Consider the following 144,179-nt stretch of genomic DNA (forward strand, 5'->3'; position numbering starts at 1 on the left):
AATTAATTCATGATGATTTAGCAGTATGAAAGGACCTTTCAAAGTGAAAAGAGATACATCTACACATCTACTTTAGCTAGGGAACTAATAATTAGAAAGGTGTTAAATTGTATTGATGTATATGCACATAAAGCTTAAGGTGGTTTTCAGCCCAGAATTTACACTATCTGATGTCAAAAGTTATCTTATCAGCAGTAGCATGGGATGTTTCACCAGAGTACCTATGAGAACTTAGTTAAAGAATGAAAAACTAACTGCCTAAAATATGAACGCATACTGTAAGAAGTCCTTGGAATTTCAAAGTGAGTTCACTTAGTGAAAATATTTCAAGTGGACAAGTTTCTTCATGTTACAGAAAGTAATATATTCTGCACCTTAACTTCAGAGCAGATACGCTGAGGATTTGATGGTAGATTGCACAGATATCCTCAAGATGTGCAAGTCTAACAGCTTTATAATGCAGCCATGCCAGGGAGGCTCCTGCCTATGGAGGAACAGACTATGTGAAACACGTTGCCAAATCGGGCTCTGTATCGTTCACACTTCTCAGGGTCTGAGAATCTTTTGCCAGCACCTCTCCATGCACGCTGAGTTTCCTTGTAAGCTCTTCCTTTCAGCACCTGAGTCGCATCTTCAGTCTCAGTTTTGTCATCCCCGTTATTGACACTGGACACTGATTTTTCTGTTATAAACACTACAGCAGCTTTGGGATTATCATGGTGTAATCCACTGCAGAAAGTGAACAGATTGAAGACAGAATCCCACACATATGTTGCATAGCAGAGTCTTCTGACTCAGCACAGAGGGAGCTATCTGATACCATATAGAAATAACAATTTCTTTACGTTGTCTAGATAGTTGAGACAGGAAAAAACAAAGCCACAGGTCCATACTCCTCCAAATTTTCTGTGCAGTAACCTACATCATGAAATGCAGCTCCACTTCGGGAGCTATCATTTCACCAAAAGTGGTGCAGTTTCTACCAATTTCATGAAAGCAGCCTCCTGCTGACCTCAAAGACTTTTGCCAGCAGTTGACTTCTCTCAAATTGTTTTCAAACAGGCCAGACATCTTTGTCATCTCCATATCCTCTAGTTCCTGCAAGCAGTTTAAAAATTATGCAGAAATCTTATTCCAGCAGTTGATAGTTATGCTGACATAAAAGGCATTGAAGAAAAAAAAAACCAATCTTTATTAAGCATAATCGTACTGTAAGCATTAGCAGATTTCCATCTCCTAGGTTGAAATATATTATTTCTTTCTCCATTCACCTTTTTATATTCTGCACATATTTGTCTTTCCCCAACTTTTTCCTTCCCTCCATCTGATGGGAAGGAGACTGGATGGCTGCATAATTTACAGATGTCATGGTTTAATCCCAGACAGCAACTAAGCACCACACAGCTGCTTGCTCACTTCCTTGTGGTGGGATACAGCATAAAATCATAAAAGTTAAAATGAGAAAACTCATAGGTTGAGATAAACACAGCTCAATAGGGAAAGCAAAAGACATGCATGCAAGCAAAGCAAAAAAAGGACCTATTCATTGCTTCCCATGGGCAGGCAGGTGTTCAATCATCTCCAGGAAATCAAGGCTCCATCATACATAATAGTTACTTGTAAAGACAAATGCCATCACTCTGAATGTCTCCGCTTTCCCTCTTCTTCTCCCCATCTTTATGTGCTAAGCATGATGTCACATGGTGTGGATTATTCCTTTGGTTTGTTGGGGTCATCCGTGTCCCTTCCTGACTTCTTCTGCGTCCTCCCCATCACTGGTGGGACAGGGTGAGAAGCAGAAAAGGCCTCGGCTCTGTGTGAGTGCTGGTCAGCCACAAAAAATGCATCCTTGTTTTATCAATACTGTTTCCAGCACAAATCCAAACCACAGCCCCATACAAACTGCCATGAAGAAAACTAAAACTATTCCAACAAAAACCAGCGCAGCAGGGTCAACCTACACATGTTTCCATTGCAATAGTCAACCAATTAATTTCACAGTAATGCTGTCCAAGTAACACAAATAATTTTAGATTTGCTATTATCTGCAAAAATACATTCAGACTAAGCTTAAATATTAAATAAAATGCATTCATAATTGTGGTGTGATATTAGTGTACTGATCTTTTACTATAAAACCCTGATTGTGTGAGTCACCTTCAAACCAGGAGTGAGAAATTTATATTGCTTAACTGTATAATGAATCTCTAAACTCTGCTCTGTGTTAAAATTCATTGTGCAATTCATTTTGAAAATAAAAGGAAAAAAAGAAAAAAGGAAATACAGAAAAAAATATGAAACTTTGCTAGAATATAGATTTAATTTCTTTTCAGGCTCCAGGGACTTTGTGCTATGTAGACATCTGTGTGACTATCATATCGTTATCCAACAAATCTGAAGATGAACTGAAACTCAGCGATGACTGCCAGTACCATACTTCCAGTTGCACAAGTTCTCATAAGACCTACAAGTCAGATGGTTTCAATAGAGAAGCAATCATGTAAAATGTGTGAGGAAAAAGCTTTTTTCATGCTGTATTTTCTTGGACAAAATCTAACCTTAAATATTGGAACAATGAAAAATAAATTAAATATGAAGATAAATATAGAAATATTTTCCACAAAACAGACATTTTTCAAACTCATTTTTCCAAAAATCCAGCTGAAAGCTGGGCAATGTTCATGGCTGAAAGGCAAATCTTTGGTACGCTTGAATGAACAGGTTTTAGTCATGAAAGAAACTTTATCTTAATACTGATGGTGAAACTAGGTAAGCACAGACTTGTGCTGTCCACTGCTACTTTGTGTACCACCAGTAGCATTATTTATTCACTCTCACACTGCTGCTTAAGATAACTTCAGAGTCACTTAGGCTTTAGAAATGTCTTCAATGTGTTAGTGCTTTGTATTTAACATTTCGTATTACAGCTTAAAAGTTGTCAGATCATTGTTGATAGCTGGAACATAGTAACTAGTCTTGACAACATAAAAATGCATGAGAAGGAAATAAACTCAGCCTAATAATAGAGTCCGTGAAACAACAGTACAGATTAAAGAAAATACTCTCACCAGGAAAACTGAAAGAACAACAAGTTGAATTCATATTTGCATTTCATTTTACTGCCCATTGAGGGATCTTTGCTGTCCATAGTAGCTGAGATCTGCTGTTCCATAGAAACACTCTGTGATTCTCAGAGGAGATAAAGGATGTGCTTCCAGCAGAAATGGAAAGGCATCCAGCAAATTTGTTTCAAAGGAATCAAGTGAAAAGCTAGAGAGATGCTGTACTTCATTGTTATTGATTCTGGTTGGTTTTGAAATTCTGTTGGAGAAAAGTATGCTGTTCACTGTGAATAATAAAGGATGCAAAAATTAACATTTACTGGATTTTGCTAATATTTAATGACACTTCCATATTTGATATTTAAATAAGCAGTGATGCAACATGTTTTTCTAGAAGGTGAACTAAAACAGTTACTGTCTGAAGATCTTCCTCTTAAAGCTTAGATAAATAAATGTTAATAGAGTTCTTCTATCTCCTGCCATACAGGTATTCCTCTCACCTTGTACATGACTTCATGACACTGGAAATCAATAATAATATAAACAAAAAGACAAGTAGAATTTAAAAGAAAAAAGAGACAAAGAGGGAAGGAAGGAAGGAAGGAAGGAAGGAAGGAAGGAAGGAAGGAAGGAAGGAAGGAAGGAAGGAAGGAAGGAAGGAAGGAAGGAAGGAAGGAAGGAAGGAAGGAAGGAAGGAAGGAAGGAAGGAAGGAAGGAAGGAAGGAAGGAAGGAAGGAGGGAAGGAAGGAAGATAATGTATAAAATAATGTTGATCTATTTAAATTGCGTGGACATGGAAAAACACTTATCAATGATGCTGAGTCACAATAGAGCATTTCAGAACCTATTTGCATTTGCTGTGTCATGAAAATCATGAAGACTTAAGGATCCTGTCACCTTTTTCAGATTTCTATGAAATGCTATACAAGTGGACTAATAATAAATCAGAGTACAGAAGATGCCAGAGGCAGAAATTTTCCATTAGGTGACACCGTGCCTTCTACAGCCAGTACATAGTTATTTCCCAGCAAGAAAACCTTTCCCTAGACTGGATTTCAAAGACTTAAGCTATGGGGCTTCCATCACTTCTCTCTAGAGACTATTCCACAATTCTAATAGATCTCACTATTAGGTACATTTTCCTGGTAATAAGACTAAATTTTCCTTTGCTCAATTTCATCCATGCAAAATGCATCCCTTGGTTGCAGTACGAAACACTTGCTGGTTCAAAGCTAACCATGTGTCTTTCGACTTCCACACCGCAGTATAACCTGAAATGATCTGCTTTTATTCACTTTATTTTTAAAGAATTTATATGCTATAAAAGTCACCATTTTAGTACATAAAACAATATCCCCTCCTCTTCTTACTTTTTCATAAGCAAGAATCCCACGTCCCCTAGTTCCTTAACTCTGAAAATTAGAAAACTGCACCTTTACCCGTTGTTAATGATCTGGGTTCTATCTGCCTGGATTTTCACTAGCAGTTCACCATTTGTAGAAAGGTTACAAAACTTTGGTTATATAGTAAGTGAGTAGTTTAATTCCTTTAAACACATAATTTCATGGCCTACTTTCTTATACCACATGGACTCAGACATATCTAGTACGTACAGGTGCATTCAAGAGGATTTTCTTCATTTAAATTTTAAATATTTAAATACTACATTTACCCGGTGTAAATTAAATTCCTTGTTAAAAAACAAGGAATAAATGGAAGAAAAAGAGCTTTATTAATAAATTTATTAATATATAACTTATATTTAACCAAAATATATCTTTCAAAATTTTATATTGCTTTTACTTCTTTATTACTGCATGTTGACTCCTGAAGCACTATACATACCACGATCCTGTTCCTCAGAATATCAGCAGTGTTGCATTACATCCCAATGGCCCTCATGCAGGCAGGCACCAGAAAGATGCATAATATTTCCTGATTTGAGGGACTTTCTGTACAACAATGCACACACATTAGTGGTCTCAATGGGAATTTTTAAAGATACTTGGCTATGGTCCATGCCCATAGAAATCTTAATCATGCCCATCTCCAAATGCTGAGATGCTCACCCTCCAGTGGCTTAATATTAGCCAAGGTGTTGCATCTTAGGATCCTCAAATATTTAGAAACCTGGGTAGACTGGGAAGAAGAGATGGATTTCATAAAAAAAATTGCAGGAAATTACTTTGGCTCAGTAGAAGGTGAAATCCAGCGATCACTGCTAAGAAACGTGGCACCAAGGAGTACAAAATGAAAGACCACATGGGTGGCATCCCCCAGTAGTTGTTAAAATGTCGTACATATTAGGAAGACATATAAGTTCAGTTTACCAGAGCAACATTTGGCCAAGAGAGCACCCATTCTGCTTTGGCTCAAATTTGGTTTCAAATTCGGGTCAAGTGAACTTGTTTTACTGAAGCAAGAACTGCCCTGAACCTTCACCAGATATGAACTACTTAGTAAATATTTCAGAGCAGCATGAAAAATGTAAAATTCTGCATAAATGCTTAAGCACGTAATGCTTGATCCTGCCATCCTTACTCACATCAAGTAGTCTCTCACTCTTCGAGTAGTCCCACAAAATGTATGTATTTGCCCAGGGAATAAGATAGCTGCACAATGTAATGGTACAGAAAAGCACTATTTTTGCCTTCCCCTTTCTTCAGTGGTTGGAGAGGAAGATGTCTCACATACCAGATCTGACAGTAATGCACAATAAAATGCCTAGAGAGAGGCAGATACCACTAAGTTTAAAGCAATTCCTGAACTAGACCCTTTTCTAATCTCTGCTTTAAGTACAGTGCTTAGTAACAATCTGAATATATTTTTTCCATGTTAAAATCTTCTTTTGACACTGCATTTGTCACGCAGCCAACATGTTTGACCCAGATGTACTGCATAAGCCCCACAGATTATTTGTCAAACAAATTCTGGAACCTAATATTTGGGTCTTTTATTTAATTGGTATGCAAATTAAGAAACAAGACAGCATTTGTGCTCGATACAGTTGTCACTTCAAATTCTGGTAGCATTCATTATCATGCTTACAGATGTTTTTTTTACACCTAACATCTGCCAATACTACCTAAACCGCAGGAAGTTGACAAACCTGTGCAAACTTCCTCTCAGTCTCCCTCTCGCTTTCTGTTATCTGTTCCACGCACACTAATTTTGTGCATCTGAGGCCTCTGCTCGCCAGAATTATGCCTGCTTCCTAACACCTCTGCCTCCAGAGCTTTGGATTTGAAATTGAACAGACATAGAGCCAATTTATCATAGGATGACATGTGTCATGTTCATGGTATAACCAGAGGGAGCTACTGTATGCACTGTATTTATCCTTTTGTTGTCAACACGGACAAAGACAATACAGGCAATAGGCAGCTATTAAATTTTTAAAATACAACACATATACTTAACTGTTCTATTAGAGTTGGGGTTTTTAAATATATTACTCGTTCATTTTGTTATCACAAGATTTCCTTTGTCAGATAATCATCTGTCATTGAGGCATGCTGCATATTAAAATTTGTGAGCACCAAATACCAATGCATTAGCAGCAAGTCCTCAAGAAAGCAACATAAAAACCATTTCATACATATTCTTTCTGCAAGTAAGAAATTGTAATCAGATTTAATGACAGCTTACACATATTTATATATACTATTATTGTTTGTAGTTATATTTATGTGTAACTATACATATTTTTTTCAGAACAGACATATAAATAAGTGTATATATATGTTAATAAATATATGTGTGTCTATTTGTGTTCATGTGTGCGCTCACATATATATGAAGGTATATATAACATATAGTTTGCTACAGATAAAGATGCAGATAAAATTAGCAGCTTGACTAGTAATGAGTGTATTAAATAAACATCTCAAAATATTGAAAGCAGATTTATATCAGAAGAGGATGTCCAGAGGTTTCATTCCCAAAGAGCAAGAAAGCAAAAGTTGATGTAATTTGCCTGTCATTTCCTGACTCTGAGCCACCCCTGGGACAGAAAAATCCCTGGAACATTTCAACAGATTCCAGGTACATTCCCTGACACCTTATTCACGTGCCATCTTTTGCAGAGAAAAATCCTGGAGCAGGTAATGGGTCTATTTCATTGCAGTCATAATAATGCAATATGGTTTTATTTTTAACAGCATTGTCTTCCCAAAATCTTCTTAGTTAAATTTGCTTTTTAATTTACGTAATAACAATGAGGTGGGTTTGAAGAAATGGTAACACAGGAGAACTGCTTAGGTTTAGAAGCAGGTAGAGGGCCAGTAGAGACTATGACTCAACAACTTAAATAAAAAAAAAGGAGAAGAGCCAGCTCTGCAAATATATTTCTTATTCAAGAAAACTGGAAATATTTTTTACTTAAATGCATTTCATATTATAGGATGTATATGAGCTAGTTATTTTAAAATCATAGTTTATTAGACATCACTAGAGTCATATACTATTGCTTCTCCTCCCATATTGGATGAATGAATCTGTTTAAATAGGGGATTAGCACATAGTGTATAATGAATAATGGCCAGAGATATCATACTTCATACTCCATAATTTTAGTTATACAACTATTCCAAATTCACAAAAAAGTGGATTTGAACATTTTAATGGACTGCAAATGATTGCATAATAGAACAACTTCTGCATATCTGCACAGACAATGTGATTTACACTATTACAGCCTTAATAAATACAGTAGAGAAATGAAAAAGGAGGGAATCTTACTTTATGTGCATACACCATTTAGAAGTAATCTACTACTGCTCTTTTCCAACTTAACAGACTGAGGGTTTCCCATATTTTATTTGCCAGTATGAGAAGCATAAAAATTTTCTGCTGAACATGAGGGATAGAAGAGAGTTAGTTAAAGTCTTCAAAAAGTCATAGGAAATTCAGATTGTGTTTTAGATGGAGTGAAGGATGAAGGGCTTTGATCTTATTTGATATCATTCAGTTCTTCTATTCCTGATAAGTAAAACCACGCTAGGAAAAAAGTTAACATTGGGGGGTAAAGGGGAGGCGGTAAGAAGAATAATGGCTAAGACCAGGAAAGCATTAACATGAAATAAACCAAGTAATCCCAATCCTTCATAATAGTCTTCTGGAGGAATAAAAAGAAATAGAAAGTTAGGTAATACACTTTTACTGTAAGTTAGCATAAATGATAACCAGAACTAGGCATATTATGCATTTTATTTTGTTTTATTTTTAAACAATTGGAGGGAGAAAAGTGCTTGAGTTTAGCAGAGAATTTGCAACTGAAAATTTTCTGTCAGCACTGCCTCTGCCCATCTGTGCAAAGATTTTTAGGAATGCAAACATAGCAGTGATGAAGAGTACAACATGAAATACCATGTATTTGGCTCATTTGAAGATCACAGCCAAATAACATGGCTCAAAAATCATAAAATGACTATGCAGGATTTGCAGCATAAATATTCCAGTGATAGCTGTTAATCGTCAAAAACCCAGAAGACTGTTCTCACAATCACATACTTGAAAGTTTTTAGGTGAGTTTCATATTTATTATAGGGCAGGAGCAATGACTGAAAGTGAATGGGGAAGGGGGTGGAGGCTTTTCCTATTAATCCCATACAATCTTCCTCCTTGTTTTTTTTTTTTCCAAACTTCATGAATGTGCTTCTTTATATACAAGAAATGGCTCAGAACAGCTTCATGGTGTTGGTATTTTTTATGCACAAGAAGCTACTGATTTTATGGGATTAGCTACCAGAGCAATGGGAGTGAGATATAACAGGGAAACATCATCAGGCAGCAATAGGCCAAAATATGTACAAAGTAGAATACCTTCACCTGGCTTGTAAAATCAATTTTGTTTTATTCTACATTAAAGACAGAAAAACATTAAGAAAACTTATAGGGGTTAATTTTATGTGTTTATAACTCAAATGAATCAAAGCTCTTCGTGCCAGCTATAGCTACCTCTTCTGACATGTGATCACAGGTATTTCCTGACCAGTGTCTTATAAGTGACTAAGGTACAAGTTTTTGCTCAGTTGCTAATGTTCTCAAATATATATTTTTTAAATTATAACTATTTATAATGTCTTATAAATATTTATAAATATTTATAAACACCTATAGACAATAGCACATTTGTTTCACTTCTCTTGGATAACAGTTTATTTCCCATTGTACAAGTTATACAATTTATAATTAGACAGTAATTTTTTCCCTATGAGCAGATGTATCAGAGACAGGAGTACAGTTATTTGAGGACCGCATCTGAAAAAATAACATTTGGGTCTTTTAAATGCTACTGATGGGAATACCAAACAAGGTGACTATAGTCCTCATAGCCTTCCAGCCTGGCCAGCAGCTGTGTCAGTGGGGTCTAAGTGGGAAAGGCAGTAAATTGGAAACTAAACATAAAAAAATTAACGGAGGAACCCTACAACCCTACAGCTCTTCAACTACCTGAAAGGAGGTCGTAGAGAGGAGGGAGCTGGCCTGGTCTCTCAAGTGACAGGGGACAGGACAAGGGGGAATGGCCTCAAGCTCCACCACAGAATCAGAGAATCATAGAATCACAGAATAACCAGGTTTGAAGAGACCCACCGGATCATCGAGTCCAACTGTTCCCATCAAACACTAAACCATATCCCTCAGCACCTCATCCACCCGTGCCTTAAACGCCTCCAGGGAAGGTGACTCAACCACCTCCCTGGGCAGCCTGTTCCAGTGCCCAATGACCCTTTCTGTAAAGAATTTTTTCCTAACGTCTAGCCTAAACCTCCCCTGGCGGAGCTTGAGGCCATTCCCTCTTGTCCTGTCCCCTGTCACTTGGGAGAAGAGGCCAGCACCCTCCTCTCTACAACCTCTTTTCAGGTAGTTGTAGAGAGCAATGAGGTCACCCCTCAGCCTCCTCTTCTCCAGGCTAAACAACCCCAGCTCTCTCAGCCACTCCTCATAAGGCCTGTTCTCCAGCCCCTTCACCAGCTTTGTTGCTCTTCTCTGGACTCGCTCCAGAGCCTCAACATCCTTCTTATGGTGAGGGGCCCAGAACTGAACACAGGATTCGAGGAGCGGTCTCACCAGTGCTGAGTACAGAGGGAGAAGAACCTCCCTGGACCTGCTGGTCACGCCGTTTCTGATACAAGCCAAGATGCCATTGGCCTTCTTGGCCACCTGGGCACACTGCTGGCTCATGTTCAGTCGCTGTCAACCAACACCCCCAGGTCCCTCTCCTCCAGGCAGCTTTCTAGACAGACTTCTCCTAGTCTGTAGCTGCACAGGGTTGTTGTGCCCCAAGTGCAGGACCCGGCATTTGGCCTTGTTAAACCTCATCCCATTGGACTCTGCCCAGCGGTCCAGCCTGTTCAGATCCCTTTGCAGAGCCTCCCTACCCTCCAGCAGATCGACACTTCCACCCAGCTTAGTGTCATCCGCAAACTTGCTAAGGGTGCACTTGATGCCTTCATCCAGGTCATTGATAAAGACATATAACAGGGCTGGACCCAGCACTGAGCCCTGGGGAACCCCACTTGTCACTGGCCTCCAGCTGGATTTCACACCATTTCCCACCACTCTCTGGGCCCGGCCAGCCAACCAGTTTTCCACCCAGGAGAGTGTGCGCCTGTCCAGGCCAGAGGCTGACAGTTTCTCAAGCAGAATGCTGTGAGAAACTGTGTCAAAGGCTTTGCTGAAGTCCAGGAAGACCACATCCACAGCCTTCCCCTCATCCAGCAGCCGAGTCACTTTGTCATAGAAGGCGATCAGGTTAGTCTGGCAAGACCTGCCTTTTGTGAACCCATGTTGACTGGGTCTGATCACCTGGTTCTCTTGCATGTGCTTCATGATTGCACTCAAGATCACCTGCTCCATGACTTTCCCTGGCACTGAGGTCAGACTGACAGGCCTGTAGTTTTCTGGGTCCTCCCTGCAGCCCTTTTTGTAGATGGGCACAACATCAGCCAGCCTCCAGTCCAGTGGGACTTCCCCAGTCTTCCAGGACCACTGGAAGATGATGGAAAGGGGTTTGGCCAGCACATCCACCAGCTCCTTCAGTACCCTAGGGTGAATCCCGTCCGGCCCCATAGACTTGTGGCTGTCCAGTCGGGCTAGCAAGGCTCTGACCAGCTCCTCTTGGATCACGGGAGCCTCATTATGCTCCTCTAGCTCCTGGGTTAGTACACAGACGGAACGACCCTCCTTACAACTAAAGACTGAGGCAAAGAAGGCATTAAGTACCTCAGCCTTTTCCTCATCCCCTTTTACTGTTGTTCCTTCTGTGTCCAACAGGGACTGTATGGTCTCCCTAGTCCGCCTTTTATTATTTATATATTTGTAGAAAGATTTTTTGTTATCTTTCACTGACTTGGCCAATCCAATTTCTAGCTGAGCCTTAGCCCTTCTGATTTTTTCCCTACACAATCTCACTTCCCTCCTGTAGTCCACCCAAGAGGCCTGTCCCTTCTTCCAGAGCCCACAAACATTTCTCTTCTTCTTGATATCCCTCAAGATCTCTCTATTCAACCAAGCTGGCTTTCTCCCCTGCCAGCTTTTTTTCTGGACCACGGGGATGGCTTTCTCCTGAGCTGCTAGGACCACCCTTTTGAAGAGCTCCCAGCCCTCCTGGGCTCCCTTGCCCTTAAGTACTGTCTCCCATGAGACTTCACCAACCAGCCTTCTGAAGAGATCAAAGTCTGCCCTCTGGAAATTTAATGCTACCGTCTTGCTAACCACCCTCTTCACTTCACCTAGAACAGAAAATTTTATCATCTCATGGTCGCTTAGTCCTAGGCATCCACCTACCGCCACATCCCCTACAAGGCCTTCTCTGTTCACCAACAGCAGGTCCAGGAGGGCACCCTCCCTTGTGGGTTCATTCACCAGCTGTGCGAGGAAGTTGTCTCCCACGCACTCCAGGAACCTCCTAGACTGCTTACTTTCTGCTGTGTTGTACACCCAGCAGATTTCAGGCAGATTGAAGTCCCCCACAAGAATGAGAGGCATCGATCTAGAGACTAACCCCAGCTGTTTATAGAAGAGCTCATCAGCTGCTTCTCCTTGGTTGGGTGGTCTGTAACAGACTCCCATCACAAAATCTACCTTCTGGTGGGATCCTCTGATTTTGACCCACAGGCACTCAACCTCCTGATGGCCACAATCCATCTCAATGGAGTCCAAGTCCTCCCTTACAAAGAGGGCTACCCCGCCTCCTCTCCTACCCTTCCTGTCCCGCCTGAAAAGCTTATACCCCACCATAGCCGTACTCCAGTTATATGAGTCATCCCACCACGTTTCTGCGATGGCAACGACATCAGAGGCCCCTTGCCCTACGACAGCTTCCAGCTCTTCCTTCTTATTTCCCATGCTGCGTGCATTGGTGTAAATGCACTTCAGCTGAGAGGCACCAGGGGAGGTTCAGGCTGGACACCAGAAAACAATTTTTCACAGAAAGGGTCATTTGGCACTGGCAGAGGCTGCCCAGGGAGATGGTTGAGTCCCTTGCCTGGAGGAGTTTAAAGGACGGGTGTACGAGGTACTGAGGGGCATGGTTTAGTGATTGATAGGAATGGTTGGTCTAGATGATCCTGTGGGTCTTTTCCAACCTAGTGATTCTGTGATTCTGTGAACAGGTCTATGAAGAACGCTTAACCATACCCTTCCAGCTCTGTAAAACACTCATTTATCTATGTGCAGTGTTGAAAAAAAATTATAGTAACCTTGCTTGTATTTTTGTTAGGATTGATTTTATTTTTGAAATCCATACACTTCATCATACAATAAACAAAGAAATGCACTGAGCACCATATTAATCCTTACAGGTATTCATTATTCCTCTTACCACAAAAGCTCTGGGTCCCATTATTTGCAGGAATTTGACATCCAAATGGTGCAAAGCGTCCAAAATTCAAAGATTAAATATGCATTTCATAGCTCAACACTATTCAACCTAACTTTTCCTTCAAAACAGCAAGGAAAGGTTGACTCATTGACTGTTTCCTCTAAATAAAGAAAGAAAGTGGGCAGAATTGGTTCTGGAAAATTTATGTGTAGTTTAAATAGACCAACTCTTCCTACCCTGGCCCATTGAGCCCGCCTGTGAGTTACAGGCAGCACACTAACTAGAAGAGGCATGTTCCTAGCTCTAGGAGACATGCTGTTCTCCTGTCACATTTGTTGGTATGGTACAAGACCATAAGACGCGTGTTTTCAATGACATCTGACCATGCTGTTAAAGTGCTGCTTTTCTGAAGGAGAAAGAAGAAAAGGAAAAAACTGCCTGTAATGTTGCAGAGACTGAATAATGAAGGAAAACCAAGCAGCGATTGCTAGAGACATGGAAAAAGGATCACAAACTCTTTTCAATACTTCCTATCTCAGCTGGCAATGTAAATGAAGGCAGATCTAAATACAGAAGAAGTGTCCAGATGTGAAATAGTTTTTATCTGATTTTTTACCTTACCTTGCCTTCAGGGTCTGCTCATGCGTCTTCTAGCTGGCATATATCTCTGACATTAACCTTCCTCTGTGAAGGGCTTGGACCTTACTGAGGAAAGGACCTTGTTGGCTTCCTGGGGCACAGGAGGTCTTATGTCTCTTGAGGGTCACCCTTCAACAGTCAGCCAATGATCAATACAGGATATTGACTTCCCTTTGGTTAAGGAGACCAAAGGTCCTCAATACTATCTCTGAGGCTGGTGCATCATGGAGATTATGTCAGTCACCATGAATGCCTGCTGCAAGACAATCACCCCCAGGATGGTTTGAAAATGTTGACTCCTCTTGTCCTCAGAGAAGATTACAGTCCAGAAACGTAGTGCAAAGATGAGCTGTGAGTGCAGTCTGGTAAGGAATGAAAGGTCATTTTACTATAACGCCTACAGTGCCAGTTCCAATACCAGACTGGAACGCAGCATTTGCATTCATAGGGAGAATAACCCTCACTAGAATGTGCTTTGCAGTTTTCTACTACAATTCCTTGCTAGATGTAGAGCCCTGTTGACTATTTCTTTCATAATAATTTATCTTTTCAGGGCTAACTGCAAAATGAAAGAAAGTTAAAAAAATAATAAAAGAAAAAGAGTTAACCTTGCTTGATTTAAAAGAGAAAAATGAAACAAACAACAAAAAAAGTTGGAAGTTGTAATTCTCTTTCCAGGGGGCTAAAGGTTAGGTTTGTTAACAAGGATCTTGTCTGTGACCCTTCAAGCCCTCTCCTGTTCATCAGTGAGAAAAGCATGTTGACTTCTAAGAGGGACTGAAAGTGCAAATTTTATCAGATGGTGTGTCCAGGTACATTTCAGTATTAGACAAAACAGAGATGGAGCCTGAGATCAAAATAGCTAATAAGCAAATACTCATTAGTTAACGTTAGAGTGAGATATTTACAATTTCATCTGGTAGTACATATCTGCTATATCTTTTTTGTATTGTAATCAATTTTTCATATTATTTCTTTGGCTAAGAAGGAGATCTATGAATTATTTATCCATTTGTGTAGCTGGTTGTTGCTGATAAACTGAGCAAACATGGTATTCCTTTGATATCACGTATCAACCAGCTCACAGAAAATCTGATACTGTATGTCAACTACCTAATCACTGGAAGAGGACAAAAAATAGGTATAATTTTTTTTTTTTAAAGGCTGTTGAAACATTTCACATGAAGTTAACTAAGAAAATCACCAACCTTTGAGATTAAGCATTACCAATTTCATGGAAAGCTTGGGATAACCAGTAAGTAAGAGAAGTAGATAAAGTTAGAAACAATTGTATTTCTTAGCACCTTAATCATACTATTAATAAGCTGCAATTGAAACAAGTGAGTATCTTTCATTTCTGGGAATTAGACAGCCTGATGGCTTTATTTATACTTAGGCTGGATTTGTCTTTGGTTTCCCAAGTAACTGATTCAACTTATTTTCCTGCTTTCTTTGTTTAAAATAAATCATAAAGCAGCTGGGATGGGGTGGAGGGTAACAGGTGCTGACCAGGCTTATTGGTTTAAGCAGGATTGTTTGTACTCAACAGGGTGCTGAGAAATTGCCCACCACACCATGGCGGGAGGAAAGTTAACAAAGAATCATACATGCTACCCACCTGGTAATGAGAAAACACAACATTTTTTATTTTGATGTATGCCTTTGTCACTTGACAATGTCATTTTTCTGGCCACTGACGAAGTTATTGTGTTTTTCTTATAGCTACAGTCTCATATCATTTCTGTCTCTATGACTCTGTATACATAAAAAAAGAGGCAGAGGAACTTGACGTTCTCTGTTTGGGATAAGGTGAGTGACAATGTACAAAGTGTAGACTAGATTACTACTGAGTCTGAGAGATGCCAGTCACCATAGTAAAGATGGTCAACTTACCATTGATCTCTTGAGTGTTAATTTTATTTTCTAAGCAGATTCAGCCCCTTTTTAGATGAAAGCGCACTAAACCCCCACAGGATTTTTCTATCTGCTGCCATGGATGAGGAATGGGAGTTCCTATCCCTATGCCTGACCTCAAAAGACCTCCTTTTCAGAGCTGCTTTAGTATCATACATGAACTAATATTAGACAGATATTGGTAGGTAGAAGACAGACACCCAGAGATTTCAGAGGTCTAAAGAAGTTAATGACTACAGAAAGACTTCCTGTCTTGGAAACCTACACTACATGTGCAATGGTAGCTGAGATTAATCTAAATCTCTGAACAAAATAAGGGGGGAGGTATAAAGAGGATATTTTCTCCATCCTCAGATAAAATACAACCAGTGTTCTCACATCTACTAGGGTTGGCCTTTCTGATACAATATTTTACCATCTTTTTTCATTGTCTGTTTTTTTCTTTTTACAGATTTTGGAGCTAGGGCCAGGCACTAAGTTAGAATCACAGAATCATTTAGGTCAGAAAAGACCTTTTAAGATTATGAATTCTAACCCTTAACCTAGTATGGCCAAGTCCATCACTAAACCATGTCTCCAAGCACCAAATCTACACATCTTTCAAATACCTTCAGTGATGGTGACTCAACCATTTCTCTGGGCAGCCTATTCCAATTCTGGACAACTAGGCATGAAAATCTGAATGATTTTGCCTAAGGTGAGGGAGGAAGTTTCTCAGGGACATGACAGGAATTATTCAGCAAGTATGGCTTAGCAGTGTTTTGAATAAATGTTCACAAGCCCCCTGACAGTCCCAAAATGAAAGGTGGTGGAAAACTTGCAACCTACATGGGATTTTATGCTGGATTTTTTTACCTAGGCTCATCTGCAGCACACAGAAAGGAAGAGACCTAAGCAGTGCTCTTCCCAGTGGGAATGTACTCAGTTGAACTACTTTGCTGTTCAAGATGATCTTCTGGTTTGCTTTCCCATCAGGGAACTCAAGTTTATTTCAAAGGCCAGTTATGTTTCCACATTTATTTTCAATCAGTTTTACAGCAATAGTGCAACTAGATTCTTCCTGCAGCACCCAGAAGAGTCAAAAGACCTGGCTCACCTTCCACTGTTTGCTGCTCCTCCGTACCTTCTTCCCCCTTCTTGACTTTCAACGCTGAACTTTGATGATATTTGACCTTTCAAGTAAACAATAACATCCAACATCACACTATTTCTATGCTGTTCTGGACACTACTAGGCAGGTAGATCAAAAGACTTGAGGAAGGTCTTAGAAATTCTCACCTTTAATAACACTCTTAATGATAATTTCATTACTTTATGCTTCAGAACATCCTCCTTATCCTTTCTGCCAACAAAAATTATAATTATAAAAATTATAATTCACAACAAAAATCTTCAACATTAAGATTATTTTGTTTTAGTTGTGCGGAAACAATAGGTTTTAGTCTGTGATAACTTTGTGTTATAAAGATAATGTTATCAAACCCTTACGCAGGTAAAGGAGGAAAACCAAGTCAATTCTTTGCTTATATACTAAGTGGGTTGAGCAGAACGCAATCCCTGAATCCCTGAAATAATCTATTACACTGCATTGTTCCCTATAAATGAGTGTGCACATACAGATGCACAGCCAATGTCGAGCCCTTACCACAATAACTTCCCAATTGTTGTTAGAGTAACTATTAAGAGGTATCAACTATAAGGAAAAGGAGGCAAAATGCAGTATACAACAATCAGTGTTGTAATGACATTAAAATGTGCTAGGAATATGCTAAAATATGCTAGGAATAAAATACTGTACTGTCAGACAATACTCAGGTCAACATTTCTGACTGAAATCCATTTTTCTTTGATAAGTAAAACATTACTCCTTCTATATCATGCATTTCATTTCCTTTGTGAGAATAAGAACTTCTACACAGATGTGTTCCACTGTGTCTGCTTATGAACCGTTTCTTCTGCTAAGTGACTCTGGAAAGAGGAGAGTTCAACTCTTTTCTTATTAAGGCAAACTAGTCATCACACATGAAAGCACAGACTGAATGAAATTCTAGAGCTAATCAAGGGGTAAATAACGCTGAAATGCCTCCTTGCAGTATTTTTCTGAAGAAAACCATCATTCAAATAGTTGAAATTTGGTTCTTCCTGCTCAACTGAGGAAAAACAAATTAAACCATCATTATTCTTATCATCTTTCATTGTCTCCTCTCATTTCTTCAGGACTTGTTGTACAAACAGGCCTATGCGTTATGTATCAGGTGTTGGAAGTCAAGCTTTGCTCCCTCCCACAGGTCATCTAGTCATCATCTTGCCTTTGTCAGTCAGTCTCCTGGTTCACCCTGAGCTACAAGATACAGGGTGATGAACTGCTCCAACATCAGCTGCTTACTTGAGTTTTCACCTTTTCCAAGTGCCTCCTTTTATTTAATTTTGTAGGTTTTCTCCTAATTATATCATAGCATAGGGACTGCAGGGCACTGAAGTAAATAGAAACGGGTGGCTGACTAGTAATGCAATTTCTCTGAGCTTGCAGACAATTTTCCACTTAGCTTTGAGAGACTTCATCTACAGAAGCATCAGAACTATTGCATCTGCAGCAGAATGCATGTAATCTTCTGATACAACCACATGCCAGGAGCAATTCTACAGTACAGAATCCCACCAGAACATCACAGTGTACCACTATATTAAGTGTTTCTGGTTAAACCAAAAAATGGCAGTCCAATCCACCCTATCTTACAGAGCTAAAAAAAAGAACACACAAAACCTGAAAAAAAAAAATCTTAAATGATAACATTCCATAGGAAAAAGCCTCTGAAAACTATCAACACCTATCCACAAACATCTGGGAGTCATGGCTGATGAGTGGAAGAAGATATAAGGAAAAAGAAAGAGCTATACAATATGTCAAAATTAAAGATAATCTACTACAATATGGGAACTAGTTATCTGTTGAGAGAACTATAAGGAGGCAGGAAACTATGAAGCGGAGCCTTACTGATATGATATCACATAGGAGCCATGACAGAATCTCTTTCTCATTAGCACTGAGGTCCTGAAAACTTACCTGTGGTAAGTAAAAAAGAAGAGCCCAGGAGAATCATTAACTCCACCGCTCATGACTAAGTCCTGAAATTCACCTGGACAGTGAGATTGACGTTCTGGTGTGACATTGTGTGCCATTTCCCCTTCCCTACATTACTTCTTTTCTCGCTTTGTGATTAAAATCCAACTGAGTTTCTCTTCTGCAACATTTAAGGTGATCCTGAAACTGAAAATGTAGCTAAAGGCTGGAACTGGTCCAAATATGCCATATCTCTTAAACACATAATAAACTTCATATACTTCTTTTGCCTTTCCAAAGGAACATGATAGAAAACAAAAGCCAACATGCAAAACCAAAGCTGTATCTTCTGGTTTTGCACTTCTTTTCATTTTTATATGCATGTTATATATTTTTGTTGGTGAAAGTAGAGATCATCAAAAATATCAGCAACTCCAGCCCTTCTCAGCTACTTTTGAGTCCTTAAGGACAGCTATTCCCATGTCTTTCTATCTATCAAATAGTCTGTCAAATGGGAAACTACTCCTTAAAAAGAAACCATCACAAAAAAATGGTAACAAAAAATCATGTAGCTAGAAAAGAACCTTTCTTAACCTATTGCCTTAATAAACACTTTTTTATTTAAATAGTTTAATAATGGTTTATATTTTCATAGATTGAATTTATTTTTATGTATCTTTAATAAAACTTATAAGGCACATTTATTTTACGACTTTACTGGACAAGGCATGCATATTCAAAATCTTTACATGATGTCAAGATTTCTGACTCTGAGGGTCATTTGTTCAAAATGAAATAATACCACATTGCTTTTTCAGCACTGTCCACTAGCCCTTCCCTCCCATTCCCACACATTATGGACATACCTTGTATGTTGATCAAAACTAACAAGCCTTCATCCTAGTGATTTCTGACTCTTCTCATTTATTCATCACCTTATTGCCACTACACCCCTTGTCTTGGAGGTATGAAGACCTGATGCTATGACTGGGTGCACGGAAACAGAGAAGCAGAAAGCAAAGTAGTAACAAAGCGCAATTATCAAAGAAAAACAATTTTTAAGAGTTCAGTCTGCTTTACTTTACTTATATTTTACCATGTTCCCATGGCAAATCTGCAAGTCCACTTGGGTCCTGTAAAGAAGAGGAAGTATTTTGGTCAAAAGCAACCAGGTATGAATCTGGTTTGACGACAATTCAGGAAGTATTCCAGAAAACAGTGGTCAGCATTAATATTCTTGAAATGGTCTTACATTGCAAAAATGCTCTTATTTTCACCAGTCTGGGTTGGTGTATAAAGTTGTTTCAGCACTTCATAGAGCCAGAGTCTGTGTTTGCTTTGGTCAAATTTACATGCCAGTTTTTGAAGACTAAGATTCCAGTGATAACTTTTTATTGGAATTCAGCAAAATTTTTTTATCTCATTTGAGATGAGATCAACAAAGAGTCAAAATCTAAACAGAATTTTTAATGCAGTTACATATAAGTGTAAAGAGAAATTTACAATGGAAGCTGAATAGCAATTTTAAACATAGATCCTACTGTTGTTGATGTGATAATTAAAACTGAAAAGTCTGGTTTTAATATGTACATCAGAAAATTTACTGCCGCATCCACTGAGGGAAAGATTGGTTCTGCAGAAAATTCATTACTTATTATGAATCAAGAGTCACAGGCAAGAGGAAAGGAAAGGACATGAGGAGACACAGCAGCTTCAGCCACAGGATCCATCACAAGTTCCCTCTATCAGTCTGAGGAAGAGACAAAACATTTGGTTCTCAGGTGGGCAGATTTTATGTCGAAGAGTTTGAAACTATTGCATAACAGACATACTAACAGCTGTTTTACAGAATGCAAAACTTTATTTCCAGTCTTGCAAATTTAGCTGCCATTACTCTATGAAACAAATGGAACGGAAAAATAAAGAAGAAAGAAATGTCCGCAACATAATATCAAAGTATTACCTTATTTCTCCTCTATGCCATTCAAAAGAACACAGCCAGCTCAGAAATTCCAATTTCTCTTGAACCTGTCTGTATTCAAACTCTCAACTATCTATCAGTCACAGGCCTTCAAAAGAAAAGAAAAACCCAAAACTTTGTGCATAGAAATAGAAGTACAATAGATACCATATATAGAAGCAATATATCACAGAGAAAGAAACAATATTAACAACATTCCCTCAAAAAAATCCATTAACAATATCATTTCAGTTGCCAAGAAACATAATAACTCTATATTAAGGCCGGAATCTTTACAAAAGCAACAAACCTATTAAGAACAAAATATTTGCATAAGAAGTACGTTCAATTAAACTTTTTCTCATATTTCACTGCATTGAAATCACCTCTTTTCTGAAAATAGAGAAAAAGTTGCAAATCATATTTCTTTCTGGACGCAATCAGTTTGAAAAACATTTCCTTTTCTCTTTCTTCCGAAACTGGAAGTCATCATGAGGATCAAACTCCTTCTAGTCTTGTAAATTCCTTTTTCTGTTGAATAACCATGTAATCTTCTGCTGGCTATTGAGTTTTAGGAGGAAGACAATAATCACAATCAGGCAACAAGATTTTCAAGTTTCCTGAAAGACAAGGTGGATCATGACAGTGTATGACCTTTGAGACAGATTTAAGGGAGGTGTTTCATGACTACAGAAGTTAACCAAGAGCTTGGAGTAAATGAAAGAACTGTAGAGTTGAAAATATTATCAGGAAGCTGTAAGAGACTGTTTATGAGTTTTGACTGTCTGTGTGACCTTGGATAAAAATTTGAATAACTTCTCTGGACCTTTTTTAAATACTGCAAAACAAATCTATAAAATTCTATAATACATAGAAAGATCATAAATCGGTTATTGATTAATGGGTGCCACTGCACAAAAGGAGATAATAGTATTATTTCATGTTTAAAAGTGAAGTTTAAAATATCGACAGATCACAGTCTCCTATATATTTAACATAAAATAGAAGGATAGATTGGGAAAACAAACTGTATTTTTTGTTCCCTCTAAAGTGACCTAAGTATGAAAATTTGGATTTTTTCCTATAGTGATTTGTTTGTATCATAAAATCAGAATGGTTTGGATTGGAAAGAATCTTCAAGATCATCCAGTTCCAATGCCCCTGCCATGGGCTGGGGCCTTTCTACTAGGTCAAGTCGCATTTGAAGATCTCTCTAGTTCCAGCTAAACCTATTGAAAGTTTAAGGATACACAATTGTTTGATCTCTTCCAGTTCTTACTCTACACATTGAAATCAGCTGTTTGCTTAAATTCTTCTGCTTGAAGTATTTGAGGAAAGAGTGAATCAAAACGGTGATTTTTAAATCAGCATTAGACTAGAGAAAGTTTGACTGGGGATAGAGGGAAAAAAAAAGTGTGGTTATGCCTCTGCATCTCTGAACAATGTCTGCCTATTTAGTAAAAAATGGAACTAGTATCTACACATGGTAGACAATTATAAGCATGCCTTCTTCATTTCTGTAGGAAAAACAGAATAATGGGCAGTACATTTTTTGATTGTTTATATACCAAAGTAGTTTTGACTTTGTGCATTAATAGATACAAATTAGTTCATTCAGCAATAATTAAATGAAGTAAAATGAAGGACTAATAAGGAGAGTAAAAGATGAACAGCCTCTCATGAAGAATGGCTTACTTTGACTTCACAAGTAATAGAGCTTAGAGAAGTAACAGAACTGTGTTTTTCTCTGTTTGAAGGTCAAGTTGCACTCATTAAGAAGTCAATTCTAATACAGTCCTAATATTTACCACTGTACCAAGTAATAAATATCTCAGTTGAAATGACTAGACACAAAACCAGTAAAAGAATCGTGACATTTGAACTAATGCCGAATCAGCCTCAAAATTAGTGATTACTGAAATGAGCTGAGACAGGCTCTTGAGCTACTTTGAGATTATAACGTAATGCTTCAAATTCAGGTATAGGAGGCAGCAAAAGCAAAAAGACCTGGAACTCATTACAGGCAGTACCAGGGGGATAGACTAGATAATTCATGAGGTGCTAATCTATACACCTATTTATTCAGCTTCTCAAAAACATTCTGAAGCCTACGCCAAGCTGCACATTTCTGTAGCTACACTGCTACTACTATCAATATATTATACCTAAGGAGGATAAAAATGCAGTCAATTCAGTGGCTGGAGACAATGCAAAATAGACACCTCCTGTCTGTATCCAGGCCAGTGCTAAAACTGCACTGGTATTGCCTGGGTTCTACATTTTTTTTTTTTTTTTGGAAATGTCTTATTCAATATCTAAGCTCTTGTCATTAAAAATAAAAATAAAATAGATTAATAGATTCCATAAAGAATGGCATAATCTACAGGAGATTTTCAGACAGGTTCCTTCATTAGAAAACAATGGGTTCCCACTTATCCTGACAGTAACTTTCATAGATAATTATCTGGAAAGGACAACTGGTGCTAGGAAAATTGAAATAAAAGAACTTAAGATTCAAGGGTATGAGGTCAGGTATGTGCTTGCTTGGATTAAATGGCTGATCTAGTATGACTATAATTTCCTGCATGGAAAAGTGCGCTTTTGTTTTAAAAATGCCTGATAATATGCACACATAAAGCTCTAGCTATACTCATGAACATATACCTTGAAGTTGCCTTAAAGGTATAAAGAACCTTTCTTCTCATTGCCATTTTAGGATTTAATTACACTTTTAACAAAGATAATTCTGGGTTTACACCTGAGTTAGTGAACACAACAACTGGCTGATAACTTGCAAATAGTTTTAACAAAAATTATTTTGGCTTTAACATTTTCTATTTTGGAAAGTTTATATTTGCACTTATTTTAACATCATAAAATGGATATTTTATGGATAACATCATATAATGGATTTTTCATGTATGGAGTTTGACTCAATTTACTGAATGCTAAATTGAGCTCCTCAGTGGCCCACACTTCTATACATGAAAATAATAGTGGACATTTCAAAAGAGCATCTAATTATCTCAGGGTAGATACTATTTCACAAATGCTGCCATCTACATATCTAATTAGTGTGTGTTTTATTATATTATATTATAGTATAATATCACTCAGCAACCTCCAAATCAAAAATTCAGCTGGTTTTCCTGCCATTACTGACACATTTTTCGCAGTTTTATGCACTCTGACAGTTTTTATCCTACAGACAGCAAGAAAATTAGGACAAAGAATAGAAACCATATTATTGTTCATCGCTGTTTCTTGCTCACATAGCTAGCTCACATACCAAAGTTGATTCTATGAAATGGCAAAGCCAGCTCATCTTGACCTCAGTTTATAGGCCAAAGCAATACTAACAAATCTGCTAAAATGTACAGGATCAGGAAAGCAAACTAGAGAAAGTAAGTATGCATCACGAGAAAGAATATTTTTCCACCCATTTAGTTCAATAAGAAAAAACACTAATATTATTATATGAACAATTGACACACTTTCTTTGTTGTAATAACTGTAGGATAATTTAAATCTCAACAGACGTAAATGGTTTTTATAACAGTGGGATTTAAATTTCTGCCTTTTCCAAGAACATATGTAACTGACATTATCAAGATCCTTTACAATTAGAATTCACCTCCTTTACATTAGAAATCTCAAAAATTAGGTATTAAATAATCAGCATTAGTTCACTGTTAGAGCCAGGAAGTGAAGTGTAAGAACAGTATTTCAATATTAATATAAAAAGACAATGAGAGACTACAGAAAATATTTACATACAATCTATTAATTATTTAACTTTTTGAATTACCATTATATATTTATAGTCTTAATTATGCACATAAATTCCCTCAACATTAAATGAAGAATTATTAGTATTAGTAGTATTAGTATTATTATTAGTATTATTATTATTAAACATGGCACAACAAAAGCAATGTCAGTCTGTCTATTTTTAATGGATCACTAGTGCCCCCTTCTGATAAGAACTGAGAAAAAAATTCGAACTTTTACACAGTATATTTCATGGTATATTGTAATGTCTGTAGATTTCTTTCACTTATGTGTTATTTTTAATCTAGAAAACTTGTTAAGAAGCTGGATATGAGATGATCAGCTTTACATTCACAATCCTAAGCACTTTCACGTTGGAAAACCATATTGGGAAAGGGAGAAAAAAGTGAAACGTGAAAATATAAGACACATGTTATGAAAATACATGATTAAACTTTCATTTTTTAATCTATTTGACAGTATAAATAGTCTGAATTTATACTGTATTTGATTTATTAAATTAATAGCAACTCTTTATGCATGTACATGGGAAAAAATAAACTGCAGCTACAACCTAGAATTAATCATGTTAAATGTCATATTGCCAGGTTTCCTACAGAACTGTTACCGACGAGAATAAAGACATGCTCATTCGTTATAGCCCCTTCCCTTTGACTTAATATAAAGGGCAAAAGGCAGCATGATAGATTTAAAAGATATTGTCTACAGCATTGACTGCTCTATATCGATATTGTTTTGTTGCTGCATTTTGATGCTGGTTTATATGCAAGCTGTAGGCTCATTCCTTGCATTATTTGGTATAGTATTATTCCTTCAGTTGGATTACAACTATTTGCTTGTAATTGCTAAACTGAGGATTTGATTAATGTGTTAGAACTGTAAACAAATTAGGTCCTGACAAAGAAAAACAGAGATTCTTCCCAACTTGAGAAACATTTTCTTTTCTCATGAAAACATACGAAAAACTGGTACGTGGAAATCAGATTTAGGAGTGTTAAACTCATGCTACTGTTTTTAAATTTTCAGTATCCTCATCTGGCCTATTGTATTCCATTCCCTACTCCCCCATATTCACTGTATTAAAGTTCTGAAATCCCCCCTAAAAAATACCAGAAACGAACCAACAGCAGGTTTCAGTGACACAAAAAGGATCCAGTACTTGTCTGCAAGCTGTTTCTGCAAAGCTGGTATACAGTACTTGAGATCAACACCAGGAACAAATTACTGCTGTAATCAGAAGTGCCAACTTAAAACAGGATGATTAGGTGGATCTTAATAAGCTTGAAAACTAGTATTTATTGAAGTTAAGCATATGTTTTGGCTGTGAAGTGGCTTATCTCAAATATTTTTGTAATAATTCTTTAGCGAAATAATGCTCTCGTTTTAATCTGATGTTTCCACTTTCTGCATCTGGGTAGTCTGAACATATTCCCTCTCACTGTAATCACTTCACACGCAAAAATCAAGAGATTCAATTTACTGACAGAGTACATTAGCTTTTGCTAACTATTGCACTAAATATATTTGGATCCGCGTGTTGTGTTACAAATGTTAAGAGGCTGATTTCATGAAACATGGTAAAAACCAGAATTTATAGACTTCATCGACAACTGCAGATAATAATCGTTCTTTTTTTTTTGCCAGAAATTAGAGAAGTGTTATATATTTAGCAAAATCTTGCCTTCTTCAAAAAGAAATCTCAGCATCCTTAAATTATAAGCCATCTATGTTCTCAGTCAAATCACATTTTTCAAGCAAATCAACAATAAGAAATACATATGTTGAAATACATATGTTGCATATACACTCCTCAAAATTCACCATTTTCATGTATTGGCTGAATCTCCTACTTGTCATTACATCACAATTTCCGAAAATGCAAAAGCCTTTTTAAATAACAAATTCCAGTTTGAAAATTCCTTTGTGATAAACAATTGTGCTCAGAAACTGCCTCGGTGCGACTTCTTCATGAGCATTCCCGCTTACATTTTTAGAACAAATCCAACATTTTTAAGACTCCATTTTTGAGTTTGGATGTTTTTGTACTTAGCTATGTACATCACTTTCATTACCCTAGAAAAGAGAATGCTGTCAGGGAGGCACCATTTGTAAACAGAAAATATCAAATTAACAAGCAACAGGTAACCAAGCTGCCTAAGCTTGTCTCCTGAGCCTGACCTCTGAATTGCAGTGAAGATGAACACTGAAGGGAATAATTTTTTTTACAATCAAAAAAGGCAGAGGAAGCGATGCAGAGAGGACTGAACCAACACACTGTGGGTTTTCTGTTCCGGTAGTATACTGTCTTTCCAGTCCTGCACAAGGCACTAGGCTGTAAATCAGTAATATTGCTTGCTTTTTAACCACTAAACCCTCCTACTGCTAAAAATTATGTGAAAATATGAAAATAAGTATTTTTTTACACAATAAATATCTTCAAGAAAACGGCTTAGAAGAAATCGTGCTGAAGAGGTTCTTCAAAAGCAGTTTTTTATTAACTGTGTACAATTACAGAAAAATAGTCCAGATGTTGCATATTTCTTAAAATAATTTTAATGCTTATTTCTGGAGTAATAACAACAAAGCAAAATATTGCCTTGTGTTCTCTCTCTCGGCTGAACTTCCCAATCTGTAGCACTGGAATTTTTAGGTTAATTTTAAAACCCACAAAAAAAAAACCCTGCTGAAACTGTAACAATTTGGCAAAAGTAAATGAAAACACTATTGCAGAGGAGAAAACTCCGATGAAAACACATTATTGCAAGGATCAGTCATCAGTATATTCCATATGATAAATAATTGAAAGATATATTGCTTTCATTAAAACAGGAGTATGGCAAACTTGCACAAGCTGTTTCTGAACCTGAATTCCAAGTGTGCCCCTCTCTCTCTGACCAACTGTAAGTTAAAACAACTTAGAGAAATCTTTTAATTAAGACTTATTTTATATCTTCAGAAACATTACCTAGCACTTGTTTTAAAATCATCCTTCTGAACGACATCCTTTTCCTTGGCCTTCATCATCATATCAGTTTGTTTCCATTATCTGGCAAGAAAATAAAAATCCAAGCAATGATATCTTTATAGGGAAAAAAGGAAATAGAAAATCAACCAAAATGCAAACAAGCAAAAACATTCCTAAGTAGATCTTCACAAACTCATTGAAAGGATTTGAAATACAAGACAGCACATAACTTTTTACATAGGAATCAGACTGTACCAGGTATAAAAAGCCCACAGAGCAGAGTGCCCGAGAATGTTGGCTGGTGGGTCACGTTCTGACAGAGCACACCACCTGCAACACATATGATAGAGCCCTCCACTCACACGCAGAGCAAATTTCAGCTTCGCAACACACAGCTGCTTGACTGGCACAGCGTTTAGGTTCTGTGGGCTAGAGTGGCGTTTGGCACGTGAAGGGCTCAGTTCTACATTATCCCTGCTTTGGCTTCCCAATGTCCATGCTGAAAGGTGAGATAAGGATCAGTCTCACTGTGTGCTTTAAATCTGAGTTGCAGCTTACATTTAGGAAGAATGTTTTTGGAGAAATCCTTAATAAATGTAATTTTCATCTCACCTGACCCATTTTCTGTAGAAAATTTTCATGGAAGTTATGCTGGGCAACCACAAAGACAGGATATGGGGAGGCTGAAGGAGATAGCTGTCTTGCAGAGTTGCACAAAACCAACAGGCAGGGGAAACCTTCCATAACACCTCACGCATCTTCAGAACCTCCAATCCTACTTTGTTATCTATGTAAACAGCAGCAGCAGCTCACCTGGGGCAACAGAGCTTTTGTCCACTGCTATTTATCTTGTTGGAAGACTTAGGGCCCACAACAAATAGCAAAAGCTGAAGCCAAAGACTCTCCAGAAGCTGTAGACCAGGGAAGCTGATGCAAATGAATCCCAGAGCTTCTATTATTCTGCCCCTGGAAGGAACACAGTGTGGCCATAGGTCCCTGTGCGATGCCTCCAGATGCAGCTACAGATCTGCTCCTCCTGAAAAAAGCAGCCTTCCAGGAAGCCAGGGTTTGTCTGTTTCTGCATATCAGCCAATGTCTGAACAGGCTACCCAGGGAAGCAGTGGAGTCACCATCCTTGGAGGGATTTCAGATATGTGTAGGGACATGGTTCAGCGGCAGTGTTGTGTTTATGGTTGGACTTGATGATTTTACATGTCCTTTCTAACATAAACAGTTCCGTGATTCCATGATTCTCTCTGGCAATGTTGTTCCATGGCTCCATCCTCTCCTAATGTTTTTGTTCAACATTGAATCCTTGGGTTTTTTTAACACCACCACCTTAACTTTTTTACATATTCCTGTGCAAAGGTTCCTACATCTAAAGAGAAATTGGGAAAGAATTAAAGGCTAGCTTAGGAAACTAGGAAATTAGTGACATTAGAGAGAAAGGCAAACTAATTTCCTAGAGAAAAAAAAAAAGGGTCTGCCTTGCCTTCAGCAAGATTGAGACTCAAATTCTTCTAGCTCTCAGCCACATACAGAGGCTGCAGACATATCTTCTCCATTCCAGATACCTGTGAGCAGCCAAAACCACATTGATGCTTTGAGAATTATAGCAACAGTGCTTCACATTAAAATTTCTTTCACCTCTCTGGTTTTGGCAGTGGTAATCCAGGCTCTTGAATTTCCATTGCACTCCAAAAGTCAGGGGTTATCAATGGGAAGATGTAGTTGGCTGTGGGCATTTTCAGCTGGAGTTTGGGGTTTTACAGGGAAGCCTATGCCCCGGCTTCCAACGTAAAGTTCAGTGTAGCCAAACTTGTGTTTGTCTCCATACAAGCAGACTTCCAGCTTCCTCAACTTCATGAGAGATCTTAAGGTTATAGCAGCACCAAAATCTCAGTGGTAGCTGCTGTAGTGTCACTATGTCTAGAAAATAGGGAAAATGAACTACTGCAGTGAAGCTAATCAGTCTTCATTATTCCCAACAAATATTTTCAAAAGCACTTTAGTAACACTGTGCTTAAAACAAAAGAGAGGACTGCCTGAAAAGATATTGGGAACTTTAAGTCTTTTGCTTGAAGAGTCATTGCAGACTGTGTATTGTTTTGCAATTGGAAATGTGCACCTGACTGTAGAAATGTGTATGTGCCTGTGTATGTCTGCTGTGTGTGAAGTCTAGAGGGATTATTCCATGTTAATGAGAGCCAAGGAATTCTTCTAGCAGCATCTTGCATAAGTGAGAATCACATAATTTAAAGCTGGCCAGGGGCAGCTTTAACTTACATGCCATTTTCAAAATTGCTTTTTTTTTTTCCCTTTTTGAGGAAAGGAAAGCTATAACTACACTCATTTTTGCTAGCTCCCTTCCATTTTGCATGTCCACTAACCCTTCTACAGAATGGATTTGCACCCTTCTAAAAACCTGTAAGTGGAATACATGTTATTTCCTTAATGGGCGAATACTGATTTTGCAGAACGAAAGTGATAATACTACACAATGCTTCCCTCAAGTCCATTAAATGAAACTCCAGGCTATACGGTCTGTAAATCACAGCAGATTATACTACTAGCGTCCATATTCTTCATTTTCTCTGGCTCCCTTCTTTTCTTTCCTATAAGGCAGTGCAGAAAAGGATGTCTTTCACTAACCAAATAGTTGGTTTTTTCATTAATTTATTTGTATTAGAGTCCCCAACAATGGGAAAACATGATAACTCTCCCAGTTGTTTTTTTAAAATCTGTAAACAAAGCTACATTAAAATTTAGGACCTTTCTATTAGTAACCACTCAGGCCTGTGATAATTTCTTTCTGTCACCATGCAGTAAAAGAAAGCCTATAGTTCATACTGTTTTATAGTGATACAATACAAAATTTCTCTCCTTTAACAAAGCAGTTTCTTAACAGTAACTCATTGTTTCTCCAAATCTGAGGCATGTATCTGTACAAGAGCTACCTTTGATTTGCTGTGGAGCTCTGGACAAAGCTCTTGTTTTAAGTGAATTTTCATAGATTTAGCATTGCTTCTGAAATCTCTATCTAGGCTAGACATATAACACAAGGTTGCAGTCTTTATGCTGTAAAGTGTGTCACTAACATCATCTACATAAGATAACACAAACTGTGAGACAAAAATCAAGATCCCTTTTACTACATTTTTATCTGGGTTTTGCATATTTTTCATGACACAGGTACAAATGAATCCTGCTGGTAGTTTTGCTGTTAGGATGGGAAAAATGTGATAGTGAAAATACAGAATGAATAGTCATACACTTTCCATCCCTATCCTTCTTTCTATGCTAAGCGAAAATAGCCAATGCAGATCAACTGAAGAGGGAAGGTAGGGAAAACTGCCTGACCTTGTATTTCTGTTTAGGTGGTAATTAGCCTGAAGCTGCAGCCACCACACAATTCCAACAACTAAATAACCACAATTCCAGCAACCAAACAACAAAGAATAAAACATTGTGCACATAAAGATGCATCTTTCTTTCAACTGACCCTTGTTGAACACAAGAACTAAATCCATAACTTTTATGACTTCTGAAAGAACTGGGGAAAGGTAAAACACATTTCCTGAAAAGATTATAACCATGTACGAGGCAAGACTCATTATAAAATAATACCATTAAAGGCTGGATGGAACTTACAGTATCGGGGACCAAAAAAAAAAAAAATCCAAGATAGTATTTTGCTTAAAATTATAAAATCTCTATAGAATGATTCAGAAATAGTGGGTTTTTTTATCTCTTGTACATTAATTTAAATATGAAGAAACACCTCTACATTTCATGCTAACTACCATTTCTTTTATTCTCAAAGTAATCTTAGTAGGTGGAGGGAGGGAGAGGCAAACCTTTTAAACATTCCTAGCCTGATGTGGGGGTGGAAAAAGAAGCTTGTAGGCTCTGATAGTGACTGCCCCTTGAAAACAGTAATTAGCTCGAGAAAAGCACAGCAGTTTCAGCTGTCAAAAGGCACGAAATCCCAGTGTCACCAGTTTGATCAGCTCATTGATAGGATATGCAAAGACCTGTTCAGAAACGCAGGAGCAGCAGTGATAGGGATCGGCATGTTTGTACTGTGTCAGTTTCAAGCAGGGAAAAAAATAGGATGATTGTCAAATTTGAAAAAAGGAAAAATAAATCCTAGAATTTAAACAGAGTGTGTTATAGTTCTAAGGCTGATATCTTAGCTAAGCTTTGCTATTCACTTTTCTGAGAGAATAAACAAAATACAAGCTAAAAATAATGCATTGGCAAAGAAGAGCAGAGAAAAAAGCAGGGCAAAAATCTTTCTAAACTGATCTCACTCGCCCTTTGGACATACAAAAAAATAGTAACTATGCAAAGCAAATTTTCCTTTTAGTTCCTAATACATCATGCAAAACAAATATTCAATATTCCTATACTTTTCTTTGAATCATTTTTTTACTGCCAGACACATTTGGACTTTTACAAATCAAGGAAGTCACAGTTTCTGCTGCTGCAAGTTTGTCACCTTTGCTAAAAAGCAGCCTGTAGAGAGAAGCATATTCACTCAGGTTGAAGGTCAAAACTTCAGGTTTTGTTTGTGTCTTTTGCAGAAAAGCACATTTTTCCTAGTCAGCCACTTTCCACTGGAAGCTGTGCATTTGTAAAAAGATTGGCTAAAGACTGGAAGTTCTTTGTGCAGGGTTCATCGTTTGCTGTATTTTTATAGCATGCTCAGCACGCTAGAGAGGCGGCCTCCTGTGGCTGGTACAACACAAAAAATATTTGGAAAATAAAAACAGCTTGGGAAGACAGTAAGGAGAATACAGAAAACAGCTCTCCTGCCACCCTTCTGCAGACTCTATGAAACCTAAAAACACACAGCCACACACAGATAAAAGCTGATGCATAAACCAGTTTATTCCCAGTCTTTGGGAATGCATCATCATCAATTTTCTAACTTTAGGAAAGGAACCCCTCAACAGCATCCTGGTTAGGCACCACTTACCAGCCCATCATCTCTGCCTTTCAAAGCAGGGAAAAAACCTGATCATAATTTTGGTGGAAGGACAGCGGTTTCTCAGTTTTTTTCCATGGGCATGAGTGAACAGGGACAAATGTAATAACAATTACCGGTCAACTGTAGCTGATTGTCTTCCTCTAATCCACTTTATCTTTTGATTTTGTTACAGCACTCACAACAAAGTGCAAAATTTAAAAGCCTGTGGGCCCAGCTGGGCATGGATACCCATGCATGTAGGGTGTCGCTCTGATTATATCCAGCCAGCGCTTTATGATCACTTAAAAACTTCACACTGTTTCTGCCTGGCTAAAACTCAAGGAATTTATCCCTTGATTCAAGGCCATTTGTCATTTCTGTTTCCAGCTAAAAGAGAAAGTCAGATGCAATTGTGACAAGAAAAAGTTGCTCAAGCGGTATTTTTTTGATCAAAAAGAAACATAAGGTAATTCAAGAAGTACACCGTTTAGGAGACGAAGGCCTTTTGCATCGAGACAGGTTAAGAAGTTAAACTGCTAGGGACTTCCCCAACACAAACATAATTTTAAAATCTTAAGAAACCCTGCTGGATAATTTCTACTGATTTTTCCATCTATGCCTGTGAAACATCACTTATATAGTTTTCTTATCACAATTTAAAAATAGGTTTAAAAGTATTGCTTCCAAATATAAGGATTATAGATAGTGACAGAATTTGAGAGAAAAACATTCATTGAGAGTTCTAAATATATTTTAGTTTTTACATGAAAAATAGCCACAATCCTGATCTGTTCTCAGCCAGCTGGACTTTTGCCAATGTATAATAAGATTAAAATATAAGATTAAAAGATGTTTCAAGATACTGTAACTGGCCTGAAAGTGAATTCTCATTTCTACAGCTAGTACCTAAGCACAAAATCTATGAACAATTAAATAGGAAAGTAAATTTTACATTCTTTTTCCCTTAGAAGAAAAAAAAGGAATATCATTAATTCTCATATAGACTATTTCAATTACAGCACTTCATGCCTTCCAACTCCAGTGCGTTAAGTGAAACAGAAAGGTTATTCAGTTAAAATACAGAATCCCTGGAAACGTATGAAATCTTTCTGTTGGAAATCCTAATTATTAAGGAACTCCAGATTGTAATTGTTTTTAACTAATTAGAGAAGAAAATATTTTTAAACCTTCATTTTTGAGAAGGTACAGTTATAATATTCCTACAATGTCTCTGGTTTTTGAAAAGTGGCATATTATTCAGCCCGGGTCCTTTGATGTGTGTTTTTCCCTCAATCCATGCTCCAACAATTCTGTCATACAGAGAACTGAAAATTAAGTTATTCTCACCAGCAATACTCCCCCACAAAGAATCTATCAAACCATAGATATAAACCTCAGAACAATCCCTGCCAGGTTTCTCATGCAAATGCTGCAGAAAAACTTACAAGAGCACTTTAAGATATTGAGAACCCTTCAATACAACCCAGTATAATAACTTTTACTTGCTAATTTCTATGGGTCAGTTGCAAAGGAATAGACCTGTCAATCTTTTTCAGATGTAGCAGAATTTGTCTGTCTACAAACAGGGATGCTTTGTTGTTGCCATAGAGACTAATCCTCCACTTTCCTTCTGTTGACACAGCTAGTCACACTCTAAACTACCTGATCACACTTTTAATAGGCAGCTGACTCCAGTACCATAAAATGCTCAAATCAAGTTCGCAACACTTGATGCATCTACTGTTGCTTTTAATAATAATAATAATAATAATAACAACAACAACTGATAATAAAGTGTTCCATAAGAATTTTACCATTCTTGGCAAAAAGTAAATTGTATAGAAATACTGATTATCTGATGATTACTTTGCTCAAATTCCAACTTAATTGTATTATTCTAGGTGCACAAGTTGTTATAATGAAGTAAATGTTATTTTAAATTTGCCTTTCAAACTTGCTTTTTTATGTTTCAGATAGGAGATTCCTTTAAGCATCCATTGACTAAACATACAAAGTAGTATTACTATTAATCAGAAAATAATTTCTGTTTCTTATCACAGAATTCAGTATATTACATCATTTTCTCATTTTCAAATTATAAAACCTGAGAAAAAAGCAAATGTGGAGGCAACTCATGCCCTGCAATAAAGCAATGTTCTGAGAAAGGCAATTTTCATTTGGGTGACTTGAAACTTTGTGATGTTTTAATAAATATTCTGTGCTTAAAGCTGATTCAAAGACTATTCATACCTTATTGGTTTGCAAACCAAATAGTCAGAAGTGAGATTTTTTCCTCAAAAAAAACCCAAAAAAGACTAGAAAAGAAAAGGTTCAAACACATTTGCTTTTGTCCAGGTTAGAATAATTTTACAAGCTTTTTATTTTATTATTCATTGCTTAAATAATAGGTGAAAGGGACAAAAATAACAAAATAGATGGAAATCAACACATTAAATGAACTTTTTTCATCTAAGTGACAGGAAGTCTTAATGAAAATTTTCATGACAGCATTATTTTGCTGTTTATTTCATCTAAACTCTTTTGCACATTGGCAGTAAAATGTCTTTACTTCCATTCTTCAAACTGTATTTAGCAGCCTTCAGTGTTAAATTGCTAATTCTCTTTCCAGTTGCTCCTAATACAAAATGAAAATTCTAAAGGTAATTTTCCAAAGCTATTTTGCCCTCCTTTAACATATATTACAAAAAGTTTGTTGTGACTCCTTCAATTAACAAGAAAAATTGATGTGTATCATTAATTACGTCAATAGAAATCATAAATCATCACTGAGTGCTGCAATTAATTATTTTAAAGTCATGTGAAGACAGATGACAGGCAGAAGATAAATCCACAGACCCTTCAGATCAGAGTGAAATGGGAGCGAAAAAGTGGAGAAGAAGAAAAGATGCAACAAAATTGGCAACAGTTTATGAATTAAAACACATAAATCATTTTCCCCTGTTTTAACGATGTTAATAAAGAGATTACAGCAAAACTAAAACACTAATAATGTCAATGGTGCTTACATTACAAGCCTTAACTTTCAAGGGCTGTGAATTTTTGTTTTCATTATTTATACACTGGCTGAGAAAGATTTTCTTATGAGCTTACCCTTTTGTGCTTTCTATCTGTCTTTGTTTTGGAGAAGGGTAGTGAAAATGCCTGAAGGTTCAAGCACCCTTTTTTAATGTATTTTACGGTCTTTTCTGCTGTAATGTCAGTGAACAACATGATATTCTAATCAGCTTTTTCTGGTGGAAAAAAAAACCTAGTGTGAATACAAAATAATAACATTCTGTGTATATATATATATTAGCCATGTTTGAATGATACAGCCTAGTCATCCTTTTCTCTGACATTCGCTCTAAGAAAGGTGGCTGAGAACATCCAGGTATAGGTAGGGGAATGATGTTAGTACTGCATACCCTTAGCCATGGCTTTTTCCTGAAAACTCTGATGAACAAATAGGCTTACAAAGCTTAGGACTTATAACTAAAGTTGCTGTTCTTCAGATTCAAGTTTAGACATTTGCATAGCATTGCTACTTGCACACATACACGGAGGCGGACAAGTATGGGCTAATGCAGTCTTACAAATTCTTGCAGGAAGACAATGTCTTGATTAAAAAAAGAAGTTAACTTGTATTTTATCTTGCAAGATAAGGTATTTCCAGGATAATATAAGAATTTAAAATCTGTATAAGCAATTTCAATATGGACATTTGCAAATACAGCTATATATACTAATTCTGTATGAACCTGTGCATACCTACATGCCACTAGCATGCTCACACAATGTTGATCCTTTTCTTAGCCACAATTTGAAGGCTTAGGACATAGTATAAATACTCACGGTACTGCAAAGTTTTCAATGCAGAATTTAAACACAGTTTTTCCAGTTAATTGAGCAGAGACATAGTATGAAGGTTTTCAAATCATTTACAAAATACTGAGACACTCTTAGTTCTTAAGTGCACTGAGTGGAATAATAATCATTTCCCAATATTTTTCTTATCATAAGGTACATACAGGGAATGCCAGCGTGAACATCAGTGTGCACTGACAATAAAACTTAACATCCTCATTGAAAAATCAGGTACGAAACTAGGAAAATCTCGGACAGGGTACAAGCAGCAGTATTTTACAGAGGAGAGGGACTCACTGCAGACTCAAAACCTGCTGTACTTTTCAACTGCATGCTTTCAGGGCATGTGAGGTTTCAGCTGGCAGAATTCATTTACAGCAGTTAATATCTGTTTTAAAGCATTGCACAGGGCAGCATGGGAAACACTGGTGAAAAGAGAGAGTGAGTTATGAGATTTTAAGCCACCCTCACGTCACAAGCACCCGAATTCTACAATTTTATGCTTTATGTAGTCCTGCTCCTGAAAGAAAATTGTAACTGTTAGCACTGTGCAGCTTTTACCTGCACAAATACAGTCAGTATTTTTAAACTTCATATTTGTTCTAAAATTCATTTGAGCAATGTCATGTTAAAAATGTCAGCAGCCACTTAGATTTTATTCAGAAAAATGCTTCTACTTCAGGTACCAGTAACAGAACTAAGCAGGTAAGAAGAAATTAAACCATTGTCAAAAGGACCCTTAACAAAAATCAATGCTTTCTTGAAGTCTCATGCCATTGAGGAAATTTGGTAATTATTCTTGCCAGCATCAACAATATCATGGCGGGTTTTTTACACTATTCATCATAAGAACACTGCTTTCTTGTCTTATCATTTTGCAGAGACTCAAAAATGATACATATAGATGAAGATGAAGACACATCATCTTGTCATTGCTTTTTCCAAACATGTAAGGAGTCGCGTAATTCCCCCTGACTTAAGAGAAAGCCCTACGTTTAGAATCTTTCTCTTTTTTTTTTTAAGAAGTCACTCAACAATAGTATCCATGTGATAGCAAGTACGCACTGAACTAAATCATAAACTGTCCCAATAGGATTGGTCATTGGATTTGGATGTCAGCAATAAATGTCTCTTTTTGACATCCAGCTCATCTTGACCACTCCATTCCTTGAATAATTCCAAGAAAATCAATTGGATTACCCACTGACTAAAGTATATGTTAAACATGAAGTTGAATGTGGCAAAATTAGTTCATATTTCTACTAGAAAACATGACTTCGTTATATCCTTATCCCACATAACCTTCTCTACTGTAGTAAACACGTTTCACTTCACTGAAGCAGTGCAGGAAAATGTAGATTCAAGGTTGCCTGTAAAGTCATTCTTGCAAATTAAGGTTCAGTGCAACTCCAAAAAGTCTAACATAACCATCAGCAGTCAGGTTTTTAAACTTATATTCAGAAATTAAATTCTAAACTATTGAAGCAACAGGCTGGATCAGGTGAATATTTATTTCATACTTGCATAAGACAGCTACATCCTACTTGCAGGATGCTTTGGTACATCCTTACCCTGGGAATCATTGTTTCTTAAAGTAGCATAGGTAGCATTTCACATACATGCAAAAACATATATGAAAGTTGTCTTTTTATTGATTCCTTTCTGCAAAATGAAAAAAATAGTCTAATTTTTTTTGCTCTAAGGGGATTTAAAAGTAAGTTCAGGTGTAAGTAATGCAATGATACTGTTTTTATAAGGATTTGCAGTCAATTAGGAATGTCTAATTAAAAAACAACAAAAAATATTTAAATACATTAAATGATCCAAATCTTTCTACAATGCACATTGGAAACAGTTCCTCTAATCTGATAAATTGCTGGACTATATCTTGCACCTTCTTAACTTTTGCTTACATTGGTAAAGATGACCTATTGCAGATCAATTTTCCACTGTTTCTAATCCTTTGTCTTCCTGGTTGCACATTGCATTCTCTCCTTATGCAACTTTCCACTTGCAACAAGAGAAAGGATTTAAAGATCAAAGAATATTGATCTTCATTCCAAAGTCAATGCCACATGTTCTAATGTGTGCATCAAGCAACGCAAGTTAATTTACAGTCATGCACATAAGGCAGCGCAGGACAAACCTCTCTCTATCACAGCTACCGTTCAGAAACAAAAAAACCCAGTGGGCCAAAACCAATTTAACAAAACTGCCTGATTAACTATTGATGCCAAATGGAAAAATAGAGCTATTAAAGAGGAATATAAATGCAAGTTATACTCCTTCATTGTATTTTGATTCAATTTTTCACCCTACATTTTTTTTAATAGACACTGCATTAGGTAATGTTTTTTCCTAAGTTTTGCATGTCTTGTTTGATCTTAAGATGACTGCTGTGAACAATTCTAATTGTGAACATTCCAAAGTATTTATTAGTTATAGCTATTGCTAAAAGGACTTGTGAGATAATCTTCTAAAACTGATTACACCACTCTTCTCATTTCTTCAGCCACACTTCGTGCGTCACAGTGGTACTTGATTATGCGACAGATTCTCAAACATATGATGTAGATTTACATTTATTTATTTATGCTGTAAAGAAAAATTGGCATTAATTAAAATATGTTGCTTCTGTAAAAATGCAGTAGTAGCCAGTGATTTTATTATACATATACATATACATATACATATACATATACATATACATATACATATACATATACATATACATATACATATACATATACATATACATATACATATACATATACATATACATATACATATACATATACATATACATATACATATACATATACATATACTTTTTTTTTTCCCCACACACAAAGATGGAGATGCTATTAAAGATACCTCCTTCCTTCCAGAAATCTGGGTAGGGAAAAGAGACTGAAGGGAGTAAGAGTGCATGAAGGGGTTTTTTTGTTGTTCTTTCAGTCCTTCATACTTTCAGAAGATAGAGATTTTGTTCACAAAAAAATTACAGAACTATACCCTGCTGCTTATAAATTTTAAGATGTCTATTCTTCCAAAAAGCCTGCTCTTGCCATACTTACTCCTCCTGAGCAATATTTTATATCAGTATTAGAGCGGTATTTTCTCTGTGTTAATAAATGGCAGAACAGAATATGTTTCTTTTTATTAACTGCCTTTAGAAGTCTGCTCCTATAAAATGTATTATTTTTAAATGCAGAATTATTCAGCTTTTGTCACAATCCTCTTCCCTTCAAAAATAAATCAAAATGGTTGATATATAAAAGTTCAAGATAGGTGAGATTTCAAAGGCTAATCCCTAGGAAAAATAAAACAGAATTCAAAAAACCAGTTAACATTTCTAGTAGTTCTTGGACTTGCAAAATTAATACAAAGGATGTGTGTGATGGAGAAGTCTGGAATGTTACCTAAATGCTTTTCAAACCTACTTTAGACCTGGCTATGAATATGCTATGAATCCATTGTTCAAGAAATATATTCTTTCTGACAAAATAAGTGAAATCTGACTTGATTGACAGCTATGATAAAAAGTTCTTCTTGGCATATTTGGTACCAGGATTTTTCTGCAGGGATCTACCCTGCTTCCTCTTTGCTATCAGTTCAAGAAACTGTTGCCTTTATTGCTTTGGCATAAAAAGGAGGGGTATTTACTCCTGGTGAGGATCCGCAGTAATTGTATTTGTCTGGGTGTGAAGAAGCTACTCACCTACGCTATGAAAACTCTTACATGAGATTTCAAAGTACTTTTGTCTGTCTATAAGCCACCTAGATCACTCTAACTCCCTAATCATGAGAAAGCTTGCCGAAATAATTTGTACGTAATGTCATGGCCATGATTTAATGACATTAATGTGGTAAAATGTACGGTCTTTCCTATTGCATGGGCAAGAGGGAGGCTGAAGTTTGAGCTAGTGAACTAAATGAAAATAATGTTATAAGAATAACACTGATAAGTTTAACAAATACTTTAGAGACAAGAGGTGCTCTTTCACACTGCAAAACATTTTACACAAATTGCAGCATAATCTGAAGTTATTAGGTCCATGCAGGCACGGCACTCACTAAAGTTTCCTATTTATATGACACATGTTTTATTTGGAGCACATCTAACTTTATAAGGTGGACATTTTTAGAAGCAGCATGTCCTGTCTGCAAGAAGTAAAGGTTGTCTAAGGACACCTGGACCACAACAGTGCCTAGCTATTTAACAGATATGTTTGTAGAACATAAGCATCTGAGAAGGTTAATGCCTTTACAGGCCTTTCTGTAAGCAGGCTATTTCCTCTCTTTGCACCCACTCAATGGAGTTGGCTGGTACAGTCTCAAAATCTTAATTTCATTTCTGTGTGACTAGACAGCATTCCTGAACAGTTTAGTATCTGAGGAAATACCACCATCATCACCCTTCCAGCTGACAGAAATAACATTTGGGAATGTGAATACGGTTTTATTTTCCAGGAAAAAAGACTGAGTCAGGAATTCTTACAGGGTTATTTTTGCCTCTGGTGAATTAATAAATTTTTTTAATGCTGGTTTTTGAGATTTATATAAATTTGGTTATAAAAAGTAGACCTCTGATTGGCACGAAGAAAATCTTTAACTGTATTCTTCCTGATTGCAGTAAACTTCCAGATTACTTTATCTGCCCTTATTACTTGTTACTCTTTTGAAATATTCATGTATGTACAAACATTAACAGCTCTTTTCAGTAGAGAATCAAGGATTCAAGAAGCTTTATTCTTTCCATCACTATCAGCCAGCATGATATATGCTCCTGTACTACATGAAAAAGAACATCCCCTGCCTCATCCCCATTTAGATTATGGTATCATACTCTTCATTACATGTGCCCAGACATACATTAAATATACATATTCCTTCTGTTTCTGCTTCTTTATGTACGAATACTACTGCAACCAAAAAAAAAAAAAGCTATTCCAGAAAGTCTGACAGACAGCATATCCATACAATTACATACAAACTATTTGCTGCATGGCTGAAGATCACTTCGGACAAGGAATAGCTTTTACACACAAGCTTAATAAACAGGCAGGTCAAGAAAGGTATGTCCACTCTGTGAAACTCCCTTTGGGTACATAAAGAACAGCATTATACAGTTTAGCTTTTATTAGCTGAAGGCCACTAAGTAGTTTTGGGTGCATCTATTACATTTTTGTCAGCTCTGGAGTAAAGGTAAAATGGCCTCAGTGCAAGAAATAATTTGGACTCCAGCATTTTTTTTTTTTCTTTTTAAATCTGGTTTGGGTCAACAAGATAAAAAAAAGTATCTGCAGGACAAAGAATAACAGAGAACCAAAACAATCTGAATGTTTGTTCTGCAGTTCCATAGAGCAGCCGTAGTCCTTCCTGCTGGAGGGAAAAAAATAGTTGTTAAGTGTCTCCTCTGCCACGAATCTCTATTTTAGCTTTTGAAAACAAACCTCTACAGCAGGATGTTTGCTACTTATCTGAAAAAAATCTGTGACTTAGGAGAAAGGACTGAGAAGCACAACGAAACTGCATCATACAAATTCTTTGTAAAGTCCTAAAGTAGCAGGCTGCTGAATTAAGGGGATGTCAATGGACATTCTTGTCCAGAAATTTTGTACTCTTTCTGCTCCAAAGTTTTCTTATAAATTGTCCAAAACAAATAGAATTATTAGAAATACAATAGCAATAATTATTATTATTATATATGCCAGTGTCTCTTTATTCCAATAAATAAATAAATCAACATTACATTACGCAGTGAACCAGATCGCAGATTTCCATTTTTGCTCTTTTTTAAATATTTGGGGTACTTTGTAGCTGAAAATTTTGTTATTTACGTGATCTTGTGGACCACTTTCTTCAGCCTTGCAATGTTATCTTTTAAAAATCATATTTGTATGTATGGAGTCTTATGTATCCAAAATACACTCCACAGACTGAAAGCTGATACCTAGCCCAAAATCTACACTGATTACACTCACAACTTAACACAGCTAGGAACCTGCAGGCAGAACATAAACCCATTAAGACCCTGGTGATGTAAACAACTGTGAAAAGTGATGCAATACCACTGCATTTCAATACTACAAAACCTTTGGAACTGTAAAACAGCCACAAAAAGTCTTGCTTATGTGGACCATTATTTGTGAGGACCTTTCCCAAAAGCATTGCACTTTGTATAAAGCCTGCTTTTAAAATATGTAATTATTTATGGAGCTACACTGAGAACACTTTTAGTTTGAAAAATAGAATTAAATGTAGGCAAGTTCTTGAAATGCAGTTTCAGGCAGGAATGGTCATCTGCTTGTAGACAGACAGTGATGCTGCTGCAGCTGCTTCTATTCATTATACTGTATTTCACGTCTTCTTCACTGTCAACCTTTTATGCATTGAATCAACAGCAGTAGAGAAGGACTTATTAACTACAGGAGCATGTTTCTGAGCTGCTCTGGGCTTACAGCTATGCACATGAGAGCAAAAACCTACCCTAGTATGAGACACGGGAGAATTTCCTCAAAGAATCCTTCTGTTTAGCCTTCTCCTGATTTTGTTTCTTACGTTTCCTCACTTATCAAATGAAGCAACAACTTTCTTCCGCAACATCGGTAGAGAGTTAATTCCCAAGATTCTGACTTTGATAACTTCCTAGTTCCCAGGAATTCACATTTCTGCCAAGAGCAAAACTGTTTAGTAAATCTCTAAGAGCTTTTGTAAATAGGATGCCATCCAGTAGATTAATCAGACTTTCAAAGCAAATAGCTGAGGGGTTTGATAAACAGAAGTTATAATAACACAGAGTGCTAAAATACACACACACACATATATATGTATTTTATATATATATAAATGCCTGCATTACAAGCAGGAAACAATTCATGCCTGGGACGACTGCATTATTAGTCACAGCACTGTGACCTCTCACCCCAAGTGATAAAGTACACAGGTCAGAATTGACAATACATACTCATGGCTGATCATGGCTGCCAGTTATTGATCTGAGAAGGGGAAAAAAAAGAAAACTTTGCAGTAAAAACATTGCTCTGAATTACAAACACGCATTCTCCTGAGACTCAGCAACTCTCTGGGTTTCTCCCAGTGGAGCTGGAAAGCAAGAAGTGAGTTCAGCCAGTATTTAATATCAAGTGAATGTGGTGTTTAATCAATACTATTCTGCTTTTGTTCCACGATGTGGAAAGCAGTGTCTATTCATTCAGTAAAGGTTAATGCCAAGGGTCAAGTGATTTCACACTCTCTGTAGGATCCACAACATTTCAGTAGTTCAGATGCCTTGGACAATGATGACTCAGTTGGACTGATTTATTGCCACTCTAAGGCCCTGCTTAATACTAAAGTGCTATCTTATGATAATACCTCAGAAAATAGCACTGATAAAAGAGGAGGCAATAATTACCTACATTTTGAAGTAATGTCTTCATTTCTAACATCCTATAAAGATGTAAGGTCCATTTAAAATGATCTGCTCCTTGTATTAGCAAGTCAGTTAAATCAGATATTATCAGTGTTCTCTGGTTTATGAAATGCTATCTATGCAAAAGAAATCTGGTGGATGTATTAAGAAAAATGCAAATTGCAAGCAAATGTAATACACTACATCATTTAACATATATTTTGAAGAATAACTTATATTCTTGTCTACTTGCCCAACTACAAAAAACACTGTTCTAGGGCAGATTAATAAGAAAAAAAGGGGAGAAAATTGTCAGGCAAAGTAGTATAAGAATAGAACAATCACAGACATGTTATGTTCGAATCAGGCTTTAATATGTGAGACCACATAACTTAGAGTATTTACAATTGCTTCTTTTTAAAATCCCTAACTTAAGAGCATATATGCAAAAAGGGGAAGGCTATATACTCCCCTTAAAAATGATACAGTGAAAATGACATTAGGTGAGGTCATTGTCTAAATCAGAATGCATTTGACTTTGTCAGGGGTTCTAATTTTGAACATGTTAGGATCCGTGATTATTATTCAGCAGTGTCTTATTCAAGATGTGTTTTATATAATGAAAGAAGTTCAGATGTCACCAGGAAAATAGTGTGAGAAGAATTAATTGGAAGGCTTATCAGAGAAAAGTTATTTAGAATCCAGCTCTACCTAATATATCACTAAATGATGAATATACCAATCAATTAATGAAATAAAATAAATTCTGCAAATTTGACTGAAGACATCCTATTATTATAAGTGGGAGGATATTTGGAACAGTTAATTACTCCTTATTTTATGTTCTAAGTATTCAAAAATCCTTTATGTGAATTTTCAGCATCCCTCTCTCCCCCAATTACAGATGTTTAGAAATTTCTTCTGACTTGTTTTAAATGACGATGTCATATTTTCTATAACACTAAGGTAGATATAGAAGAAAGGCTATTTAATGTGAGTTAAAGGAAAAAACTCCTGTGTCTTTACATCTATGAGATATTGTGTTGTCTTAAAAAAAAAAGCAATTAGTGCAAAAAAAGACAAAATGTTCAGCATAGTATTTATTGAGAGATGGACTAGTTGTTATGAAAGAATTCTATGTTGTAAGACAACTAGTTTACTGTCTTTGATGCAATAAATTGTTACTGGTACGGTGAAATGTTTACTGAGTGAATTACTCTTTGACTACTCTTTCAACTGGAAATATCAAAAATACTGCTAAAGGTTATTAATGATGGTGACACAATAATGTTGAAAATAAAAAAAAAACCAAGACTTTCTGCTTAAATTTATAGATTTTAAAAAGCTCTAAATAGCTCACAGTTCCAGACAACATATTCGTACTATCTGACATCTGTTGATTTCTTCCTTTCCCAACAAGATTTCAGTCACTGTATGAAATACAAAACCCCACCACACTCCTAGTTAAAATTTCACAGAGAAATTTAGGCTTTGGTAACTAACATACTTCAGTGATAATGAAGAACATCTCCTAAGACATCTGGAACAGAAAATGAAAAGTTTGCCTACCTAAAACTGGTGCAAGTTTAAAATCCTATTCACTAGGAAAGAAGGTCTGTCTTTTTACTTGAACAAGATGCTTTTTTTAATTTATTTAATAACAGAATGTCTTGGATGGTCTCAGTTTACGATAACAAAGACTTTGTCACACTACATCAGTTCACTGCACCATTAAGTTCAGAATCTTGCCTGCAGACCCTGCCAGTGCCCAATGTATCACATAACAGGAACAACCAATGAAAAAGACAGTCTGTCTGACCCCATTGAGTGGGAGTATCCACCTTGAAGCAGGAACTTTATTAATCCCATTTTTTTCTGCTCAAATCAGTATTAGAGATTATTTCCTGGTGCAGCTTCACAAATTAACATTTAGTGAAATTATATAGTCTAGAAAAAACAGTCTGTCTTAATACTAATTAATTTTCTTATGACAACATACAGGCCCAATGTACACGTAATATGTAGTTTGGTTGTGAAGAGGAATAACTATGCATCAGCAATACTCCAAGATTGTAATAAATATTACAAATATTCACAGTACTTAGTGGAATAAACAGCCAGAAAAGCTGAAAATTGCAAAATTGGGCCAAAAGGTGTTCCTAGGAAATGTAACATTACTGTATCATCTAATGATTTAAATGCTTCAGCTTTCATCTGATGGCCGGACTGCATATTACTTTATTCTGTTTTGCACACTGGAGTAAAATTCTACTACAGCAGGTATTTTGGAAATGGGGTATTGAAAAAGTATAATTTGTAGAGAGAAGAGAATGGCTATTCAGATCAACATCACTCTAATACCTAATAGGGTACCAAGAACAAAACAAGATAAAAAGACATGCCTAAAATTAGGCTTCTGAATCTGTACTTAGGCAATTAAATAAAAGGCCTAATTATGAAGACTGCTAAGCAGCCAGGAACTCCTATTATAGTGGGTGTCATCCTATTGCACTGAGGGCAGTGAACTAGCCGGCTTCTGAAAAATGTGGCTGAGTATCCTGGCTAATTATGCAAAATACTTGCTTTGTGACAGAGTGCAGCACTGGTGATTTATATAGGCAGATTTAGCACCCTTTTATATACTGAGTGGTACAGACTGAATTTGGATCTCTGTTCATGCTCAAGTATATGTGATATGAATGGACGTGCGAATTAATCACAAATAACACGTTTCTTACAACTCTGCTACTTAGATCTGATTTATAGCTTATTCTATTGTTTTGTGCCACTTCTATAACTTTTTTGGGTTTAATCTTCAGTTATGCATGACTTTAGGCTTTGGGAGGCTTGCAGTTAAATTTTGACTGTGTGAGATTATTATAGTAGAAAAGAAATTGAAATATGATGAAAAAAACCCTTTTTTTAATCAAATATTACAAAAGAAAAAAAAATTATTTAAGGAGTTAATTATTACAAGCCAGAAACACTGATTTCATATTGCTGGGTCACCTGTTGAAGATGATGAAAATAAATAAGTTAATCTCACCTGATTTTATGAAAAATAACACATTGTTTGAGATAATTCAGCATGAGAAAAGTTATTTGTAAAACATTAGCTTATGTAATATTACTAAATACATGTATAGTCAAAACCCGCCCATGGCAATCTGAATTTTGCTCCAACAGCAAGTGTTTCTCTGCAGGTCATTGTAAAAGGACCCTGCCTAGCTCAGGGTTCTTATGGGAGAATATTTCTTGCAGGACTGAAACCTTGGTGTAGAGAATTTAAACAAAAATATCCTTGCTAAAATGAGGATATCACCAAACCTTGAGATGCAATCTTTCCTTCTAGCATTGTTTCTATGCCTTTACTGAGGTGTGCAATGGATTTCATGCACTCAGGTGCAACCTGTAGAGAATGCATACGTGCATCTCAAATCTCTTAAAAATTTTGATCCGAAGTCTCCAACTGTTAAGGTTGGCTTCCACTGACCTAGAAGATTGAACAGCTACTGCCAGTGTGCTGAACAAGGCTGGCATCCTAACTGAACCCACAGCGTGACTTTGCAAAGACGAGGCACATATTTTATGCTCCCTGCTGCACACAAGTAGAGTAAATGTGGCTTTTCATATCACTGATGGACACCATACCAAACTGAAATAAACAAATAGGCTTTCAGATATTACTCCGATGATATCACGCTATTGTCAATTCAGTCAGAAGAATTAAAAACAAAACAGTTCACCAAGGCTAATAAATTCAGAAGGATATCTCACTTACATTATGAATAACATATGTTGCTTACTTTCTCATTTTTTGTCTTTCAAGCATTTCTTCAAGCAGCTATTTATGCTGCTAGTGCAGGTCACCACAAGGGAGACTCGACGAGAAAACTATTTCCATTTACTTTCAATTCTAATGAAAAATCCCATCTTTCCTCAAAACACTCATACCATTTGCAAAGTGTCATTATTCTCTGCACTATGTTTGCTATCCACAGTGTCTCTAAAACAGGAAATTAAATCCATCATTATGGACCTGTAAGCCAAATCCCTGCCTTTGCTCACAGCTTTGATATTATGCCTCTCAAGAAAATACCCAGGAAGAGCTACATCCTGCACCTCCAGGTTGCACAGCTCCTGCTCAGAGAGCTTGTCATTTCACTCCATGCTGCCAGGCCTCACAAAGCATCCTTGGACAATGTGGCTCCCGTAATTGTCCCCTCTCTGTTGTACATCATGATATACAGGGCCTACCTGAGAATGCAGCATCCCAAATCCTGACCCCCAGGCATACTCAAGAGCCTTGCAAATTTTCCACGTTTGTGAAGCAGACGGGGGAGAACATGTCAAAGGCAGCTGTTTTACTGTGCAGCATTAGTCTTTTCTTAATCTCTTCGCTTCAGTTGCTGAACTGAAATGTTATATAAATATGTCATTCTTTATGACAAAAGCCAAATAAATGCTAATACTATCATTAAAAAGAAACTTGTGTCTGGGGTGTAATGGGGAGATCAAGTGACAGAGGCAGTAGCTTTTGCTCAAGGAAAGCAAATGTGAATGTTCTTCATCTTAAAAGAGTGACGCCACTGCAGCACATCAGTTGGGTCACGTCAATCTGGGTGCTACATAGCACAAATACTCCAACCCAGGTCTTCATCTGCTGTCATTAAGCAAAGAAATGCCGAACTGTCATCCCCAGACTGAAACAATATGCTGGCTAGCTGTTGCGATAAACTTCATGTTACTGTTGGAGAGTGGGTATGACTGATGGTATTCTGCAACCAAGTCTCCAGTCAGCCCTCAAAGATGAGATACACTGTGCAAGCAAAGGACCTAGAACTGGATGATCTTTAAGGTCCCTTCCAATGCCAACCATTCTATGATTCTATGGCCTCTTTGGTACGATGTGCAAAGTTTCCGAGGAGATAGCATTTTTACGTGTAATATACATATCTTTCCTATGAATGAGGCCTCTCCACTTCGTATCTTGAGCATGTTTATCAAAACAAACACTTAAACTAGGTGACGTGAGGCACCAGAACTCTCTTTGAGTCAATCAATGACAGGATGGTTTGTCTAGCTTGGATAAAGAAGTCTTTAATCTTTACATGCGCATTATTTGTTCTGCCTTTGCACAGTGCCCACCACAGTGAGACCCTCATCCAGCGCAGAGCAAATAGACAGCATAAAAATACAGGATGCTCTTACTTCCTTTCATGACTGATGACTTATCATCTTCTCAGGCATCTAAATACCGTGCTTACATGTAATGCTGACTGAAGATCAAACGAGCGTGTAGACAGCATGCCTCCACAACCTCCCATCCCTCTCCACACAGCTGTTCACATCATATTTGAGGTCAGTTCAGTCAAAGCTACCTCAGCTTTGTTAAATTTTTTGACAATACTATAGCTTTTGGATGCCAGTGCAAACAAGCTGCCATCACATCCCCAGGATTAGGGAAGATTTTAAATTTCAGTCAACTTGGCCTTGTTTGTTTGCCTTTGCTAAGACGAGGAGTTGTCAAACTACACAATTTCCATAGCTGTCAAGGATGTTTTTGAACATGCAAATCTGCAGTACATTTTATCACAAACATTGCAAAAAGCTTTAAAACCGGGACATATGAAATATGTATGCTTTCTTTTTGTTAAAAATATGAAGTCTCTAGCTCAGCATATAGGCCTTCAACCTGTGTATCGATGTACTGCTGTCTTGTTTGCTTTGTAGCCAAATGGAAACAATAGAGCTTCAACAACATTGTCAATCCCTCAATTTGTCTCATTTGAGCATTTTGTTATACACAGGCATGAAGAATCTCATTCTTGTTCATTTTTTATTCTGCTTGGAAGCCTTGAAATTTTTTGAGGATATGACCATATTCCACATACCAGCCTTAATTTACGCCATCAAACAGTTATTCCAGAGAGGCTGCTGTACAAAGCAGCAATTTGCCTTACTGTACTAAGAAGGACAATGAGTAATCTGATGCATATTGGATGTATTTATCACTTCTCAGATACGGATTTCCCTTCCTCACTGGGTGACCACATCGCCAACCCACAATCCAGCAAACACCTGACTATGGCCTCTGGAATACTTTAAAAGTGAATGAAAGTTCTCTTACCACTTAATCCACGAGAAAACCGCGGTTACATGACCACAACAAGGAAATGATAGCTGATTATTTCCAACCACCATCATTACAATTTAAAATAAGTTACTTCTTCCTAACAAGTATATTTAACATTAATGAAGGTAAAATACTTATTAAGGACATGTGTCTTCCTCCAGTGCATTTCAGTTTTGGGTTTTTACAAACAGAAATAGGTAAATATGTAACCTTCACACCCATTTCTCTTACTTTACACACACAATGGTCCTTTTTGGCTCTCACTCCTGACTCTGTGCTCTCCCCACTTTCCCTACACCTCTGTCACTATAGACACATGTAGAAGCAGATGTGGTGATGATTCATCAGCCTGCAGGTCTGCCACTTAACTCTGTATTAATTCACTGGTGCCTAAAAACACACGTAAACTGGGTCTTGCACACAGGACAAAACCCTCTGCTTTTCATGAGAAAAAAAAAGTAGCTCTTTGAATTTTACCTATCTGGATGTTTCCATCATGGTCACAATTAGAGATTACATGTTAAGCGGGCTATCTGTGCTACAGCATCAAGGGAAGAGTTGAAATGCTAATGAAAGACCCAGACAAAACAGACTGAGGGATCTGTTGAGGAAACTGCAGCATCAGCCAAGATGCAGAGGAGAGAGACTGTGAAGAGAGCACAGTGTTTTTCACTGCTGTGGCAAGTGTGTTGCCTTCATCAGGCAGAAATGTTGGAGAGTACTCACTGATTTTGAGCCTTTAGTTTAGGTTCGTTTTGAGTCATTTATTTCGAATAAGCCAGATCACTGCATTCTGCCTACAGAACCCCAATACAAAATATCATGTTTCCCCACCTCCCACAAGGAATAAACACACAGCAAAACAGACAAGATTTCATATTATATTTGGCAGTTAGTCTAATGACTCATTGCCAATATACATTTCTTCTAGAAACACATTGCTTATAGTGTATATGGAGTGTTAAAATCTTTATATTATAGAATATTATAAGACTAAGCTGAATGCAGATATTTCCAGTACAGCAATACAGTTGTCAAGAAATAAGGACTACTTAAATACTGCACTTTCACTTTTTCTTAAAGATAGCAATCCTCTGTGCTCCTGAAGACATCTTGAAGGGGTTGTTGAAATGTATTATTCTGCACATTTAATGCCACATAGGACTCTGAAGGGATAAAGTTATACAATGCCTTAGGCAATTAAGAACAAGGATTATAAGGAAAAAGAAGGCTGTAATGTAGACCACAAGCAGCATGATATAAGTAGAATATTTAATACTTAGGACAACAAAATAAGTACCACACCGTCTTGGCTAACACAACAACAGACAACATTTCTTTTCTATGTTCAAAACTGTTTATCCAAACCAGTAATGTTCAAATTCATTAATGAAGCCATTCTTGATTTGTGGAACATGACTTAAAATCTCAGCAAACACCGAACAATCTGTGAGGAGCCCTTAAATACTGAACGTATGTAACTAGACATCTCAATTTAACAACCAGACATACATTAAACAGCATTAATAGCTAGGCACTTAATGGATCAATTCCCACTGTTTGTGTAATGTGGAAATAAAAAAAGGCTTATTAAATGACAAGCTTTCCCTGGTTTGTGCTAATTAATTATACACTGCATCTGACTGTTAATTTAGTGGGAAAATGCAGCCCAAAATTATGGTTTCTGCTTGAACTTTGCCTCAGCACCACCTAATTCAGCACAGAGTGCAGCTGCGACCTGCCTCTGAACGACGACAGTATTAAATTAGAGCACAAGGCCATCAATTTAATAAGTACTGTAGCAGGTAATTTGAATAAGGACAGTATTAGTATTCTACCAGTGCGCAACTAAAAGCAGCTGACCTTTCAGACCAGAGAAGATCCTTGAACACATCTAGCTGAATTGGAGAACACAGTAATAATCTGACCATGTTAAGAGTGCCAAGAGAGACTTTTACAGCTCTACACCCATTACTATACATCAGCTACTCTACAGTATATAAGAACACTTTATGTACAGAAAAACAAGGTTATAAATAGAACAAAGGCAATGTGAAAGATATATTTGCAGTGGCACATTAGAAAATTCTCCTTATTACCTTGATTTATGGTATAAAGAATATAAAATTAATCAATGCACATAAAAATGCACTATGAACACCAACACAACAACTCGGTGACTTTTCACCACAAATTTAGTGCCAGGAACACAGGTATGTGTTGTGTAGTAAAAGTGCAGTATATAAAATTATTTTGCTATCATATCTGTTGTAAACGCAGCAATATAAGAAGGACATAGCATTCAGGCAGAAGAAGGATAATGGTTTTCAGCTAATTGGCAAGTTTTTTTTGAGGTTTATAACTACAGTAAAAATTCTCTATCAACAGACTGACAGTGTAGCCATAGTGCTACACAAAATTCCTCTAAATTCAGTGAAGCCACTTTTAAAGGAATGAGGATGCATTTTTGCAAGGGTGTCCTTATAAATAATAAAAATAACACATAATATCAACAAAAGAGAAATCACAATCACACTGATATTATTGAGGGCAAAGCAATTTACATGAACAACCAGAACAATGATTTTCTGGTTTATTTATTTTCTGAGGCATTTGGAGGGGGTATTTTTTTTACTAGGCAAGAGGAAGATTTTTAAGGAGTACCAGTCCTCAGGGATTCATTCCTCATGGCTGTCTCCTACGAGAATGTTTTATATACAAGTAGAGTTTTCCATATGGCCCTGGTCCCTGTTTATTGAATCATTCTTTTCATAACTTGCACAAAGAATGAAACTGTGGAAAAGAACACCACCCTACCAGAACTGGTCCAGAAGTTAGGATGCATGGTAAATACCTGATTGAGAACCTTGTCTTTTTTTTGTCTGCCTGAAAGGCACAATTCACATCTTCAGGTCCTACCATATCTACCACCTATTTCAGAAGTGGGTGTGCATTCGCATAGTGCTAGTGATCACACATAAAACAGTTTATTGATGTATGGCTGAAATGTTTAGTAATATCTGTTTCCTCTCGAAACAGCAGGCCATTTATTTTCAATGGTGTAAGCCTATTTAACATGTTTTTGCTAGATATTAAAGTAGAACAGTGCAAAAAAAATGGTACTTAGAATAGAACGTAGTTATATGGACATATGAATTGCTAAATAGCTATGAAAGAATTCATATTCTTTCTGTATGATAGTGTAGGATGTTTGCTGTAGCGTCACTTACAAATAATAAACACAGCCTGAGCTTTTAAACCTCTCATCACAGCAAACAGACTTAAGTTCAGTTTGGACACCTACCTTTTATCCTCCTGACTTGGCGCTAATGAGACCCACCTGGTCTGGTTGCCAGTAAGACTCAGCCATGCATATTTATGCAGACTCCTGGAAACTGACACAGTTTGTCACATCTCCTCAGACGCCAGGTTCAGAAATCTCACACTGCTCTTACTTTGTTAACACTGGCAGGAGAATTTGACCAAATTTGGAGGGTCAATTGATATTTTGATATTATTGCAATACTGAACACAGTTTCCATGGCCATAACCAGGCATACATCATACTGACAGACAATTTACAAAATGGATATTGTTCAGTTAAAATATGCATAAAGCATTGTGGGCTATATAAAATATTTATGGTCCAGATGCAAATGGCAGGTAGAGGACCCCTCTGGGGCAGAAGGGGTCCAGTCTGGAAGGAACACAAAAGAAAAGAAACATGGAGGATAAAAGAACTGATATGGAAATGGGAAGGATAAAGCCACATATGGAGATGACTTGCTGACTAGAAAATAACATGATCCTCTGTTGTGGGTGCACAAAGTCATGTAGTGTTCATGCCATGAAAACGTTGTTATACTGTAAAAATTCCAGATTAAAACCAATGTATTTTCTCAGATTACTACTTCAACAAGTATGAAAAGGCACTATCTGGGAAAAAAAATTAAAAAGGCTTAAAATTAGGACATAATATTTAATCAACAACAAAAAGATGGAATCATGACCAGGAGACAAACAAAAAGAATGACCTAGTTGTGGGTTTGTTTGTTTGCCCATCCCAAATTCTAGTTAGTTCATGCCTTTACCTATTAATAGGCTAAATATGTTGGATATATTTATATCCAAACCATCCTTAATGAAAAGGGCAGTGAAAACAAAGATTGAAAAAATTAGAAGACAAGAAGACAAGAAGATGAAGAAGAATTAGATATAATAAAAATAATTTAAGGAAAGAGGATCCCTTTCTTCATCCATCCATTTCAGCCTGTGTGGATCCCACAGTTGCCCAGCACCATGCAAGTTTTCTGGGCTAAATTAGGGCTGGGAATTTTCAATTGCCAGTGAGCAGTAGACTCAGTGGGAGTAGACTCAGTGATTTTCAGAAAAAAAAAAAAGTTTTACAAATGTCTTTAAAGTTTTCCTCTTTATTTTACTCATGCTTAGCACCTCCTTCCTTTTTTCTTTTTTCTTTTTTTTTCCACAGCTTTAAAAAGGGCATTGTTACATGTCTAAGCCACAGAGGACTGAGTGCAATGTTGAAACATGTTACATAAAAGACACACGACAAGATATTTCCATTAAACTTACACTACATAAAAATGGGGGGTAAACGGGACATGATTCATTCATGAATAGAGCCTTTAGTCTGATTTGTGGCAATAAGTATGCTGTCATAGGCTTACTTATTGCTAAGAATGTATCAAATTACCTTTGCTGCAATTATTAAAATTCCTTCTCCACCTTACAAGTGAACTTGATTTCAAGTGCCAAGAACCTCCCCAGTGAGCTTTCCCATCAAATATTTCATAACTAAAATGTTAAATACATCTGCTAAAAGAGGACAAGTAATAGTATAATCCATTTTATTTTAAAAAGGCATGCAATTTCAGAAAGTACTAATACTAATAATATAACCACCTAGTTTAAATGTGATACTGTATAATACCCTACCTGCCAGTCTGCTTATCTAGCATCCACAGTAGCCGTACGTGCAGATGGCACTGCTTAAGACAAATTGCTTAACTTTAGAACTGAAGTGTTTGAGATCGGTTTTGAAAGAGCCCAGCAGAAAATGATAATTACTGCAATAAATACTGATTTTCTTCAGGGCATCCATGTCATGCTAGAAAAAATTCAGTGTCTTATCTCTACTTAATTAGACAACTTCTGTTTTCACTACTGAAATGGAATAAAAGTATAGTCTATAAACTTGTTAATTAACTAATTGTATCCTGGCATTTCTGGCATAGCTATGTTCCAGAGAGAAGGATGAAAAAGTATTAAATCATTCTACATAACATAGCAAATGCATAATGATGAACCCATCTTTCTAGATAAACACATTATTTTTTTACTGCTACAACTGAAGCTCTCTCAAAAGAAACAATGACAAGCAGATCTCTCTTCCTCACTAGCATTAACTAATAGATATTGTCTGTAAGGGTAAAAACTTTTGAAGCAGGTACAGTGTGGTACTGTAAGAATGTTTCAGCATAAAGCAAGTTTTGCATCTAGCCTTGTATACTGAAGAAATAACAATTTTTCTGGCTGTTTTTTTGGCTGGCTTGTGTCTTTGCTCTCCCTCCTCCATGATGGGGTTTCAGACAGTTTGGATGTGACTGCTTTGAAGTTTTGGGCCCTGGCAGTATTAAGAGTCTCTTCTTCTTGTCAGGCAATTTTATTACTACAATGGAGCACTGCAATAGAAGTCTGTGGTTGGGAAAAGTTCCTGCTGATGTACCATGACTTATAGATCACAACCTTGAAAGGATTTGTCTTCAATGGAAAGCAAATACACAGTATGGCACTTTGATTAGATGGCACAATTTACTTGCTTTAGTTTCTGCATTAAAAAAAATGCCAGGGTCCCATTCCATTTACTTCTTCTGATAGTCAATGCTCTTTCTCCTCTGTTTCTGTGCTACAGTAATTTAATGAGGTCTTTACATTCATTGTGTGATGAAATTAATCTTCTTCTGAATCCAACCTTGATAGTCCCAATCCTACTTGCACCTTGGTAAGAGCTCTGTTAGTCTTTAACGACCTTCTCCAGTTCGTCCTTACACAATAAATATCTTTAATGCCATCAATGACACAATCCCTTTTTGCTCTATCATTTCTGTGACTCATCGCATGGGAAAAAGTTAATCCTCATGAACGTCCCTATTCCTTGACTCTACATTAGTACTTATTGGGAAAGAGCTCTCTTAAAACGCTGGAAAGTGCTACAAAAGCCAAATGTAAAGTTAAAAAAAAAGAATGGACTTGAGAATCAAACAGAAAATGTGTCATGTAGCAGAAAACTATTTTATGAATTCCTGAATAAATTCACTTCCTGAATATTAATTAAAATCTAGTCATTTCAGCTCGGAAGAGTATCACAGAGCAAGGTAGGGTTATGGAACATACCTCAGTCAAAGAACATTCCACGAGAGTGACCAATTTTCTGTGAAGAAAGGCATAAAAGGTTAGGAAACTACTAGGGGGAAAGAACTTAAACATAACAAGGTAAGGAGTGATACAGAAAAGATCTGGAAGTGGATGATCTTTAATGTCCCTCCCAGCTCAAACAATTCTATGATTCTATGAAATACTTGAAGTCCATCATTTTGATCCAGGCTTCAGTCTCAGCTCTTTTATTTAAAATTTAAAAAATAAATAAAATTAAAGAAAATAACAACAAGCCGCAAAGATTTTATGTGTTTCAATTCAAACTCCCAAGTTTAACATTTTCTTCTCAAGGACTGTGGATAACGCCTCAGTCCTGTTATTCGTATTGATAATTTGTGCATCACCTTTGACTGGGCCCTTTTCCTAACACTTCAATCCCAGGCTCTAGCTAAGTGTGCTGATTCTCCCTGCATAACAAAAAATCTCCAATATGCTGTCTTATCTATTTATCCTCATAGCTAAACAAACTTACATCCTGATTAGACACCATCTTCTATGACCCTGTTAAATAAAACCTTGCCCTCCTCATATCCTTCATAATGTTACTGTAAAGATACAACGTAGTGGTTTTATTTGTGATCTTTGTCTACTTGTAATACAAAAAACCCTCAATGTTATTACTAATAAAAATAACAATAATATCATGGTAAATATAATAATAATGTTTAAAAGTAATTACATAGTACGTACCACAACACAGAAATCTCAAAAAAAGATCTATGAGCCTTTTGGTTTTATTAAGGTAGACCCAAAAATGACTTGATTAACTTTTCTGTATTTACAGTGTTTCTTGCAAGAGGAAAAAACATTGCTTTCTAATCTTGACTGTACCAAAGACCTTAAAACAGGCTATTCAAAAAAGCCCAGGGATTTTCCTAAGGATAGTCTTCTGCTATTCTTGTCCTTGTATCTATCTGAATATTCCACACTGCTAAAAGACAAAGCTTTTCTTGAAAAGGGAATAATGCTTGTTTCAATATTTCTAATATTTCATCTTGGTTTTAAAGAACCCTTTTTAAAATCATAAAAGTACAGAGTGATTGTGGTTGAAAAAGACCATTGAAGATCACCTAATCCAAAATATCTGCCACCAACATCTTTCAGTAGATCCCATTGCTTAGATCCCCACCCAACCTGACTTTGAGTGCTTACAGTGATGGGGCATCCACTACTTCTCTGGCAATATGTTCCTGCATATTACCACCCTCACTGTAAAATATTTCTTCCTCATATCCTTTCTAAATCTCTCCTCTTTCAGTTTAAAACTGTTGTCCCTTGTCCTGTTGCTACAGACTTTGGTGAAAAGTCTCTCTTTGTCTTTCTTACAAACTTCCTTTATCTGTTGGGAGGTAGCAAAAAGGTCTTCCTGTACTTTTCTTCTTCAGTCTCCTTCCAACCCCAACTCCCCCAGCCTGCCTTGACAGGAGAGGTGCTTCAGCCCTCAGATCATTTTCATGGCCATCTTCTGCACCTGCTCCAACAGAGCCATATCTTTTCTCCAAAGATCTCCAGGGCTCCAAAACTCGATGCAATACCGCAGGTGGGATCTCACCTGGGCGGAGTAGAGGGGTAGAATCACCTCCCTCAGCCTGCTGGCTATGCTTCTTGTGATGCAGCCCAGAACACAGCAGATTTTCTGGGCTGCAAGTACACATTGCTGGGTCATGTCCACATTTGCATCCACCATCATCCCCAGGTCCTCCTCAGCAGGGCTGCTCTCAATCCCTTCCTCACTCAATTTACATCAATATTGGGGCTTGCCTCAACACAGGTGCGAGACCTTACAACTGCGTGGTTGGACATGAGGTTCATATGGGCCCTATTGTCCATACTGTCAAGGCCTCTCTGGATGGCTTCACATCTGTCAAAAGTATCAGTTGCACCACTCAGCTTGATGTCATCTGCACACTTGCTGAGGATGCCCATAATACCACTGTCTACATCACTGCCGAAGATATTAAATAGTATTGGTCCCAGTATAGACGCTTGAGGGATATCACTTGTCACTGGTTTCCACTTGGTTTTGCAGTCATTGATTGCAACATTTTGGATATGGCCACCCAGTCAATTCCTTATCCATCTAGTATTCCATCCATCAAAGCCATATGTCTCCTATATAGGGGTATGGAAGTTCCCTGAGACCGTGTCAAAGGCTCTGAAGAATTCTAGCTAGACAACATCCATAGCTCTTGCCTGGTCCACTGGATTAGTCAGGCACAACGTGCCCTTAGTGAAGCGATGTTGGCTGTCTCTTATCATTTCCTTGTCCTGCATATGCACTGACATGTTTTCCAGGAGTGTCTGTTCTGTTATTTCACTGGGCACAAAAGTGAGGCTGACTGGTCAGTAGATCTCATTTTCTTACTTCTTATTCTTTTTACAGATTAACATAATGACTCACTTTTACAGTCACCAGAGGCTTCACTTGACCCCCACAAGTTTTCAAATATCATGAAGAGTGACTTGGCAACTATGACACCAAATTCCCTCATGACCTCAGTGCCTCAGGGAGACACTTCCTCGGGTCTCATGGATGTAAGTATATTCAAGTTCCTCAGGTCATCTTGAACCTGATCCCACTTTTCAGAGATGGGACTTAATTCCTCAAGCCTCTGCTTTGAGGTTCAAGGGCTTGAGAGGTGTTGGAAGAGAGATTAACATTGAACACTGAGGCAAAATAGTATTCAATACCTCTTTATGTTAGTTGTCCCCAGTTCTCCTGTTTTAATTAGCATGCAGATATAGTTAAATTTATTGTGATTACTGCTTAGAAGGGATGGAAAACTGCATAAAACAGTAAGCAATTGAAAGACCTTAAACTAAATAAACTGAGAAAGAGAAAAGCCTAATTTATATTGCATAAAATTTGCAATTCTATAACTAGCAAACTGCATTTCTTAAATTGGCCAATACAGAGCCTTATAACTCTAAGCTTACAATCAAATGAGGAGTAAAATTGTGTGTAATGAATTGATAACATTGTACATTGTAAATCATTGAAAAGAAGAGCTTTAATGTGTAACTAGTTGAACAACTCTGAGATCCTATCTCTTTACAATGCATCATTTTAAAAACAGAAGTAATAAAGCCTCTTAGACAATCTGGCAATAATAGCTTTGAGGAAACTTAATGCGCTGGCAGGAGTCAGAGAGTATTATGAAAGAAAGTAAAATTAGCATAGGTAAACCTACAAAAAGGCAAGCTTCCTGCCACATCATATCTGCTTTTAAACAAGGCAATCCTTTAGATGGTTCATTTGGGCTTATTTCTGTTCAGACCTATGGAAAAGGGAAAAAAAAAATGTTCAGGGGTTAAATAAGAATAAATATCAATACCTTCTATATTAAGACAGGAGCCAGTTGTTTGACAGCCTTCTCAAGCACCATGTTGTTTTTTTGGGGAGATGGCATCCAGGGCTTTTGACACCAAGGAGAGGCATAATCAGGAAAAAAACAAATCAACAAAGAAGTTGTGAAAATACCTTAGGGCTGTATGATACCAAAACCCAGCAAAAACAACAGGAAATTATCATGTCACCTTTGTGTTCATGATTATTATCACCATAAGCTTTTAACATCTCTGAATGACCTTTTCCATGAAAAATTCATTCCTTAGACTGATCCCACATTTCCTGGGAACTATCAGAAGCTCTGCTTTATATGATTGTTAACAATACCTATGATTAAAAAAATAAATCTCAGAAGACATAAGACCAAAAGTAGGTCAGATCAAAGGTCTATGTAAAACCTGTTCCCAGCACCAGTCAGAGGAGGAAGTGTATCTAAAAGAGGAGATGCATGGAGAAATCCTGGCACATCCCATATTCCAGCAGTGAGAAACTCAGGGTCTTCCTGGCTATGGTTTGCATCCCAATAATATTTACTAGCCACAAGTGGATTTACTATACATGAACTTAAATAAATTTAACCTATTCCTCTCTTTTGCCTCCATGATGCCCCACGGAAATGGGTTGCACAACACAGCCAGACATTGCATGAAAAAGCACTTCCTCTCTGTTCATTTCAACTTGCTGCCTGATTATTTCTCGCAATAAAAGAACCATCAGGAACACGATGAAATTGCAAATAATTGGGTTTTTTATACACCTACTTGCTGGCTATGGAGAAGTAATCACCCCTCAGCTGCTAGTACAACAGCAGACTTGCAATAGAATCTTTGTCTTGTGCTTCTGTTATCCAGGGACTGTCAGCTTCCAGATTAGCAATAGCACACAAACACAACAAGGAGGCTTTAAAAAAAAAAAAAAAAAAAAGGACTAAGTGCATTAAAGCTTTCCAGACACACAATGAATTGCTACAGAACTTGAACTCTTCTACTTCCAGGCGAACAGTTTTCCACCAAGGGAGTGAATTTTGTGCTCGTAAGCATGAAAAACAGAGTGCACTGCAGAGCACTCATAGTAAAGTGTCCCTGCAAACCTGAAGTACAGCATTTCGCTCCTCACACACACAGCACCTCTGTTATCCCAACCCCTGTACATCTACCGAGCAAGACAGCTGTGGCTTTCACTTTGCGCACAAGTGGAGGAAGAGCAAGAGCAAAATTATTTCTAATTGACACCTGTATGTGAAATTGGGTCTTGGAGGTGAAAGGCTAGTGTGGTAATACTCTACTGCAGCCCAAATCTGGTTGCACTTATTTCTGAACCTACAGTGATAATGACAGAACTATGGGAAGGAAAAAGTGACAAGGTCTTAGCTCTACTAAAGGAACAAGAAAATAATCATCTTCAAGCTAATGGGAAAGTGCAAGCAGAAAAACAAGGACAAGAGAATATAGCTACTTTACCAGGTAGCTATATGATGACACACGCTATTCCAGGTGTGAACTGCTTCATCAAAGCACAATCATATATGGAAAAAAACCCTGTCAAAATGAGAAGGACAAAAGAAGAAAAATTATCACCCATACTAAAAGGTAACAAGGTCCACTTGAAATAGACATCATAAAAATAAAATATGCTCTATTAGGTGAGAAACAAAACCTACCCTGAGTTGAAACTGACCCTGTCAGTCACAGTGGTTACTGTTTCTACATCAGATGTTTCTTAACCAGACAAGTTATTCTTCAGATAAATTAAGTCAGGTTGTCAAGACGTCTTCCTCACAATGTTATCATATAGTGTAATAGACAAATAGCATATGCACAATAAAGGAAGAGAACAGCAGATCAAGAAAGATCTCAGAAAGTGACATTTACCCTGCAACAGGCAGAAAATAATTTTCAGTTCTTGGAGTAGGAGTTCTGAAAAAAAATAAGGCAGCAAATAAGGAGTGGGGGAAACAAAGAAAATAAATTAATTCTCAAAAATGAAGCTTCAAGACTTTGTTCACTACCCACACGAAAGTCTTACATGATATATTCTCATGAACATGTAAAATAGTTTATCAGATGAAAACCACAATGAATCAGTTTTGCTCAATTTGTTATCCACATCCAGACAAAATTTTATCAAAGCACAGCATGCACCCAGTAGCAAAAAGCAAATAATTTCCAGGAAAAGAGTGATTGCTAGGATTTGGAAGAAAATCCATGAGCTGGCAAAGAGTATGTTGTGTTTTGTTTCTTCTCTGGAGAAATGTAGTTCTCAGGTGTTAGAACAAAAACAGGTCCAAGCTTTGCAACTCCGTGGCCTGAAAAATATCTAGGTGTAGGGCATATATAGATACAGCCGCTAGCTCCCAACAGCTATCAACAGGGGTCAAACTATGATCCCTTCTGAAAGGCAGCTGTAAAAGAATACTTCTACAGGGGAGTCCAGGGTCAAAACCAAGAAGCGGAGTTCGACTGGGATGCTGTGTTCATCCCACAGCTGCTCTACAACAGCTGGGTTCAACTGCAGCTCCTGCCTTACCTCCCAACTGTCACAGAGCAGCTGAGCTATTTATCAGTTTTACACAACACAGCCAAGAATGAAAACAGCCAAGAGAGGGTTCTTTTAGCCTAGGGTCCTGTTTCTTACCGTGACCATATGTTTAGGGAAAGGGGACAAAAATACAGGTTGGTGATGCACTCCCTGCTCTGGCCAGAGAGACTACCAGCTGCTGGCAGGTGTGCTCAGGAAGCACTATTTTGTATACACATCTTCCTGTGGGTACAGCCAAGGATATCTCTGACACATTGTAGAAGCCATTTATAACTTTCTTGTAATCATAGAGTCATAGAATCTTTAAGGCTGGAAAAGCTCATCCAGTCCAATTATCAGCCCCACACCACTGTGCCAACTAAGCCATGTCCTGAAGTGACATGTCCACATGCTTTTTGAACTCCACCAGAGAGGGAGACTCCATCACTTCCTCAGGCAGCCTCTTCCACTTTTTCAGTTTAGATTTTTTTTCTAATATCCAGTCTAAATGTCCCCTGGCACAAGTTGAGGCCATTTCCTCTCATCCTGTTGCTTGTTCCTGGGGATGAAAGACAAGTACTCACCTCACCACAACCTTCTTTTCAGTGAGCTGCTGAGAGTGGTGAGGTCTCCCCTCAGTCTTCTCTTCTCCAGTCTAAACAATACCAGTTCTTCTCCCCTGTATGAGAAAATTAGTTCTATAACTTCACCAGGGGGTTGGTATGGAGGATCTCCAGGGGTCCCCTCCAACCCCAACAATTCTGTGATTCTGTGATGTGGGAAAAAATGTTTTACTCCCTTTGACCATTCTAAACCTGCCACCTCCTAATGCCAGAAAGAATAGCCATCTGATTTTCTTCACCTCAACTGCTCTCGATAAGCCTCGTTGTGCCATGAAATCTCATGCATCTCACTGTCTTCACTGTGCACTCTGTTAAGTACTTTAGGGAAAAAGTTCTGCATGATCTTCCATTCTTGATCAAGCCCCTGCCAGTCTGGGTGTACACTAGCCAGGGTAAGCAAAAAGCACAGGAGCAGCTCTGTAAAACACATGCAGTATTTTATGGGTTGTTGACCATGCCAGTAGGGCAGTTGAGTAATCCGCGTTTTATTTCACATCCTTCACTCTGGATTTACACCAATCTCATCAACAGGAAAATGCGATGTGCATGCACTGGCACAGTGATTTATTCCATGTTCCAGGTATTTCTTGATTGGGGCGGATTTTTTTGAGTAAATCGACAAATACTAAAAATGTTATCCCTGGCATAGATGAAAAGATTCATCTTTTCATTCCAGATGTACAGTATACATTGCTGTAAACATCTCCTTCTGAAGTTACAGGATAATCAGGACTTGTTATCATTTCATATATATCTATTTTGTCTGTCTTATCAGATGAGAAATGGAGATAAAATTCAAATTGTTCATGTCCATTTATGACTAGCCAAAGAACAATAAGGTCAAGAGAGTCTTGGATCCTCTAAGCTCTTTTTCAATCTCTCTCTTTTATGGTGACAAGAGTGTCTTTTCCCAATATATCTGGTTTAAACTGTTATGTTAAGATGCAGTCTCATATGCAGAGCATATGTTTAAATACTGGATTAAAAGTTCTAAATCAATTATTTATAAGCCAGCTATAGAAATTATTTGTGGTGTAAAAATTTTACAGAAATTCATGGCCTAGCAGACTTGATACTAACTAAATATTAATAAACTATAGTCAAATATTAAAATATATATTAATTCACTAAATTTCTATGGGGTAGTTTTAGCTATGTTCTTAAACATAGATCATTTCACACATATTCTTAGATGGTTCTGTTGGCATATTCTGTTTCTGAGGAAGGATCGATTACTGCTCAGTCCTAATCAGAATAGATTAGCCCTATTACTACCTTGAATGTGAAAACTTATGGTGTATATGGGGGAAAAGGATTTATGTCTTAGAATAAAAAAAAAACCTGTATTGATGCACCAAACCTGAAAATACAAGACAAATTCCAGTAATATATTCTCAGTATCAACCAGCCACAGTTCAACCAGTTCAAAGAAATCATCAAAACACCTATACTGACATGCAAAATTTAAAAAACATTAACATATTTATTGACTAAGAAAGCAATGCATGCCCACATACATGCAAACGTTACGGACACTATTTCTAAACCAGTTCACTTGGTTTCTCTATTACAAAAAACCAAAAAAAGCCTAGTATGTTGTTGTGTAGAAATTAGTCTTCCACATAAAGATCTTTCTATATCATTGATTTTAAAAATAAGTATCTGCTGTTATTCTCTCTGTTTTATTAAGAATTTATTTGGATATAAAGGCATATTAAAAAGCTTTTAGCAAGCCACGTGCTAAATCTCATAAAAGAATATTTAATCTTTATCTTCTTAAAATTTACTTTGTTTCCCTCAAACAATCTTCAAATAGCACGTTCTCAAAAAACAAGATGAACAATATCCATATCCTGGGCTGCATCCAAAGCAGTGGGAACAGCAAGGCAAGGGAGGGAATTCTGCCCCTCTACTCCACTCTTGTGAGACCTCACCTAGAGTCCTGCTTGCAGTTCTGGAGTTCTCAACACAGGAAGGACATGGAGCTGTTGAAGTGAGTCCAGAGGAGGCCAGGAAGATGGTGCAAGGGCTGGAATACCTCCCATATGAGTCCAGGCAGAGAGAGTTTCAGTTGTTCAGCCTGGAGAAGAGAAGACTCTGGTGAGAACTTAGAGCAGCTTCCAGAACTGAAAAGAGCTACAGAAAAGCTGGGGAGGGGCTTTTCATCAGGGAGTACAGGAGTAGGATGACAGGGAATGGTTTCAAGCTGAAAGAGGGGAGATTGAGATGAGATATTAGGAAGAAATCTTTTCCTGTGAGGGTGGTGAGGCATGGGAACAGGTTGCCTAGAGAAGTCCTGCTGCCCCATCCCTGGAGTTGTCCAAGGTCAGGCTGGATGGGGCTTTGAGAAACCTGATCCAGTAGGAGGTGTCCCTGCCCACGACAGAGAAGTTGGACCAAGATGATCTTTAAGGTCCCTTCCAACCCAAACTATTCTATGATTCTATAAAGTAATCAGATGCATACTTAATCCTATGCCTGTTGGCGCTCATTTATTTGAATACAGGCATTTAGTTATTTGGTGCATATAAATGTTCATCATCTACCTCTTCAGTAACACAGAAAAGTAATCCTATTAACTCCCTAAAAGCAATGATGAAAAGTCATCCACTTTGCCTCATTATTTCATAAATTATCTTTCGTTACTAATGTATGATAACTTATTTCATTAATAATAACTAATGAATTATTAAGTAATGTTTTTAGTATTTGTGTTTTGAAATCCATCTTATTTGCACAGGTAAGAATCCAGATTCCACAATGCTTTCCAAAAGCTTTCTCTCCCAATCCCTTTATAAAACATTTCCTATATTTTATGTCACCCTTTCTGAAAACACTGAGACATCAAATCTTTCCACTTTCCAGCTTCTGCGCAGGCTGACTTTTTCCCAAATCTACAGAAATTGGAGATAATGTAAACAAAATGGAACAATAAGCAACAGAGATAAAGCATTTGGTCATATTAGGAGACTGAGACGATAAATAGATGTTCATTACATCATATTATCAATAAAAATGCAGACAGTTATTTTTGCTGGGCAATGCTAAGTAGATAAGCTACAGAATATTGATCAAAAATAAAAAAAGGATTTGTTTTAAAACCAGAGTTTGCAGTCAATAAGCAAGAAGAACCAGAGAATTTTCTCTCAACAAAATGTATTAACAATCAAAATCTAACTATGAATGTGACAGATTAATCTCACACTCAGTGGCTGCATGCTATCTAGAGCACTTTGAACTTAGTAGCTTATCTGTGTCTGAGGAATTGCATTTCTCCAGAGAAAGCAGTTTTTACCAGACAGGGAGATGCTCCAGGCTCAACAAATATTTGTTGCAAAGCAAAGCTCAGAAGTTTGCTCTTAGACTACTGGAAGTATGGATGTTGTTGAATCTGGAAGGGGAGTTGGTGGCCAGGAGATCCCTGAAGAGGGGAGGTGATAGAGTGCACAGCTGCTACAGAGGTTGTGACACCTCTGGAGGTCACAGAGGAGCAGACACAGGTCATTAGCAGGCTGTTCTTGGGAACACATTGCCACAGGCCATTTCAACCACCATTTTCCTTTCTACCTGTTTACTTATATCTATGTGCAGGCCAAATATATCTTATGACTCATAAAATGCACATATTTTGAGGCACATACCTTGGGGTGCAAAGGAGAGCTGAGGGAATAGCAATAACAGTAAAACCCACAGCAACAAGTATGTGTTAGTCTGACATTAATGGGTACAGTATGGATTTTGTGTCATTTTGCCAGAATGGAGCAGGAGTGTCAAGGCAAATTCAATTTGCCACTATACTCTTGCAAGAATATCTGCATAACAAAAAGGTCAAGCGGTCCAAAAGAATATCTTTTAACATATTAGAGCTGAGTAGCTCTGTGAGGTCTACCTAGCAAAACACACTATTTCCTACGCAGCTTACCCCTGCATTAAATAAGATGGACTATATTCTGCTGCTCTGATCTTTTAAGTTACTTTTTTTTTTTCTATTAGGAAATTAGAAGTGAAAATGGGTCTAGAAGAGATGATTTGTGACAGCCATGGCAGATTGTGCATCTGACAAGTATAAGCTCTAAGAATAAAAGAGCTTTTGATAATTTTATTCCAAGTGACATTCGATGGGGATTTAGGATTCTGCATTGCTCAGACACTTTTGAAATTTTTTCCCCATAAAAGGAAAAAAAAAAATGAATCCATTCATCAGATGAGAAAATTACAATCTTAGCTCCAAGCTGCAAGAGTCTTCTCAGAGAGGCAGTTTCAAGATGTAGCAGTGGTTTTATATCAGAAATGACACAGCAAAAAAGCATTCCAAGCTGAGGCAAAACCTTCCCTACTTCTGCTGCTCAGATATAGGCTCTCCTCCAGAATGTGACTTGTTTGGGGACTTTACTTTTGATGAATGATGGCCTTTCTCCCTCCCACTGAATGCTGATGTAGCATTGATCAGAACCACATTGTTTTCTTGTAGACTTGAGGATATAAAAAAAATAAAAAAGATGAGGAAATAAAAAAATAAAAAAATTAGGAAATAAAAAAAAAGGACAACGAATATGAAAATTCCTGAAAAAAAAATACTAAATGTGCTGGCATTTCTGCATATGTGGATGACATCTTGTCTTGTACTTTGTTTGAAAAATATCTAAATAAGTAACAATCCACTCTGACCTTCCTTCCATTGTTAAAAATATGTCAAAACCCAAGATATTTTTCCTGCAAGTAATTTACAGAATAAAATTACTGTAGAGAAAAGTTAGGCAGTGCAGTCACAGGTAGATAAGGTGCATAAACTGCAAATACATCTACTCAGCCCATAAAAATCTTAATCTGTTCAGGTCCCTTTTGGCCTGTTTTTTGTTGCTTTTTGCCTTATGGAGTTACTTAGGCAAGTACAGAGCAGGTGTAAGGTTAGGGCAAAGACAAATTAAGTATTTTTAACTACAGAGGAAAGTCTACGCAGGTGGAAAACCAGTTGATATCTTCAAACTAAGGGATTTAGCCACACAGTTCCCATTGAAATTAATTAGAAGTGAGCAGATTATTCTCTCAGTTTGCCTTAAGAAGCCTCAAGCAAAGAGTATAAAAGAGAAAAAGGATGGGAGGAGGGGAAGAAAGTGAAAACCCTATAAACCCTTTAAACAAAAATAGTCTAAGCAGAATGTGTGTTTCAGTTGTAAAAGCCAAAAACGTTGGATGCTTTGTATAATATAATGCATACCAATACACAAAGCTTATTAAGAATACTCAAGCCTCTTGGGTTACTTTATAAGTGTGAATTACTTCATAAACCTGTCCTTTAGGGTATAAGTATATGCAGTCACACGGAAAAAAAAGATGGGGGAAGGGGATAGAAGGAAAAACAAAACAGCAAAAACTTGTAAATTGGAATTTAAGGCTATAATGTCCCCTCATTTTCCTCTCAGAATTTGGAATAAACCTAAATATTACATATTAACTATACTAGTTGCAGCATAAAACAACTGAAGTTATATAATGGTACCACCATATGCCTTAAAACGCTTGTCTCTCTTTCCTTGGAAATCCAATGTCAGTCCATATTGAATGTGTTTGCGATGGAAAGCTGTGAAGAAAATATTCCCATAAAATGTCCATGTATTTACCAATTCAACTGGCCATAAAACCTATGCTCTTGGCTATCTTTTGTGCATCATCATAGCTCATTGTGCTAGCGAATTTCAAAATAACATAAAAAAAAAGACTGGAAGGATAAAGAGGCTGTCCCTTTGAATTTTTGTCCCTGTGATTGTGGTAACAGGTTTTTGGAAAATAAAGGGCATGGATCAACTGGTCAAAAGTAATTTTTACTTACATTTCAGTGGCTCTTTTCTAACCCCAAAATCTGTTATATATGTTCCGTCTTACATCAAAACTCTGCTAAGGTTAACCTACGTAGTTTTTTGAAAAGCCCAAAAATAAGGACACTTGTTAGAACACAAAGACATTTACAGAGAGCTTTAAAGGTAAGGAAAGCAGATTTGAACAGATGAGATTTTACAGCCAGTTCAAAGTTAGGAGTTGAAATAAAGCTTTACATTATTTATGATTCTTTTGAAAGTTTCTCCTAAGTAAAAAAAAAAAGCACATATTTTACAATGTGGTTATTTACACGCCACTCTAGGTACATTAAAACAAAACAAACAAAAAAACCCAACAAACAAATAAAAGATGCCATCCCTGCCAGGAAGACTTTATTATCTAATTTTATATGTCACCTAGATAAAACCAATGTGGTAGAACAGGACAGGAAGAGAATATTTTACAACAGTAAACTTAAACAATTTATTGGAATTGTTCGTGTTTCCTGTTACCTCAACTACAGAGTATTTGATTTTCTTGCCTGAATCCCTTTCTGATTTCCTGAAATTACTTGCAGGAAAAAAGAAAACTTTTGACTGATATAGCATTGTATTGGAAGGGATGTGTGTCTTCTGGATAAGTGAGGAGAATGGAGGTTTTGACTTACGGAACTAGGGAATAGATTGTTAGTGACTTGAAAAAACCTCACGGGCCTTAATAAGGCTTGTCCCTGCCTATTCCAAGGGTGTTGGAACTAGATGATTTTTAAGGTCTCTTCCAAGGGAAGAGTCAGTAAAGATAAACTTTTGATGAAGTGGAAGAAAACAGTATCAACAACAGAGATAAGGAGGATGGAGTATCCTGTGGAGAAAATGACTAAATCCAAACAACATTTTAATAACAATGGCAGTGGAAGGTGGATTCACCAAGGGAAAAACAGAAAAACTTCAAATCCTCCAAGACTGCAAAAGCAATCACAGCAAGATGTCATTGATGCCCTTGATGTCATTTCTTCAGGAAGAAAATGGCCTTGGTAATTTTATCTATGCAGATATTCAGTTTTAACACACTAAATTTGTTCTTGTGCCTGTTTGTGACTATAAAAATAAAGGATGAGAGAGAACCAGAAAAATAGATTTGAGTAGAGGGGAACGAGTCTGAGGAACAAAAGCAGTTTTGCTAGTCCTGGACAATAACCACATCCAGAAAAGCTGACATCATCCTACAGATATGCAGTTTAGAGCAAGAATGAAGACAAGAAATAGCAGGACTCTCTGGGCAGCAGTTACATAGAGAGGTTGTATGAATTTATTCCTTTCTGGAATGCTCATACATCCTGAACATGCAGAGAGGATGCTCCAGTTTCCACAATTAATGAGTTTGCTTTACAACCTCTCCATGACCCTGTTTAAGTACTTTTTTTGTAAAACAGAAGTCAGGTTGCTTACTTCTAACAAGTTCAGCAGAAAATAATAATACCATTTCTTGTCTCAAGTGAATTAAGAGCTATAGGTCATTTGCAATTCTTTGTCATAGAATTACTGTTAAAATTTTGGGCAATACATAGCTTCCCTTTGCATCTGGTACCCTTTTTTTAAAAATGGACACTTCCTTCTTTAGTAAGATTATTGATGAAACTAAAACAACTCAGATGTCAAATACCTTGAAATATGAGTGTTTTAAATGCTTTAAAAGTTTTTAATTGTGGTGCAAGTATAAGCCTTTACTTTACACGTAAGGATAGTAATAGGTTGGGAGAAGAAAATGGAGATGAAAAGAGCTTGATTAATAAAAAATATAAATAGAATTGCCTCTTTCTGTATATATTTTACAATTTATGTTGTCATATATATTTTACAAACATCACAAGTACTGAGATTTCTTGCTAGTCGTACAATAACACCACTCCTCTATCTCTGTATAATTTTTTTCTGATCTTTCTTCTATTTCTCACTGGCATGTCAAATTAATCTAGAAAACCTCCATACACTCTTCCAATCTCACTTAGAGACTGAAGCTTTGCTAAGAATAAATGGCAAATAGTTTGAAAACAACACACAAAAATGCAAAAGGAGAACAATGAAAATGGGCACACAAAAGAAAGAAGGCTACACTGGTAGCTCAACAGGAATCCAGTTCTGTGCTTCCCAGTATGAGACAGACATGGACATACTGGAGGAAACAGTTTTTAACTGTAAGGGTAGTCAAGTAGTGGCGCAGGCTGCCTTGAGTGTATGTGGAATTTCCATCCTAGGAGAAATTAAAAAGCCATATGGACACAGTCCTGGGCAATGAACTCTAGGCATCCATGCTTCAGCAGGTGGGCTAGACCAGATGACTGCCAGCGGTCCCTTCCAATCTCAGTTCTCTGTGATTCTATGACTGAAGTTGGGAGCAGGAAGGCGAATAGGAAACCTGAGTGTCAAATGAAACCAGAAAGGACCAGCAGATCTCCTGCAGAGAAGGTCTACAATATGTGAACTACTTAGAGTTTGTGTACAGAGATAAAGCAAATGTTTGGGCTAAGGTTAGGGGATCTCAGAAGGGTCAGATATCAAAATATTCTATGCTTCCATCAGTACTTCTAGAAAAAAGGAATTTAATTAAAGGAAACACAAAGAAGATATAGGGATTAGCTGCCAGACTAGCAAATAGTCTCATGCCGTTAAAATTAGTAGGATACCAAATGAAGTGGAAAATGACTATAGCTAAATGATATTACTGTTCATAGCAAACAAGATTTTAAATTAATAAACATGAATATATTACTTCACTGTACATTGTGCAATAATGGGGGATGTTGATGTTACACATGCATCAAATGTCAGACCATGGTGTGACAGAACAATTCATAGCAGTACAGAGGAATGTGCAGAATCCTCTGAGAAAACCTCCACTGAAGAAGTCTCCCAATGTGAAATCACCCTGACAATCACTTTGAAACTCTTTATTCTAAAATGAATTGTGAAATCCTGAGTTACAGAAAGAAAAAAGGATCAAAAGAGCAGATATACAATAGGTCGTATCCTTCCTAATCTCTGCTCTTAGAGGGAGAGAGGCAGAGATGCTTTCTGACTTTCAGAGAACTGCTTACCTATGTTTTCAGCAGTGAAGAGTCAATGCCTGTTCACTCACTGCCAACCCAGAACAGTAAAAGAGTCTCTTAGAGTGGAGGACATTGACAGTCCCTGCAAGAGGCATAAATGTTGTCTGATTTCAAGATGTGAAAAACCCCTGGTATCACCTAACTTGTAATCTCTTTATCCATTTTCCTTATCTGCTGCCACCATTAGTCCCAATCCTGAAAGCAGGAGGAAGCTGAATGGTCTTAATTAGGCCTTAACAAAGTATTAATCTCCAATTTGTGGATCCAAAAGTGGACCAGCACCTATTTTCGAGCTTCGAGTTTGTTCATATAATTTAGCCCTTTCCAAAATTTCATTTAAAAAAAAAAAAATGCGAGAACTTAACATTTAAATAGCATGCAGAGATGCCTTAGTTTTTATTCAATCTAGAATGGGCCAATCTAATAACCAAGGTCACCAGTCTTGAGCTTCTATGTGACATGTGGTATAACTAAATATACGTACTTATTTGCATTGATTTTTCTTGCAAGCCAATTGAATTTGCAAATCATTTCCATCTGCATACTTACATAATATGACAACTTTGCCCATCCTTAACTAACTTATTTTTAATCTGCTACAGCAACTCGGAAATGGCAAATAATTACTTATACTACCTTAGCTTGCAGGGACCACTGCAATCAAGTTTGCAACTGAAAATGGGCTACAATTGGAGATATTCTACCAAGAGTGTCTTTGCCCAAAAAGAGTTTAAACAGAAAAGGATGAGCAGAAATGAAACAGCAGCACTAAGTAGTGACTTGCCCAAAGCCATTCATCAGATTCGTGTCCACCCTGTTAGGCTCACAGTGCCTCTCAAGCAGTGAACTTTCCACTCCCCCCCCCCTTAACTTTTGCATTAAACTTTATTCCCCGGTTCATTTTGTGCATTTTCTTCTTCACTTTTCAAAATATCATTTGACAAATCTTGAGGATCCAAACGCTCTTCCACAGACACGTTTGTTAAATTAATTTCTAATTCAAAATGTCATGCTTTTGCACTTCATGCATTCAAAATGTCATATACAAGTGCCATGGCAGCAGACTATGGAAATCTTGGCTTGTGGAGGGAAGACGGGAAGGAATACAGTAACAGATGCTCACACATATTTATAGCCTATTGTACACAGAGACAGACACACAGCAGGTAAGGCTAGGACAGAAAGGGATGCAGTTCTTCTCTGGAGTCCCTCTGTGCTCATCTAAAAATGCTTAAGCATTCTTGGTTAGGCTATGACTTTTAGGCTCAATTGCCAGTGTGGCTGGAAATTTCCAGTTGAACCATGAGTGTTTCCACAACTTCCAGTAGCAAATCTGATTTCTCCTAACGGCACAGCTATCCTTGGTGCAAAGCATACCCTGCTTTGCCTGGCTGTTACCAGCAGATTTGCTGATCTGCAGCACATCATTCAGAGGAGGCTAAGGAAACACAACACTGTTTTATGATTCACTCTTAATGGAGCTCAAGGCCAATTCTTTGGCATCTTCCGGCTCCTCTGTGTAGCTTAATGATTCAAAACAAGCATAAAAATGATCTAAATTCTGGGCTCTTGGGATTCTTTGCAAGGTCAGTATTCTTCCTTTCCAGCACTCCATGCTCATATGCACCTCTCCAGACTGTAAAGTCAAACCTCGCAATAGCTCCAGGAGCAGCCTTTGGAAGATGCTGGCAGGTGGCAAAAGGCCATAAGGCAGCCCTATGACTGATGTGCTCTCTGCCATCCTTTACCTGCAGCTGCTTCAGCTGCCAGCTTCTTTAGATATGCCTGAAGACTAAGCCTTTCTTCTCTATTCTTTCATCCAGAGAGGGTTCAAAGAGTGTTTAAACACCTTCTTAATACTGCTTTTTAAGTGTAACAGTCACAGATATCAGTGAAAAAACACAATAAATTTTCATCCAAGGGATAATCTTTAATAAATAAGGGTGTACACTATTAAAATGCCTGGGAAACCACAGTCATAAGTGGTTTCAGCAACCATCATTAAAATATTTCTTTTTAAATACCCTCACTCTGAAAGAGAATCCTGAAATATTTACTTCTCTTAATGAAACTGAGATTTTTCAGAAGAATTATTTTGAAGCCCAAAGTACCTGTAAACATAATTTTTTAAGTTGGCAGGACTGTTAAATATTTGCTCTTTAATAACTGATGATTTTAGCCAGCAACAAGAAAGTCAACAATCCAGAAACTGAGGCACCTTCTCAGGCTGTTTCATCACAGTCTTGAGTGAAAATAGGATTTAGCACCCTTTCCCTTAAATGCAACTTCATGGTGTCAGAGAACAATAATGCACACAGACAAAAAGTGACAACCTTCTTCACCTTGGGGCACTGCAAAACTGTATTTCACAAGATATAGAAAGATGAGAGAAAAGGTCATTTTTTGCTGCCCTTTTTTCTTTTCTTTTTTTTTTTTTTTCTATTTCTAGTCCTGAAATTCGTCCGCAAAGCAAGACAGTCTTTAAAAGAAAAAGAGGTCACACACAAGTAGAAGGAAAAGAAAAACATGGTTCTTTTACATGCTACTCCAATTCTTTTCATTATATTATACATTAACAAAACCAGTACTTTGCAAAATAGATCGATACTGATGCTGAACTACTTCATACCAAGGGTATAGCAGGTCTATGGTAGCTGTGATTTCTCTGTGACTGCTTATGGAAATTCACAGTATAGTTAGTGACAAGAGCTTACAGAACAAATGCAACACCAAGCAGAAAAATCATGTCACAATGATCATATTTCTTCCTGAAATCTTCAAGATGGCTGTCTAGTATATCTGCTATTTTTTCTATCATACACGAATGCATTATCATTCCAAATTTCTGTAAATTCACAAGTGGAAACTGAACTACGACCGGGACATAATAATAAATTGGTATAACTTTCCTGGACTCCTGACCTTTTCTGGTTCTCATGTCCTTCTCTCTATCAGTTGTATGCCAGATACTGTTCCAACCAAAAAAAGGTACCAATTTAAATGAAAACCAGCTGAGGAATCATAAAGAAAGAAAATCTTAAGAGTTTTATCTAAAGACAAATGGCTATTTAAGTCTCTCTGTTATTAGGTTGGTATACTATATATATAAACATTATATGTATATATATGTACACGTCTACCTACAGGTATACGCACACACAGCCCTGTGTGCCTGTGCATTTACAAGTAATTTATGCATGCTCACACATACATGTATTTAGCTGAAAATCTCACTAATAGATAGTAAAGAATAATCTCGGCTAAAAATCATGAGTAAGTACTGGACCTCTTGGAGTATTGGAGTGTTTAGGCTGAAGAAATATCCAAAAGTCTAATATTCTAACTATACTCTTGTAAGGCTGCACATGTGCCTTTCTTCAGCTTGTCAGTTCACAAAGGATATCAGCCTGCAAATCCTTAGGATGCTGCACAGGTTCTGTAGTCCTATATAATTCCAATGTCTTGGCCTGGACTATCATATTTCAGAGGTGTGCACATAAGTCAACAACAGATGTAAGATGCCAGCCCAAATACAGAATTCAAACCATTGCTTCCATCGTAGAAACAGAAGCAAAAGGCCACGTTTGGGGTTTGAATGTGGCCCATTCACTAATACAAAGGAAGTGCAGATTTGTGAGGTGTCATCTTGTTTTGCTGTTCGATTTTTCTATTTGTTCCCATTTATTTAAATTACTTCGGGAGTCTCCAAGTGGTTTTACATAAATAAGTATGGATACCTGGGAAGGGGAATAAAGGATGAGAGAATGATCTCTTCCTTTTCATACCAAATGCTGTAAGAGGAAAAGTATAGGAACAAATGATCAAGAAAGAAAGGCGGGAGTAGGAGGGGGCTAATAAATACAAAATGAAAACAAGAAGCATACCTCTGTGGTAAGATGTTTCTGAAGTTTACAGCAAAATCTGCTTCTGTGGTTTACTGAACTCTGATCATTTTTCTTGAAGGATTAGTAGCAATTATCATTAAGGTTCAAGCATTTAACTGTGACTGCTGCAATAAATCTTATTAAAATAACTGAAACATACTTTTTTTGCATGTGGCAACCTGTCTCTGAATCACAGCCATCTGTACATAGTTATTGCCTGGTGCACACAGATGGCAGTAAAACAACTATAAAGCTATACCATTCTTTAATCATAACTTCTAACACAACTAAACAAAGTGAAATTTGAGTCAGACCATTAGCATTTGAAAGGCTATATGTTCACTGTAATTAACAAATACACTTTAGAATCCTGTTATAAAATGTTTTATTGGTTTCTGATTGAAAAAATAATAACAACACTTGCACTGGGCAACAGCTTGTTTTAATCTTTGACAGCTCATTTAAAGAAATCATATGTTAACAATAGAATCACAGTCTTAAAGTTTTTATACTGCGCAGTTACTTTACAGATTTAAAATGACAGTGAAAGGTAGTAGAATAATTTATTCCTTCTTGCTTAAGGCACAGAATCATGAATGCTTCAGGTCAGTAACTGCAGGGCTACACTAAACCCCTGTCACTCCAAATCAGTTACAAAGTGAGCATCTGTACTCTCTGCTTAGCCTTCAAGCAAAAAAAAAGAAGAAAAAAAAAAAAAGAAAGAAAGGAAAAAAATCTACATTACTTACAAATGCTGGGCCTCTGAACATGAACCGCTCTAAATGAAGCCAACAGGCAGTTTCATGAATGTCTTTCTTCTACATAATACCAGATACTGACTTACTAGATCCAGCACCATCTTATTAGATAGAAGGCACCTGCATATTTCTGCTTCAAATGTCTGTGATTTTGGGCTGGAGATGAAACGGGAATTTGTACTAATGGCTGTCAACTGATTCAAGATCTTAAAAGTGCACTCACTGGACAGGTTTTGAGACCTGTAAGGTTACTACCAAAATAAGCTCTCCCACAGAGACATATTGATATTTCTCCAGAATATGTCTCTGCTATACCTAATAAAGCTCACTTTGTAAAGTACTATTCATCCTTCATCTCCTTCCCAAGAAGCTAAAGGCACTAAACATCTTCCGAGTTTATCACCTTGCTTTTACCTGAGCACAGAGAAGGACAGAAAATCACAAACAGCTGTGTTATCACAGCTTAAAAATTTACCACTTATCATCTGACCTGCATTAACTAATAATGTGGATGCTTTTACCTCATTACAAAAGCAAAAGCAAAGCTCTTTCCATTTGACACGAGCTAGGAGTCTGAACATGGTCCATTGCAAGGTTCATCTGAGGAGAGGTAGCTTGTCAAGCTGTGGTGGCTTGCTCCAAATCCATTAATGTTTCAGAGAGAATTTTACAGCATCCTCTGCTTGGCTCAATCTGTGTGAGGATAGCTCTCAGAGAAATCAGAAAAGAACCAAAGGAGGCAGCAGGTCCCCAGATTAAGGCTGCTTGTGCTGTGTTTTGAGACTGTCAAAGCACCAGATGAAAATGAACAAATTTAGATTTAAAGTATTTGAATAGGCTGTCTTGGTATTTAAAAGCATGATTTGGTCTTTTATAGTTAAAGTATAGATCAGCTATGGAAACATTTCATGGAATATACAAAAGGAGTTTCATTATGAAATTATTCCCTGAGATGTCTTCAGCATTTGCTTTTTACAAGCACCTTGCTCTTGTGCACTATTTAAAAGGCACATGTTTATCTCAGTCCTTTGTCATTTCTGAGTACAAATAATAGGAGACAGATGTGGTGAATGTATATGTATCTTGCGAAGCATAATAGCGACTCCTTGATGTGCTTAGGGTAAGCAATTGCCCTCCCTGGGGCATATTTGAACTGTTTCAGATTCCTTGCTGCCAGCTACACAGCTTGCTACCTGTCAGGAACTGGAATTGGCAGAAAACAGCTGGTAGAAATCAATGGATGTGCCAGTTCTGGTTCATCCAGCAGAGATACTGTGGAACAGTGCCGTAACTCTGATAGGAATTAGGCAGCACAAACACGTTTTATTTGCACGTAGCTTCAGTGCCTTCTCAGCCAGGGAATATTAAGGTTCAGATGATGTTAAGTGATTATTACATTTTAAAACCTGACATTCATGTAACAAGTAATACAAGAAATCAGTTGTAAACAAGGAAATAGGCAGTTGCTCCATGAAGTATATCACAAATCCCATTGTGGGTCTGCCACAAGACATGTCAGCAGTGTTGTTGGACGTGTCGCTCCTGAAACACAAAAGTAGAAGAGCTCAGGGAGGCTGCAGGACATCAACCTCTAAGTGCAAATGGTCTAACGAATAATCTGGAAAAGAAGAAGAAGAATAAGGAGACCATCCTGGCTTGGTGGGTAACTCATGACAGAGCTCCAGCGTGAAGGTGCAGCGTAGAGGAAGAAGAAGCAGATACTGGCTACAGAGAATAAAATCAGAAACGTTATCTGGGCATGGTGTTAGGATGCTGTTGAGAAAAGCTAGCTTAACTGGACACTTGAAAGGAATGTCAAAAAAAAAAAAAAAAGGAAGAGCTTCTACTGGTAAATCACCAGTAAATGTCTGAACAAGGAAAAAGCAAGGACATTTCTGAAGGGAGTGGGTGATTTCCAAAACCAGACACAGACAAGGATAAGATATTCAATGCCTTGTTTGGCTCACGGAGAATTAAGAGCAGTGGATGAGCATTGAGTCAGGGATTACTGGACAGCACTTGGTCCATACAAGTCCATAGGTCTGGATAGAATGCATCAAAGAGGGAGAGACATCTGATGGCCACTCTCTATCATCTTTGAAAGGTGATGGAGATAGGGAGATTGCCGACAACTGGAGATGGACGAACATCAAGCTCATCCTGAAAAAAGGTCAAAAAAGGGGACCTTCATGGTCATTCAGCCTCAGTCAGTCAGGAATATCATTGAAAAAATTCTCTTTGAACAGACTTCTGGTCTCACTTCAAAGAACAGGGTTGTCAGGAATGACCAAAGCAGATTTACCAAGGATAAAACATACCAGACCATCCTGATTACTTTCTGTGAGAAAGTGACTGGGTTCATAGATGATAGGGGAGTAGCAGATGTCATTCACCTCAGCTTTTGAAGGCTTTCCAACACTGTCTTCCACAGTATTCTGGTATTCTAAGTTAGAATGTAATGGTCTGGATAGGTGGAAAACAAAAGGGTTAAATGGCTTGGGTCAGAGGGTACTGATGAATGCTTTATGTTCCACTTGGATATTAGTAACAAAATGAGTACTGCAGTGGTATCTTCTGATACCTATGCTGTTCTAATATCTTTATCAATGACCTAGAGGATGCAACAGGCCACACACACTTCAAGGCTGCAGATGATACCAAATCAGTGGGACCAGATTATAAGCTTGAGGACAGGGCCATCATAGAGGGACACCTAAGACAAGACGGAGTTAATATCTTACAGAAAATTCAGCAAGGGAAAATTCAAAATTGTGTATGTGGAAAGGAAGAACCCTTTGCATCAGCACAGGTTGAGGACTGATTGGCTGGCAAGCAGCTCTGCAAAAATGATCTAGGGATCTTGGTAAACAGTAAGCTGAACATGAGTCAGCAGAGTGCCAGAAGCAAAGCTCCTAGGCAGTATTCACAGCAGCATAGCCAATAGATCAAGGAAATGCCTGGTTCTCCTTTACTCATCACGTGTTAGACCATGTTGTGTACGCCAATAGGAGAATACCATTGATTGAAGTCAAGTGCATTTGGTGGAGGGCCACCGGTCAGGAGCTGGATGGAGTAAATGCCCTGAAAGGACACACTGGAGGAACTCGGTTTGTTCATCCTGGTGAAGGGCTTAATAGCAGCTTTCCTGTACCTCCATGGAAGTTATCAGAGGAAATGTGGAGGTTATTATCATGGAATCTTCTACGGTGAGAGGATGAGAGGCAATGAGTAGATTTAAAGTATTTGAATAGGCTGTCATGGTTTTTAAGACAAGAGAGGTTCCAATTGAATATAAGGAACTGTTTTTCACCACAAGGAAAGTCAAGCAGTTTATAGATGTCCACAAAAGTTTGCACGGTTTCCATCCTTTAAGGTTTTCAAGATGTGACTAGATAAACCCCCAGACAATGTGATGTTACAACTGCTTTCTTGCAAAGGTGGTTGGACTAAACAACTTAAGATCCCATCCGAAAGGAATTATACCAGAAACCCATAAGAAAACAACCATCTCATGATTACAAATTTGAAAAAAAGGACTAAAATAGCTTCACAATGTATCTAGATAGATAGACTAGACAGACAGAGAGATACCTAATCAATCTGTCTATCTAGATATGAAATACATGTATGTATTACTATATTAAAGACTTCTCCTGTCAGATTTTGTGCCTACAAATTTGTTTAGCATTAGAAAGTTAGCTTTAAAAAGAAACGGAAGAACATTTGGAGACAGAGAGGAAATAAATTTTACAATACTTAGTTACAAGTAATTCTCTTCCCTACCTAATGTAAACATACTTCATAAGCCCCACACTTGTGTACTCTAAAGCTGAAAATGTCATTATCACACAACATACAACAAGACAAACAACATCTGTACACTGAAGGAGGGGAACAATTACTTTAAAAGAAAAAAAAAGAAAGAGGAGATTGGATCAGAGGTTTGTGGGATTTTTTTTTTTTTTGAGGAAACACCACAATGAAGAATATTTGAAAGTTAAATGTACTTTAATGTTTACATCTCAAAAGTTACAGGTTCAACCAAACTCAGTCAGGCTAGCCAAAAGATAGGAAGGAGAAACTAGGCACAAAAAGAGCACACCCCAGATGAGTATGGAAGCACAAGGCCTTGTTTATAATTCATAAGTGTGCAGAGACATGGCTGCTTTTCAAATCTAAACAAACAGAGCTGATCTGCTGTTAGTTACACCACCTCTGCCACAGCCTTGGTTGAATGAGTATCACTTCCAGTCCCCAAGAAATAGTCCTAATAAAGAACACCAGTGTGAAAAAAGCACCAAACATCTATTTGGACTGATGTTTCATGGATGCACGTGCACACAAACACACAGGTACATGCACAAGGAAAATAAAATTAAGTATATAGGTTTTTGTAAATGCAATCTAGAAATACTTATGACTGCCAGAAGGAAAATTAAAAATTACACCAATTTACACTGAAATACCACTCTTACAGGTCCTCCAGAGGTAAAAGCTTTATTGTTTGTGTTTTCAGCAAAGCACTGCAGTTCTAAGGAGTCAGCTGTGATAGGATTCCTCTGGGTACCTGTGTAACTCATAGCCAAATCTGCAGAGCCTATGCATTTTGTCTCATCTACAAAGAACACAACCTAACTCACCGGCATACAAACAGAGATTAAGTATTGATAACACAGAGACAGATCTCAGTAGCTTTAGGCCTGCCTAGTTACAACTGTATTTTTTGTAGCTGAACTTTACAGTAATGACAGCCAGTTGCCACCTGGAAGACAAAGCCCCCACTCACTTAAAATGAAAATCTAAACTTGAGTACCTAGACCGTTCTACTTTGAAATTTAAAAAAAAAATAAATAATGGTGCAGAGAACACATTGCAAGCTTTTTCTCCCAACCAGAATTTCAGCAAATTTATGGAAAGTTTTGAGAAAGACTTGGTCACTTTACCAGTTTTCCTTTTTATGGATCACAGATGGATGAAGAGGTCTCTATTTTATCATGCATGTCCTTGAGGGAAACAAAGCTTTTGAAGTCATCAGAGTTATAAACAACTATTTTTAAAATACAGTTTAGAAACAACAAATAACATAATATAAACCATGTGTGGGTAAAACTAATTTTTTAATGTAATTGTTCCTTGGCCTTCAGAGATGACTGAAATGTCATCCAAACTGGAGGATGAACAACTAGGTACAATAATATAACAATAACATTCAGAGGCTATGATGGTTTAAAAGAAATCAGAAATCTTCTGTAAATGCAACCTGGTGAAAAGTAATGTCCTATGATCTACAGAAGGTAACAGTTGCTGCTACTAGCCTCAAAATCTATAAAATTATAGAAAGATATATCTGGCTGAAATAAAAATTCTGTTTTAGTATTGCAGAAGACCAAGGTTCTCATATATGATTTGGTAATGTGTATCACTGAAAAATCCAGCACTATTTGTGATCAGGCTGCTATTCTATGTTTTCACCCAAAGTGTACTACATTTAATACTAAAGTGCCTCCCAGTCACCATGCCAACGCTTCTCTGCTTTTGCATCTTTTGACACCTTTTATTCTATCATGACTTCCACAGTTCATCCAGTTTAATTATGTTTTTGTCCCTTGATGCCTTCTTTTGTATAGATCTTTATCTCCTTCTGATACGACACATCACACTTTTTTCCCCTTCCTTCATTAGCAAAACTTTTGTCTGCAAACAATATCTCCAATTAAAGTAAAAAGCCCATACTACTCAAAAAGTGGTTTTGCAGATATCTGAGAACTCCTCAGTCAACCATGCAAACTTACTGGCCTCTCCTTTGTCTCTTCATTAGCACATTACCTTCTGCAGCTATTGGTTTTGTTCCCCATTGCAGAAATTTTTGTCCAACAAATCTCATTCCTGTGTTTCACGAACATCATTTGAAATCATATGAAGTCACCAGAGCTACAAGGATTTATTCTAGCTGATGATCTGGGCCTAAAATACAGTGTGGCTGCCTCTGCTTTTTTCAGACAAAGAGGGAAGTGCAAAGAATTAAATCATGTATTCTGGTATTTATTTCTCCCAGTGCCAAGAGGAACATCCTTGCTGAGACTGTAGCTGAGATGTTGGGTAGAGGACATTTATTCACTGAAAAATCAGAAAGAAAAATATACACCGGCACACTTGCATTGTACCAGTTCTGGAATGAATTAATGGCAAGAACTAGAACATAAAGCTCAGTAATCTTGTAAGCCAAAGTTACTAGCCTTTGGTTGAAAAAAATAAAACTCATATGAGGCTCTTAAGCTTGCAGAAAATATCCCTTGACTGGTTTATATATGGGGATTATGTGCATCATTCTCTAATAAATCTAACCACTATAGGCTAGGTATGCAGAAAAAGGTTTTTCTTTCTGTTAGCTCATGAAGTCAGCAATGTGTGTCTGCAAAGTGAACTGCTAGGGAAGCCATCTGTGAACTCTCTGCTAATAAATATATAATATAAGCTTTTCAGGAACAGTCTTATCGTGGAAACAGAAAGCAAACTTCTTCCACTTTAATTTTTATGCCTTTTTTGCCAAATTCTTTCTAATATTAAAAAGACCTTCAGATATATTGTCTGATGTTGAATTATTGTAAGCAGCCCTTTCAGGAACCATGAATCTGTTCTCTGCAAGAAACCAGCTCCTGTGTGTAAGGAATTCTTTCCTTTTGTAAATCTTCTGACTAGTTTGGGTTGTTGTCAAAATAATTTCAATGATAGGCATATTGAGTTCATGCTCTTTCCTCTCCTCCATGTTTTGACTCCTAATTCTACTAAATCTGAGTCTTTCTAGGATGGCACAGAAAGCAAATCAAAGTCCTGTAGCCTTTGGATCACTGGCGATGTCTCAGCACAGAAGATACTCACATTTACTTTTCCCATCAGAATAACAATCATTGCTGAAGTAGAAGCTCTAACACTCTTTACTGAATCTATATTAGTACTCACTTGCTGGGCATTTCATGTGTTCTGTGCCAACTGAACAATTGTTGTGTTGTTTTCTGCCAAGAAGAAAAATCTTTTTAATCCTTACTGAACATTAGCAGTGACAACACATGGAAATGGTTCCAAATTACACTTCCCAGTCACTCCAAGAACAGCCAAGCCAGTGTTCAGCTATGAAAGTTCTTTGCTGGAGGATCAGGCTAACATTTAATACATTTCATAAAATCTGATCTGTATTGTGATTTCTTCAAAGAGAGTAAAATAGAGCCATTATTTTCAGAAAAGACTCAGAAAGAGGAAAATACATTTCAGGTGGCCCTCGTGATGTAGGTTTTTTTTAAATTTTAATCCCAGTACAGTGTGATTACAAGCAGACGGGAGGAGAGAAACCCAGGATGGTTCTGTTGCATATCTGCCCATTCCTGTTTTCTATTAATTTTTGTTGATGCCCCATATATGATTCCTAGAGTGCATATTTTGAGGTAGCCATCCCAATGCAAAGCAGACACCTCTATGATTCACCCTCTATTACATCTCATGTTCAAAGACATTAATCTGAAACCTGCAGAATTCACCCTATTTAAAATTTGAAATGATGAAGTCGTTCCATACTGCCTACAAATTCTGACAGTCTCAAGGATCAATAGCAGCATCCTCTTCTTCCTCTTCCATCAACAACCTCACACCCCTCATAGAAGAGTAAATGGGTTTAATAAAATCGCTAAGCAGCCAGGACTAAAATTTTTATTTAAATGCTGTGGGGCATAACAGTGTTTCTTGACTTAAGGAAGGCTGCTGAAGGAATGACTGGGTTTCCAAGTGAGATGCAAACTACATCTTCCAGCTTTTGGGACGCTTGGGGCAGATGCTCTGCTCAACGCCAGACTGCTCTGAAGTTACTCTCCAGGCAGCCTGGGTACCCTTGCAAGCCTGTGCTTCCCGTGCTGTCAGTGGACCAGGAACAGCTGTTCCAGTTCCTGGTCAGAAAGTCACCTCCTCTGTGAGAATGGAAGACTTTATATATATGGATTAACAGACACTTTCTCCTTCAAACCTCATCTAGTCACCAGCTGTAATTTCCTTCGTAGCTGTAAATAGCTTTAGCAGATGTCATAGAGCAAATGTGTTCCAGCAGACCTATCCAACAGGTTTCTGCAACTCCAGGGAGTTGAAGGGGAGCCGAGGTTTCTGTGGATCCCAATTCACTGAAGTCAGTAGTGCTATCAAAGCAGCCTACACACAAGTGTTTGAGTTACCAATAGAAACTCCTCACTGTTTCCCCAAGAAGCATAAGGGAATGCATGCCTGTAGTTGCAGAAATCAATTCCTGTGCTGTAAATTGTTTTGTTTTCTTGTTTTACCCTTTTCTACTTGAATAGCCAGCCCATAGGCATGATGAGATAACATTTGTGCAAGATCTCCTTGCTTCAGAGATACTAAAACTAATCAATGAGGCTCCTTTGAAAAAGGCTGTGGGATTTTTTCATTTGTTTGCTTTATTTATGTTTAGCTACAGAATAGCCTAGTGCATTTTTAGATGTGGTGGCAGAAAACAAAATTACTGTGTTAGTTCTCCAGAAGCAGACTTGCATGTCCCTCAAGTAGACATTGATGCACAAATACAAGCAAAGACACGCAAAGACACTTTGGCTTTTGGTAATGAGCTGAATTCTTCCTTAGTTCTCTGTGTAACTGCTACTAATTTAATTATGAAAATATAAAAGGGTAGTACGAATTACTATTTTGACAAAATTGTAATGGGCAGTGGAGTGGTGTCTCCCCACCATCACTCATTTTCCACTCTTATTCTTTCTATTACCTCCATTTTACCTCTCCTTCATGGTTTATTTTCAATTCTTGTTCTGGTAATTTAAGTAAAGTTGATTGTTGATTGTTCACTGTAACTAAAAGAAAGCAAAACTTCTTGGGACATGACATTTTGTTATTCCTCAAAATGTTTGCACTGACTTGATTCAGTAAAGTCTACGAAGACAGCAAAGGCACAATCTGCAAAACTACTGAAGATCACTATTGATTTTTATATCCTTAGAAGCAAAACATATAAATAAGATTATTTGGGTCACTTTGAAATTCTTAGCCAGCAGAGACGATTACTTGTTAAACCAGGATAAACCTACTAAACTACTGCAAATTATTCTCCTTATCAATAAAGATAATTATATACAGCAAGTTATATATATTCAATAGCAAAGAATTTTTAGAAGATTCAGGTAACAAAATGAAACAGAGACAATATTAGAATATTGTACACTATAATGCACACATTTTTCTTCAGAGCAAAACTAAAGGTTTGATTTTCTATTAAAATCTTGTCTAGGTCTTATCTATATTACAATACTTTTTAGCAAAATAATTCAGAAGAACTTTATTAGCATTGATTTCACTTCCTGAAATTTTGGAAGCTGGACAATGGAAGCAGGTATTCATTTTGTTCACGAAGATATCTGCTACTCGAACTGAAGCTTAGCTGTTGTGAAATGGTCCAAATCAGCTATGCTAAAATCAGTCTCATGGACTATCAAAGGGTTGAGGCAGGACCAGCATTTATTTCCATATATTTTGCCTTCACTCATGGACCTAAATGTAACTTACTTCTTGGAAATGTTAGACACATTTCTGCAAAAGGAAGAGAAGGATTAAGTACCATGCAGATCAACCACGCCCTGTATCCATGGTTTCTTACCTGATGGGAAGGAATACAACACAGAGGGCAGAACATGGATATTCTGCTAGTCTTCTCCACTTCAATTTACAAAAAGGCAGGAGAAGGCTACAAAAAAAAAAGGCTGAAAACCTCTGCCTCAAAACAAAACTGAATTCTACAGTAGATCAGCGTCAGGGATCAGCGTAGTAACTTGCCCATTGTTTGTCATGAGTTGTTCCATGTATAGGTCTACCATAAACAGATCATGTTCTTGTGCCCTTATAACTTCTATTTTGTAGTTTCCAGGACTCATAAGTGACAGTACAGCTCACTGTGAGAGCTTGATTTATTACCCAACAACCTGAATGGAAAAGGATTTAGTTGATCTAGCCAGGGAAAGACAACTTCGACCAAAGGGCGGGTCTAGATTTTCATTGACATCTCTGTCTCCCATTCATATAATGTATTCATTGTAGTTTACATAAAATTGTTCCATTCCATGAGAAGATCATATTCCTTCCCAGATGGCAGTACCAATTCAGACTGCACAGTTTCAAGAAAACAGATGGGAAGAGAGGCTCTTAAACCTCTGGAATTATCCCAAATATACTGTATGCCACAACTGGCAAAAAAAACTCCCATGAAACTAATGGGTGAGGCTACAGCCAGATAATGGAGGGCTCAAGAGAAGCGAATTCAGCCACAGAATGACTGAACCAATACAAAATCACCCTAAAGTTTAAAAGAACAAAAATTATAAAGCCCATAATCCTCTATTTGTCTTAAAAAAAAAATACAATGCTATAGTCTGTAAAGTTTAACATCATCAGAAAATGAGAAAGAATAAAGATTCTTAGCTAGTTTACAAGATTGTTTACTCACAGACAGCAAAGCACTTTACCAACACAAATGGTTTCTTCCTGATTTTCTAAAATAGAAAATTATCAAAATCAAAATGTTTGGTGAGAACATGTTGGTTGTTGCTAAATCCCAATAAACTCAGAAGAATCTGCTTGGCATCTAGCCAACCCGCCCATCTGGCCTTATGGCAGCCCGTCAGGCAGGCTGCTGCAGATACCATGCGTCCAAGCTCTTTGCCCCTCAGCACCCCAGGAGCATCGTGCTACACAGGATCCCCAAATCCTCAGGTTTCTACCTGGCAGGCGATTGGAGATGACCCAAGAAGCCTCTGAAACGCTCTCAGTATTTCACAATAAAATGTCACTCTGACCTTCTCCAAGCAAAATGTCAGAATTTTCATTACATGGAAAATTTCAAAATGTCATTTTTGTTGCAGTTCTGAACAGTACTATTTTTAATTTCCAGAGGATAGGAATTCCAGTGTCTGTTTAGCTCTAGTCAGTACACATTCGCCTTCCTAGAGAAATCTAGGCTTGATGACTTATTGTGTAATGTTTTAATGACTTTTCTAAAGTAGTGAGTGAGTCAGAAGTCAAGCATAGGATTCCCAGTTTTATGCTCTAAAAAGCAGTCCATCCCTCACTGTGCTCAGAACAGCTTCCCCTAGCTTTTGTAACATTGCCTAAGACCATTATAACTTTGTTAATGCCACTATATTTGTTTCAGGGGAAGTAAATTCTAGCAACAGCTCAAAATTTTCATGTACCAACCTGAAATGGCAAGCATTTCCTCTGCTCATGGTTAGAAAAATTACCACATTATTGCTGTTGTTCCACTTTGTGACCAAAATACTCTACTCCAACCTTATTACAAATTGCCTGTATTCACTGAGTGAACTAACATGAAGATGTTAATTCCTGAGATATAAAATTATCTAAATGTCAGATTCAGGAAAGAAATCAAGTTGATGAGAATGCACAGAAAATGATTTTTTGACTTCTCTGGCCACATGCATGCTACTACTTAATGCACCCTTGTTCTGGGAGATGGAGCATCTTAGCCACCAGACCTGATATATAAGACAAGGACAGCTTAGTGCCTGGAGAATATTAATTCTCAAAGAGACTGCTACATTATCATTTGTTGGCATACTTCCAGCAGGTCTCAGCTATTTTAGCATTCGCAGCTCCTCTGGTTAATATTCTTTGATATCCATCCTGAACAGATGTTATTACCGAGGTTATCTATAGTTCTGTCTTCTCTGCTGATTGAATGGGAAGGTTTGGAAGGATGAGCACTTTAGGCAACAGCAACACTCATTTTTGTCTATTCAGGCCTTAATCAGTATTATTCCTCATTACCTCCTTTCCACATTATGTTTCTAGCTGCTGCTGGCTTATATTTTTCTTCCAAATTATAAAAAAGGGGCTACGAACATCATTTTATCCCCCCCCCCGCTTTTTTTTTAGCCTAAACTTTCAGGATCTCAAAAGTGCTGTGGCACTTCTTTTTTCTATAACCTCCTCGATTTAAGCTGCTCCCACTCCCCACATCCAGTAGCAGCGCTGATATAGAGATAACAAGCAAGGAAGGGATCATATTCTATTCTAAACAGCTCTAGACGAGACACTTGCATCCATTGATTCTATAGAAGACACAGTGGAAGAGGAATTGGAACAACTTTGCAAAAATATAGTTGTACAGTTTTGAGCCTAGTTTGTGTGTATCAATCATACAAAGGCATAATAAATAGCCAAAAAAGGCTTCAAAATGGAAATCATTTGCACATATACCTACTTGATCTAAAGCAGGTACTTGATCCAGTGCAAATGCAACACAAGTCTTATTACAGCTTTGCTTTCAAGCTTCTGAAATTCCTTTAAATAAAGATGTACCACATCTGAAACTACAGAAAACTATGTTCAGCAGCAACACCACAGCTTGAATGGACTCTCAAAGAAGAATGAAAGCATTATTTTTTACTGCAACCTCTCAAATATGTACTACTGAAGCATATGTGTTTCTATTCCTTTCTTCCTGTGCTAAGAAGTTGTTCAAAATCTACAAAAACAAGCAGGATTTCTCTGTCTAATCCCCCCTTTTCTATCTCCAAATGGACTGTCATAGGAGGAGCTGAAATTTAGTTCAATTTCCACCTTCTTGATGACACAAGAATAACTATTTCCCCCCTGTTAATTTCCAATGTGGTTTATGAGACTCAAAAGCCTCCCATAACCTTGCTTTGGTGTGTGCGCTTGCAGATACCCAGTAACCAAATGCTTTCTAAGTGCAATTGCCTAGTGCTGCTGATGTTCATACTGTTCAGCAAATTTCAGTATTTTGTTTGCTCTCCCCTAGAAGTAGAACGTATTTTGATTACATAGCATTAGAGCAGATGTCTGCTGGGGTTCAGCACTGTCAGGCTTATCTCTCAGAATCTGTCTTTTCCTCATAGGGTCGAGGCAGGGTTGGACTTTTGCTGGTGAATTTTACTTACATTTCATGTGTATTTAACAGAAAGTGAAAGATTATGTTGTGTTCTTATTAAAAGCACTTACACCTTTCTTTTCTCATGAACAGATGATACGCACAGTTAGGACACGTGACAAAATAAAGCTGCTTCAATAAACAAACATAAAGTTAGGAAAACTAAATGGAAATATAAACATGTAAAAACCTGTGGCTATACCTGAGTTATATTCCCAATTTCAATTCTGAAAGTTCAGTATTGATTCAATAACAATTAAAACAACATCCAGTAGAGTGTATTTACCAATTCTGAGCATTAGTTTCATTCTCAGTTTCCAGGATATGCCCCCATAAACTGAACACAGTGTAAATGGTTCTTGTGGATTCCTCAGTAATAAATAGCTAATGCAAAATAATTTTCCTTAATTAGTATTATAAAATAAACAGAACTTTAAAAATGCAGGCAGGCCAGTGAATAAAGCTGGTATTACAAAACTGTAAATATGCTTGGCCTATGATTAACCTTGTAACCAAATGACTGCAAAAATTGACCGTTCAACCTGTGTGTTAAAACTAACCAGAAAGGGGAGAAGGAAAAATGCTTTGAGTCACCTTTTCCTCCCCTCTCTGCTAAAAATACCAGGAATACAAAGTGGATTTTTTTTTCTGCGTTTGGCCTCCGAAACTGATTTTTCTTTTCTTTCTTTTTCACAGTCTAAGTAATACATTTTTTAACAACCTGTATTATAAAATAGAAAAATATTTTCTTAAACTGAGAAATTACATCTCAACCTGCCTTTTCAAACCCAGCCACTGTCTTATCCCTAATATTTCTGATTGTGCTAGAAATCCAGCAGTCTCTGACACCACTGATGTAATGCCAGAAGCACAACAATATTAACATTTTATATTTTTAATTGTATGCTCCTATTTTCACTTTCACTTTACGAGCTGCAGAATGATTTTTGCTACCTGCCAGAATTGTGCAGACAACGGCATTCAACAGCTCTTTAACACCTGCAGCCTTACCAAGCTGAATTGAGAAGTACAGAGCAATGCTGGTGATGTTATGTCTAGTCCCCTAATATAAGTGCTTCTTTAAGTTGCCCTAATTACTTTTGACCAGAAACATATTATTTTTTATTGCCTACGCTGCCAGTGGTGCAGCACTGCGGGAGGGGGTGCCTGCAGCAGCTCGGCTCCCCGCGGTGTGAGAGGGTAGAACCTCTACCTGTCCCCAGCTTTACCCTGCACATCAAGGGTTCACAGTAAAATAGTCCTGACACTGACCTCACAAAGACCCAGCAGCTGAAACAGCCTTAACAAGGTATTAACACAGCAACATGCCCCATAAACTATTACCAGCTGCAGGCTGGGGAGGGGAGCAAGAGTAGAAGGGAGGGAGGAAGGCAGAAGTGGGGAATGAGAAAGAAAGAGGTAAAAAAAAAAAAGAAGGAAAAGGGGCTTTTTTTCAGAGCTGGAAGAATCTTGGCTTGTTTTTGTAACCTCTTTTCTCAATTTACCTCCTGCTTCCATGTCAAGGCATCGTGAGCTAAAGGTAAGCAATACCCGTACGTCTTGCAGTGCCTGATCTGGTTTCTCTGCTGAGTCCCATTGAACCACACTGTGCTGCTTTAGCAACAAAAAACATGCTTAGAACAACGTCAGAGAAATAGATTTTATTTGCCTTAATTACGGGTGGCTAGCAGCCTGCTGAGTAAAGAGAGAGAGCAGCAAGTGGGAATATGCCAGCCCCTGCACAGTCCCATTAGCATTTTATGAGTCTAGTACATCGAAAAGTATGCTTCCAGTATAATCCAAATTTACAGTTGGTGTACCTGCAATATATTAATTACGATAGATTTATTTCAATGGCGATTCTGCCTTTGGGACTCTTTGGTCTACGTCACTGCACTAATCAGAAACACTTAAAAAGCTGAACATTAATTTCATTTTATATTTAGTTGAGCACGTATGCCATTCGCCATGCAGCAATGCTCAATGTGGGGTTGCTGCTACAGCATCCAAAAATGTAGTTTAATGGTAGACTGCTCATCACAGCTGTACCACTGCACTTCAAGGGCAACCCACTGAGAATCTAGAGCTGCTTGAGTAGTGGTAGAAAATGTTTTCAGGACCCCAAAACTTAGTATTTAAATGATTTATAAAAGTATCTAGACCTAGAATAATAAAAATTAAGGGAAAATTTGCTGGAAGGAGAAATAGTCTTGGGTTTCAGGGACCCAAGCTAAACTCTAACTATTTCTGCTTGAGAGGGCAATTTATTCCACACTGCAGTTCTTACTCTGATACTGCTGATTCGAGCTTCTGTCTGGTCCAGTATCCCCATTCCAACAAAGGCTCTTCTGATACATTCTAGTGATGCCAAAAAAACCTTCTCCTTTGAAAGAAAAAATGTTTACATGAATAACAAGAAGCTGAAGAGCTGCAATGCTTTTCATTGAGGGGCACGACAAAGGAAGAGAAGGAGGTGTTCACCCATTAAGTCTTCAAACAGGATGGGAATGGAGCTGTATCGTTATGTGTTGCAGCTCACTCACCCGCTCTGTGAGCACAGCTGAATTATTTGTATGCATTATCTTTCATTGTCTGATCGGTTGTCTGGTGGGTGAGCAAAAACAATGACTTGTGCTAGAGGCTAATCAGCAATCCCAATTAATAAAGAACAAATAGCTGAAACGAAAAATTCAGTAAAGAGCCTGTAGTCATAAAAGATTATGTCCAAACTCTTCTATGGGAAGTTATAAATAAGCAAATATTAGTAGTGTTGTAGCCATGGTGGTCTAAAGAGAAGACAACTGAGGCTGTAGGGGCATTTGGCCTAATGATTTGGTATGCTTGGAAATAATGCACAAGCTTTCAGGCTTAAACTTTCTCCATCAGACGTCACAAGAAACAATAAAACCCATGCTGGGTAGACATTAGAAATAATTTTTATTAGTTTAGACTAGCAATTGTAACATTGATTAGTCAGCTTGAAAGAAAACTAGCTGGCACTTGCAGCACAGAAAGTTGTTAGTAAAGGAATAGCTCACTGGAAGGCATCTAAGAAGAGCCTGGAAAGCCAAAGTTTTTATTTACTCACACACTTAGGTTCCATTTGAGTTTGTAATTTCATTTTCAAGGCTCAGGTTTTTTGAAGACATTTTGTGTGTCTCCAATGAGGCTCGTAAGTGAGCAGTCAGCTCTGGGAGAGTGGTATGAGACAGTTTGAAGAACTATTTTCACACTCATAAGTGGTTCTCCCTGCCTTTATCACCTGTCTCTGTATGATATGTTCACTCTGATACCTACTGATTATTCAGTTTCAATCACTTAAACTGAATTTGGTGCATACATGATGAACATTCCTGTAGAGACTCCATGGTTGACAATGAGAAATGATAAAAAAACAGAATTCATTTACAAAGCAAGCCAATAAGCAAAGAAGATTGAATTCATATTTTGGGTTGTAAGCCATTACTCTTGTAGCTGTACTGCAACCCACAAGCTACTAACTTCTCAGCATCTGGCTGCAGCCATAGTCAACTCTGACTGCAGCGGTAAAAATTGGTGGCCAGAATAGTCTGTCACTGCATGTCCCCCTCCCCTTGTTCCTTAGCTGATGATAAAGAGTCCAAAAGTACACATGTACTTTTTCAAAGAGATGTGCAGTAAGGATGGGGACAGTTCAGCTTCTTCTGAGACAGAAGAATAAAGGGACAAAACAGGTAATAAAAAATAATGAGAAAAGGTGGCATTTAGAGGGAACACAAAACAGGAGTAAGATGGAGGGGGGTGGAAGAGGAACGGACATTGTAGTTGGGTGAACCATGGAAAAAGGTGGGCAGAGTAAAATGTTTAACACAGGAGAGTGAAGAGGAACATGACAGAAAAGAGAATAGAGCTGAAAAAAACAAAGTCTAAAGGTCATGTTGCATCCAGAAATGGAACATGGGTTAAAAAGGAAAGAGTTAGAAATAAAAGTAGAAAAGAGAAAAGATGTTTTTTGAAATACTGAAAATGTGCATGAGGAGTAAGTGAAAGTGTGTTTTGACGATGAAAAAGCATCCTTTTAAGTATAGATAAAGAAACATGGAGGTGGGGAAAGTGAGAAGCGCAGAATACATGGAGGCAAAGCAATTAATAATGTAATGTAATGAAATGTAAAGTTATGTAATACATAACGTAATGTAATATAATGTAAAATGAGTCAAATAAAATAAGGTAAAACAAAATTATAAAATAAAATAAAATAAAATAAAATAAATTAAAATAAAATAAAATAAAACAAAATAAAATGTTATAAGCTGAGATCAGCTTAGTTTACTGTTGGTAAAAATCTGTAGATGAAGTCAGCAAAAAAAATTAGCAAAGCCCCAGGTCTTGTATTTGACTGTATTGAACACAACAGCAAATAAACACACCCAGTACCCCATAATCTGCAGTCTTGCTTTAACTTGAGCAAGTTCTGTAACAAGCTCTGGGTCCTCCCCACACCGCAAAAAAAAAAAATATTTTACAATGAGAATCAAAATAACTCTGCGGGAAAGCTCTGTGTGGGTTTTGTTGGGTTTGGTTTCTGGTTTGGGGGGGGAGGGGGTTGTTTCGTTGGTTTTTTGGGGTGGTTTGTTTTTTTTTCCGTTTGTCGTGTCCTGGCATTATCAAAGGCAGAGAAAGAGCCGAAGCTTTGCGCCCCCGGCAGCCGTTCCCGGTCCTGCAGTGACATCCAGCGTCGAGCCCTGGGAGAGCGGTTTCCCTCCCTCAAAGCTGCTGTTGGACACTGACTGACTGACAGGGACGTTTTCCTCCTTCCCAAGAGCTGGTTCTCCTTGGGAGAGGGGAGAAGAGGGATGAAGCTTCCTGAAAACCTGGGGATAACTGTAGGTGCGCCCGGGATAGAGAGAAGTTTGTACAGTAGCATGGGTGGAACAAAGAGAATTTCCTTTGGGTAGCAAATCAGAAATAGGGAAAACCTTATAAAGTGTAAATTCATGAACGAAAGACCTAACTTTTACTTTGGGAAGAACTGATTTAATTGTAGCAAAAGCAGTGGATTCCCTTTTAGTTTTTTTTTTTTTTCATGTGATTCTGCATAAAATTCTGCCTACTGGAAAGCTTGGGCTGGGGCTCCTCATCAGGGAGTGCAGGGACAGGACGAGGGTACAGTTTTTAGCTGAAAGAGGGATGATTGAGATGAGATATCAGGAAGAAATGCTTTCCTGTGAAGGTGGCAAGGCAGTGGCACAGGTTGCCTAGAGAAGTCTTGGCTGCCCCAACCCTAGAGGTGTTCAAGGCCAGGTTGGACGGGGCTTTGAGCAACCTGATGCGGGGGGAGGTGTCCCTACCCACGGCAGGGAGGTTGGAACTGGATGGGCTTTGAGGTCCTTTCCAATCCACACCATTCTATGATTCTATGAAAATGGTCAGGGACAGGAGAAATAGCTTCATGACAGTGTTATGGGAAAGACGTGCTTCTTTTACTTCAGGAATTTCTTCATGCACAGTGCTGATGGTGTGAATGTGCTGTATGAATTCAGAGTGCACAGGTCAGAACAGGCAAACAACAGGCAAGCGACCAGCATGCTCAAAACCACTTAAATTCTTGCTACAGGATCACAAAGACCTCAATCACAGTACTCCAAAGATAGGCCTGTAACAAACCAGAAGTAGTTTGTGACAAACAAGCTTTCAGAGCAATCAGATTATATTGGAGGAAAACTCCCATGAAACAAGACAGCTTTCCAGCCTCCCACTTTCCTCTGCCTACAGAAAATACTACTCCTCTAAAACTACTTGCAAAAATAAAAATATCTGGAGGTGTGGTTGTCATTTTAAAATTTACGGCTCCTACAGGAAATCTGAATATTTCTCTGGTGCTCTTTACACTGCAAAGCTTGGCAGTTTTAATTATGAGGTGCCCTTATTGTTTTCTGTTTCAATGAAGTGTATGTCCAGTGGATGCATGTGGGAAGAAAAGAAGCCTGGATCATCATATCATAGAATCATAGGTTCATAGAATACCAGGTTGGAAGGGACCTTAACGATCATCTTGCCCAATCTTTTTAGGTGATCTGTTGTTTAAATGAGACGGCAGAGAACCCTGTCAAGCCGAGCCTTAGAAGTGTCTAGTGTTGAGAAATCCACCGCTGCCCCAGGGAGATTATTCCAATGTTTAGCTGTTCTCATGGATAAATATTTTCTTCTAGAATCCAATCGAATCTTCTCAGGAGCAAATTGTACCCGCTACGCCTTGTCTTTTCCATGTGTTCCTGTAAGAGCTAACTTTTGAGCAGAGTTTCCATGGATTTAGACTGCCAAGGTACCTTAAGAAGGCCTTAATAACCTGCCCCAATTCACAAACTCTTAGTTTTTAAAACATGAGGGCGACCCAGCATTTCTGTGTTTTAGCAGACACAATTGGCAAGTGCTTCATTCATCCACAGCAATCTGCAACCTTTGATGTCAAAGGAGATGCAGAGTGGCTGACTGCAAGCTGCAGAGGGTCACAGATCTCTGCTCCACATCCAACCTTATCTGCTCATTAGAAATCCATCCAGGCCCTGGAAACTTATATTCTCACTGCGTAAGACTCAGGAAGCCAAGTGGCCTGGGAAATTTAATGTAAGTCACTCTCACATTCGCTGACCATGAAAGTGAGGAAAAAAAAATTAATCCTATGCAGCTAAATACTTTTGTAGTCATTTCGTATAAAAGGCAATGGTCTTGTCAATTCTGTCCTGCACTAAACTAGTAATGAAATCTTGAAAAGAGAGGTCAGGGCGGGGAGAGGGGAGGCACGAAATTGATGCCACAATGGAGCCAAAATCAGGCTCTTGCTTTTGTACCCCAAACAAATTTAGGTGTTAACATAATAGAACGCACAGCATTATCCTCAGCAGTACAGAATGCAAATAGACCTTGAGAAAGCAGGTGTGATGGTGAACATTTTCATTGACGTCTGCAGGCCTTTTGCCCTTCCTTCTTTTTATACATTTCCAGCACTGACTGGAGGTTTGCTCTGATATTCAGTATCTGTGTTGTTTTCACATTGTCTCTCTTTACTAACTACATCGTAATAATGTTGAAAGAAAGCAAACCCTCAAGGGGCTCCATCAGACACTCCTGCAGTTGCCTACTGCAAACCCTTCTTGCTTTGTAAGCTGCTTGGGGCAGACAGGTTGCTAGATGGTAAGAGCCTCAGGTGACATTGCAAGGGGGAAGATTTGGATCAGACATTAGGAAGAAATTCTTCATGGTGAGGGTGGTGAGGCCCTGCCCAGGTTTTGCAGAGAAGTTGTGGCTGCCCCATCCCTGGAGGTGTTCAAGGTGTTGGATGAGGCTTTGAGTGGCTTGATCGAGTGGGAGGCATCCCTGCCCATGGCAGGAGGTCGGAACTGCATAAGCTTTGAGGTCCCTTCCAACTCAAACCATTCTATGACTCTGTGATTCTATGACAAATACATGTATTAGAGTGGTTTTCTGGCCACAAACATAGATAGCAAATACAACAACAGTATGAGTGTCACAGTTTAGCCCTGGCCCAAACAGAATCAGCATCTAAATGTGAGCCGTTGGTACCAATTCCTTTCCCCCCTGGCACTGTGAAAGTGGAATGAGAGAAGACAATTTGTGGGTTGGAAACTAAAACTAAATCAGCTTTAATGAAACAATAATAATAATAATGAAAATGCCATTAATAAGAATATATATATATACACATATATGAAATTGATCCCTCCTTGATCACTATGTCACCACAGATGCTGCAGAGGAGGCACAGAGAAAAGTCCTGGGTTGGACTCAGCAGCAGGAGGGAGTGGATTAAGGACCAAACAGATCTGGGATCAAGGGCAAAAAGACCTGAGGACCTCACAGAACACTGGCCACCAAAGAAGAGAGCTGACTCTCGTAATCTCTCAGTTTTATCCGAAGTATGATGTAGATGGGATGATATCCTCTGTTGGTCATTTTGGGGTCATCTCTACTGTCCATCTCACCCTGAAGGTGTGACCCTTTTCCTCCTCTTTCATATACAGCTCCACCAGCTCAAGCCATGGTTTCTATAGGAATATGAATCAGGAATGGTGTTTCAGTGTATGAATGCCCCATATTATCACTCCTAAAGAGAAACGCTGTCTAAAAACCATGCAGCTGCCTTTCAGAAAATGAAGATACTTAGACAATACTGAGCTGAAGTTAGAAAACTGATTCTGCTTTAGCTCAAACCAGAACAATGAGAAAAAGTTTAACCTATTAGCAGGAGAGAATAGGAGCCCATGCGCAGTACTGTGACTGCTCCTTCAAAATGCACACATGAGTTATGACTGTCCTTAGCATTTGTGACACCAATTATCTCTATAAATGGTCATCAAAAGCAAAAGGAATGTCGTCCTGTAAATATCATGCACTTTATATTCAAAGAAATAAATGTGCTGAGAATGTGCTTATGAAAAATAATGTATTTTTGTCCTTTTAATTTAAAAGAGAGAAAAAGATTGTTATTATTGTGAAATATGGGGCATTGGCTTCTGACGAAAAATCTAAATGTTAAAAAAAATCCACAGCAAAGATCAGAAACATTTATCAGAAGAGTTCATGTTTCTGATAAATATTTAAGTGTGTGAGGCAGAACCACTGAGAACAGTAAATACTTTATAGCTGGCACTTTGTCAAAACTATAAGTGGCTCTGCCTTCGAATTTTACATCATCACTAAATTTACAGTCATTTGATAAGTGGCACAAGACAAGAATTACTTCTTTCTAAATCTAAACCAAGTAATAAATCTAACATCAGGATTCCTCTTATTGTCCGTTATCGTCTGATGACAATGCCTTTTACCTTCATTGTCTTGACAGAAATATGATATGTAAAATTGTAATGTCACATTACTCACCATGATTTAACACTATCCAGCCCATACCATTTTAATCAATCAAAATTGTCGCTTTTTAGTGTAATGATTTTCTGGTGGATTCCCTGTGTTTAATGTGATATATATGTCTTATCAGCAGTTGATTTACTATTTCATTTCAAAGTCTAACAGCTCAGAAGGCCATTCTTGCCTCCTTCAGACACCACTGGAATTAACAAACAAGCATTGTTCCAGGTACTACCAGAGAACTAAATGTTGTGGAAAGCAGCTGGAAGATAGAAAAATAATTTTTAGCACAAACTAAAGAATCCTGGGAGGAAAAAAAAAGACAAGTAAATATTGGGAAACAAAAGAATTGGATGAAAATTCCTCACTAAAGAGACTACAGCACAAGCTGAAACAGTTTTTCTGTCTTTAGTATACTGAGATGGGCATCCCTAATTGGATAATGCAATTGCTGAGCTCCACAATTTGCTTTTAAAACAATCTGAACTGCACAGCAGGTTTCTCTAAGCAAAGAAGCTCTTTTCATTATGTTTCTCTGCATATTATATAGTCTTTTTATTCATTATTCACAGAGAACTACTGCATTTATTTCTTAGACAATTGCAAGAAAAACACTATGGGCTTGTAAAGCTCTTTCAAACACTATCCAATATACAACTGGAATAACCGATGTGTATTAAAATATGTCTTTACATTAGGCTACAGCAAAGCACAGATACTTAGTACTACAAAATAAGACTAAACAAGCAAATTTAACATGAAAATTTTGCTTTGACATTCACTTGCTGAACACTGGAAAGGCTATACACTCACACATGGAAAAATGCACATGCTGAGGTAACGAAGGAATGAGTGAAAATTGTTAGATTTCAAGGCAACGTGTTCCTTATAAATAACCTCAGCCAGTTAATGTTTGACAATGCATAAGATGTAAAATTTCAGGTGTCAAAATTACTCTAAATTGAATAAATATATGTCAAACAAAAAAAGGAGAGAGACAACAAATCTTTCTTTGTTTCATGTACGGATTCCAGAGGTCTCAATCTGCCAATTTGCATTCTTGTTAACTAGAATTAACATGAAAAACTCCACTGAGTCAATCTTCTGCAGGCCCAAGCACGTACCAGCCTGAAGGCTGAAGACTGATGACCTGAGTTTTCAAGACTGTGAGTACTCATGTCTCTTGGTCAGCAGAAGGATGACACCTCCACCCCATAGCCTATCAGGTCAAGGAGAAATGCCCACCAGACTGCTCTACATCTACCTTCTTGAGAGGACAGCTGCATGTTGGACTACTAGATTTCCAACGGCACTTTTAAAATCAACTATTTTATGCTGTTGATCCAACTGTGGAGGGGCAGAGGGGCCACTCATCTTCCTACAAAAGATAGAAGTGCCTTAGGAAGACCAGCAGAGATGAATTATTTTCATACTTCAGGAGCAATTAGCCCACTCTTAGTGACAGATAAAGAAATAAAGGTAAGACAAATGCTGTGACAAACAGTGTTCACAGGGACAAGTGACATGACACGTTTAAGTTGCTTAACAGATCATGCAGTTAAGGAGAAGTCATGAAGGCTTTTTTATCAGTGAGTAAATTGGTACATACTCAATGTCCTACAGAGAAATTAAAACATTATTTTTCATCTGAAAGAACAAAAATATTTAGGAATATTTTTTCCCATAAAGCTCATTTTTCATAATAAGAAAACAAGTAAAATAATTGTGCCTTTCAGAGCAGTGTTCCTTGTTTCATAAATTCTTGTAAATGTATGCTGTAGGTTATTCAATGTAGGACACTGCAACTTCTTTGAACAATAACTAAAAAAATTAATGGGAGCTTCTAGTAGAGTCCCAGCTGTTTCTTACTGCGTAATGCAGAAATTTTATATATTTTGACGGTGCTTGGAGATCACAGAATTCCCTCATAATCCCCACTTTTTTCCTATTCTTCTTAGAAAGAGTGACAACCAAAGTGACAAATGCTAGTTACAAATTACCAAAATTCTGTTTTCCCTTGTGCAGGAAAGCTCTACTGAGCATTTTTTACGTTTTAGTCCTCCTTTGTTATGGGAAAATATTTTTCTTCCAGCATGAAGGGACATTATATTATGCTTTGCCTTTTTTTCACCATCCTTAAAATACTCCACATCAATGGTATGTTTTACAGCTGTATAACTGCTTCCTCTGGCCCTTGTGAAGAACTATTTTGACTTCTTCCTGAGGTCTCTAACTTCCCTGCAACTTTGGTGATGGAAATAAACTTATCTGAGGTGTCACAGTGGCCTTTGGATACTACAGGCTCGGTTCTTACGTGCTGGAAGTAAGCAGTATTGAACAAGAATGGCAAGCACCTCCTGTACACACCTCTAAATACAAATTCACCTTTTGATAAGTATTTTACACCTCTTGCAACAAACTTTTATATGTGGGAGCCATATTCATGTTTATTGCCTTAGATGCGAGATACCATAGTAAATGGAATGATAGGACAATATAGAAGGACAATAACAGGAAATACTAGGAAAGTAATAGGTAATTAGAAGAATCACACTGCAAATGTTGATGTCTGGACTATTTTTGCAGTAATGAGTAATAATTTACAGCTGCTGCAGGCAAGTACAATCCATACCTGGACCCCCTTGAGTGTGGGATATTCTTGCGAAGGGCAACCACACCTGGAGTACGTCACCACCCTTCACATTCACCAGAACACGCTGCATATGACACTGCTATGGGATGCTCAGACAGCTTGGCCATCTCTGTGTGGAAATCCAGAAATGAAACAGAAATGAAGATATAATAATTTAACAGTGACAGGGGATGAGGAAAAGGCTGAGGTACTTAATGCCTTCTTTGCCTCAGTCTTTAATTGTAAAGAAAGTCGTTCCATCTGTGTACAAACTCAGGAGCTAGAGGAGCAAAATGAGGCTCCCATGATCCAAGAGGAGCTGGTCAGAGCCTTGCTAGCCTGACTGGACAGCCACAAGTCTATGGGGCCGGATGGGATCCACCCAAGGGTACTGAAGGAGCTGGCAGATGTGCTGGCCAAACCCCTTTCCATCATCTTCCAACAGTCCGGGAAGACTGGGGAAGTTGCACTGAACTGGAGGCTGGGGGATGTTGTGCCCATCTACAAGAAGGGTCTCAGGGAGGATCCAGGGAACTCCAGGCCTGTCACTCTGACCTCAGTGCCAGGGAAAGTCATGGAGCAGGTGATCTTGAGTGCTATCATGAAGCACATGCAAGAGAACCGGGTGATCAGGCCCAGTCAACATGGGTTCACAAAAGGCAGGTCTTGCCAGACTAACCTGATCGCCTTCTATGACAAAGTGACTCGGCTGGTGGATGAGGGAAAGGCTGTCGATGTGGTCTTCTTGGACTTCAGTAAAGCCTTTGACAGTTTCTCACAGCATTCTGCTTGAGAAACTGTCACCTCTGGCCTGGAGAGACGCACACTCTCCTGGGTGGAAAACTGGTTGGATGGCCGGGCCCAGAGAGTGGTGGGAAACGGTGTGAAATCCAGATGGAGGCCAGTGACAGGTGGGGTTCCCCAGGGCTCGGTGCTGGGTCCAGCCCTGTTCAAGGCCTTTATCAATGACCTGGATGAAGGCATCGAGTGCACCCTTAGCAAGTTTGCAGACGACACTAAGCTGGGTGGAAGTGTGGATCTGCTGGAGGGTCGGGAGGCTCCAAAGGGATCTGAACAGGCTGGACCGCTGGGCAGAGTCCAATGGCAGGAGGTTTAACAAGGCCAAATGCCGGGTCCTGCACTTGGGGCACAACAACCCGGTGCAGCTACAGACTAGGAGAAGTCTGTCTAGAAAGCTGCCTGGAGGAGAGGGACCTGGGGGTGTTGGTTGACAGTGACTGAACATGAGCCAGCAGTGTGCCCAGGTGGCCAAGAAGGCCAATGGCATCTTGGCTTGGATCAGAAATGGTGTGACCAGCAGGTCCAGGGAGGTTATTTTCCCTCTGTACTCGGCACTGGTAAGACCGCTCCTCGAATCCTGTGTTCACTTCTGGGCCCCTCACCACAAGAAGGATGTTGAGGCTCTGGAATGAGTCCAGAGAGAAGCAACAAAGCTGGTGAGGGGGCTGGAGAACAAGTCTTACAAGGAGCGGCTGAGAGAGCTGGGGTTGTTTAGCCTGGAGAAGAGGAGGCTGACGGGAGACCTCATTGCTCTCTACAACTACCTGAAAGGAGGTTGTAGAGAGGAGGGTGCTGGCCTCTTCTCCCAAGTGACGGGGGACAGGACAAGAGGGAATGGCCTCAAGCTCCGCCAGGGGAGGTTCAGGCTGAACATTAGGAAAAAATTCTTCACAGAAAGAGTCATTGGGCACTGGAACAGGCTGCCCAGGGAGGTGGTTGAGTCACCTTCCCTGGAGGTGTTTAAGGGATGAGTGGATGAGGTGCTAAGGGTCATGGTTTAGTGTTTGATAGAAATGGTTGGACTCAATGATCCAGTGGGTCTCTTCCAACCTGGTTATTCTATGATTCTATGATTCTATATAGCATAGGTCTGGGGAGGAGAAGTATCTCCTTCATTTACTGTTTTTTTTCTCTCATCTTTTTGGATTAAGAGTATTTCAAAGTAGGAGTTTAGCAAATATGAATATATTAAAATAAGGTCAATCTGTGTAAGGAGTATAAGACCTATTGTATTTTAAAAAGGGTTAATAGGTTGGGTATTTATAGGACAACTAGTCAAAAAAATTGGAATTTTATCTGGTGTTCAAGGCAAGGTTGCATGAGGTTTTGAGCAACCTACCAGTGGAAGATGTCCCTGCCTGTCACAGGGTGGGTGGAACTGGATGATCTTTAAGATCTCTTCCAACCCAAACCATGCCATGATTCTGTGATTCTATGATTTTAATTTTACTCCTATTTCTCAATACAGAGCCTGCTGTACTTCTACCTATCCAGCACAGAGAAATATTAAAAAAAAAAATAATAAATAGTGCTAACTAAAGTTAGGAAGAACCTTTACAGGCAATCAGGTTATTTCTGTATTTTCCATAGAGGATTTCTTCCAACCTTTCTCCAGCATACTTGGGTACACCTGCAGTCTCGGCCTGGAACAGCAATTTCTACCACAAACCACAATTTGCCATATCTCAGGCATAATTACTAGATCTGACCAGAAAATGAAGAAGCCAGTTCCTTCTGTCTTGACCCTTGGGATAAATCTGCTGCTGGTATCACTCAGCATTTGCTCAAGAAAGGGGTCTCCTGCAAATTCTGAGTTAAAACATTTAAGAACTAAAGCAGCTTCCAAAAACACCCACGCTACAGCTCAATACATTGCAATTAGTCTGCAGCACTCAGAACTAAATACACCCACGATGCAATTCAGTACAATACTATCACTCTTTAGAGGACACACTCCCACATCACAATTTCCAAAATACCTTCTACTGTTTAAAGAGGAGAAGATACTGTATGTCATAGCCAAGTTTCCATTAATTGTATGCAAGACATGGTTTCAAGTCTGAAATATGTTGTGATAATTTAACAAACTTCTTCCTTGTTATTATCTCATTGTTATACTCTTCATTTTTGGGGTTATTACTTTTCCCTGGGGATATACTTTCCTTCAGAAATATTTGCTTTGGAAGAGGAGCTTGGCCTAATTCATAGACACCTTGCAGATCCTTGTTCAGCCATAACCTCTGGAACAAAAAATATACATCAGGAGAAAAACAGCAGATTATTTCCTCAACAAGTGGATAATATTTTTATTACATTAAAAAAAGAAAGAAATCAGTTGATTTGAATTGCATTTTAATAAACCTTTGGCTCTTTGCCCTTGTGAAGAGCTCAAATAAGCTTAGTTCTTCTAACGTTTTTCTAGGATTCTTTGATCCAAGGCTTTTTTCTTACACAGAGCATAATAAAAGTACTTAAAAATGGCTAATGTAATTAAAAGTGTTAGGGCTAGATCTAGCTGACAACTCATACACTGGCTCCTATATTTATATCAATGGGAAAGCAGGATTTTTAAATAATCTATTTGATCTTATCTTTATATCCACCAAAACCCAGATTGTGTTCTGTGTTACTTCTGGCTGGCACAGAAACTCCATCTTTCTGTAGTGCAGTCTAAACTGAGTAATACCATTTTAAGTAGACGAAGATGAAGCCATAGTAATTAACCCGAAAGTTATAATACCATTTGTAAAGTACAATTATGTCAGAGGAAGGCTTACATAATTTTCATTCTAGAACATCAGTTTAGATGTGAAGGAGCCTTGTCCTTTGGAAAATTGCTGTTGTAAGCCATTGCTCACGATGATATTTTGCTAAAATACTGGTTTAAGTTTCTGGCTTTCTCCAGATCCCTGAAGATAAGATAAGGCTTAGATGCCTACACCTAAAGAATCCATACTCCTTACTAGGTGCAACTGAAACTTCTAAGCATTGTTTTTTTCTATTTGACTTAACTGTTTGATTAAGTATTTCCTGAGTCCTTGATGGAGACAAATATGGGAGGACAAGGATGTCAGAGGCAACAAGAAAAGCTTCTGCAGGTATGTCAGTGATAAAAGGAAGATATGAGGGATATGAAGATATGAGAGATATGAGGACAAGCTGAGAGAGTTGGTGTTTTTCAGCCTAAAGAAGACAAGGCTCCAGGGAAACCTTAAAGCAGCTTCCAGTACTGAAAGGGGCTGCAGGAAAGCTGGGAAGGGGCTCTTCATCAGGGAGTGCAGGGATAGATCAAGGCGGGAGAGTTTTAAGCTGAAAGAGGGGAGATTGACATGAGATCTTAGGAAGAAATGTTTTCTTGTGAGGGTGGTGAGACAGTGGCGCAGGTTGCCCAGAGAAGTGACTGATGCCTCATCCCTGGAGGTGTTCAAGGCCAGGCTGGATGGGGCTTTGAGCAACTGGATCCAGTGGGAGGTGTCCTTGCCCATGGCAGGGGGGTGGGACTGGATGATCTTTAAGGTCCCTTGCAACTCAAACCTTTTTATGATTCCATGATTCTATGACAATCAAGCCAAACACCACTTTTACAGGACAGAGAACCAGAACACCATGCAAGCTGCACTAGTCCTTCTGCAAGGCTGGAAAGCATCTAATTTTTAAAGCCCTGTACAATGCAGTACTGGGGCTAGCTGAAGGTCATTTAATGGTCCAGTGATATTGGAAAAAAAAAGAAAAAAACCAACAACAAATCAGAATCCTTTTCCCTAAACCCATTGCTCCTGCTGTTGTATGACATCTGCTGATCAGGTGATTGATAAGTAGCTTCAAGATTAACCTGGAAAAATTAGATGAGTATGCAACACTACTTTCTTCAATAACATCGTATAAGTCAGATCAGTCACTGCATGCCTAGGGCTCAGCAACTCTGAGAGTCAAAATTACCACTAACAGAAAACAATTCTCTATGTAAAGCACTTCAGCTCACACAAATCAAGTGACACAAAGAGGGTTTCATCTACTTAGCCAAGATCAGGTTGATAACCATGACAGGTTGATATTGGTTTTCAATGCATTCTTCCCTGATAAAATTGGACTGCTGGAAACTGTATAGAAAACAGTTTGCCTTACACTGGATTACAGGCATCCAGGCTAGTCACTAAGGTCATATTTCTTTCCACCAGATTCTCTTACCGACACCACAAAGTCACCTTTTACGACCGAATAAATTTTAATATTTTCTTCTGTTCCAGAGAAAGGGTTTAGTGGCCTGAATGGAAAGAACAAGTTTGGCTTTGTGCCATCAGACTTGGCTTGACAGTTAAAACTATATCTAGGCTGCAGATGAAAATAACAGTATCTCAGCCAGAATCTGGCCGGTGTTCTCTGGACATTGATGTTCAGGAATGCCATCTCCCATGAACACATTGCACAGCTTCTTCAGTGCAGGTTTGGGACTTGTTTGTGATAAGCAGAGAGTTGGAGCAACAGCCAAAATATGTTAATCAAATTATTCTAATTCAGAAGCAATTTGAATGGGCTGAATGTTGTTAGAAATAAAAATATCCCTATTCATAGCCATGGTAAGCATAGAAGTTGATCCTGTTTGTTCCCTGCATCTTAGAAGAATACCATGTCAGACAAAAAGACTAAAAAGCTTAACTTTACAGCTCAGTTTCACAGAATATGCAAGTTCACTACCCATACCTCAACACATGCAACTTTCATTTCTTTAGACAACACAGTGATAATATTTCTTCAAAAGCACACAGGTTAGAAGATATTTCCCAAAAGGGGATAAGACCACAGCCTCACATGACTTGGTCATCTATATCTGCAAAGACACAGATCCCACTGAATTAAACAATAAATAGCCTTATCAGTGCAGAAACAAAACATTCTCATATGCCCTTCATTCTTCCAAAATTGAAAATAAATTCTGCACTGACAGCTAACAGAGCATAACATAAACTCTACAAATATCTAAAATAATAGACAAGTTTGTTTATGCAAAATGGATTACACAGAAGGGTGGTGGATGTAGTGCAGGCAGCTGTAGGGTCCCTCAGGCTGCCTTTCCATAAATACAACACAGTATCATACAATATCTTTTATTTTCCCTGCTTACATTGAACAAAATCAAATAGTGGACAATGACTGCTTGGTGCGTACGCCAAGGCACTGCTTCCATAGTAAAACATCCAGCAGGCACTTCTGAGCATACTCCTTTCAGTAAATTAGTTTTTTTATTGTATTATACCACAGCTGCTCTTGCACCTGTCTTCAGCTCAAAATGGTACAGAAACATAAATGAAATACTGAACTCGCTAACAGACACCACTCCATCAGAAAGCACCTTCTTAAGTATAAAATCAAGCTATCTATACATTTTACATTTCTAACTCATTCAGAGACTTCTATACAGAGAAGTGGAAGGTAGATAGTGTGTAAGTATGCAAAGCATGAGCCTATATGAACTATTGTATTTCCTTGCTACAAAGCACTTCATAAAAGCTCTGGTCAGGCATACAAATGTAAACTCACAGCTCTCAAAAAAGCTTGAAAAGTCTGGTTACTAATAGATACTGATTTGGCTTCAGGTTTTATTTACGTGTTGGTAGAGAGTGGGGAGTAAAAAGAGAGACTTGAGCTTGTTCTGGTCCACGTTGTGTATACAATGAATTAATTTGCTCTACATAAATGCTGAAAAACTGAAGCGGGCTCTTGTAGTTTTTAGCCTGTAAATAATGGAACTAGACCCTTGTTAACTCCATTGACTTCAATGCCAGCAATGTTTCACAGAAGTATGTGAGCATTGTCCAGTAAAGTTTGACATATTTGCTCAAATTTTTTAAAAATGCTCATTGCAAATGATAAAGAATAAATGTTGGTTTAAGCCATTAGAGGTAGCCAAGGTTTAGCTTTAGTATGGTTATCTTCCAACGGTAAACTGGGACATTCAAGCAGAAATTGTGAATTTAAGTGTTTTTACATTACTTAAAAATGCAACATACCTGCATGTGTTCCCTTCTTGGAGGTATTCATGTTGGGCAGGAGGCACCCTGTACAGAAAAATGAGAAGTTATTAAGTTTGATGATTGGATTTTACACAAAACAAGGTCATGATTACTTGAATTAGATAGGTCACAGCAAGTCACATTAATTTCAATATTACATAATGAACAATGCATGTGTTCAGAGTCAGATGCATCCCGCACTAGAGCTTTCTGATCAGGGACTGAGGAAACTGGTGGAAGAATACAGATATAAGGAAGATGACCTCAATCTGTACACCAGTGCCACTCTAATACTTCTTCGTAGTTGAAACCAGTAAAGGCAATAAATTGCTTAGCCTAGCACTTATTCTATGTTTTAAGAGTCTAAGGAAACTACCATATCTTCTCGATTGGGTGGGTCCTAAAAGAACTCAGCACAGCTTCCAGGGTCATGCACTGTGCTGGAAGAATGAAGAAAGACAAAACCCTCAACCTTTAAAATATTTTTGTTTTCTTCTTATTATCACAGCGTCTATGTCCCACTCATTTCAGTTATTTTGGAGGTTTCAGAAAAGCATGATTTGGTTAAAAACATATTTGAACCTTTCTTTGAATACACTGCCACTGTATTTTCCACATCACTGGAGTTTCTGGCAAAGTCAAAAGGTGCAGCCTAGCTGTTGCTGCACACTGTGGTCCCTGTCTCCTTGACAAATGAACTGGTGATGCATCACTTGATAGAAATACACCATCAAAGAGTGCATTCGAGGATTGTTTCTGAAGTGTTGGCATATGCTAGCTATAAGAAGCAAGTTTATTGCTTTTCCAGCAATGTGCATGGAACATCTTGTCATGATGTTATGATAAACCCTTTCCACTGCCAAATTAATGAAACAGACACACACAATATACAAAGCAATTCCCTGTATTTCTCAGACTTTTTTTTTTGTGCAAAAGAGCTATAGTTTAATATAAAAAAGGGGGGTGTGTGTGATTAAAAAGTGCTCTCTTTAACACTGAAAACTAAAAAGTTGGTAACATAAAACCAGAAAATAGAATAGGATTGTATGCTGGAAACTTCTATACATCAGTAAAACCAGGTGCACTGTGGACAATGATTTTGTGACCAGAACACACAAAATGGTGACGATGACTTCCAGCAGCAATTTTTAGCTCTGTTCATTGCTGACCAGACTCTCCTCCTTCTGAAGTCCATGGAAGGTTTGCTAAAATATTGAAAGCATATCTGGATGACTGATGACTGCTTTGGGAAACACTGACCATGTTTGCAACAGCCAGCAGTGTTGGGAGCAGAATCTGGAAAAGTCAAGGGTCCTGTAGCAAAAATAGAAGTGTGCCAAGGGTTTGTGCTAATCACATGGGTTACAGTCTTGACCTTATAATAATTAAAAATTGATGTTTAGAGCATAATACAGCTGTGCAACCATATTTAATCCTACTGATTTCATAGAAAGAAGAAGGTTGTACTGAAAGGTCACAGTCTAATATCATGACCGTATATTTACTCCTTATTCCCACAGTGAAAATGTCTAAATTTCCAAAGAGCAAACCAATAATTACTTATTATGAAAGTATTTTAGTCAATACCTAATTTCTTAGTATTGATTACTATTCAGACATTTAAAATGTACCCTACAGCACCATAATATGTTTATCATACTATTCTTCTTACTCATGCTTGTAAGTATTAAAGATATTGATTAAAGGCAGTGGTCTAAAATGCCAAACATTGCACTCTTTGTAATACAAATAAATTTTATTTAGCTATCTCAAAAATAAAATTTAAGTAGTAACTGATTTAAACACTCAACAGCTAGAGAAATGTTGGTGAAACAATGCAGATTTCTGTTACAAAAAGCATTGTCCTTGACTGGATTAGACATTATGAATTCTGATTTCTGTTTCCGTGGTACATTACAGGAAGGGAAAAGGGTGAGGGGTTTCTTTTTGTTTGTTTTTCTTGGGTGGAAAGGGATTTGGCTCCTTAATGACAAACTTTCAAAGAAATTATGAAGATGCATTTAATTAAGAGGTTCCTTGGGCATCTAGTTTTAGATTACTGGCATCCAGCTATCTACAACTCACTTGTAATTCACTAGGATGTGTGGCAGGTACTCAGAAAACTGCAATCACAAAATCAGCTCAGTGAATGAAGCAGAAAACGAATGGGTGTTTGAAGGAAGTAAGAAAAGGTGGCCAAGAAGGCCAATGGCATCCTGTCCTGCATCACTAATAGTGCAGCCAGCAGTATGGGGGAAGTAATCCTTCCCCTGCACTCAGTGCTGGTGAGGCTGCATCCCAAATACTGTGTTCAGTTTTGGGCTGCTGACTAAAAGAAGATAACAAAATGCTGGAGTGTGTCCAGAGAAGGGCAGCAAAGCTAGTGAAGGGTTTAGAGCAAGCCTTATGACGAGAGGCTGAGGGAGCTGGGGTTGTTTAGCCTGGAGAAAAGCAGACTGAAAGGAGACTGCATTGCTGTCTACAACTACCTGAAAGGAGGTGGTAGTGAGGTGGGGGTTGATCTCTTCTCCTTGGCAATCAGTGACTCAACAATGGGAAATGGCCTCAAGATGCACCAGAAGATATTTAGGTTGGATATTAGGAGGAATTCCTTTACTGGAAGGGTTGTCAAGCATTTGGAGAGGCTGCCCAGGCAACAGGTTGAGTCACCATCCTTGGAGGGGTTTAAAAAAAGAGTAGAAGTCATACCTGGGGACATGGTCCAGCAGTATACTTAGCAAGACTGGATCGATGGTTGGACTCGATAATCTTAAAAGTCTTTTCTAACTGAAAAAAAATCTATGATTCTATTATTCTGGTTCAAATAGGCATGAGAATACCTTTGTAATTACTTTATCAGTGTATTGATGTCAAAGGGTCAACAATTAAAACAATAAAAATATATAAATCTTGGTTTTTAAATGTTAGAGGCCACAGCAAATTAGCCTGACTGTTAAGAGGTCTCACAAAAGCATCATCACCCTATTTTATAAGTAAAACTGTGTCATCATCCTCTGAACCACACAAACCTAGACTTTTCTAGATGCTTTTTGAGGCTTGAGTCTACTCCTCACTATATTGATAGATAAAGCCCAGAAAGACTATTGACCATTTTTTCTGTCTCAGTTGGAAGAGTGCAGAAAGCATTTGGCTCATACACGTGTATGCATCTCAGCAATCAGTTAGGAAAAGTCTGTGTCCCAAATTTTATCTTCCTCAATTCCCTTGCTGAGACTATCTGAACCTATGAAAGAATGTCCTCAGAGAAGGTTCCTCAGGTGAGAAAATTCAGAGCAAATATGCATGCTCCTTCTCTGCAGAATAGTGCCAAAAGCTAATACTAGGAATAAAAACCAAAATAAATATTCAGAAATTTATGACGTTGACATGCATATACTAAAATAGTTTGAAGTTCTCACCAGCTTCAATTATTGCACAATAATGTTCTGGTCTTTTAAAATATCTTTCAATCATTACGAACAATTATTGAAATTTATTCTGCTGCCAAATACTTGCGACCTTTATTTGTACTTACAGACAGAATTAACAATGTTAGTCAACAATTCTGGATTGTACACTCTGTGTAGGCATGCATTCTACGTAAAAAAAAAATTAAGATGTACTTTTTAGCTGGAGATATGTAAAAGATATACAAAACCGTCAGTTTCCATTCCCTAAGAACAAAATAGAAAAAGTACAGATGGCATAGTAGAAGTCTACCTCTAGCAGAAAACTATGTACATGCTACTCAGTTTTATGTACTTGTTCTGATGCTCTTCTATTAGAAATGCATAGTACGTGGATTTTTTAAAAAAATAAAAAAATCTTTACATTAAAAATAAAAGTAAGTGTGAATTCCTAAGTTTTGAAAGGCACCATAAATTCAAAAGCTGTATGTGCTTATGGGTATGATGTCTTTATGCGAGGTTAGCAGGACAGGTCTTACATCAACTCTTCCAAAGCCTATTTCTAAGCTATAAACATTTCTTTCTTTAAATACATGTATATGCAAAACCAAACATGAATTATGATTGCAGATAATGCTCTACAATACTTTGCTTCACAGCAGAATATAAATTAAGTTCTACCTTTTCCATATTTTAGTGATACTAATGCTTTATGAAACATGCCAGCCTATCTTTATTCAGAAAAAAGGCGGAAAAGGATACATAGAGCAAGTCAAAGCACAGGCTGCAAACACAGGAAAAGTAAAGTAACTATCCAAGATTCATTTAAGGCTAAATTAGAACCCCTTCTCCAGTTAATCAATAGCTTTGAAAAGGCTCCAATGAAGCCTGCCAACCGTACTGGTTATATAGTTTTACCTTTAAACACTTTACAAACAGGAACCTAAATCAATAAGCAATTGATAAAGACACCAAAAAGTAATGAACTATGGACATTACAAAGTAGGTCTTGGAATAGTAGCTTGAAAGACTATCAAACTAGGAGTCTACAGAGTCATGGAGTACCTCTCTTTTTTAACTGTTCAGTCCACATTAACTATTCAAGTTAGGGTTTTTTTGTAGCCAGAAAACATTTTTTTTTTTTTTTTTATCTTTAAAAGGAAACTCTGGTCCTATTAATTTACAAAACCATGAATAAACAAAAGACAAGGTTTGGGGAAAATGTGCCATGCATAGGATAAGGAAGAGAGAAGGAGCCATTAATTTCAAAGCTGAAGCAGTATTTCCATTTATTTTAGGTCAGGTCTTTTCTAATTCTTCCTGAGTTAGAGTTCTACCAATGTGCCTTTTGTGACTGGAACAGTCTTCAGCACAAAGAGACACAGAACAGAGTACGGGGAAAACAGATTTTATGTGTGGTATGGGTCAAAGAGTAAAACAAAAGCTGCAGAAAGCAATCCCAGGCCTTTGGAGATTGTACTATTTATACAAAAGATTAAATACTAGGGTCTGCTTGTCTACTGCTGGGCAGGGGGAAACCCTACAGGACAGCTGCCTTATTTGTCATTTTTCACACAATCCTTTCAGCTAAGGAAATCAAGAATTTTCACTGGGCACCAGGGGGAGCTGAAGAATTTAATAAAAACATTGACATTAATTGCAAAGGTTAATTAAACATTTTTGAAATAGTAACAAGAGTTCAAACAAAGTGCTTCTTACTTTCACCAGCCATACACAAATATATTTCATGCTGTAAAAACATTCCACACAATCACAGCCAGTCAGGGAAAATTCCACATTAAAGTAGCAGGTATTTTTACTACAGGTGGATCACCATAACAATTGAGTTTTGTGAGGAGCTCAAACCTTACTGAGTTCACAAAAGGACTCCAAGCTCACAGAGAGAATCAGTCAGGTAATTATTACAAGTAAATACAATAGTACATCTGTCTTATTGCAAATCAGATGATTCTTGACTTTATATATCATAAAGATAACAAAAATATCATAGGCAGTTGGACTAGAAGATTGGTTTATATCCCTTCCAGACAAACTGAACTATCTCTTCTGTTCTGTTGTCAAGGGTCGGAAAAAGCTTTCAAGGAAGTCTCCAATCCCTGGAAGTGCTCAAAGAACGTGTATATGTAGCTAGGTGGAAGCATGGATCTGCTGGAGGGTAGGGAGGCTCCAAAGGGATCTGAACACGCTGGACCGCTGGGCTGACACCAATGGCAGGAGTTTTAACAAGGCCAAATGCCGGGTCCTGCACTTGGGGCACAACAACCCTATGCAGCTACAGATTAGAAGTCTGTCTAGAAAGCTGCCTGGAGGAGAAAGACCTGGGGGTGTTGGTTGACAGTGACTGAACATGAGCCAGCAGTGGCCCAGGTGGCCAAGAAGGCCAATGGCATCTTGGCTTGTATCAGAAACAATGTGACCAGCAGGTCCAGGGAGGTTCTTCTCCCTCTGTACTTGGCACTGGTGAGACCGCTCCTCGAATCCTGTGTTCAGTTCTGGGCCCCTCACCACAAGAAGGATGTTGAGGCTCTGGAGCGAGTCCAGAGAAGAGCAACAAAGCTGGTGAGGGGCTGGAGAACAGGTCTTATGACAAGCAGCTGAGAGAGCTGGGGTTGTTTAGCCTGGAGAAGAGGAGGCTGACGGGAGACCTCATTGCTCTCTCCAACTCCCTGAAAGGAGGTTGTAGAGAGGAGGGAGCTGGCCTCTTCTCCCAAGTGACAGGGGACAGGACAAGAGGGAATGGCCTCAAGCTCTGCCGGGGGAGGTTCAGGCTGAACATTAGGAAAAAATTTTCACAGAAAGGGTCATTAGGCACTGGAACAGGCTGCCCAGGGAGGTGGTTGATTCACCTTCCCTGGAGGTGTTTAAGGGATGAGTGGATGAGGTGCTGAGGGGCATGGTTTAGTGTTTGATAGGAATGGTTGGACTCAATGATCCGGTGGGTCTTTTCCAACCTGGTAATTCTATGATTCTCTGATTCTACAGTGACATGGTTTAGTAGGCAGTTGATGATCTTGGAGGTCTTTTTCAACCCTTCTGATTCTATTCTATTCCCTTCTGTTCTGTTCTGCTCTATCTAGTCCTGTTCTGTCACTAATTAGTAATGATAGACATAAACAATGATAGGCATAAACACATACCTAGAGGACTTCGCAAACTTCATTTTATTTCTTTTACTCTTTGTTGCTGCCAATTCATATCTGGCCAGCTAAACCAGCTGATGCTTTTATCTGGCACACAGAAATCAAAATAAGGGAAAAAATAAGATTTGTGAATAAAAATACGACAAATAAAACCCACATATTACAGACGGATTGCCTAGTTCAGCTATAAACACTGTCACATTTAGGAATGGCAAGAATTGACCAAAGCCAAAGGAAAACAGAAACACTCTGTGAAATAAAACTAATGAGATTCAGACACAGCTGAAAAGGACAGTCACCACTTAATAGAAACAAACATTGGCTCATCTATCTTGCTCTTTCTGCACTGCTTTCTTCTACAGTAATATATCCATTTCCCTTCTCACTGTTTATATAACAAATTCTGGCTGAAAAAGGAAAATGTACCTTTTGCGTTAGGAATAGGAAAGAAATGTCCCTTTTCCCCACAATCCTCCCAGACATTAATCGCAATGAATAACAGGACAGAACAATCAGCAGAACAAATCTTTTTTGTGAAAATCTGTGCAAACCAAAGCTCTTCTGAAACTTTGTTTCTGCGTATTCATCTCCTGAAGAATGAGATTTTAGCAGGACTTTTACACACAGATGACACTGAAGTGAAACATCTGTTTAAGGAACACAGGCAAGTGTATTTCAGCAGCTCTTCTCTGCAAAGGTTCCCCTGGAAGTGGGGAACTTGGAGCAAGTCCCAGCAATTTGCTCTGGGCTCCCAAGTAGAAGAAAGGTATGTATGTACTGGAGAGAGTCTAATGAAGGGACAGCAAGATGATTAACGGACCAGAGCAGCCCTCGTATGAGAACAGGCTGAGAGCACTGGGACTGTTCAGCCTGCAGAAGAGGACATTTGGGGAGGAAGGTGTACAAGGATGGAGCTAGGCAGTGCTTTCAGCTGTGCCCAGTGACAACATAAGAGGCAACAGGCACACACTAAAACACAGAGGACCCAATCTGAACTTCAGGAAATGCTTTTTCAATGTGAGGGTGACCAAGCACTGGCACAGGTTGAACAGAGAGATGGTTGAATCTCCATCCCTAGGGATACTGAACAACAATCTGGACATGGTCCTGGGCAATGTGCTGTAGGTGTCTCTGCTTGAGCAGGAGGGCTGGACAAGATGATGTCCAGAGATTCCTCCCCATCTCAGCCCTTCTGTGATTCTGTGATTCTGAGAAAGGTTGTCAAATTCAGTTTTAATACTTATTTCTAATAATCCTGCAAAAAAAAATCCTGGGAGGAAATTCAATGGCTCTACAGGAGCAGGTGGAAAAGGAAGGAACTTGCAGGAAAATTCAAAATTAGTTTTAATTGCTGATGGCAACTTCAATATCTCTTCCACTTAGAAATCCATCAAGTACTTTGTCAAGTCATGATCTCACCTAAAAAAAAAAGACAGTAAATTCTTCTGTTCTTACTTCAGCAAGCCAAATGCCTGTAGGAAGGGTACAAGGATGTCATCATGTAAGTACAGAGCTTCCAAAGGCTGCAGTCATTAAAAAAAGCTATTTTTTCCTGTGAGAAACATACCTTTAAAAATATGCTTGATGGAAAATATAGGCATCTTCTGAGAAGAAATTTAATGCACTGACAACAAACCTGAGCTTTACCAGATACCTCATAATAACAGACTCAATCATTCTAAATGTTTCTTGCTATTTATCAACAAACTAGAAAGTCACATTACCAGACTCACTTTAATTATCTAAGTACACCTTTATATTTTGGTATACTACCTCATCCTCTCCCTCAAATATTTATTATACATCTGTCAGTTTGACTGCATTGTGAGCAGAACATAAGGAAAGATTCACAAATATTCAAACAGTTGTTTCATATAATTTACACTGCACATTGGGAGAGGCATTTGTATTATTTTCTCAGAATGCCATGGTTCTTTCAATTATAGCTCTTATGAATTTATGTGTCTCATTATAAAGTCATTCTGATGGAGTTTGGGGATTAAGAACTGTAGTCATTAGCTGTTTCTTCAGAGGAGAAAAACTGACCTAAAAAAGCCAAGCTGTAAATAATATTTCTTTTTTTAATATATATTCAATGTTTTATTTACAAGCAATGCTTCTACTTAGCTATTAACCAGTCTCCTTGAATTTGACTCTTCTCAAAAGATTGACCTAATCCTGATTGTCTAGGTCTGAATAAATCATGACATGATCCCAGGAACTTGGCAACTACATCAATGATTTTACATCTGGCATTACACACCAGCTACATGTTGAGAAAATGAAGAAAAATTTTGATTTCTTTACCTTGCCTCATTAGTCATCATGTGGTGATGCGTGAGTTACCAAGTGCATGCAGCCTGCAGCTCCCATGACAATTAGAAATCCAACTATCTCAGAAAATTCATGAATTACTTGCTGCAGCACTGATTATCTTTTACAAAAGCTAACAAGATCATTAGCTCTACTGAAAAGTTTAGTTAGAAATCAATGTATGCACCATCAGTGATAATATTAACTTACAGTACATTAGATGAACCTGTTGAAGAAACAATTAAAGTAGGGGAAACCTTCAAGTGTTATGAGTACTCCATCAGCCTTAAAATCACTGCACAGAAGGCAGCAATAGTCTTTTTGCCAAATCTGTGTCCACAGATGTTTTTCAACTAGCTGTCAGAAAACGCTACATACTCAAAAGTATAAATTGAATTGGATGAATTTGATGAAGTTTTAATGAACTCACAGAAGAAGCCTTTTTATTTTAATTAACAATCTAGGGTCTTGAGTAAGTTGCATTCCAAGTTGTAAATCAAAAGGCTTATAATAGATTTTTATTTGCAAACTACATAGTCTACTGAGAAATTTCAACCTAAATAGTTAACGTATACATCTACTGTCTAGGTCAGAGGGTTTGCAAGCACAAGTGAGTGTCATCTTCTGCTACTGAGGCCTGAATGCTCTTTTGTAACATCGATTCTCTTGGTTTATTTGAAAACTGACTGCACAGATCATTCCACTCCGTGTGTTAGTAAGACTAATATCTATAAAACAGTACCAGTTTTCCACATCTTTCAACAGTTTCATTTTTCACTGCATTTCATGTAACAAGTCGTCTCGTCTCTTGAAAACTGATTATAGACAACTCCCTGCACCCATTGAAATCAATCAATACCTTATGCCTTCCCACAAGCCACATCTTTTATGGACATTGCCTCAATCCCAGTGAAAAATGCATTTTATCAATTATTGTAAAAATTAGAGGAAAGAATTTAATCAATTCATACAACTCTCCATAATAAAAGAAATGGTTAAAGATTCAACAGAATGTCCTCAGCTATGTTCATTATTCATATTTACTCCTTTTGATTACTTGAACAGTGAATTTATTGCATATTAATATTGATCAAGCTTTGCTATTGCGCTTCAGCTGGTAATGTAGCTTCTACTTTTGACTGCATAAGCAAGCACTTTTCAGATGAGTACGTGCAAGGATGAGCTCAAGATATAGTTCCTGTATCTATTCATGCATGTGACTGATACTTGCTTTTCTCAGACCCATGTCAGCAAGCCTTACAGCATCTGCTGTAAGAAAATATAGAATCATAGAATCATAGAATCATAGAATCATAGAATAACTAGGTCGGAAGAGACCCACCGGATCATCGAGTCCAACCATTCCTATCAAACACTAAACCATGCTCCTTAGCACCTCGTCCACCCGTGCCTTAAACACCTCCAGGGAAGGTGACTCAACCACCTCCCTGGGCGTAAAATGTGTTTAAACACACACATAAATATTTGCTTGGGATTGGAGGAGTGGGTTTTTGTGGGAGTGTTGTTTTATTTTGGGGTTTGTTTCTGGGGTGTTTTTCATTATTCACTGAAGTTTAGCCTCAAAGAAAGGCAGCAGACAAAAGGGCAGAACCGACGAATGATCCTAGAGCAATGAATCTCCATCACACTCTGCTAATTTGCATCTGCTAAAGTCACAGCCCAATATATTTCAGCTCATAATTGAATAATAAGATGTATGAAAGCACTGTCGACTGGTGATGGGTGAGGAGGGGGTGATGGGAAGGAGTATTTTCCCAGGATTTTGGGAGTGTTGTGCTGAAATTCTGCAATATGAGATTTTGAGACCATTTGTTTTCTCTCTTGTGGTTTCTCCCCTCTGGTTTCTGCTAATTCACCTCTGCCAGAGATTGTTTATCACTGTGGCTAATAAAATGCTTCAAAAGTCTTACATTATAAGCTTCAATAAAATAAACTACAATGAACAGACAGTCAAATATTTCCTCATTTGTTTATTTCTTTTCTCTCCTTTCTGAGCTGAACAAACAAACATATTCTAGCAGCAGTCACCGCTTAAAAGTAAACATGTAAAAAAACAGAGCAGGGATTTATAGACAGTTGCTTTAGCATTCAGGTTCAAAATCTATGGGCTTTTTATGAACATAATTAGCATGCCTTAGGTCGACCAATCAATAACTTAAAATCAAAACTCTTTTTCAGAAAAACCCATTAAAATCAGTACAATATTTTGAATTGCTGCTTTTTCTCCTTAAAAATGTGATATGTGCATCTAAATATAGGTATAATTTATTTTCAAGTGTGCTTAACATCTTTTACCAGTAACACTTACTTTTTTCCTTGCTGATGCTAAAGACAAAAAAAAAAAACTTTCCTGATGATGCCCGTGGCATGTTACAAAAGTGTCTTCCCCATAAATTTTAAGAGATGCGATTTTTATTCCAAAATGAAGAATCAAGTTATCTCATTCTTTTTTTCTTCCACCCAAAAGGAGTTGTATAGATGGTTTACAGGGCTTTTCATAAGATGCATTCTCTTCATTGACATAATGCCAGACCTAAACCTTTCTGGGCACCCAGTGGCAATTTCACGTTAAAGAAAGAAATACTCACTATGATAAGAGGCAATAACCACTATCTGTAATAGAGGAAAAGAGTGATTTATAAACCCTACTTTTAATATGCTTGTGGCACTTAATTCAGCCATCAGTATTCAAATCCAGCTGACATCTGTGGGAGCTCAGAGTGCTCAGCAACTTGCATAAGTACTCAATAAATTGGTAGATTGAGCTCTAATCCTCTAGATGATGTTATGGGTAAGGGAAAACCTAATTACAGTGAGATCTTTTTTTTCGGGTTTATTTACTGCAGGAGTTCAAAGCAAGATCACATCATTGATCTCAAACTATAATACAATCAAATTCAAGAAGGAACTAAAAGCTTCCTTTTAGGTTGGATCTTCTGAAAGCCTTTTATGAATTACTATTCAAGAAGAGATAATGAACACTTATGGATCTCTAAGGGATTTGAGAAAAAAAATAAAAAGGTGATATTATTGCAAAATAAACCTACATAGTTCTGATTAGTAACTCCAATGTCACAATCTCTTTCAGCTAAATGTGAGAACAGAGTTACCTACTGGCAGCAAAATAGAGTTCTCTGCTGGGCTTGCACATCATAAAATCATAGGATCCCTAGGTTGGAAAAGACATTTGAGGTCATCAAGTCCAACTATACCTGTTTACTACTAAATCATATCCCTAAGTGCGACATCTACCCATCTTTTAAACACCTGCAGGGCTAGCAACTCAATGACCTACCTGGGCATCCTCTGCCAGTGCCTGATAAACCTTTCGGTGAAGAAGTTTTTCCTAATGTCGGATCTGAACCCCCCCTGCCACAGCTTAAGGCCATTCCTTCGTCCTATCACCTATCATTTGAGCAAAGACTCACCACTCTACAACCTCCTTTCAGGTAGCTGTAGACAGTGACAATGTCTACCCTCAGCCTCCTCTATGCTAAAAAAACCCAGGTCCCTCAGCCGCTCCTCATAAGACTTTTTCTCCAGCCCCTTCACCAACTTCGTTGCCCTCCTCTGGGCATGCGCCAGGACCTTCATGTCTTTTTTGTAGTGAGGAGCCCATAACTGAACATAGCATTTGAAGTGTGGATATTGAGCCAGTCCAAATCTTGTCTCAGCTCGAAGTTGTTTTTCACAACAGTAAAAGTAAGATAAAACAAAAAAGGATAGAACAGATGTGTAATAATGCCTCAGAATGAAGCCTGTTCTTCAGGCTTTTAGACAGTTCACTCAAAGGAAGCTTCAGTGGAATATGAAGCAACTTGTCATGGTTCACCCTAAGTTTCAAAGAACATGACCATCACCCAGTTTGTTTGAGCCAACAGAAACTCATATTGACTTTAATAAATGAACTAGACAGAAACATAAAAGTACTGTTTTCCACATGAATAACAGAAGTTATATTTGAAATATTTTTGTTTGATTTGCAAATGAAATAAACTGGGGTCCTCTTTCTGGTATGTCCCTAAATATACAAATAGTCCCACTGTAATCAAAACTCTAAGAAAAAAATCATAAGGACAATCGCAAAGCTAGTAACTTTTTCTTTCTGCAATACTTACTTACACAGCAGCAGTGCAAAATTCTCTTACTTAAATTATTATTAGTGCCTTCTTTTCAAAACCTAGAAGAAAAACTCTCTTTTGGGGAAAAAAGCAGTCCTAATCATAGAACCATAGCATCATAGAATAACTAGGTTGGAAAGGACCCACTGGATCATCAAGTCCAACCATTCCCATCAATCATTAAACCATGCCCCTCAGCACCTCATCCACCCGTCTTTTAAACATCACCAGGGATGACCATAGAATCATAGAATAACCAGGTCGGAAGAGACCCACCGGATCATCGAGTCCTACTATTCCTATCAAACACTAAACCATGCCCCTTAGCACCTCGTCCACCCGTGCCTTAAACACCTCCAGGGAAGGTGACTCAACCACCTACCTGGGCAGCTTGTTCCAGTGCCCAATGATCCTTTCCGTGAAAAATTTTTTCCTGACATCCAGCCTAAACCTCCCCTGGCGGAGCTTGAGGCCATTCCCTCTTGTCTTGTCCCCTGTCACTTGGGAGAAAAGGCCAACTCCCTGCTCCCCACAACCTCCTTTCAGGTAATTGTAGATGGATAATAGATTTCAATGGATAATAGATTTTAAAAACAGATTTTATTTTTTATGTTCTGGCTACCCAATCTATCTTGTTTGGTTTGGGGGTTTCTTTTCTATTTTCTGCACACAACTATACTTCAATTCTTCTACACTATTCCCTGTTTCAGCAGTGTAATGTGAGGCTGAACTAGCTGAACTAAGAGTAAAAATCTCCTTAAAATATAAAATATCTTTCCTTTTCAGTCTTTGAAGAATAAAGATGATAGCGAATATGAATTTAAATATTAAAAAAGTAAACTTGAGAAATGAAGTTTAAAAGCAAACACAAAACAATCTGCAAAATTGTGCCACTATTTAGTATCAAATCAGAGAAGAAAACCTTCTCTTGTAGGTCACATGACAGAAAACATCACATGCTTTCTAATCACGTACTACAGGATTTAAGAAATTATGTACTATATGCATGCTGACCAGACTAAATTATGTAGCACAGTGATATCTTGAATGAACCTCTTAAAGGCAAGGTATCAATGTCCAGTCCTGTCTATCAACCCCTTGTCCACATATGGCTGTGAAATAGCACCTAAAAAACATGAAAACCCTAAGATATTTCCAATCACTGGAGGCAGCTTACACTTATTTGCAAGCATGTGTTGTTTCGAGCAGTAGTAACAGTTTCAGAAATGAAAATATGAATTAAATATGAAAATATGGATTCCCTGCATGAAATATGGATTCCCAACCAGTAGGGATGGCTATCATCTTTACCACCAGACATTTTGTAACCCAGTTCTCAGCCTTCTGAGGGGCATGAGAGTTCTTGCAATGAAACTGTCAACAACATTTAAAAAAAAAAAATCCCTTTACAGACTTTAATCTGAGGAAAAGAGATTTGAGGTCTGTCGCCAGTGGTAGGAGATAATCTTGTAGGGTAGCAAGAAGAAAGTGCCTGAACTGTAGATAAAAGACAAACTCCTGCCGTGGAACATTATACAAACGCTGAAGATACTGGAAAGATGCCAGAGCTCCCTGGTGATGCAGGCTGGAGACATGAGGTACGCAGCCACCATCCTGCCGAGTGGCAAAGGAAAACAGTTGCAGAATTCGATCAAGCACGGCTACAGTAAGTGCCGGTGGGGACCTTTCATCTTCAGAGCTGTCAGAAAGCACAGCCGCTCACAGAGAGCCCTTGCCATACTGAGCCGTCCTTTGTTTACCACTAGTGATGACAACTTAGACAGGGACAAAATATGTGGAAGAGAAATAACGGGACAATGACTTCTTTTTAAGAAATCTTCCAATTTAGAAGTGAGGCTTAGCCTGCAAATAATCCCACAGCCGAAGCTGACACACTGTGTCACCATTAACTTTTTTAAGAGCTATTTACCATAATTTATGGAAAAACAAAGACAGAAAGTGTTACACCGGTAGAGAGCTATGTTGAATGAAGGAGCCATTTAGGACTGTCTAATGCAGGTAAAAGAAAAAACTAGAGTATGTAAAATATGTTTGCAGATAAGCGAATTCATAGGTAGTATAAATTCATCAGAAAATGGAAGTGACAAAAAAATAATAGTAATAATTGTTTGGTAGCTGTTTAGAAGATGTCCTGCACACGAAAACTTGTGCTACACAATGTCCTAGAAACACAAAAAGCATGAAAGAAGTAACACACTCTGGAAATCTCAGGAGATTTATAGTATTCAGAGTAAAATCAACCTGAAAAAATGTTGATTTCAAACAAAAAAATACTACTGAGATAAGATAAGGCTCAGGTTTGGGGATGGGGTGTGGTTGACAATAGACAGGTCTGCTGGTAGATATTGGTTGATGCTCTTCCCAGAAAAAAAATGTGTGTCAGTATCTGTTTCATATCTGGATGAAATAAACTTTTACAAATCAAAAATAACGATTACATCACATTATTATCGTTATTATACATCGATCATTAATACAATCGTTATTATAAATAATGATTACACACACTTATTTACCCATCATAGTGATTATAAAGGCCATGCAGTAAAGTCAGGAACTGCATGTATCTTCATTACTCCATTTTTTTTTATTATTGTGCCAGGAGTAATCAACTGCAACTATGGCTCCAGCAAGTGCTTCAGCTTCATCAGGAAAAGCCCACTGAAGCAAAAGATGCAATTCTAAAATATGCACATAATATGCACAAGCATGTTATGGGAAAGTTTTTATATGAATTTCAAAACCACATTCAGGTACAACACTGTAAAATCCATTTAGACTCAAACACCTCATTGTTTCAGGCCATTGTGGGGTTGCTGTTGAAATCTATTAACTCTACTTGAACACAAACAGCCACTATCTGGACAGTTCATTAAAATCCACCCTTTCTTAAGCTCAGAGGGACTTCTCACTGTTTAGTTCCCGTGGGAAATATTGGAAGAAAACAAATGCAGAGGAAAATCATAGCATGTCACAACACTTAATAATAGCTACAAATCAAGTAATTTTAAATAGTTTGCATTAACTTGATGGGATAAATATTCTGAGGTACTCAAGACCCTTAGGGAGAAGTGTCACAGGGATAAGCCATAGTGTGAAATTGCTATTTGAGTGCTGAATGCCAATTATTTGTGATTTACTGTAATTTACTTTTAAACCCAGGAGCTTACCCAAAAGCAGTTGGTGTATGCTTTAAATGATGCATCAAGGACTTGAGATGGGAGATATCCAGGGACAGCAAAAGAAACACCCTCAGAAAATGTTCAAGTTACTTCCAGCTAACATAGGAAAAAAAAAATAGGGAAAAAGTGAGGAGTGAGGCACTGAGAGTGACATTTATGTATTCTGCATCCAGGAAGCTGCAGTACTGCAAACTACTACAAACACATAACCTATTTTTGAGCAAGTTTACTCTTAGAAAGAGCTGAAATGCAGGCGAAGTGGGAGCCCATGCAGTCACACTTACTACATGGCTGCTATATATGGACAAGAAGCTGAATTTTGTCCTTTTTACTGAGCTGCTAAATGGAATTCATCAGAAAACCCGAGTTTCTGCTCTTTGAAATATGCTTCTGCTTGGACCTCTTGTAGTCACTGCTTCTTGGACTTTTAAGACCTTGCTCATGCCAGGGACCAACATCTCCTTTTCCTCCAATCAACTTCTTGACGAAGGAACTTCAACATAGTCATTTTGCCCAATCTTTCCAAGAGCAAATGTCAGAATGGGACTCAGTGCACTCAGCTTCAGTCACCCAAACATTAATTATGCAGCCCAACCTAGCTATCATAAGGACCCAACACCAACAGTGGTGAGAGGCAGGTATCTGTAGGAAGCAATGCACTGTAGCTCCTCATCTTGAGATCTAATGAAAATATGCCTTTCTCCATTAATTATAAAGATGAGTCAATAGCTTTGCTGCTAATCACCTGATCTGTAGTTGGTTAACTGATTTGAAGTTAAATGAGATAGTTAGGTTTGGATGCGTCAGTACAAGAGAGACATCAAGTTGCTGGAGCATGTCCAGAGGAGGGCAACAAAGCCGAGGAGGGGTCTGGCGCACAACTGTTATGAGAAGTGGGTGAAGGAATTGGGATTGTTTAGCCTGGTGAAGGCTGGAAGCCTCAGCAGTCTCTACAATTCCCTGAAAGGAGGTTGTTGCGAGGAGGGTGCTAGCCTCTACTCCCAAGTAACAAATGATAGGTCAAGAGGAAATGGCCTTGAGTTGTGCCAGAGGAGGTTCAGGTTGGATATCAGGAAAAATTTCTTCACTGAAACAGCGGTGAAGCATTGGCACAGGCTGCCTAAGGATGTAGTGGCGTCACCATCGCTGCAGGTGTTAAAAAAATGTGTAGACATGACATTTCATTACATGTTTTAGTAGGCATGGTGGTGTTGAGCTGATGGTTGGACTGGATGAGCTTAGAGGACTTTTCCAACTTCAGTGATCCTGTGCTCCTATAAGAAGAATCCATAACACAATCACATGCTTCCAGGGTGGAGGTGAGACAATCCAGCTTTCAGAAAGCAGGATATTATTTACTTAGAATAAACATACTGATCACGTAACAGTCTGTATTTGCCAGATTTCTACTTGAAGATGCAAGCAATTTAAAGTGAAATCCAAACGAAAGCTTCTACACATGACAAGTCCAAATCTGTTCTGTCCCCACGTTGCAAGAAAACAAGCCCTTAATTAGGCACACGATTGAAAAGTATGGTGGAAATAACTAGTGAGAGATTAACAGAGTTCTGCTGCCCAAAGCTCACTGAAGGAACACAATTTCCACAGCTGCCACAACCCAACCCTTCAGCGATACCATTAAATCTGCAAAGAGCATCTAGATGATGGTCTCAGTTGTATGGCTTAGTTCTAGATAGTCCTGCAAGAAACAGGGAGTGCGACTTGATGATCCTTACGGGTTCCTTCCAAGTTGAGATATTCTGTGATGCTCTGATTCAGTAAATCTTACACTGGGTTGTTTTCAGAATGGTTGCAGGTGCCAATCAAAGCCTATAATGCTATTAATTCCCATCTTATGAGCTTTCCATCTGGTTGTGGCCCCAAATCCTTTCTTACATGCAGTAAGTTAGCACTTGCACAACTCTGTACACTTTTGTACCCTTTGTCACCAATGAACTAATCACTTTTTTCTCAGATGCTGTTTGCCTGCACTGAAAAAGCAGACACTTGCAGAAGTTACCTAACATAGACTTTGTGTTATGAAAGAATCACCTTTTATCTGTTCTATATTATCAGAAGTACAAACCACTAGCAAAGCTATCTAGAACACCAGCCCTGAGTTTCTCACAAAACCTTGCTTCCATACCTCACCACTACATGTCCGAGTTTTCTTTGATATTACAACATCACTTTTATGATGAGGTATGTAAAAATAAATGCCCTGTTAACTGATTTTAAATCACCAGCGCTGGAGACTCCAGTGATTTTGATTGAAGAACTTAACTTTCTCCAGGACAGAGAGCTTCCTTTTACATTTTTGAAACAATGGAAAATTTAAACTGTGAGACATGAAGCAAAGGATTTGAGAGGAACTTGAGGACTGGGTGAAAGAGCTGTAGCAGGCCATCAATCGGCCATTGTGGAAAACAAGATCATATGATGGCCTTGAATAACAAAGTGGAGGAATGGGCTGATCAGGCTGCATCTGAAATCATAGAATTATGGAATGGTTTGGGTTCGAAGGGACTTTAAAGCCCATCCAGTTCCAATACCTCTGCCACGAGCAGTGACACCTCCCATGAGACCAGGCTGATCAAAGCCCCATCCAACCTGGTCCTGAACATCTCTAGAGATGGGGTATCCATGACTTCTCTGGGCAACCTGTGCCATGGCCTCCCCACCCTCATTGTGAAGAATTTCTTCCTAATTTCTGGACTAAATCTCCCCTCTTTCAACGTCAAATTGTTCCCCCTCCTCCTACCCCTGTGCTCCCTGATAAAGAACCACTCCCCAGCTTTCCTGTAGCCCCTTCAGGTACTGAAAGGATGTTCTAAGGTGTCCCTGGTGTCTTCTCTTCTCCAGGCTGAACAAGCCAAACCCTCTGCCTGTCCTCGTATGGGAGGTGCTTCCAGCCCTGGGGTCATCTTCATGGCCTCCTCTGGACTTGCTCCAACAGATCCACGTCCTCCTGTGCTGAGGACTCCAGAACTGAACACAGGGCTCCAGATGAAGTCTCACCAGAGTGGAGTAGAGAGGGAGAATCACCTTTCTTGGTCTGAGAGTCACACTTCTTTTGATTCAGCCCATGATATGATTGGCTTTCTGGGCTGCAAGTGGACCTTGCTGGCTCATCTAAGGCTTCAATTTCAATAAACAACCTATAAATGATAAGGGTGATATTCACATTCAGGTTAAGTCTCCTTGCCGATCTTTGGAAAACTCCCACAAAGAATGTTCCTTCATCTCTACAGTAGTTACTACTTTTTTTCCACTGTATATGTTTCTTTAGGAACTCGTGGCTCTGCATGAACACACATGCTCTGGGTACAGTTCTTCAGGCTGCCTCTTGAAAACACATTTCATCTACACTCTCCAGACTTCTCTGAAGTCTCAGCTATTGCTCTGTCTAGTGTATTGCTACACATTTGACATTTGCAGTCCAGCATGGCACTGTCTTATTTCCTTTCCAAATTTGGTCTATTTTTATTCTTATGAATATTTTATACTTATGAAAGTCTAGCAATTTGTTCACACTTTCCTCTAACCCTTCCCCTCCTTCCACAAATTTACTTAGGAACTTTCAGTATTCTTTTTCGTAATATTCTTTCTCTTCCTTTTGTTCTTTCTGTGATTGAAATTAAAATAAGGATCCACAAGCCTTAAAAATTGGCTTGTTAGCTTTACATATGCTAGAAAGGCTTCAAAGGTCTTTCTCTCTCTAGGGAGATCTATATCAGAACTCAGAAGAAGTGTGTTGGAGGCACCTCTACTATTTCAAAATTGTTCCAGCGTCCTAAGCGAGGTCTGTTCACTGGCCTGCTTTCCCTTGCTAAGTAAATTGCTAAGAAAGCACAGATCATCTACCTTGGACTTCTCAGAAAATGAAGTAACTTTTGCTCCTGACCTTCTTCATTGACACCACTTGACTTCATAAAGAAACAATTTTCTTTTTCAGTGCTATTTATCTGATCCGCAATATACTTCGACATTTGGGGCTATTTTTGAGTTCTACTTTCTCTGAAAATTTTAACTATTGTTTTCTGACCCTACTTTCATCTCTAGTATCATGTACTAGCAGTTAATGAGGCTGCAAATGAAATACTATTTCACAAGGACCATCAGGACTGTTAGGCACTAAAGGTACGTTTAGAAGAAAAAGTAGGTGAGAATGGCGACCTAAGTCATTCTGTACTTCTAACTAGAATCATAGAATCACAGATTGTCCTTAGCTGGAAGGGACCTGCAAGGATCTTCAAGTCCAACTTCTCTCCCTGCACAGGACAACTCCAACATTTGCACCATGTGTCTGAGTGCATTGTCCAAATGCTTCTGGAATATTGTCAGGCTTGGCGCCATGACTGCTTCCCTGAGAGCTGTTCCAGCCTTCCACCACCATCTGGGGGAAGAACCTTTTTCTAATAGCACAGTCTAACTGTCTCCTGGCACATCTTCCTGCATTCCCTCAGTCCCATCATTGGCCATCAGAAAGAAGAGGTCTGCACCCACTCCTCCTCCTCCCCTTGTGAGGAAGCTGCTGACCACAATGAGGTCTCCCCTCAGTGTCCTCTTCTCCAGGCTAAACAGACCCAGTGACTTCAGCCACTCTTCATATGGCTTCCCCTCTAAACCCTTCACCAACTCTGTGCCCTCCTCTGCATGCTTTCCAGCAGCTTTAGATCCTTTTCACACTGGGGTGCCTAAAACCGCACCCAGTGCTCAAGGTGGGGCCACATCAGTGCTAAGCAGAGCAGGACAATCACCTCTCTCAACTGGCTAGTAATGCCATGCTTGATGCAACCCAGGACTGGCTAATTTACAACTGATAATTAAAATAGATCGATCCACGCTCTCCATAGGATACCACATTGCAACCCAGGTCACTTGAGGGCATGATTAATCTTAACACATACGCTACCTTACCCTCAGAAGTTATGGCTGTGGAATAACATTGCACTTAAAGTATATTTCATAATACACTAGATGTGTTTTTGTGTCCTTCCAAAGAGGCTGGATTCTAACTTACAATGTTCAGAAAAAACCCTACGCACTCTGACACTTTAAAGAGTTAGTGATAGAAGCTGGGTAGTCAGTAACTGTTTCGTTTTTAAACTCCAACTAGAAACACAGTTGTGCAACTCTGCAGCCAATAGACAAGGAATTGTTCATTTTAAAATCATAAATATTTCAAAAACTTTTATAGTATGCTACTGTAAGATTAAAAATATTTTTAATGAGACTACTTCTTAAGAGTATATGCTGCTCTACTTAAATGCTTCTTATGCCATAACCAGGTCTCTAAATGCCATACATATAAAATTTTACTTTCATCTCATAAAAAAAAGAAGACTGAGGATATACATTGTCATAATGGGCAACAAATTTTGATAAGGCTTCACAGAAATTAACCACCTTGTAACGTCAAATGTGACTGCATTGTCATGTTTGTCATCCCTGACCTTCAGCAGAAGGGATGGTAGTTTTGTTTGAGAGTTTGAGGAGGACCTGTCATAGAGACATGGGAGGCATGACTGTCACACAGTTGGCTAGTGCATTCCCACATCCCTTCAAATCTTTAAGGCATGAATGAAGAATTGCTGATTTTGTAAATAATTAAAATGTTTGGCTCTTTCTCTGCTCCTGTGGGGAACAGTAACTGCATGTGTGTCTGATATCAATATGACCTACCCTGTTCTACATAAAAGAAACCAAGACTCCAACTAGTAGTAATTTGGGTGCCCTCTACTGAACCTTCTCTTGTGGCACTGGTGGTTCCTGAATACCAATGCCCATTGCATGCTTTGTTGTTCGTGAAGAATGACATACCTGACTCTGTAATCAAATGGATGAAGGGACTGCAAACAGCTGACTGTGCTTGTTTATTGCCAAGGAAAAAAGCAGGGAATGAAAAAAAAAACCCTAGTGATTTTTGTTTAAGCTCAAGGCATCACGTCTGGAACCAGATTTCAGTACTGGAGTGACTCTGTAAGGATCACAGTCCATGCACAAGCATGATGTGTAAATTAAGGGTTATATTTTGAAACTTCAATTCTGACACAAGGAATGGTGGCTAGGGGAAGGGAAAAAGTGATGTACGTAAATGCAGAATGCCACTTGGTCTCTCCTGCCTGCTCATGTCAGAAACTATTCTCCTTCCCATTCTAAACCAATGATCCCTTCATCCATATATAATCTCAGCAGTTCCTGAAGAGGAAATCAGACCTTCTTCCCCACATTACTAGTTTAGTAACTCCTCTGGCCCTGTGAATTTTGAATTGTTTCATACATAGGTGAAAAAATGGAGCAAAAAGCACCCCCGATCCCATAGTAACTGGTAAATCGAGCCTTAATCCTGCCAAGGGGAGAGCTGCAAGTTTTAGCACCTTTGGGTGAGGAGGGGGCTGCCAAGCCAAGTGGCATGTGCTGTAAAAATGTGATATAGGTGGAAAAACTACTCACGCTGAGGAAAAGCATAGACTGAGCTCTGTGGTGCTTCCAAAACATAGATTTTAGTTTGTATGCTGTATGTGAAATCCTACACCTTCCCATGTCAGTGCTTCCATAGTAACTTGCTGCAGACAGGTGAAAATTTTAGAGGTTCTGAGTGTTTCCCAGGAATGCAGAATGATAGAACAGTTTGGTTGGAAAAGACCTTTGATATCATTGAGTCCAATCATACCTGTCCACTACTAAACCATATCCCTGAGCACCCTAACTACTCATCTTTTAAACCCCTCCAGGCGTGGTGACTCTACCACCTCTCTGGGCAGCCTCTGCCAGTACCTGAGAACCCTTTTGGTGAAGAATTTTTTCCTGATGTCCAATCGGAACCTCCCCTGGCACAGCTTGAGGTCATTTCCTATTCTCCTATCACAAGTTACATAGACGAAGAAAGACATCAATACCCACGTCGCTACAATGTCTTTTCAGGCAGTTGTAGACAATGACGAGGTCTCCCCTCAGCCTTGTTTTTCTCCAGGCTAAACAACCCCACTTCCCTCAGCTGCTCCTCATATAACTTGTTCTCCCACTCCTTCACCAGCTTTATTGCTCTGAAATTTGATCAACTCACCTGAGCTCAACCAAGGGTCCTTCTTGCTATCCCATAGTAGGCAAATAGGCACACAGAAGTTAAATATTGCAGCTCTCACTGCTAGGGAATGCAGTAACTTTTCTGGATTTGATCCAGAAACAACATATGGGAAGACGAGGAGTGGTAGCAGATGTATAATGGGCAGAGAGACAGACTATAACGTTGAGACAGAAGGAAAGGGAAAGGCAGAGGAGAAAAGACATACAGGAGATCCCACCTCAGGAATAAATAGAGGACAAAAGTGAATGAGAAGTGGAAAAAACAATACCATAGTGGGAAATATACATAGAGATGGCAATGCATCCCAAGGGACAATCTAGACAGAGAACACTACATCCAAAAGAATGAAAACAGGGAAGAAAGACCACATCAGCATTCACTGACGGGAAAAGCAGCCTGACAGGTGAATGAATTATTGAACTTCATTAGCTGTAAAATAAAAATAACACACGCATCAAGACATGTATCCTTCTTCCATTCCCACGCCTAGATCGAGACTCAGAGCCCTAAGCTGTACAAGATGACTCACAGTCTCTTCCCCAATGAACTTTTGGTCTAGCTAATGTGAAAGAAGCATAACTTGAAAAAAAAAATTGTGGTTAAAAAAGTGCATTTACCAATAAAACAAGATCTGTTTTCCTGCCTTCATCTGTGGCATACACACGCACACTCTTCTATCACCGCCAATCTGCATATTTAATGTTATTGCTACAGACTGTACTGAAGTTTCAGTCCATTGGTGAGGTATTTCTTGCACCTTTCCTCCCTGCCTTCTGGACATGTATAAACTCAGCAGCCAACTGCAGTTCTTGTGCAAGGATCTGCTCAGCAAGGTCTTGCCACTGGAGATAGTTTTAGTTCTTTCCACCTAAAAACTATCCTACTACACTTCCAGCTCATCTGCTTCAATAATTGAATGCAGCATTTTTAAATTTTCTGAGATGCAGAAATGTCCTGCCTTTGCAGGTGACATCCAAAACCTTTATTAGGCCAAGAAGCAACCCTGATGCTGTAATCCCTCTTAAGCTTCCTCTCCTATGACAGTGCCTAACTTAGCACTGTCTCTGCAGAACCTCTAATCTGCCTTTAAAAAACTTTTTCTGCCATTTTTTCCATGCAAAATAAAAAGCAGGAATACTCTACCACAGATGATATCACTTAAAACCCTAACCAAGGACCTTCCTGAAATATATTTATCTGTACATATATCCTTCTATTTATCTTTTATCTAGCTCAGAGATGGCAACTTCCACTATAAACACGGTACTTTATTGCATCTAAATAATGATAAATAATTGCCTGTATTCAATGTATCTTGATATTTAAGTTGATATCTAGTTAATAAATTACAGAGAGATTCCAGTACCAGTACTTCAACTCCAAAACAAGCAGTTATCTTTTCAACATGAGTGTGCCATGAACAGTTGTAGCAAATCAAAATTGACAGGGAACTTGTTCAGAAAGCATTTGTTTGGAAAAGTGTCGGAAACGACGGGAGACATGCACATCAGATGATGATCAACAAGTCTCAATTTATTAGGGATAAAGCGATGACATATATACACTAGTTAATTAGCTCATACATATTGCAAAATAAAGGCTCATCATTGGTTACATTATTTTAGTCATTTATTACAAAAGGTCTAAATATAACACAATACTGCATTATTCTGTTACCACGGCTATTATAATTATCTAAACATCAAGTTCTTAAAAAGAAACAATTACAAACATGATTATCTCAGTCTCACTACGTTCTGTACTATGATCTAAGCGGCTTTGAACTTGCTAAGCCTTGCCTTTCGGCCATAACTATTGTAACATAATAACTAAGCTTAGGTAGCCAAGTTTCGAGGGGCCTCATGACCTTTTTCTTGTAACCAAGTGCTCACAAGGTCATCCACATTTCCCCCGTTTTCTTTAAGTAAGAAAACATTGGCCTGTGACTTGTGGATTAAGTCGAGGACTAAGTTCTGCAAACAAGTCAGCAAACAAGGTAACAAGATGATTATGAACAGTATCACAATCCCTACACCTAATGCATACATAATAAATGTTCTGAGCCATGGACCCAGTCCAAAAGAGGACAACCACTTGTCTAAGGGATTAGAGACCACTTTGATATTTCGTGTGTGATCTCGTAACCATTGCAGGTGCTGGTGAATTGACTTAGAATTAGAAGACAAATTAAAACAACACATTCCCTCAAAATCTTCACAACCGTGACCTTGAGCCAATAATAAAAAATCAATGGCAGCTCTGTTTTGTAAAATTTGGTGTCTCAAACTATCCATATCTTGTGCCATTTCAGACAAAATTTCAGTAGTTACATTAGACTGTTTTACAATCCAACATGCCAATTTCCCTAAAGTATTCAATGCATGTGCTGTACCCACACCAGGTACAAGGGATGCAAAAATTCGGGCTGTCGGACCCCAAAGTTCCACTTGATCATTACAGTCAGGTGATAACGCTGCTATGGAGCGTTTGAGACAATGGTTAGGAAAAAGAGAATGAATTTCAGACACATTTGGGGCAAATAAAGCCAGTTTTCCTAAGTAACAGGGGCCTCCCATGGGATTTCGGGGAATTCCTTGCCAAGCACGGTCCCCACATATCAAATAAAGATCATGGGGCAATTTCATCGCAGTGCGGTTTGCCCAAATTATGGTCTGATTCTTTGCCCATCCATAAGAAGGTCCACCACACATATATGTGGCATTCCAAAAAGGCCATTCTTTAGGTGTTAACCACATTAGTTTGTCAGTTTTCTTATAAATATAAAACCCTAATTTAAAACATCCATATTCATTGGCTGTTCTATTCAACATGCGACTGCCTAACAGTTTGATCTCTTGGGGATCCCAAGGTAAAGAAACATTTAATCCTGCTAACAAACGGGCAGCACAGTCATCCTGCCTCGTATGAACATCACAATTCCCTCTGGTCAGACCCTTAAAGTCTGACTCGTTGAACCCCGGAATTCCAAGTAGGCAAGTTTGAAACGGGTCGGTGGTGGATGCCAAAGAGAGACAAAAGGAGGTTACACCCGTTTTGTTTGCCCAAGTTACCCATAAGTTAGTTCTTGGACTGATGTGACCTTGGGTCGACGACACAATCATGAGAACTAGGATCTCAATCCACGTCATTATCAGAATTCGGGAGCATGTTTTCAGTAGTTGCAACATTCGGTGCAGCCTTCGGTGCAGCCTTCGTCCACCTTGCTGGGACCCAGATAGGACCTGTAGGGGAAGACACACAAAGATATCCTCTGCCCCAATAAATTACTTCTGAAGGACCACACCATTTACCATCTTTGGGATCCTTATACAGGACTACAACAGGTTTGCTTGGTTGCACCTTTTCGTGATGGGCATCATAATGTAAAACAACAGGAGGATCTTTAGAATCTCCGAACACACATAAATGATTTAACACAAACAACGTTTTTACAAGTTTCGTTGAAATGTCAGATTCCTGACAAATTTTTAAATAACGTTTCAGCGTATTGTGAGCTCGCTCAATTATTGCTTGACCTGTGGGAGAATTTGGGATACCCGTTACATGTCGTATTCCCCACTCCTTCAAAAAACGTGAAAGATTCTGGCTGCGGTAGGCAGGACCATTATCTGTTTTGATTTGATGGGGCACCCCCATGACTGCGAAGCAGCTGGAGAGATGCCGACGAACATGGAGAGCTTTTTCTCCGACTTGGGCTGTAGCCCATATATATTTACTGAACGTGTCAATAGTTACATGAAGATATTTTAATCATCCAAATTCAGAGACATGAGTCACATCCATTTGCCAGATTTCATTAGCAGTAAGGCCACGAGGGTTGACGCCTAATCCAAGGCCTTGTCCATAATTGTGATAACTACAAATTGGACAAGCCCGTACTATAGCAGTTGCTTCAGAATGTGAGATTTGAAATTCTCTGACAAGGCCTTTTGCATTTTGATGAAAAATGGCATGTGCTTCTCTGGCTAATTTTTGACTATTGATTGGGGTTCTGGTAGTAAATGAGACCAATTTATCTGCTCTGTCATTACCTTCACCTAAACCAACATCCCATTTGTGACTACGAATGTGCAAAATACAAAATGCATTTTCCCTTTGTTTAATTGCCCATTGTAATTGGAGAAATAACTCATATAGTCTTTTGTTTTGAACCACTTTGATAAAGGCATCTTCAATACGTTCCACAATTCCTGCAACATATAATGAGTCTATGACAATGTTTAAAGGATCAGTCAAAGTCATCAATGCCCAAATCACGGCAGATAGTTCCAAGGTTTGTAGAGAGTCTGTTTCTTCTGCAGGCAAAATATGATGTTGCCATTTTCCGTCTTGCTGCCACGTTATGGCTGCAGTTCGAGATTTCCTTCCTGCGTCAGTATACGCGGTGATGGCTTGGGGAATTGGATCCCGTTTTCTTTTTGGACAGGCAAACCAGCGCCATTTCCCCATCCATTGTAGCAGGGGTGATTTAAATAAATTGATGTTGACGCTAGCTGAGGTACCCAAAAGGGCTTCCTGAAGGTCTTCGCTGTTGTCAAGATACCACTGGAGAGTGTCTTTAGAGTTCATCGGGATATGTATCGTGGTAGGTTCACGACCATGAAGTTGCAAAACTCTTTCACGGCCTCTTTTAATAAGATGAGCTAATACTTCAACTTGTTGGACTAATGTCTTCGTTTGTTGTAGACTTGGAGACATCCATTCTAAAACACTCAGTTCTGTTCCTTGTGATGAAATTTGAGCGATGGCTCCTAATAAATGATGCTGGCCCAGCCATATGAGTAAGCTGAGTTCCTGTGATGAGATAAAACGAGACGTACAGCCAGTTGTTATCCTATCTGCTATTTGCTGTATGACACACTTCTGCTCTGGAGTTACTGAAATTGCTTGAGCAGGATTTGTGCCTTGTAGTAATGGTCGTAGAGTGTCTAAAAGTTCATTGCGAATGCCCACAATAGGTTTCAACCACTGTAGGTCTCCCAAGAGACGTTGAGCATCATTTAATGTTTTCAGATTCAAATTCAACTGAATCTTTTGAGGAGATACTGTACGTTCTGTTAAAGTCCAACCTAAGTATTTCCATGGCGAAGAGCGTTGTATTTTTTCAGGAGCGATGATCAATTTTGAATGAGCAAGTGTTTGCCGAATTGTATTTACTTGTTTGTCTGTAAAAGGTGTTGCTTGTGCAAATAATATATCGTCCATGTAATGGTAAACACTGATTTCCAATGTCTCCGGAGTGGTTGAAGAGCAGCATCAACATATAGCTGGCATAAGGTCGGGCTATTTCTCATACCTTGAGGCAATACTGTCCATTCAAAGCGTTGATCTGGACCTTCTCTATTCAAAGAGGGTAATGTAAATGCAAAACGTCTTGTGTCTTTTGGGTGCAAATCAATAGTGAAAAAACAATCTTTCAGGTCAATGATCAGTAGAGGCCAATCTTGAGGGAGCATAGATGGATTTGGGAGGCCTGGTTGCAAGGCCCCCATAGGTTCCATTTGCTCATTCACAGCTCTTAGATCATGCAAAAGACGATATTTTCCTGACTTTTTCTTGATAACAAAGATAGGAGTATTCCAGGGACTAGTAGATAATTTTAAATGTCCTTGCTGAAGTTGTTCTTGCACCTACCTCTGCAGGAGTAAGGCTTTAGGGATTGCCTTCAGATTAGGCTCAATAACAGCACAATTTGAAAGCACTTGCAAACCAAAGCAACTACAGTTGGCATGACGTCTAGAACCAAAAATGCACAGAAACCATGAAACAGAAGTATGCAATAAGCTCTGTAATATGCAATAACTCCAGTAACATACAAGAAGCAGCTAATGCTACAAAAGAGAGCAGTATGCGTAGGGAGGCATATGAAATATTTGAGTCCTAATGAAATTATTAACACTCTGAGCTTATCATTCTTGGTACATAAATAGCAGCACTATTACTACACATTGTCCCTGGGTCACATTGTTAGAAGGCTTCATGTATACTTTTGTGGTACTGGTTACCCAGGTCCTGCTGACTTTAAATGCAAAATATAGGGGCATGAAGGCTTGCCCACGTTAAACATAAATGCTCATTAAAGTGGCTACCTAAACACATTTGGTATGTATTTCATAGAATCATGGAATCATCGAATCATAGAATTGTGGAATGGTTTGGGTTGGAAAGGACCTCAAAGGCCATCCAGTCCCAACCCCCTTACCTGGATCAGGTTGCTCAAAGCCCCATCCAATCTGGTCTTCCTGGAACACCTTCAGGGATGGGTCATCCTTGAATTCTCTGGGCAACCCATGCCAGTGCCTCACCACCCTCACAGGAAAATATTTTTTCCTAAGACCTCATTTACATTTCCCCTCTTTCAGCTTGAAGCCATTCCCCCATAACTTATCCCTTCACTCCTTGATGAAGAGCCCTTCCCCAGCTTGCCTGTAGCCCTTTTAAAGTACTGGAAGGATGCTATAGCATCTCCATGGAGCCTTCTCTTCTCTACGCTAAACAACCCCTACTCTCTCAGCCTGTCCTTGTACGGGAATTGCTCCAGCCCTTGGATCATCTTTGTGGCCTCCTCTGGACCTGCTTTCCCAGACCCATGTCCTCCCTGTGCTTGGGACTCCAGAATTAAACACAAGGTTCCAAGCAAGGTGACATGACAGTGCGACAGAGGGGCAGAACCCCCTCCCTCTCACTGCTTTGGACACAGCCCAGAACATGGTTGGCTTTCTGGGCTGCAAGAACACATTGCCACATCATGTAGAACTTCTCATCCACCACCACAACCAAGTCCTTCTCTTCAGAGATACTCTGAATTCATTTTCATCCAAACCTGTATTAGTGCTGGGGATTGCCCTGACATAAAACAATTACATAAAACAATAATCTCCTCCTTCATATCTAGCTTCAGGCTACCACCCATTCCTGCAAAGACAGCAATGCTTCCTCGGGCAGCTGGGTTTAATACAATTCCTGCTTGAGTTTTCAGCCCACACCTGTGTTTTCTAATCCCTGAACAAAAGATGGAATCAAGAAGTTTATGACAGCTGTCAGGGTCAAGTAGGGCCACTGTATCTCACCATGCTGCTGTTTTGCAACCTCTTTAAAATTCAAAGCTTCTGCCATCCTTGCTTAGGTAACACTACCACAGTCACCAGGAACATAAATGGGCACAGAACAATATGAGCAAATCAACATATTTCTTCCCCAAATCCAAACTTAAAAGAAGCTAGAGATTTCAAATGGAAAGCAAGGTTTTCCAAATTATGTACAAAGTGTGTATGCTGGCATTAATGCTCCTGCAAACTACCAGCTGGCTGGCTGTGGCCGAGCCATCTTCTTCACTGAGCAGCAGCATGACCTCTAGCTATCAAAGACTACAGCAGCATGGAATTCTCACCCTCCAGCCTGATGCTGAGCAGGATGGAAAAGGGTGTTGGTTTAGTCCCTCAAGTGCTTGAGAAAGGCACTACTACAGCCCTACAATATTGAGCCATGAGGCACATGTCTACCCTCTTATTAAGGACCAAGATTTAAATTAACACATTAATGCTTTATGCATTACATATATTGCAATACCCAGTGAAGGACTAATTATCTTTAACCTAATGTGTCACTTCAGGCTTCAGCTCCAAGATAAATATAATATGTTATATAAAGTTTGTTTTGTCCTATCTACTTTGACATTTTTTCATCTCACACTGCTCCCTTTTATTCCTTTCCTTAATGACTCATTACAGTTACTCGTTTCTCCCCTGGGGCAGAATCTGGAAAGAGAAAATAGAGCCTAATTCTCAAATCTGACATAGCATGTAGCAAGTAGAGCTCCTGGTTTTGACCAGGACACACTCTGGGTAAGAGCTTAAGTCCAAGGGCATTCTGCACATTTCTGTATTTTCAACAGAAAAAGGGATCATCTTTAGTATAAATTTGAAAGGACCATAACCATCAACAACCCTGCAGCTTTCTCTAGACATAATAATAATAGGAGCCCAAAGCTGTTCCATCAGGCAATACAAGAAAGTTTTGCATTAGGGTGAACAAGGTCCACAACACCCTGTTTAGATAAGTCCTGAGATGGAAATCAGCCTCAACAGCCGCCACATTGAGAAAGGCAGAGATGTATGAAACCAGTCCACACCTAACAGCCACCGGTTTCACCTGCTCAGCTGAGCCAGCTGCCATGAAGATGTTGCTCTTGAAAGTTAGGAGATGCTGACCTTTCTGTAAAACATATGGGCATAAAAGGCTGGGCTTACACCATCCTCTCTGACAACTCCTTTATGATTACAAAGAGATGGCACTGTACGAAATTCCAGGCAGAGAAGGGGAGAGAACATTTTCTGGTAGTGCTGTGTGATAGGAAGGAATATGCTTAAGCAAACATAGCAGGGAAAGACTTGTCTCAAAATGATTCATTATTCTGGAAATGCACGACTGGAGGCTGGATGATGTTGTACCCATCTACAAGTAGGGTTGGAGGGAGGATCCAGGAAACTCCAGGCCTGTCAGTCTGGCCTCAGTGCCAGGGAAAGTCATGGAGCAGGTGATCTTGAGTGCTATCATGAAGCACATGCAAGAGAACCGGGTGATCGGGTCCAGTCAACATGGGTTCACGAAAGGCAGGTCTTGCCAAACTAACCTGATCGCCTTCTATGACAAAGTGACTCAACTACGGGACGAGGCAAAGGCTGTGGATGTAGTCTTCTTGGACTTCAGTAAAGCCTTTGACACAGTTTCTCACAGCATTCTGCTTAGGAAACTGTCAGCCTCTGGCCTGGACAGGCGCACACTCTCCTGGGTGGAAAACTGGTTGGATGGCCGGGCTCAGAGAGTGGTGGGAAATGGTGTGAAATCCAGATGGAGGCCAATTCCAAGTGGTGTCTCCAGGGCTCAGTGCTGGGTCCAGCCCTGTTCAATGCCTTTATCAATGATCTGGATGAAGGCATCGAGTGCACCCTTAGCAAGTTTGTGGACAACACTAAGCTGGGTGGAAGTGTCGATCTGCTGGAGGGTAGGGAGGCTCCAAAGGGATCTGAACAGGCTGGACTGCTGGGCTGAGACCAATGGCAGGAGGTTTAACAAGGCCAAATGCCAAGTCCTGCACTTGGGGCACAACAACCCTGTGCAGCTACAGATTAGAAGTCTGTCTAGAAAGCTGCCTGGAGGAGAGGGACCTGGGGGTGTTGGTTGACAGCGACTGAACATGAGCCAGCAGTGTGCCCAGGTGGCCAAGAAGGCCAATGGCATCTTGGCCATCATCAATGGCCAATGATCATAAATGGCATGGCCAGCATGTCCAGGGAGGTTATTCTGCCTCTGTACTCAGCACTGGTGAGACCGCTCCTCGAATCCTGTGTTCAGTTCTGGGCCCCTCACCACAAGAAGGATGTTGAGGCTCTGGAGCGAGTCCAGAGAGGAGCAATGAAGCTGATGAGGGGGCTGGAGAACAAGTCTTACGAGGAGCGGCTGAGGGAACTGGGGGTGTTTAGCCTGGAGAAGAGAAGACTGAGGGGAGACCTCATTGCTCTCTAGAACTGCCTGAAAGGAGGTTGTAGAGAGGAGGGAGCTGGCCTCTTCTCCCAAGTGACACGGGACAGGACAAGAGGGAATGGCCTCAAGCTCTGCCAGGGGAGGTTCAGGCTGGACATTAGAAAAAAAATTTTCACAGAGAGGGTCATTGGGCACTGGAACAGGCTGCCCAGGGAGGTGGTTGAGTCACCTTCCCTGGAGGGGTTTAAAAGATGGGTGGATAAGGTGCTGAGGGGCATGGTTTAGTGGTTGATAGGAACGGATGGACTCGATGATCCTGAGTGTCTTTTCCAACCTGGTGATTCTGTGATTCTACGATTCTGTGACTAGAGAATACCTGGATATGTATTTATAAAGGATTTGATTTAATAACAGTGGCAAATGTAGCAGCTTATGTTTTTCCATTACAGACTGAGGAAACATGGATGACAGTCCAGAAGACAAAAAGACTTATAAAATGAGGCTTAAAAGTACCAAACCATGTGGACAGCAGGAAAAAAAAAGGTGAGAGTTTGTGTGAAGGAAAACCTGGCAGACAACAACCACAGTGTCAGCAATGTGCCAGAACAGCCCAACAAAACTAGTATCACAAAGCCAGGCCAGAGCACCACAAGCATCACATCAGAAATATAAATAAAGAGCAAATGGTTCTTGGGGATAGTCAAGGCTTTCTCTAGTTGCTTTGATTCATTTCAGGTAGCACACAACCACTTTTGCACTTGAGATGCAGGGATGATGGCACCAACAGTGCTGGATCTTCTGACCGAAGCTTCTCATGCTGCTGTGCTTCACTGCGGATGGCTGCAGCAGCTACCAGCTGATGCAAGAGAAAGCCTTCGTGTTTGCCAGCTCTAAACACCAGGCAAGCTTTCTATTGAAGTCTCTGTTTCATTCACAGAATCACAGAATCACTAGGCTGGAAAAGACCCCCATGATCATCGAGTCCATTCATACACTCCAAATACAGACACACAGCTTGGGGCAGGCATAGGGAACTAAGACACATATAAACAAGAGAGATAGAAAAGTCTGTCAGTAGACAGGCTTTTTAGCAAGGTCTGTTCTGACAGAATAAGGAATAAACTAAGGGAGGGGAGATTTAGACTGGATCTAAAGAAGAAAGGGTGGTGAGACACTGGCACAGGTTGCCCAGAGAAGTAGTGGAAACATTCAGGGTCAGCTTGGATGAGACGCTGAGCAACCTGATTAAGGTAAAGATGCCCCTGCTCCTGCAGATGGGGTGGACAAGATGACTTGTAAAGGATCCTTTGAACCCAAAGTATTCTACAAGTCTATGATTCAAAGATTCTAAATTCTACTTTAAACTTACATCTGTATTTGTAACCTTCAAAAGGATCTCCCTCCTTATTTATCTTCTCATTGCCAGGATGCTTACCTTGTTGTTATTTAGGGCATCATATCATATCTTCATCCAAAAGTTTGTGTCTATTTCTATAGACACAACTTTTTTCTGGGTTTGCATTGAAATGAACATTTTTTCCTCTTTCTGTCTAAAGTATACTTACACAAAATCTGATCAGGATGCAGATCTAAACTTTTTCTTTAAGGATTTTCTCTTACCAACACATGGAATAAATAAGATTCATTATAGAGAAGCTGTTAATACCTGCTTTTAATAAGCCATAAAACCAAAATCACAGACGTTACACAACAGTGGCACTTATTTCTGCCTGTGCAGAAAGAAACTGAAAGAAACTGAAAGCTCAAGGTGAGCCCTTTATTTGCAATGAGACTTACATTGCTGATAAAAGTAAAACTGTGTGAAACTAAATGGCAAAGTAACACAAATATATCAAGGAGATTAACAAATAGCATCTCTTATTAGGACTTGAGTGGAGCAGACAGGATAGCAACTGAAGATGATAAAGTTGAAATTTAAAGTGGGTTTGAGGAATAGTGTACCATAAATAATAGAAGAAAGAAGCATAATTTCATAGAAGAAAGAAGCAATTCAAAGAGTACCATAGGAACTCGCATATCTTACAATTCTAGAGGACTGCAAATACTAAATGCTGCACAGTACACTGTATTTTTATTACTACCAAAGTCAACAGGACCTTTAGGCTACCTATGGCCACATGTATCTTTGTGTCACAGTATTTAAAGTCTTCATATTAGTATGTAGTATTATATGTAATATTATATACATTATTACAGAATCAGAGAAACATTTAGGTTGGAAAAGACCTTTAAGAATGTCAAGCCCAGCTGTAAATATAAGACTGCCAAATCCAGCTCTAAACCATGTCCCTAAGCATTATATTATATAATGTCAGAGTGTTTTCTAAGCACACTTAACATTGTTTATACAGCTGCTGATTTTGTGTTTTCTTATGGAACTATATGAAAGCGAGCACACAAAATACGAAAAATTCACAGCTGCTCTTTCTGAAACAGACTTAAGCAGCCACCAGATGGCAATAAAACACAGATAATGGGGAAAAGTTCTGGCTTTGAGAATTATTCAAGCTCACTCGCAGTTGTTTTTTTCTGTACAGCTCGTGGACACACAGAAAAAAATCCACTTCCTTAATTCAAAATTCATAAGCACGTGAAATGAAAACTGACAGTAGTTACATACTACACCAACACAAGTGAGTTCAGTGAAGCAGTATTATAACTGCCCACCACAAGCAGAAATATTCAGGTTCCCTGAATTGTGATAAAAAATTTTCATGATATTCAGTTTCCACCATCTCCTCATTCTTTCCCTTCTTCTATATTTATCCTCTTAGTATATGCTCAGATTTATTTAAACTAATAACACTGATCCCTGTGACTAAAATCACTGCCACTTTACATCCTTCTTTTTCCACTGTTTTCTGATTTTAGATGCTGTCAGTGTAAATCCTTGTGACAGATGTGTTCCGCCTCACTTCTTTAGCCAAACCAGCAGCAGTTTGGTTCAGGCTTTTGAAGAGGTAAAGATCTACCCACAGTGGGCAAAGAGCTCCTCTAAGAAACCGTAAGGAACAATGTGACCCAGCAAACACTGATAAGGAGCTTCATAAACAATTTCACTATCAACCACTCTTATCCTATGAATATCACAGCCTACGCAAGCCTTCTTTGAGCTCTCCCTGCCCATGGCCATGATCACCCTTTGGTTGGGATGCCTCTCACGGGTGCTCCTCAAAGCAAGAAGACTTTTCATGCATGACATCACTCATGAGCCCAATTTAAATCCTCTCTGGATGGCAACTGGCCTGAATGACCAGGCACCTCTCCTCTTTAACAAAGATTACTTGTTCAGCCTAAACAAGAAATATTTTAAACAGAATAAATCATTTAGAGTTATAATATTGTGTTATTTAGTATGCTGATTGCTCAGCATGCTGTTAGAAATGCTGAAGTACAGGCTGCAAGCTGGGAATTTCCAGTTAAAAACTTTCCCAGCACGTTCAACCTGTTCAGTCAAAACAGGGCCTCCAGGGTCAACAAAGAACAGAAAAATACCGAGGTGTCAAGGAATCAGCTCATCAACATCAGCTTCATAAAGGCAAGATAAGGGAAAGAATCTAATAAGGAAGGAGAAGACCCCAGACCCAAATATTATTTCTAGATCAAACCACTGCGCGAAGGCTGGGTAAATGGCCTGTAAGGGTGGGTAAATGGTCTGTAAGCATGTAAGTGCCCAGGGATTTCTTGGTTCAAGTTAACCTCTCTCCTTGGAGTTGACCATGCTGCTATATCCTTCTCTTAAATTATTTGTTTCATGAAATTCGATGCTTGAGAGTCTGCTTTGTGAAATCACAGACTTGAACGCTGGAGTGAACTTAGGCTGGATGCCCACGGAATGTAAGTGAATTGGGGATAAGCATTATGAAACTTTTAAATCATAGGGAATCATGCGTGCACATAATCTTTTGGCTGTAAACACATAAAGTTCTTCAGCAATAAGCACA

The sequence above is a fragment of the Phaenicophaeus curvirostris genome, chromosome Z (assembly GCF_032191515.1).
Source record: "Phaenicophaeus curvirostris isolate KB17595 chromosome Z, BPBGC_Pcur_1.0, whole genome shotgun sequence".
In the NCBI taxonomy this organism is placed as follows: domain Eukaryota; kingdom Metazoa; phylum Chordata; class Aves; order Cuculiformes; family Cuculidae; genus Phaenicophaeus; species Phaenicophaeus curvirostris.